The sequence below is a fragment of the Mugil cephalus genome, chromosome 12, assembly GCF_022458985.1.
Source record: "Mugil cephalus isolate CIBA_MC_2020 chromosome 12, CIBA_Mcephalus_1.1, whole genome shotgun sequence".
Taxonomy (NCBI): Eukaryota; Metazoa; Chordata; class Actinopteri; order Mugiliformes; family Mugilidae; genus Mugil; species Mugil cephalus.
In genome coordinates this window covers 21,301,100-21,445,278 of record NC_061781.1, presented here as the reverse complement: position 1 = coordinate 21,445,278, position 144,179 = coordinate 21,301,100, and the positions used below count along the sequence as shown (strand labels likewise).

The following is a 144,179-nucleotide window of genomic DNA, read 5'->3' as shown; positions in this document are numbered from 1 at the left end:
TTGATACTCCAGCTCCAGAGTAATTTTGAGGATTGTTATTGGTACTTCTAAAATTTTAATTTTCCACTGTTTTAATAAGAGTAGTGGACAGAACGCAACATAACAACATTTATTTTTTTATTTACCCTTTATTTAACCAGGAAAAGTCCCATTAAGATTAAAAATCTCTTTTTCAAGAAAGACCTGGCCAAGACAGGCAGCCGTGCATCCAAAACACACAACATAGAAACAACATAAACACGTGCAACAAGAAAACAATTCAAGCCACTTGATGATCATGCTAAAAGGAAAAAAGGCAATAACATTGAAAAAATAAATTCCAGGTTGTACATAAAATGTTTTGTAAAAGGATAGCTCATTAATCGTACGTTCACAATGTTCTTGTGCTTCTTGGCACTAAAATTTATAAGTTATTATGTCATTGGTTCAGCCTGCTTGAGATCAAATTGGGCTGAACTGCAAATGAGTCTGACACCCCTGAGTTAAACCCTCTCCAGATTTAAAGTGGTTCGCTCGAAGTCCGTCTCATTTTAAAGATTTCTCGTGGACGCTCCAGGCTCTGGCTGCCTCTTATGTATATTTCCCACCCCACATGTTTCAAAGTGAAAAACACTGATGTATATTTTTGCTGTGTGTACACTCCATTTCTGCACCCCAGGTTGCAGAAATGTAGATGGTGCCGATGGATGAGGTTGGACTACTGTTTGTAGAACTGTGGACCCAATAAATAAATAGATAAAACTTTTCTTTGTGTTGTTTACCTCCAGACCTGAATGTTCAGATTCATTTTTTAAATAAGCCTCAGTCATTTGCATCTTAGTCCTAATTTACACCAAAGAAAGAAGCACCATTTACACTCTTGCCACAAAATGAGAAAAACTTTTTAGAAAAATAAGCAAATAATAAGCAAATGTTGTTTCTAGCCCCTGGTTTATTAATGTTTCGCTCATTCTTGTTGTTCCCACTGCAACATGAGTCTGCTGTTTCCTTTACGCAGATGTTTCCTCTCTGAAGAGCATTCTTAGCTCCCATTACTGTGGATGAACATGCAGAGAGCAGAAGATGCAATGTCACATTTATTCACATTAGTGTCGACATAGCCTCTGGGACAGAATGACAAGAGGAAGGAATCAGACAGTGAGGTGCTGAAATCTCCCTGGAGACTGATAGAAAGAAATGGAGACAGTTTCTACTCGTTTCTCCCCATCTGACCCTTCCTTCACCCGTCTCCCGTCTCCCTCTTTCTGCTGCGCACAACACACACACACACACACTACGTCCGCACACATCATGGCACGTAGTCGCACATGGCCTGCAGCATGCTGGGTAAATACATGACAAGCACACAATAGAAACAGAGCGTGAGGGCTGCACACATGCCCCCCTCACACGCGGTTTTTGTTAGGAATTGTTTTCTGGGTGTCTGGATGCAGTTGTTGTGTTGCCAGCTGGTTTTGCTGGTTGCCAGGTTCCTGGCAGCTGACTGGCGCTTGTTTACAGCTGCGACCCAGAGCAGTTATTCCTCTGTGCTTGAATCACCACCTCTGCTGGCCTTCACGGAGCTCAATCAGAGAGGGAATCAGAAGTGCACTTGAACGCAGGGGCTTTATCAGAAGGCGCAGTGCTGGACTATACGCCTACTTGGTGCTTACGGCGAGTCACTGTAGTGCGGCGTGTCATCTGCATGTCGACACATGAGGTGCTCAGGTACAGTGTGGGATAGAATAGTGCAGGTCACCTGGAATAAAGAGGCTATGCACGTAAAAATGGAGAGATCTAAAAATAAACCACCAACATGAAAACTTGTAAACTATCAGCCGTCTGTGTAGACAGTTGTTTTGATTAGTGTGTGGCTCTGTTGTGTCACAGCTGTGTTAGATGAATAGCAGTACAGCTTTCTGTGCAGACACTGTGTGAGGTTCAAGTTAGATACCATTGTCCATGATTGTCCAAAATCTTCCTCGTTTTCTCTGTTTCGTTATTTGTCTTCTGATCCAGTTGAGGCTTAAAACTCAAATTACAGCTTCTGGACAGACCTCCCAGTATGAGAAGCACAGGACAAGGATAAAACTCCTTTTAAATAAAAAATGTTTATCACACTGTAATGCAAGTTCTTTCTTGTCTTACACAGCTTGAAAGGTACCAACATGTTTTGTTTATCAAGATTTGTGCATTTCTCAAGGTGTCTTAGTTGTGTTGCCGTGTTGATCGGCAGCCATAAGAACAGACATACATATTTGATGGATTTACTGTATATATATTGACCCACACATAACTGTGTACGCGTCATTGTGTGCACTACTACGGTTTTCAGGTTGCCATGCATTATTTATTTTTATGTATTTGTGGTGCCCTGAGGAGGGTTTTGATGACCTCCTTAAACGTCCACCACCGCTATCAGGCCACAGTTTAACCAAAGGGTTAAATCCTTTTAACCAACCATTTGTTTACCGATACTGTTAGTAAACTGAGATGAAGTCAATTGACACCACCAGTCAGGTGATTAATAGTTCAAATTATGATCTATATTTAAATTATATTTGTTAATTTGAATAACCATAAAAAATATTTTCTACGATACAACTGACCATACAATGTTAAAAAAAAACAAAAAACAAAAAAACACACAATGTTATCTGTTTCCCTGAATGTCATCTTTGCATATATTTATTTAGGATGCTAAACACTATATGAAAGGTATAGTGAACATTAAAGCCTTCACAACGTTAGCTGGAGGTAAAACAGAGGGAACTTGAGGTCAACACCGTCACTGTCAACTGTGAAAATGTCGTCTTGCTGTAGTTTTTTGCAGCCAAAACCGAAAACCCTAACTTGAAGTTTTGTCACATACCAGCCGCTGCCAGTCGCAGACGACTTTGTTTCTTACGTGATTAAAAGAAAGGATTGGAGTGAGACAATCATCAACAACAGTTGTGTTAGCAGCACATACTTCATATCAGTAATGTGTAATGTGTCAGTTTCAGCCTGGATAACGTTACCGGTTAGACTAAATTGTGAGCAAAATTACGTTATGTTGATCATTATTTGGGGGATCCTTGTTACAGGTTAATGCTAATGGATCGGTGGATCGGTGAATGTAGTTCCGTTTTCAAAATAAGAGTCAACTTTTTAAAGTAACACTCATGGTCTCAGAGACTGAGTGTGTTACTATATTCTCTAAAATATGCGTTTTCCTTCTTGCTAAAAAAGGTTCGCAGTCAGTTGAAGTATGCTAGATGCTAGATCTGTGCTAGATGTTTTGCCTCCAGCTAAGCCCCGCCCCTCGATAAACATCACACTGTTGACAAGCTATGAAGGGCTGTGTAAGGAGTTCTTTTTCTTTAATTACTTCTTTTCTTCAGACCTTTCTTTCAGCCTTGACGCCATAGCTTTTTAGTAAATTCACAGCCTTTCACATTTCAACCATTGCTCATCCACACAATTGTAACATGGTCTTTTGCTCAAGCCGACTCCTTCTTTCTACACTTACCTTTTCTCCGATCTTCGGGTTGTTCACACATGAATGGCAACTTGATTTTCTACCCTCTCTCTTTTTATCTCCATCCACCTCCTCCTCCTCCTCCTCCTCCCCTCCACTCTCCTCAGTCTTATAATCAAAAAAAGATGAAGGTGTTGCTCTAATCGACATTGTTGCCAATGAATCATTTAGCAGTGTTAGTCTAACATCCCTGATTCCAGGTCAGTGCGTCTCGCTACACTTCCCGCTGCCAAAGGGATTTAGCCTGGTTCGGCCTGTCTGCTAGTTGGCAACAGAGGCGGCAGAGACGCAGCACTGGCAGTCTGCAGCAAATGCCGAATGCTTCCTTTTAGCCCTGCTGTCCCCTGGGCACTGACCCTTGTGTGCAGGCATTTCCCCGCCGGAGCAGAGAACGCTTTCGGGGGTTGGATGTTTTTGAGGGAAGCGTACATTTACCCCTCAGCTTGGTTTGGGTCAGAAGAATGCTTTTGTGCAAATCTGATCTCCAGTTATTTGCTTTTACCTGCAAGCAAGAATCAGTTGTTGTGATTCCAGTTTTGATTATTTTTTTTTTTGTTGTTGTTGTTATGCTGCAGCACTATTGTGCTCTCTGGTTTTGCACACTGAAAGTTATTTCTCATTTTTTCCGACCGGCATTTATGTTTCAATCTTTTATATGGCTGTTAAAAAGTGACTTACAATGTGTGTTTTGTCAAATTGGCTTGTGTGTTGTACAAAGAGTAGGCGTAATCAACTGTAGCTTCAGCCAACATCTTTTTAGTCTGCGAGAATCTTGGTGTGTTGCATTGTTTCCTGCAGTATTGTTCGGAGCAATTGTCATTTTCTTTGTCTGCTTGTTTTGCAATTTTGTATCATTTATTCGTGTTTTTCTGGAAATATTCAGGGCCTAAAAACGTTTCAGAATTGTTCTTTGGATGAGTGAATTTGTATAAAGTAAAGATGGAGAACTAAATAATGAATGCACAACATGGGGAAACCAGATCATGAAATCATCTCCTTAAAGGACCTCCATCATAGTTATTTTGTGTACTCTGTATGTCGGCGCACATGGTTTGAGTCTCAGTGTGTCCTGAGTGTGATTTTGCAAGTGCGCAGCAGCCAGTAAAAGTAGGTCAGGAGAGAAGGGCTCCCTAGAAGACGACGTGAACTTGTCACCTTGAATTGTGTTAGAGGCTGCTGAGGGAAGAGAGAGGGAGAGACGGATGAGAGGAAGAGGCGGAGGAGGTGAGGTGAGGGGAGGTCTGGAAAGAATGGAAGAAAGAGCTGAGGAGGAGGAGGAGGAGGAGGAGGAGGAGGAGGTAGAAGGGGAGGGGACAAGCAACAAGAAAAAATGAATCATAGGTGAGGAGCAAAAAAAATAAATGTCACATGTGCATGTGTCCTCAATAGTTTCATTTGGTTCGAAGGTTTCATCAAAACTTAAGCCACAGTTTCATTTAAGTGTAGTGTGAGAAACAAAACTGATTTTGACAAGAATTCTCTTGAAAGTGAACAGTTTTCACACGTACACGTTCTTTGGTTAAGTTCACACCTGGCATCAACACGCCTCTCGAGGACAGCAATCAACTAGTTTGAGGACAGCTTTTTATAGGCCCCTTCACCTCTTGTAAACAATGTAATGTTTTTTTTTTTTTGCTTAACTGGAGGCAAAACATCTCTGTAAACGCCGGTTAACTTATTTCAATGGACTGTTTTTGCAAGAATTGACGAGCAAATTACATATTTTATATTAATATACTAATACTCAATTGTCTCTCTCCATTCCTTTCTTTTAATCACCAAAGTTGTCTATGACTGGCAGTGGCTGGTATGTGATAAAAGTTATTGTTTTGGATTTTCACTGTTGATAGTGACAGTGTTCTACCCTCTGTTTTGCCTCTGACGTCACAGTAGTGTAGGCCATGAAGGGGTCTATAGCACAGTATGTTACAGTATGCACATACTTAATAATACATAATAATAATACATAAAAATACTTAATTAAATATAGAGATAAGAACTGCGATCCAATCACAAGTGGTCAGTCTGGACACATTTAGAAACAGATTCTAATGCCAGCTGTGAATGGGCATATGTAAAGTGGTCCACTTGTACTTGAAACATACCCCCTCCATTCAATGTTATGTTCTTGGTGAATACTCATAGAACAATTAGAAATCAGTGAATTAATGTGGCTTGCACTGAAATGCGTTTATAATATTGCACATAGATTGTGTATTAAAAGATCATGTACTATATGTAACACCTTAAACCGGGTCATCACGACAGCACTACACCTCTTTTCACTTACCTCCGAAATGACCTTGGTCAGAGAGTAAACATGCAGCTAATAATAAAAGATGGGGGAAAAATACTAGCATGTGAGATCATGTGTTGTATCCTTTAATGACAAGATTCATGGTGACAGCTCCAAGGAGGGGAGAAAGGGGGGAGACTGAGACGATGAGTGGCAGATGCTCGGCTGGTATCAGCCGTGAACACACTGAGGGATATGGTCAAACTTTTCAGGAAGGAAATGCTCCGTGTTTATAGTATATAACAGGAGTCCCTGTGCATTGCTGAGTTGTTTTTATTTCCCCCATTTTGGCTATGAACATGGTAAATCCATTAACATGAAGGTCACAAGGTAATGGACATGCTATGTACAAGAGAGTTCAAATACTGCAGCTGTTCAGATGCAGGAAAAAAAGCATCCAAACCTTCAAGATCCTGCCACACAGGTACACTGCCCTGCTACATATATAACCCGATCAGGCATAACATTATGACCACCTGACTAATATTGTGCAGGTCTCCCTTGTGCCTCCAAACCTGTTGTGACTCATCAGAGAATGGACACGTGTCTTCTGAGGGTGTCCTGTGGTGTCTGGAGACAGAATGTTATTAGTGGGGGTCTTTAGGTCCTATGGGTGGAGGAGAGGGTCCTCTATAGATCATCCCACAGATACTTGATCAGTTTGGTATGTAGTGAATTTGGAGGCCAGGTCAGCACCTGCTGCTGTTCTTCATTTTTATTCTCTAAGTAACATCCACACAGATGCGTCTCCTGTCAGTGGTCATAATGTTGTGGCTTATTGGGGTATATATCAGCTATGGTTCAGAGCTTAAGAGGTTTCTCCTTGTTATGTTCTGAGACCAAATCAATGAAGAACAGAAAAAAACGACACTTTACCAGCTGAAACACACACACAGTGGTTGACCACATTGTGATTCATGCCACGGCCGGTGAGTACGGTGCATCCTTCCTGAAATAAAAGGAAAAATTCATTTTGAAACGTAGCCAGACAACCAAGTAATAAAGGTGGTGCTATCAGGTTTCACTTTCAGATGTGCTGTGTAATTACTCTATAACGAGAGCTAATGTAAGCTGTGCAAACAAATCCATTTATCTGTGCATGTCAGCATGTTTGTGATTCAAGAACCTTTCCTTCATCTTAAATTTTAGGGTTGAAAATGTTGTCTTCATTGTATTTATTGTTGCTTCACCTCTGACTCCCTGCATACAAATGACCAGATTTCCAATTTGGCATCTATTACAGGCGACAATGGGGGAACCTTATTTGAGCTTTATGAAAATGTTCCCGAAAAAGTCATGTAGGCGAAAGTGGACCACGCCCAGGTGAAATAACAATCAGAAGAAAATCAGAAAATAATTATCCAAACAATTTTCTAAATCTGTGCTCATCTTGTATAGATTTAACTAGGTGTGTTGTTTTTTTTTTTTTTTCACCTAGACGTGGCCGAATGAATTGTGGATGAGGGAAAAAGTTAAAATGATATGTGTTTTAAACAGCATTTAAACTGAATCAGTTGCTTTATTCTTCTGTCTGTCCTAGCTGCATTTTTTTTTTTTTTTAGGGACCAGGCTGATTATATTTGTTGCAGTAATACAATCTTCAAAGTAAAAGGGCATTCAAGAAAGCACTTCATCTGAAGCGAAATCAGTATTCCCCGCACAAGTACAGGCTGAGTCATCAACATTTGCAGTAATTTCCAGGAAATGCCAAACTCTAAAATAACAAGAGTAAGAGTGGCTAGTATCTGACTGGGCTTTTTGTCAAAGCCCGGTCAGATACTGGCATACTGATGATATGTAGCCCGAGATATATCATTTGAAAAATTTTGTTTTGGTTCTGGAAAGGTTTGCTCATTTATCACAGGGTTTAATACCCACTACTTTCTGTTCACATGGTGACGTGTCCTTGGGGAAGCAACGAAAGGCGCAGTTTACTGTTACCATGGTGATCTGTTACATTTAGACTCCGCCGCGCAGAATTCACAAGCCGTCCTAATTGCGAGGACTGGATTAAACTAGTCTGCACAGAGACTGAAGAGGAAGCGTCCTCTTCGGTGGAGGGTTTTTTTGTTTTGTTTTTTTTTAGAAATTTTCAAATTCTTGGTTGAGGCTCCGGACTAAATCCTGGATTAGTGAGGCTAATGAAGACGGAGCCGAACCCATTCAAACCTGCTCGGAAACAACAAAAAAATGATCAAGACAAATTTAACGAAGGATAACGGAGAAAGACACTGGAGAGGAGAGACAGTGAGAGTGGAAGGAAAAGGAATGATGGATAAACAAGCAGTCAAGTCGATGTATTAGGACATAAAACAATAAAAGGTTCGATCCTGACCTGTCAATGAAATATTTGGACCAAGCATGAAGGCAGCAGTTCTGTTCATTTATCTTGTTTGCTTATTCTAGTTTTTATTTTTTAGTTAAATAATGATATCCTAATAAGTTCAAATAAGTAAGTCTTGTATTTGAGCAGTTCAGTCGACATAATAAATCCACTGCCCAGAGATGCAATTCATTTAAGCATAATAGCCCACTCTCATGTCCTGCATTATGACAATAGCTGTATTCCATTCAAACCAAACAGTTTAATATTTACCCCCAATCACAGGTTACATAAAAGTTAATGTCAGTAAGGCCAAACATGTCACCCCTCATTGATCTTTCAGTTCGGAGCCATGATGACATCTTGTAAAAAAAAAAAAAAAGCTGTCTGGTCCTTGTTCCTCCTTCCAGGTTTCGGATTCGCTCCAGTTGTTCCAAAGTGATTTAAAAGGGGACATAGCACGCAATTCTCACATTCGGAGCATTTTCTACATTTATTTTTGTGTGTGGTACATCTGCCAGCTCAGAAAAGCTGATAAAAGTCCATGCAGTCAGTTTGTTATGAGTGGTCTTAGAGTGCAAATGTATCATTCAGCGAGTCTGTTTGATGAATAGGACCCTTCACAGGTTGTAAACAATGTGACGTTTTTTTGAGGGACGGGGCGTAGCCGGAGGCAAAAAGTGTCAAACAGTATAGTCTGTAAATGGCGGTTAACATATTTCAATGGGCAGTTTTGGCAAGAATGGACGAGGAAAACGCATATTTTAGAGAATATACTAATTTTACTCACTCTCCGAGACCAAAAACCTTTTAAAAGGTTGACTGTCTTTAACAAGTGAAGCTTCTCCTTCAAAGATATTACAAAAAGTAAATGGAACCACCGTGGAGGGTAACGTAACTTCAGCTTGGACAACCCTGAAACACACAACTAACGTTGCATTAGCTAGCCTAGCTGTTAGCATTAGCATTAACCTGTAACAAGAATCCCCAAAATAATAATGTAAACTTAATAAAATTTAATGTAATTTCAGTCACAATTTAGTCCAACCCATAATGTTATCCAGGATGAAAATGAGGATGCATTGCACATTGATCTTACCTGATATGAAGTGTGCACTGCAAACATGAACGTTGTTGGTGATTGTCTCCCTCCAATCCTTTCTTTTCGCTTTCAACCTAAGTCGCCTATGCACTTATGCAATAAAACATCAAGTTAGTGTTTTTGCTTTTTCAGTTTTGGCCCCAAAAATACAGCGAGACGACATTTTGATGGTTGATAGTGCCAATTTTTGACTAAAGATTCCCTCTGTTTTGCCTCCAGTTGACGCTGTGATGTCACAGTGACATAGGCCATGACAGGGTCTATTTGTGATGCAGATAATTGTGGCTTTACATGGCTTTAAACCTTCCCTCCTTCCCCTTTTCACAGATTGTGCCTACGTTCACGTTTTCTTCTTATTATTAAGTGTACCACAGACCCGCAGCACATCTTTCAAACTGTACTAAAGTAAACATTCATCCTCGAGCTAGCCGCCGCTAATAACCCATCAGGTAGCAAACAGTGGCTCAAGGTAGCATTAAGTTCAGCAAATATTCAGAAATGTCTTGTTCAAACCTTTATTGACAAAGTCTCCTGTTGTTCTGGGTTCAACTCTGGTAAAAATAGATGGACTGCTGTGGCTTCAGGGCAACGTGTTGCCATACTCTACCAATACGCCGACCGGTTGCCAAGACAACACTACGAGAAGGGATGGGCTCATTCTCAGGCCTGATAATGATTGAGAATGTTTAACCAAATCACATAACAGAGACTCTATCGTGTCCTCAAACAAACATATCAACTTGTGGAAATGCGCATTCAATGTCCCCTTTAAAAATATAAATGAAACACATAATGAGTCAGTGTGTTTACATGATAAAGATAGATAGAAACATATGGTGAACAATCATTTGGCTACTCAATGTAATCCATTAAAGAAGGACACTATAGCGCATAAAAATGTCATATGTCAGGCCCCCAGCTTTTTAGATAGACGCAGCAAACAGAATGAAAACAAAGCAATACATACTTGCATGTGTCCATCAGTGGAACACAGAGATGAGCTCTTCTGCTGCTTTGTCTCTCAGCACTACAGGCAATCACTGTGTTGTGGCAAACAGGAACAGAAAATGACAGTAATTCAGGTAATGAGAGAGAAATGGCAGGATGGGCCAGCAGAGGCTCAGCTGTTCACAAAACCCAGGCCCCGTGAACTTAAAAAATCTAAAACAAAGAATATGTTTTCTGTATCTGTCTGTCAAGATCTGAAAGGGTTTTTGTTTTGCAGACCTGGTTTTTTTTTTTTTCAGGTCTGGACCTTGGTGAGCAAACATGAAAGAAAGTAAAACTGCTGTCTGAATGCTTTTATCAAATCATACAAGAAGGCCCTTTCACTCAAAGACAGGAGATGATGCAGCTGCAGATATGACCAAGCCCAGAGAGGTTTTACGCACGCAAAACAGCATAATCACTATAAATCTAGTCAGCTAATAGACCCCTTCATGGCCTATGTTACTGTGACGTCACAATGTTAACTGGAGGCAAAATAGAGGGAAGCTTGAGGCGAACGCTGTCACTTTCAACCTTGAAAATTATGTCTTGCTGCATTTTTTTGGTGCCAGAACCAAAAAAAAATAAAAAACTTGAAGTTTTATCACATACCAGCCACTGCCAGTCGTAGATTTGGCGTTGGAGGTTAAAAGAAAGGATTGGAGTGAGACAATCGACAACACGCACACTTCATACTAGATAAGATTAATATGTGATGCATCATCAGTTTCAGCCTGGATAATGTTATGGGTTCGACTAAATTCTGATTTAAATTAAGTTAACGCTTACTTGGGGGATTCTAGTTACATGTTAATGTTAATGCTAACTGCTAGCTAACGCAACGTTAACTGTGTGTTTCAATTTTCAAATGAACAGTGGCTACTGAAACGTTTTTTTGACCCAACAATGACCCCAACCACCTCCCTCCATGGGGTTTATTCCTCCATAATAACATCACTTCACTTTGTAAGTAATTGTTATGACAGCAACGGACAATTACTGGACACTTGGTGAAATGACTGAGTCAGTCATCTTTCTTGGGTCAATTTTGGAACTGACCCAAATGTTATTTTCAAATTTGATAGCAGCTGTTCTCTGAGGACTCGCTGGTGACGCACAGCCTGGAAACTCTCCAAATCTGTAATGGGGTTTATGTTTTCATGTCAGTGCAGCTATCCAGGCAACTTATCAATTAATGATACTATAGCTATTGGGCCCCCCGTGGAAACGAACCGAAGAAATAAATGTCCCCACTGTAACACATCAGAAGAATCATGAAGGTTTCATATTTGATCAAATCACAGAATCCGTTTTTCTGCATCATCTCATCATCTTTCAAGTTTCGTTTTTCTCACTCGTTAGCCTTCTTCTGCTTTTATCTCACTCTTTCTTAAACAAGCTGGAAAGTCGGTTTTGTTCAAACATCAATAACATTAAAAGGAATTCCTAATACGGACAATCAGCTTGATCAAAGCCTGAATGAATGCGGTTTGTTGCAGTCTGGATCGGCTGGTGACAGTCAGAGCTGTTTACTCCTTCCAGTGACTTTTTAGCTCGGTGCAGGAGAAAATATATTTTGGGGGATTGCAGGAATGAAAATTAGCGCAGGTGAAACTCCTCCGTGCCCAGAACAGTCGGTTGGAAAAAACTTCCTGCGGTAGGAAAATTATATTGTTCATTAGTCATTTACTTGCAGAAAACATCCACACATCCTGGCCCCATGTGCAGCATTTCCTTGGTGGACACAGTGCAGGCATTCAACGCTAATAGTCCAGGAAGCACTGAGAGTCATCTGAATCAATAGGACAGAACCTGTTACTCCCCATTAGCAATGCTGTGTATGTGTGAGCACTAATTAGCCTCCATTACCTTGGATAAGAGCTGCACAGAGAGGAGAGCATCAAAATTTAATGAGCCTCTTGTAGCCGTACGGAATATTCGCTGTGTTTTTAAGTGCTGCATCTGACTCTCTCTGTGTTTCTCACTCTCACAGCCCTGGTGCATTCAGATAAATAAGCGAGTCAGTCGATGCAAGTGATATTAGTTCAAGGGAAAACATGATGTCCATTTTAGAAAGACTGTTTCTGGCTGTGAGCCACATATAAGATACATTTATATATATATATAAAAACAGAGTTTGGAGACAACAGCACTCTGCTTTGCAAAACATCAATTCTGCTAAATAAGGGACTGGACGGGAGTCAAACTGAAGGAGCAATTGATTTTCTTTGAGCCACACCAAGTGAGTAAAAGTGGCCATTTTTGCAGATTTCTTTTTTGGTCCATTTCGTCTACGCTTTCTTGTCACACTGGGCATCTCACTTAAAGAAAATTGGAAATTTTAGATAAAATTTCTAAAAGACGGCTGTGGTAATGATCATGGATTCAGTAAAACACAATGATCTATTTTGTCTTTTTTCAGGACTGGCCTGATGAACTGGCCGCGCGCTGTTGTTACGCGTCTTGTTACCGAGTGTTCAAGTTCATCGTGCAGTTCTCAGAAGCTCTCGCTCCGTGGTACAAACTGTGCGGAAAGCTTCGTCGTAGCTGTGGCAATCTGTCACCTGTCGTGAAGAAGTCAGAAGAAAATAAATTCGTGTTCCTGTAACTTTAGCTGAGTGTGATGGATTGAAATGGTCTTTTGTTGTCGCGCATGCCTGTTGGGAAATGGATTAAGCATCGGTTCGCATAATTCATTTTCAGCTTATTATTTAAACTGCATGTGCATGCTCTTTAGCGCACTCTGGTTATAAGTATAGATCCCATTAAGATCAGATGCCCTGATAAGACGGTTACTAATTAGGGAAAAGAAATAGCTTGCGATGTGACCCTGCGTGGGGGGAAAAAAAAGAAAAGAAAAGAAAAAAAGGTGATTTGTCATTTTTTACACTTTCTTTATGGATTAAACAAATGAGGTGGAACTTGTAAAATACTGAGCCTTAAAGGTAATTGTAGTCCCCTATAAAATAACAGCAGCCTTTAATGTCTCAGTTAATAATTATGACAGGAGTAAAATGAGAAGACACGGAGCCATAAAGTCAGTGTAGAAATGAGGTTGGGGTGGATGGATGGGCCAAAAGGGGAAAAGGGGGTTTTAACACAAGACACTGCTGTTGATTTCCTTTTTAAAAAGATGCATCGATGTTGCTTGTAACCATGACTGTTTCATAAAACTAACCACATTTTATATCATTGTTACCCTGACAACAAAGCAACAAAGCACTATTTGTTTCTTATTCCAAACCAAAAGTCCTTTTTTTTAACCCAGAATTGAAGTAGTTTATGTACTTAAACATAACCTAAGTGAGACAAATATGTCTACATTGATAAAATGCTCCTATTATGGATTATTTAATATATTTTAACTAAAATTAATATGAAAAATCCTCATGTATCATACAGTCATGTATTACATATGATAGACTATATATCCACCTTATTCCTAGCCCCCATGAGCCCTTTCGTCAATTATGGGCGCGACTTCTGTTATAACATGAGAAAGTGACCAAAGACAACATATATCTGTACCAACACGGCAATAAGGCTGGTGGCGTTTATTATTTAGATTAGGATTAAAACACTGTATTGATGGTGTTTTTTTACCATAAATTTATTAAACCTATTGCCCATTTAACAGAATGTTAAGAAAACACGCTGCATTTTACACATAGAAATTATATTTCACACTGACTCTTTGCCGTCTTATTATTGCAGGCACTGATCGATTGTAAGTATAATTCAAAGTCCTTGTAAAACACTGAAAAATCCTTAAGAAATTAAAAAATACCACAGTTACAGGAAGCAAAACCCACTAGCAACCGATGGTGTCTCACTAGAAGCTGCACCCATAATTCTACATCAGCGCCCCCATAAATAAGGTGGATATTTGGTGAGAATAATTTCGCCTTATACATTTATATTTCAATTCTGTTCCCTTAAATATTTAACTGCGCAGCCTGCGAAAGCCGAGGCTCATTTTCAGTGTCTGACTCATGCATTTTCCAACCCGCTCATGCGTTCTTGGAAAAATCAAACCAGAACTTTGACTAATCTCTCAAAGCGCGTGACTCGTGGCATTTGAGGCCTTTGCTGTGGATATTTCCGCAGTGTTTGATTAGTATCTGATAAACCCTCATACAGAGCCGCACACACTTCAGACAGACAGAGCGTCTGCCTCCTGGGTCACTAATGGACACAGAGAGCAGCAGAGATCGATACATCGAGACACATCGCTGAGAGAGGAAGGGAGAGAGAGGAAGTGGTCTAACTGGAACAGAATAATGAAGCTCGGTAGTGGTTTGTATTGCGAGCTGTGTCCTCCTGTAAAGTGTGTTTGGGCCTGTTTAGGAGACGTTCACTACCACTAAAGATCCCCTACATCTTTACATACATAGATACAAATACATTCTGATATAACAGCCCTTATCTTTATGAAGGTTATGTTATTCAACGTTTGTTTGGAATAACTGAGAGTGCTATTGGATTGTTTTGATTGTACTACTATTGTATTGCATTGTAATGACACGTTTCCCATTTTAGTCAACAGGCTTTATGACAAAAACCCTATGTAACGTTTTTCAGGCCAAGGACCCTCAAACTGATGGAGAGATCATGTAGGGACCCACTACCTACTATATGAGCTCTATATTAAACTCCACCTCATCATCTTGCATTCAATATTAAACTATTAAGCTTATCCCTTTACTAAAATATGTTGGATTCATGTTAATGTGTATTTAAAGAAATTTAAATTTGTGAGGGAAAATTAAAAAGAATATATATTAAAAAAATGTCTAATCAACCAAAGATTTTGCTGCAGGGTTCTTCTTAATCTGAGGAGGAGAGACCAGCATTTTCAAGATGTGTAATATATTGTTTTTATTTGTGACTGAAATCTGTTTGGGGGATTATTTCATGGGGACAAGATCATTTTTATTTTATTTTTTACTTTACTGAAAGGCTTAATTGGTAGCCTATGTTTACTTTATCAAGTGCAAAATATGAACAAAAGTATACACAGCGAATGATACAAATGTTGTATTATTTGACCAATTTATAAGTTTTAATACTTTGGATCAAAGTTATCAAAATATCCAACTGTTCTGAACAACACAAACTGAAGGTTTGGTCCAGATTAAAACTAAACTTAAATTACGTGATCTTATCCGATGTCAGAATCCTTCTTCCCCCTTTGAACGACCCATGTTTTTTTAAAACGTGATCCAATCCGATAACCAACATTCGACCAGATCAGCTTTGAACAAATGGCCCTGTAAGAGTCAAGCTGGAACATTATATGGAAATGCATTCTTTTTCCTACAAGTTAATGTTTGCTGGTGTCATGACGGAAAGAACTGATCAGATTTGAGTAACAATTTGACATGTTTTTTCCATTAAAAATTCAATTACTTGGTTGGAAATTGACCGGCAGTGAAAAAATAATAATAATAAAAAAATATATATATATATTACATTGCTGTTTAACTTTTAGACACCTAAAACTTCTTTTGGACATGTAATCCATCAGTGAAAAAAAAAAAAAAAACGAGAAGTGCCAACATTACCTTTTTAATAGCCTGCTAACTCCCTAATTTAATTTGTTTGGTGAGGAGACAGAAGCCTGTAGGAGGACGGAGGCTTCGAGCAGCAGCGGTGACACATGCAGTTCAGCAGGAGTTTTTGACCACGAAACCATTTTCCGGAGGGGGGGACATTAATTATCTTCGCATGCCCTCCTTGTCTTATCTATTACTATCAGAGAAATGGATGAAAGCCATTACTCTGAATGATGAGTTTGTGTTCGCCTGGTTTACACAGGAGTTCAATTACAGCGCGTAGAGCTACTTTCAGCTAATGTTTTCTGAAGACAAACAAACCTCCGACTTAATGAGCAACTCGCAAGAGCAAATTTGAACTAAATTGAATTAGAGCTTGTGCTGATGCTGCCCAAGCTGAGCGCCGTGGAAACTCGGTCGTCCGTCAGTGCCACAGAAGTGATGACTTTAACGTGACTTAAAAACAAATCTCGCCGTGTAACGAGCTCGGGAGCCGGTTATGAAATGCGCAATGTAATTACGAGTCATTTTAAGTCTCATGGCAATAATTGTTAGCTATTATCGGCCACACAAAGCAGCGGCCACCTCACCGGTGGACTGGAGGCTGCATCCATTTGTCACTGTCACACACACACACACACACACACACACACACAATAATACATACACAGCACTGTATAAACACTGACACACACAGTTGGAAGGCGCAAACACACACAACCTAATTTAGAGGCTTTTATGATGAGGTACTTGCACGACCCACAACTTAACGATCTAGTATTTTAACCACAAAAACATCATGCGAATGGATCAGCAGTTTAGTCTGGTCCATCACCTTGATTAATAGTTTCATCTCCACAGTCACAGCAAAATTTTAATCAATTCTTGACTTGCAGATCCAAGGACAACAAGTTATTAAATTGACCACTTTCACTGGCCACTTTATTAGGTACACCTGTTCAGTTCCTCGTTGACACAAATAGCCAATCAGCCAATGACATGGCTGCAATTCAATGCATTTAGGCATGTAGAGGGGATCAAGACAACTTGCTGAAGTTCAAACCAAGCATCAGAACGGGGAAGAAAGGGGATTTAAGTGACTTTGAACGTGGTGTGGTTGTTGGCGTCAGACGGGCTGGTCTGAGTATTTCAGAAACTGAGACTGTAGCTCAACAAAACTGAACAACGGAAGATTGGAAAAACGTTGCCTGGTCTGACTTGTCTCGATTTCAGCTGCAACATTCAGGTGTCAGGGTCAGAATTTGGTGTAAACAACATGAAAGCATGGATCCATCCTGCCTTGTGTCAACGGTTCAGGCTGGTGGTGGTGTTGTAATGGTGTGGGGGACATTTTCTTGGCACACTTTGGGCTCCTTTGTACAAACTGAGCATGGTTTAAATGCCACAGCCTCCCTGAGTATTGTTGCTGACCATGTCCATCCCTTTATGACCACAGTGGACCATCTTCTGACAGCTACTTCCAGCAGGATAATGCACCGTGTCATAAAGCTCATATCATCTCAAACTGGTTTCTGGAACAATGAGTTCACTGTACTCCAATGGCCTCCACAGTCACCAGATCTCAATCCAATAGAGGAACCTTTGGGATGTGGTGGAACAGGAGATTCTCATCATAGATGTGCAGCCGACAAATCTGCAGCAACTGTGTTTCTATCATGTCAATATGGAGCAAACTCTCTGAGGAATGTTTCCAAAGCCTTGTTGAAAGTATGACACCAAGAATTAAGGCAATTCTGAAGGAGATCCAACCTTTTACTAGCATGGTGTACCTAATAAAGTGGCCGATGAGTGTATAAATGAAATAGATACACTCAAGATTTTTTTTTTTTTAACTCCGTTTCGGAGTGTGTAGCAATTATTGCAGCAAAACTTACTGAAAGTCTTCTAGCTAGCCTTTTAGCCATTTAAATCTTGTTCCTTCTTTCATTATTCTGCATTTTACCAAACCACTACGATTTTATTTATTTTTATTGTGAACATGGGGGACTTAAAAAGGGAATTTTACACTGCAATAAATGGAAACGTGTCCACAGTGATACCTACTTAGTGACCAAGGCAATAAAGGGAAAAAATTAAAGCTGTTATATCATAAAATCGCTTATTATAAGTGTTTTTTCTGTTGTTTTTTTTTTTTTTTTAGATATTCCATTCATTATCTATAACTGCTTCGCCCGCAGAGGGGTTCAACATCAACACGTCTGCAGTCCATCACGAGTTTAACAAGGACACACCTGTGTGCTAAATCCAGTTTAATTAACAGAAGCCTCAAGGAATATTTTATCTTCAACCGGCTAAACATGACCTAATCTGAAAAACCAATTTATTAACAAGTTATTTTTTTTTTCATGGAAACCTTCCCCTCAATTGAAAAATGGGATCAAAAGAAAAAAAAAAAAACAAGCGGCGCACACAGTCATATTCCTCTTTTGATTAACCTCTGTTTGAAGCCTGCTTCTCTCTGTCATTCTGTTTTAAGCAGCCAAGCTCACACTTTATTTTTTTCTTTACATGTTTTTTTTTCTTCTGTTTTTCATCATCAGACAATCAGATGACGAGAAAACTGTGGTTAAACACAGCTCATAAACCGTCTGTTAACCAGTCAGACAGTAACTCCTACTCCGCTCGACTGGTGCATCAATCACATCACTACTTTATGATCCTGAATCATCTCTGTGGAATTTTCTTTTCTTTTTTTTTTTTTTTTTTAAACTCACTCCCCTCACTACAGGAGCATAACACCACACCCCTGTTCTCTGGATGCCTCATCACTTCATCTGCTCTGTGTTCTCTCAATCCAGGGTACAGCGCATTATTTGTTTACTCCGAAGCAGAAAGAAAGCTTCACAAACATTTACACTTCAGCTACGGATGCCGTCGTCTAGGTAACAAAGATCCTCAAACACACTTAAAATAACATCCATCTAAATGTATTTTGGCTTCATCCAAATAGGAAATAAAGCTTACATAACAGTTACATTTAATAAATAAAATAACAACCATGAATAAATTCATTTTGAAAAGTGATCTCCCCATGTCTGTAGCCCTTCTTCACTCTTTCTGTCTCTGTGTGGGTGTTTTATGGGGGGGGGGGGGGGGGGCACACTCACCTTCACCCATTTCCTTGACCCACTTTCAGCGGAGTGTCTCCACTGCACCTTTTGAAAGCTGAAGGAAAAAAGAAATCCCATTTAAATCCCCCCCCTCCCCAACATGTCTGACCTTCTCTGCTGCCCCTTCCCACACACACACACAAACACACACACACAATCACACGCACACACACTCCCATGTTGTCCTCTTTCTGCCTGGCTTCACCACAGATTTTGGGCAGAACACTTGAATTATTGAGCATCACCCCTCCCTCCAAAACACACACACAGTCGCCTAATCTTCAGGTCTTTCTCAGAGGCCAAAGTAGCTTTTACCTTTAATTCTTTCTTTCTTTGACTATGAAAATATGTCAGTTTTTTTGCTGCTGGCGTCTGATCAGGTGACATATCACTTTGTCTGTCTGTCTGTGCAAAAATATGACTCCGACTAATAGCCTCCCACTTCATATTTCACGCCCTGAAGGTTTTAGGTGTCGTGCTTAACACTGTGGACAGACATGACACAGGCTCATTAAATTAAATATATTTTAGAAATGACGAGTAGTGATGTTCGATACCACCGATTTCTTTTCCAATATGCGTAAAATTCAGGCTGATATCGATGATACCGATCCGATAATTTCTGTAAACAGAGCGTAATGTGTTTGGTAAACCTTAAAAAAGTGGTGTATTTCAAACTATAGCTTCATAAAGAATACAGGACATCAGAGTAATTTATTTATTTATTTTAAACTTGGAAGTATATTGAGGTAGCGCCATCATTTACTATACAGCCGAGCCAATACAACAACAGAAAAACCAAACTGAGACACAATCATACAAAATAATGTGAAAATGGTGTTTCAAACTAAAAACGAATAAGTAAAATAATAATGATAATAATAAAATAAATTGTTAAAAAATAAAACTTGGATCTTAATTCTTACCTGTGCTCTCTTCTTCTGTTGACTGCATCATAAATATTCTGCGTTGTGGTTTAACCCGTTTTAGTCGCTTTCCACTGTGTTTTCACATTACCTCCAATGACTGAAGTATCGAAAGTATCAAGATTTTGCTTTGAGAATCAATTTTAGAGCACAAAGACCTGGTATTGGAAGTATCGATATTTCAGTATCGATCTGGGCACCATCCACAACACCTTCGACACTCGTTAGGTTAATTGGTGATTCTAAATTGGCTGTAAGTGTGAGTGTGAATGGTTTTCTGTCTCTCTGTTACCCCTTAGATACGCTAGTTGCCTGTCCAGGGTGTATACTGCCTCTTGACCGATGACAGCTGGGACAGGCTCCCCTGTGACCATCCAGAGGACGAGGTGTTACGGAAAATGAATGAATGAATTTAGTATCTACAACTCCACAACTTATTGTTTTTTAAGTTTTTATCCTGGACTCATTCATTCACTATGTGGGCCAGGTTCAACTCAATATAAAATAATGTAGTTAAAAGATATGAGCTGCACAATTAACAGGTAGTGTTTTATCGGAGTATATTTATTCATTTATGCAAATTTTAAATTGGTCGGTGCTCTCTAATTACGTGATGTGAAGTTACTAATGATCTGTGTGGGCAGTGTGTGTGACTATAGACCTCATATCTGTTTGACGCAGGACAGACCCCCAGTAAAAATCACTCATGCATCTTAAATAATTCATATCATATCAAAATAAAGCTGACATATACACTGAAATAAGTCTATCTAAGAATATATAATCTTAACATAAAGAAGTCTGTGATAATAACAATAAAAAACAAAGTTTGTCTTTAGACATGAATATATTATGTTTTGAATTCATCTACATTTGGTCAAAACACAAGTCTTTTTTTTTCCATTAACAAGCTATATGTAAGTGGCTCAACAAATCTTAAGAAGACCAGCAACAACACACAATTTGTTCCTTAATTTGGTCATTAACTTTGCTCCAACTGAGGCCTGATATAATGAATTCTGGGTAAATCCCACCAACCAACCAGCTCCACAAAAGAAGACATTAAGTGAAAGACCGGACTTTAAGGTAAGAATTAAGTTAATGTTGGTTATATAGTTGGTTAACTACTTACTGCAGTCTTTCAAGTGTTAAATTGTTGTAGGAATGCATAAGTAAAATAACTCGATGTAATTTGGAATTGACAATAACAAGTGGCTTCGAAAGACGTTTTAATGTGAAACTAATGTTAGCAAGTTGGTTTAAAATACTTGATACAAATATAATTTCGAGCTCGCGTTTGCAAATGACTGTTATTTAAAGTAAACATAGATGTGTTTTTCCTCTACGTAACGTTAGCTTACGGAGCTAACACCGGTTAGCCGTTAGCTAACACCGGTTAGCCGTTAGCTAACACCGGTTAGCCGTCAGCTAACACCGGTTAGCGGTTAGCTAACACCTGTTAGCCGTCAGCTAACAGCGGTTAGCCGTTAGCTAATACCTGTTAGCCGTCAGCTAACAGCGGTTAGCCGTTAGCTAACACCGCTAGTAACGGTTAGCAACGGATTTTAGCTGTTAGTCGGCCATGCACTGATAAAAATAAGGTGCTCCATCTACTTGCAAGGCAACTTTTTATACCGTGGTAGATCAAACAAGACTAGTCTTTGTTAATTTACTTTTGCACAACTTACTTTCACAAGATGCCTTTACTCACAAAAGTGAGTTGGAAAAACTGACATCATCTGCGAAAGTAAATTGACTTTACTTTTTAGAATTAATGTTGTACCAACAAAGACTACTCTTGTTTGATGTACTATGGGATAAAATGATGCAAAAATAATGCAATAATGATGCAAATGCTTTCTTTTTAAGTATATGGAGCACCGTATTTTCAGCAGTGTGCAGTCATTTGGCTGTTGAAATCATGAACTTTGCACATTGAGGAGTTTTGCTTCTTGCCCTAAACTGCTCCAAGCAGTTGTATAAAGTTGTGGTTCCATCACAGCTGCCAGAAACAATCCATTTTTACCAGGGTCCTTGTTGCATGTTAGTGGAGCGTCTCTCTCCATGTATTGAATAAAAATGAAAAAAAAATAAATAAAAAAAATAAAAGTTGGCTCACAATCATAACTGAATTGTGTCTCGGGCTTCTTAAAAAAATCCCAGAGCTTCTGAAACGGCAGCGGAGATGTGAAACCTCGTCACAGGGTTACACTGCCTGATTGACTGAGACGTCTGGGCTTCGAGGTTCAAAAAAAGCCAATGTGAAAGCTTAGAAAGGAAATAGCAGAAACCCTCATGTTTTTATTTGCCAGATTTTAATTTCACTTGGCAAAGAACCACAAAAAAACCCCCCCAAAAAACAACCCAAAACAGTCACGTACTTTGTGAACAGGCTGTTGTGGTGTCTTGTCATCTTTGTCCCATGACATCTTTTTTTTTTTTACTCTCTTTCTCTTTCTTTCCCTCTCGCCGGCTTGTTATTTCGGCTCGGTTTCTCCCCGGAGGCCAAGCTTATCAGACAGACCCTGAAGTATTGATGGTAAAATCCCAGTCTAGTTTCTATGCGCTGCTCAGCAGGTGGCTGCACACGCAGACGCACACAGATTACAATGGTAAAGTCCTGAGGGACAACAGCGAGGAAAAATATAAAGAAAAAAAAAACATACCCCTCTTGCCTTTGCTCATATAGAATTAAAGAGCTTTCTGTCTCGGAGTCGTCTTTAACCTCCAGCCATCCTTCCAACGAGACAGATTTTGTAGCCTGTGGTTCATCATAGCAGACACACAAACACACACACCGATGTCCCAGGGATAAATCTTTGGCTACCGAACATCGTCACCCAGGGCTGATGAGGGTTCTGCCAGCTTAAATCCCAAAAGTATTTACATTTATCGCAGACGTGCGCCCAAATACGTTTTTTTTTTTATATTCTCAACACACAACAACTTCAAGCGCAGACGGCAGTAGTTGTGTTGCAGATCAGGTTTTGATACCTTCTAAAAGGTCACGTCTGACAAAAGGGATGAGGGTTTGAAGGACGGAGCTTTCACAATGGGACGGCTGAATGTCAAAAAACACCCAAAGTAACGCCCGAGACCAGAACTGATTAAAGGGGGGCACGATAAGGCTCGTACCTTTTTATGTGATCTTCTGCAATCTGTGAAGAAAATGTTATTGCTTTAGAGAAATGTGCCTTAAAATCAAAGCAGTGAAATTGGGCCAATTAAAATAGACACAAAAAGGAGAAAAGGAGTAAAAAGCTGTAGCAGGTTAATGGTGAGTGTAGTTCAATTTATATCATGGGCATTTAAACCCTGGACTCAAACAGGATCAAACCGTGAATTTTATTTTGACTGCATCCTGCACAACTTTCACATTAGATCAGTCTGAGTCTAATCACCACTTGTGCAAAGGTCTGGTAGAGAAAAGAAAAACTATAGGATGGATGCATTCGAGATTCTTTGTGATGTGACAGACTGTATTATTTTATGTTTATGTTTCTCTGCTTTAAGTAGAGACTCAGCATTGGACTGTAACAACTGTAACCTGTAAACCCTTTGAGATCTTGGTCAAAACAAACTCATCTTTTCTTTGAATTCAGCAGTATATTGGTTCCGAATACCGGTATTTTTTCCAGTTGTGATAATGAATTTTTAATATACCGTCATACCAGTGTATTTGATTACACAGCAATGCTGCGCCACGAGACGCTGTTTCAGACGGGACGATTTTCAGTGTAGCGCTTCTAAACATGCATGGTGCGACTGCGACTAGTCCCCGATTTCGGGGGACAGTCCCCGTTTTGGATGACCTGTCCCCTGGCTATAGCTGTCCCTGAAAGAAAATGTCCCCAATTTTAGCTTTTTATGAATGAGAAAAAAATGTTGCCTGCAGACGGTAGCCGAGCTTATTGTCATTACAGATATAGCAGTTTAAATATGTCCAAATATGAATAAATGTGTCAAAATAAATGAACCATAATTGTCCCTGTTTTGTCAGTTCATCTTGATAACGTTTAATTCTTTTTGTGTTTTCTTTTATCTCTGAACTGTAAATATCCCGTATTTCCAACTACTCCTTGCGTGGGATTAATTTACAGTGTTTACTCATCATCACAGTAAAATACTTCATTCTTAGTCAATCTACCGCATCAATTCCTCTCTCAACCAGTAGAAACTGTTGTGAACACGTGATTATGCAGGAAAAAAAAACATTAGAATTTTTGAAAAATGCCGTAATATACATTTGTGGTCATACCGCCCGGCCCTAGACGCTAGGTTTGTACTTCTGCAATTTGTCTGGATGTGTGAGCAAACCTTAACATGTGTCACTAAAATGGTAGGCAGTTGTGGGCTTTCTGTGTCAAAGTTTTGAGTTTCTCATGAGTGGCTCATTTTGGAGTTGGAAATGTTGGACGGCAAAGAGAAAAGATGTCAGAGTGGATGGTGCGCGACCACTTTTTGTTCTTGCTAAGATAAATTGACCAGTCACAGTAGTTGCTGTCTGCATTACTGCCATGAGCAGTTACATTTCTGGGGCTATGTTTTACCTACGGTGTAGATCTGACAGAGAAGCTTAAATCTCGTTTTAAGCTTGAAGATGCTGCACCGCTCGCTGGTGTAAGTCCAAGTTATTAGTCAGCGTGCAGGAAAATAAACCGACACCGCTACCGCCGTACATGTGGTGGGCTGTGCACTCGCATGCGTTACGAGAAAGAGGAGCAGATGGTGGTTTTATGTCCTGATAGCACCGTCCTCAGAGCGTTCAGACATGAAGACAAAATCCACGAGACCTGTGGCAGATATTCGGGCGGAGATATAAAAAAATACGAGCTAGCTTCCCGTGGCATTTATTCAAATGAACTACAGATGGTTTTCCGAGCAAAGGAGTAGAGGAGCGGCTGAGAGGAGAGATAAGGAAACTCCACGTGGAGTCTATTTGGTGTCGTGATCTGAACATCTCTGTATGTTGGGTGACGGTTCAGAGGATATGAGCTGTTGGCTTCCAGTCCTCCTAGACTGGAGAGGAAACCATGTCTGTTTAAGATAAAGTTCAATAAAGATGTATGTTAAATTCCAGAGATAATTATCAAGCAGATGAATCGTGCATAAACTGAATGGCTCACTATTTTTAAGCACCTTTTACCACCATCCCCACTGCCAACAAAGAAACAACAAAGAAGTTTGTTGCTGCTTTAAGACTCAGTGTTCAGTGATCTGATACAACATGAGGTCATACACAGTAAAAGCTTCATGACCGGTTGTTTTTTTTTAAAGCAGGTACACAGAGATTCCTCTCATGCTCATTATTTTACAGCCACATCTTTCACGCTCCGTCTCTCAAGGGCCCCTTTGATTCGCTCATCCCAGAGGAACGAGCTCGAACATGATTGTCATCTTGAGGGCCAAAAACTACTGATGTGTAATCTCGGTTTGTGCTGGTGCACTCGTCTACGCGCAGCCCGTGGCGAGGCCGGCCGAGCTGTTGTAAGCGGTGTTGTGAGGGTGACCCGACCAGTTATTAGGTTTAGGGGGCAGGCATTTTTTCACATTTTTCCCCTAAATGATAATTTAAAAACTGAATTTTCTTTACTTGTTTTATCTTTGTCTCATTTTTACTTTTTTATACTGTTCCAACTGGTTCAATTCATCAACATCATTAGCCTTCATGCTTATCAGTTCCCTTTATCGATACTTTTCATTGCCCAACGTGCAACTTATGCAGCACCGTAATTTCAAGCAAGGACGGCAACAGCAACTATTGACACATGGCATTAAATACCACGAGCGCCATGTGTTCAGCTATCTCTACATCTCATCTAGTGACCAATTTACTATTTGTTTACTTACACAAGCTCTTATCTCTTGTTTAGGAACTCAATAAAATGTCTTTTGTTTACATTTTCTAAACCAAAAATTCACAGAAGGAGTTGATTGGATTGATAAGCAGAATTAACAATGGCATCGGTAGAAATAAAATCTTCCCATCCCTAGGTCCAACAAACATTCAAAAAAAAAAAAATTAGGAAGGGTTAGATTTAGGGGCCGTACCATGGACTGTATATAAACATTGACAACTCGTCCCCACTTGCATTGACCAAACTGATGCTATTTTCCCGAGGATGCAGGCGCTGCCATCTTCACCTTGTGAGTTTGCAGCCAGAGTCAGTGCGTTACGGTTCAAGAGTGGAACCAAACAGAGCCGTGTTATCGATGACTCACTCATGTTCTCATTTGATTTACTCTAACTTCACCAGTGACAAGTAAATGTTGGATCATACACTGTACTTATTTAGCCATTAGCTTTGTCCTACTTTCACGGTCCTATGAGACAGTGGATGGCATGGAAACTGATAGACGTCATGAGGTCACTTCCTGTTTACTTTACTGTCTTTCACAAGTGACAGAAATTTATCTTTGACAACATTATAAATCGGACAAATAATATAATCAGACTCTTCAACAAAAAGGACGAGGGGCCTGTTAGCAGCAGCAGCATGTGTCCATGTCTGTTTGTTCAGGGTTTGGTTGTTGCAGAGGGATTGAAAGATGTTTTTCCAGGCCAGTGGAACCTTATAATGTTTGCCTGATGGCAGCATCTGAAAGCAGTGGTGGAGGGGGCTGGAGGGGTCTTTTGTGATCAAGATGGCTTTCCTGGTCACAGACCGGCTGTACCGTTCTGAGAGAAGGGGGGTTGTGGCTCTCCAATGGCACCTGAACATACAGCATGAGTATTTAAATTATCTACCTAAAATGATTATGAATGAGACAAAAAATAATATTTGATGTGTTTGACGTTTGGCCCAAGTCACATCCACTAACATGGAGGTTTAGCTTATGACCAATACTGCAGCCAGACACTAGGGGGAGCTCTACTGGCTTTAGCTTCACTTTAGAGGAGCTGCTCCACCTTTCTTCTTTATTTACAGTCTATGTGCTGTACCTACAGCACAGAAATGTTGCATTAGAATAACTCTAGCTTGAGAGTTATGTTGTTCCTACCTGCCCATCCAGATCCAGATGTTTGCTAAATATATAACTGTAAAAAAAATATTTTTTCTTATCTGCCAGTCACATATCCTCCAATAAAGGCTCTTAAAAACACTTAACTGCAGATCATTTTTAAAAGCTCCTGACCTTATTTAAACATAACACTGTTAGCGTAGCTGCAACTGAGCCTTTGATATCCACTTACATAGATAAAAACCCTCATTTGAATCAGTCAATAAAGTCAAGTCAGTTTTATTTATATAGTCCAATATCACAGCTTACAGATCTGCCTCAAGGAGGGTTACAATTATTATAAAACCTTGATGGGAGAGAGAAGAATCCCTGGATGAACAAGAGAGCAGGGATCCTTCTTTCAGGACGAAGAGACATCGTCTTAAAAATATAAACACGGTTCTGCATCTTTGCTTGTTGACTACCTCCCAAACAAACGTTCATCGGGGAATAGTGCGTCGCCACCAACGTGTTTTATGTCGTTCATCTGTGTGGTCTCTTCTCCTCAGCGCCACAACCGACAACAACACACTGTGATTTGTAGCTTTAGCTACAAGTTTGTTTACTCAGTCTCTAGTTCCCATCTGTCACAGTTCGGCTGAATCCTGATTTAGTTTTCCATGTATCACCCGTTGTAACCCACCAGAAATCCTCTTTCATTCTGCACTCAGTCACCTGCCTGCCACGCCCACCCCCCCCACCTGCTCCCGACCTCCCAGTTTGCTCCCCGTTCTCCGCTCTGGGCCAGGTTGTTTAGTGCATTTGTCTTTCTGCCTGTCAAGCTGTTTTAATATATATTTTTTTTGCACCTCATATACCTCCTAAAGTTGCTCTTGTCGACGCAGTTCGTCTGCTTCCCCAGGGCCAACTGTGACACCCAACATCGTATTGTTGGTACTCTAAGACAATATCGGCTGCTGTCAATCAAAATGTGTATTTCCTCATAAAAAAAATCCTTTTTTTTTCTATAAATTACAAAACAAAACACGTATAATATCCTCATGACATGAGGATAATGTTATTTCTGATTCAAATAGTAATTCTTTTATCCCGACTGCAGCTGCTTTAAATGATCGTTCAGGAGGAGTCTAGTTACTAGTTACTTCTCTCTGAATGAATTGTAGTGATGTGGGGATCGATACTGAAATATCAATACTTCCAATACCAGGTCTTTATGCTCTAATACTTCATTATTTCAAGGTAATGTAGTAACACAGAAAGTAACCAAACTACTGAGTTGTGGCAACACAACAAACACCAGTTAAACCACAACACAGAATCAAGGCATTAACGCTGAGGAGGGTTATAATAATTAAATCATAATTAGTTTTACCAGACATTGGAGTGTATTTACACAAAGTATGAATTTTGCTCAGTGTCGGATCAGAAAGGAAATCGCTGGTATCGAACATCACTGATGAACAGACAGAGCTCCTACTGATCAGAACTCTTTTACGCCGTGACCAGATTTAATCTAATTCGTTTGATTGCTGAGGCCGTGGTCCTGTTTCGGTTCTTGCTATATTTATTTATTTATTCATTCTTTTTCTACTTTACGCTTTTTTGGACTAACTAGTCACGCGGGGTCATTTCTAGACCGTCGAGTGACTAATTAAACCGAAATGTATCAGTAGGAACGGGAATAATCTCTCAGCGTTCAGCACTCAAACTGCATTTTCTGCAAGAAATGCACATTTCCAATGCGTACTCATTTCTGTTAGTATCACTAATGCTTTCAGGTTTCCAGATTCTTCTTAATGCCAATGACTTTGAATCAGTATTTTTATTTATTTTTTTTTTTTGTCCATCCTTTGTAGAACTTGATGAATTTCAGTAACATTTAATGATGTGTTGTCACCTCATCGCCGCTAGCTGCACCTTAAAATAGATTTTTCATGGATCTGATTCATCAGATCAAAATAAAATCTAAATGATAACAAAAATATTCTTTTCTGCCCATCTCATCTCCCATCTCTCTGCTTTTCTTTTTAAGGGTGTGTTCTCCTCCATATCCGTCCACATTCACTAAGAGACCACGACAGTGCTTTTCCGCAAGCTTTAATTTCCCAAGACAGATGTCCATGCCAGGACCTCGTGAAAACAGCAGAAGAACTAGCGTGGAGAAAGAGGAGGACAGATGAGGCATGGGTGGACTGAAAGACGGATTGGAAGATGGAAGGAGAGAGGGAGATAGGATGCAGACAGGAGGTGAGGAGGCGGGAGGCAGTTTGGGAGAATCGAGGCTGCACAGAGAAGAGTTTTGGGAGGGGGGGGGTGACGAGGCATGTGTGTTCACGTTGTGTCTATCTATGTGGGAAGCTCATAACTGTTGTCAGTGTGTGTGTGTGTAGGTGTGTGTCTAGAGTGTGTGTGTGTGTGTGGGTGGATACCGTATGTGCGATAAGGCTTCTGGTTCACTGAAGTTAGGAGAAAAATCACCAGAAGCACAAGTTAGAAAACTGTATTTTGGAGAAAGAAAAACGAGTAGTTGTTCTCCGCTTCCACTCGTCTTATTTTACTTAACGTGACCTTCACGGAGGAAGAGGGAAGCAGCGTCTTCCAATAACATGATGTCATCCCTGAATAAAACATGTTGGAGTAGAGCAACGGTCCTCGTGGAGGGATGATCTCATCGTTTTTACAGGAAAAATCTTCTGCTTAGCGCAAAGAGATTTAAGCGCCCGTGTCATCGCGCCATATCACATCAGTTCCTTAAAATATACCCTGACTTCATTTAAATGAATTCAGCTGCACATCGTGCACAACACAGGATGACTCATAGCCCCTCGTCAAATCTTAATGATGCAATGATTGTGTCATGTCGTTTTAAAAGGCTCGTCGGTAGCATCGGGTTTGCCTCTCGCTGGCGAAGTTTAAATCTTATCTTAGTTTAAATCACATCTTTTATGCTAAGCTAACTTCCAGATTCGTATTTAAAAGGCAGCTAAGACACATTTTGGGGTATTACCGATGGCTCTAAAGGTATGAGTTGAACCTTTGTCAGTGCAATTAAACAACTTTCAAAACGCACCTGGAAAGGAGGTGGTTGGGGTAGATGGTGGGCGTACAAAGCAAAACTGTAACACCTGAGTGTAGGGTTTGCATCTAGTCTGTGTTCATGTTTAGCAATTTGGTTACACTTAGAAAAAAATGTCAACATGTAGTTTGATTAAATCTTTTTTTCTGTACTGAACCACATATTTTCCTAATCTTAATTAAAAGGTTTAATCGTGCCGTTTAAAATTGGACAAGCTAAGACTTCATGTTGTCTCTGAACGTATTATAAAGATATGTTGACTTGAAAGTATTTTCAGATAGTTTTTTTTAACAAGATTTCCTTATTGTAGATAGAAAAAGATTTATTTCCTTATTTTCCTTTAAAACTTTACATTTAATATTTGGATTTTGCGATGCACCGTCTCATGTAGCGTGAATGGAAATACAAATGCTTTGCCTGTCGGATCTTCGAATGAAGAAAATGGCAAATTGCTCACCACAAAGCCAGCGCCAAACACAAACACACACACACACACACACATGCTCACAGAAATGCAATAATGGCCACGGAAACATGACGCGCAGCCAGTTCACTCATTCGATTTGGCGCAACAATAGCGTCGTAAAAAATTATCTTTTGAGCGATGTGAAGTCGCACTCAAGGCCGAGCTGTGCAGGTGCAACCGGGGCTGTTTGCACTGCTTCTCCAAAACAAACAAACAAAAAAAAAAAAAGGGTGAAGAAATAAACAAAAAAATAATAGACAAAAAAAAAAAAAAAACCTCCTCGATCACGTTCGCCGCTGATCATTTTAGTCGAGCAATCAAACTAATGAGAGCAAAGATGAGGAATTGAACACGCGGTAATTACAGGAGAACATCACGACCTCCTGCTAACACACCCGGAGCACAGGAAGTGGCACGTGAGAGCAGACAGTGGTTAATTACTATTGGCCCTCCACCGATGTCCCACCGGGCGTCAGCCTCACTCGCTCCCGATGCTAAAATAATTAATGCTGTCGCCGTCATCCCCCGGTCCCTGTAGCCATGGCGATGAGGAGATCTTCCCCCAGGAGCTCCCCCCTTTGGTTGTCAAGCAGCAGTCGGCCAATGAGCAGAGCCAGTGAGTGTGTGTGTGTGTGTGTGTGAATACGCTCCACCAGTGATTGTTGTGAATGATTTAAGGTATGGCTTTAAGCTACAGGTACCAGCTGTCTGCAGTCGGCTTTCAGAAGGTACGTGTCCTGGGATGCAACAAAGAACCGGTCTTATCAAATAAGAAACAACTTAAAGTGAACTGACTCGCCGGCTTTTCAACTTTAGATATTAGTTACTAGATTAAAACTACATTAAAATTACGTTGGTCAGAATTTTACGAGAATTTGCCTGGGGAAAAAAAATGTAAAACACCAGCAAGGCCTGTTTTTCAATCTAACTTTAATTGTGTGGAGTGAAACCGACTTTTTACATTTATTAAAAGTCCGGAAAAGTAATTATTTCATGTTTACAGAGCAAATATTCAAGGCCCCGCACACTTGAAACTTTTAATTAAGTTTGGATGAATTCTGGAAATGTTGTAGGGTTTTTGTTCAACCTCAAAAACAGTCCTTGAATGTTTTTTTTTTATTCTCATTTTTTATTTACTTGTTGGTTTGGTCTCTGAAAAAATGTGTTACTATTCTAAAGTAAATAGTTTTTCCAGTTAGGATTTCAAGGAATCGCTGTTATTGCTTCCATTGTGGTCTCTGACATTGACATTGAAGACCAGGGTTTTCTGTGGTGAAAATGTGTCGAAGCTGCTAAATCACCGAGTGGAAGTTGGGGAAACACTGTCATTTAGTTTTAAATATTGATCAAATAAATCTGTATTAATTCTGACAATATTTAATAGAAGCCAATAACTTTCCTGAACTTTAACTGAGTTGCTTTAGTTTCTAAAAATACTGTAATTTCTGGAATTATCTTATTTAAGGAGGAGTGTGACATCAATCAGGTAGCCAACGCTGATGGAGAAAAATAGTTCCCACTGGAAAAGGTGTATGTGTTTTTAAATCTTTCCAGTTCTTCAGTGAGAATAGTGGCTTCAGATGTTTTTTTTTATTCAATACCCCATGCAGCTTCGCACAACTGGGAGAGAAGCAGCTTTGTGTGAATTTATTTTCTCAGATGTTGCAGTCGCTCTGAAGGTCAGTTATTGTATCACTGTGAGAATCTGCAGAAGAAAACGTTAAGGTGCAGAGATAATGAGCAGAATAGAATCAAATTTAATATACACCAATCAGCCACAACATTAAAACCAACGTTCTGCTAAAAACAGTTTAGGAACAACTGAAAAAACACAAAGAACAGCACAAGGTGTTGACCTGGCCTCTAAATTCACTAGATCCTAAACTGACTGAGTATCTGTGGGATGATCCACTGAGGCCTCAACCCTCAGAAAGTCCATGTCCCTTCCCTGATGAGTCACAACTGGTTTGGAGGCACAAGGGAGACCTACACAATATTAGAAAGTGGTCATAATGATATGCCTGATCAATGTAAGCCTCAGTGGCTGATCAATAATCAGCTTTTTTGCTTTATGCATTAGCAAGAACTTCTGGTCTGTTTCAGAGACACAAAAACCTGCACAAATCTCCACATATTCACCAAAGTTTGTTGCCGCACTTTAAATGTGTTTTAACCGTTCACCAATAATGGAACTTTAAATTTCCCCAGATGACTTGTTCTTCAAAGGCAAACGTTAGCGCCTGCTTTGAAAACGTCACGGCAGCGTTTCCACGAGAGCCTCTTCCCTCTCACGAGCCGCGTTAGCAGCTCGCTCCAGTCACATTGATTTTCCATTTTTGTTCTCCACAGTAATCTCTTTCACTCTCCACACGTTCTGTCGTCCTCGACCTTCTCCGCTTCCACGTCTGTCAACCGCACTCGCCGTTATGGATTGCAATGCGGCGATAATACGTGCAAAAAAAGAACCGGATAAATAAATAAATAAATGAATGCGATGTGATGCACTTGAGAAAAGATTAAGGGACACTTGACATTTACAGGCGTGTGTATGTATGTGCACGTTCCCATGCGGATCAGAAGGTGTCCTGTGGTCCTCTGTTTTCTTTTGGCTCCTCTAATCCTTTTAAATCAGCTTTGTTAATCCCACTTTCTTCTCTCAGCTGCTGCGGCTTCGTGCGGGCACACGCATGCAGGCGTCTCTCTCCGCCGTGAATACGAGACGCGTTTTCTTCCCGCTGAAAAGGAACGTTTTTGCGAAAATAGGGTTTTGTTTGCCGGATTCCAGAAGACAGACAAAAAATTAAAAGATGGATATATACGTTTCTTCTCTGCGCTCTGTGATAAGACGCGGAACTTTTAGATGTTGAGATTCCAATCACAGAATACGAAAAATTAAATACAAGCTGAGCCGGTGTCTCGTTATCCAGAATTAAAGGACACCCTGCAGCCAATCAGAGGCTATAAAAAGATGCCTATCTATAAAAAATCAAGTATAAGACAGAAGAACAAAACAAAAAATAGAACGCATTCGTTTTTTTCTATGTGTGGATTCATTTCAGTTTTAAGTCTGAGACCAGCCACTGTTTTCGGGGACAGACACTTTCTTTACGACGTGTATCATGAAAAGAAAAAACAGCACCACTAATTCTCATATTACACTGTATATCCTTGTGTTTCCCTCCTCTCCCATCCTTTGCCAGAGACTCTATTTTAAACCTATCCATGTTTATTAGCCTGCTTTCTAGACAGAAGCTGTCATGGAGCAGAACATCAAAAAGAAAAGCTCATGATCCCGATCTTCTCGTTTAAATAAATGCTGAAAACGTGTCATTTATTTGTGTTTCCTGATTCAAAATACCAACCTCTTGCTGCTCCATAATTGGGATTTCTTTCTTTCTCTCTCTCTCTCTTTTTTTTTTTGCAAGTTTGCCCCTTTTCACCTTCACCTAATTCCTCTCAAATATTCTCCGCACCTCTCCCACCATCCCTCTTCCCAAAGATGTGTTCGTGGAGGCAGAGTCTTTGAACCCCTGCAGTCTTTATAGTTCAGAAGCTCTGAGGTGGTGGATGATAATGTCAGTGCTAATGATACTTCAGCCTGGTGAACTGAGTCCAAGGTGACAACAGTCTTGAATTCTAAATTTGGAGAAGTTGGGTTTTGGGGGGTGGGCGGCGCGGGTATTTTTATTTATTTATTTATTTATTTATTTATTTTTTGAGTGTGAATGTGTTCAAAGAAAAACAAAGATGAACGAGACAAACACCCGAAAAACTTGCTAAGCTTTGCCGCAGAAGCGACTAGAGAGGGTGCATTCTTCGGAGAGCGTGTCAACAGCGAATTAGCATCGCAGCTGAAAGCCCCAGGGACAGAAAACATTGGGAAGCCCCAATTTTCCCCCGCCAAATGAGGGAGGAAACAAAGCTTGAAGGAGAAAGAGTTTTGTTCTTACGCAGAGCGTGTGCAGCTGTGCTCCTTCGAAAGGATGCAGACTGTACTTACGGGCTGGAGGTCGAGGGGTTTAATCTGCGCCTCCTCCCAAATTTAACAGCCCGAGATTCACTGTTGCTGTCAGTTCATACATTGGTCCCGCTAGACACGGCAGAACAAACAGTGCTCACCACAGGGTGTGTAGAATAGGCTTACAGGCTTCAGGCATGCAGACGCTGAGTTACCGTATAATATTCCTTTAAACATCATAAAACCATTTTCAAGTTTGTGAGGCTGTGGGAACACTGAAACAAACGAAATTATTATTATTATTTTTTTAACACTGGCGTCAATCACTGCTGTGCCTCATTGATTGTGCATTGAAAGGTCACCTTAGGTGCAAGTCAAAAGGTGGAGATGATTAAACTCGGAGAACAGCAGTGAGTTGTTTTTGCAGAGGGGAAAAAAATATGATTTACCACCCGCAGCAATTCTGATCCATAGAGACCTCACTGGGAATAGTGCTATATGATTTAATGTTTACAACAATTATGAAAAAATAAATAAAAAAATCTGACTATTCATCAGCCACTGAGAACAAAGCAAAGGCTCATATTGATCAGGCATATCATTATGACCATGCTAATATTGTGTAGGTCTCCCTTGAGCCTCTAAAACAGTTGTGACTCATCAGAAAATGGACGTTCTGGGGGTGTCCTGTGGTGTCTGGTAACAGGATGTTGTTAATGTGGGGGGGGGGGGCTTTGGGTCCTATGAGTTCATCCTGCTGGTTGCTGAGTGTTATTGTTATGGGGTGGGTGTGCCTGGTCTGGTCTAGGTCGGTGCTAAGTAACATTCACACGAATGAATCCCAGGTCCAAAAGTTTCCCAGCAGAACACTTGAATTGTCACAAGATGTTATTTACTTCCGAGGAATGAAGGTTGTCCTTTATTTTCCATCAGGGTTCAAGAAAATGGTTTCTCAGAATTAGCAGCACTCTCCGTTCCTGTTTCTAACTCTTCTGTCTCTTCTTGTAATCCCTGAGAAACTGCAGGTTTATACTTTGTCGCCTGCAGATCTAACAGGTCACTGTAGCTGCTCCCTCTAGTTCTGTTGCTCCCTGCAATGTTTCAAACCGATCCACTGCCAAAATAAAACATGTCATTTCATTGTATGAAAGTTCTTTTTCCAGTTAAATATTTTTTTATTGTGAAGTGCGGGACAAACCAAGCAAATATGATCCAATTCTGATCTAACCCTGTGGATTCTGTAATTAACTAGTTTAAATATTGCCACCGAAGTGTTTAATGAAGTAGAAAAAATGTGATTTTGAGTACATTAAAAGAGGCAAATTTAAATCTTGTTCTTCTTCGTCTCGTGAACGGATTCACTTTTTTCAGCTGCTTTCTTCGCTCTTCGTCCGCGGAGGCATTCGTCTCCTGTTTGCTGTTATTTCAGGTTTCTTAATTCGATACGTCTTCCCCGTGTGCATTTCTTGACACATATTTATCTTCAGGTAATTTATGCCACGGTTTAACCTAGTTTTCCGTTTCCCATGTTAGCTTTACTGTTCCTCACAATTAGCATCCAACACTAACTGGCTGTTAGTTAGCAATTAGCGTCCTCTCCCGCAGTAAAGCACTTCAGTTATAACTGCCGGTCTCTCCCCTCTCTCCCCACAGAAAAATACTTCAACACATCAAAGCGATTCAATTAGATGCCCACAAAACACAAAACAGAGATTAGAATGTTAAGCAAATGAGGACGCAATAAGCAACTACGTTCATCTCGATCAGATAATTGGATTTATTATGGATTTGAATAAAAATCTACCAGTAGAGGGTGCAGACTACGAAATTTAACCTCCTGAGATGCGAGCATTTGTCTGGAATACATCTTAATTTCTTTAAAATAGGATTAAGATCATTTGGTATTTGGGATTAGTAGTATTTGGGCACTTGTGAATATGATAAATTTGCATGTTATATCAAACTAGAAAAGTTAATAAGCATAAATAAATAAGTGTATTGACCCTTCACTACCAGTACATGGCAGACAAAAGTGTCTCCTTATGAGGACAACAGGTCTAAATGAAGCAGAACCAGCTGCAACAAACCTAAAACCTAATGTCCTCATATGAGGACGCCGGGTCTCAGGAGGTTAAGTATATATATATATATGAGTATTTCAAACACAGTGCACTGCAGAATTATTATATTAAAGCAATGGTATTACAAAGAAATTTGACCAAATTTAAATTTACTTGGATTTGGTCTTTGTTAAATTTCTCAAAGTCAAAAAGACATTAAAATGAAAGTGTCTTAAAAAGTAAGTGACCGTAATTCATACAGTTGTTAAACAAGTTCACATAATGTTGATTAACTAATCAGAGCTAATCAGAGCCAGGTATTTCACCGTTACCAGAATTATAAATCTGCACGTATAGTCACGCTGATGCACCCGCGGTGACGGTTTCTATGTAAACCCAGAATGAGTGTTTGCCAGAGCTGAAGAACTGAAAAGGGAAGAAGCCCCTGGGATATAAGATGGAGAAGGATGCAGCAGCTAGGAGTGTGGAGGAGCCTGTAATGAGAGCTACAAGTGGTGTTTGGGTTCTATGAATATACCATCGCAGTTAGAAAGAATAACAGAGAAGCAGAAGATAGAACCAATGCTCCAGATAAAAAAGGGTTACGGTCTAAAAAAAGACTAAAAGTGACTAATGGTTTAGATAAACAGATTTGTTTGTGTGAAGAGAAGTGAAACTTCTGTAGACTTTAGTTCTAAGTAACAGTCTTATTTTAAAAGACTTCGTTACTCTAAATACCACATGAGTGAGGCCCCTTACAAGGACATAGACTTTAGATGGATTTATTTGTCCTCAAAGGAAATAGTTACAGTCTCAGTTGCACATAAGAAACACTCTTACAATAAAACAATAACAATAAAAGGATATACAGGTAAAAGGAAATATAGGTATAGTAATATAAATATAATTATATATTTATAATACAAATAAAATAGTACAAATATACAAGATTTGTATATGTACAAAGATCCATGGAGTAGCTTTAAGTTTTCAACTTTGAAGTGATTCCTTCTCCGAGAACCCTGGGTTTGCAAGTGCCATTCATGTATCAGCATAGGACAAAAAGACAAAAAGGTCATGTGCTAACAGTCTGCATTTTATGGCCTTATAATCTCAAAGGAGCGGGTTTGAATCCAAATCGGCTGACTGGGGCCTTTCTGTGTGGAGTTTGCATGTTCTCCCTGCGTCTGTGTGGGTTCTCTCCAGGTTTTCTCCAGGTTCTCTCCAGGTTTGTTCCAGCTTCCTCCAAAGACTTGCTCATTAGGTTCATTGGTGATTGTAAATTGGCCGTAGGTGTGAATATGAACGGTTGCCTGTCTCTCTCTGTGTTAACCTTGAGATGAACAGGTTTCACGCTCGTGTTGGCGATACCGATCTGATACCAATACTGTAACTTCACCCTAATATGTCTTGTATGCCTAAAAATGTAGTGTATTTCAAATCATAGCTTCATAAAGCATACGTCAGTAATTTCACAAGGTTTGTTGTGTTGCCACATCTCAATAGTTTAGTTACTTTCCACTGTGACACTACGATGACGATATTTTGATTTGAGAATTGATTTTAGAGCACAAAGACCTGGTATTGGAAGTGTCGATATTTCAGTATCGATCTGCACATCACGACCCCTCACCCAGTGACAGCTGTGATAGGCTCAAGCCTCCTGTGTGCCTCTAGAGGACAAGCGCTTACAGAAAATTAATGAATGAATCTCAAAAGAATTAAAGAAAAGCATTAACACTTTTCCATGACATGCAAAAATGTTCCCGCAGCAGCGTGGAACATTGAAATTGTTTAGTATTCTGCTGAAATTGAAAGGGACTGATTCGTTTTTGCGTAAAAATGGTCCGACTTCAGCAATTTCACACATTTTTTTTCTTCTATTTAGATTTGAAAGAAAGAAAAGACAAAAGCGCATCGACGCAGCTGAAACGAGTCGCCGCCGTTCTCAGACACCACTGCTTTTATGTGCGCTCCACTCATTACCACCAGAACCAATCCAGATCTCCTGAGTGATTTCCGACTCCCGCTTTCAAGGTTCAAATGTTCACTGTGAAGAGAAACGTAGGAGAAGCATAATAAATAATATCAAATAAATAACCTGCCAGAAAACAGGCAAAACTGATAAGAGATGTGGAATTAGTGTGAAAAGTTAAAGTTACGGGTAATAACAATGTTTAAAGACTTCCTGAGAAGAAAATGTCAACAGATTCACAGCCCCGGGCTAGAAACTCCAGATCAAGAGCCAATGTCTTTTTATCTCCTAGCGCAAAACTCACACACCGAAGCCGCAGTTGGCAGTTGTATAGCAATTAGAGCGAGGATAAATCAATACCTCCCGGAATATGACACAGTGAAAAGGTTTCCTTTCACACAAGCCATGAAGTATTAAGGTGGTTCAAAATATATATAGATATAGTAATTGAAGATGGGAAAGAGAGGAAAACTCTGGCTTGATTATTATTCTGTAGCCGCCACAGACCTAGTGATCAGTGTCAGGGACTGTTTACGTAGCGAGATGGGAAATAAAAATGCGTGAATATATCTGATCCGCCAGACTGGGATACTTATCTTGTGTCAAAACACTATGTGCCTTTTAAAAAAGTATTCGATCGTGACGACTGTCGGACTCAGACCCTGGGACTTATCCTTGATTTCACCCCTTGTGACAGTTTAGTCTGGTCCTGCCTTTCGCTCTGTGCTGAGGTTTGGCTCAGATTGTCTGCTGACATGAGGGGGTTTACAGCCCATCTTTTTCATAACAACCAATGGGAGATGTCTCGAAGGACACGGAGCAGCTGATGGTGTTGTCAAACAACGGTAAACATTCTAGCCCCCCAGGCTAACGTTAACCAGCGTGCTACTGTTGACAGATATGAAAACCGACAGTTAAAATCTCACCTCCAGTTGTGACTCAAGAATAGACGCCAAGTATGGACTCGGTCTCCCCAAACCTTTAGACTCCTGCTGTATGTTTTTTTGTCTCACTGCAAAGAATTGCATTTATTTTTATTTTTCTTCCTTCTGTTTAATTGGGAACTTACAACTTGCAGGTGCAAGTCATGTAGTCTGTGTGCAAGTGTTAAATCAAAGAGAAGAACATTTGTGTAGTTTCTCTTAAATATTGGTTTCAAAATTAAAATAGTTTTAGTTTCCTCTCCTTAATAAGACCTTGGATTTATTCATAGTGGCCTGGTGGATTCTGTGGTTAACAACGTTTTAAGTTTATCTGAATAATGACACTAGGTCAGCGCCAGCACCTCCCAACGAGAAGGTGTCGGCTCATCCCTGTGATAGACTGGGAACCAGTCCAGGGTGCATCTCGACCAGTGACAGCTGGAGCAGTGTCCAGCCCTCCCTGGGACCCTCCAGAGGATACGCAGTTACAGATGATGAATGAATGTACACTGACCAAGCATAACATTATGACCTCCTCCTTAATATTGTGTAGGTCTCCCTTGTGCCTCCAGAGCAGTTGTGAGTCATCAGAGAATGGACATGGACCTTCTGAGGGCGTCCTGTGGTGTCTGGTGACAGGAGGTTGTTAGTGGGGGGTCTTTGTGTCCTATGGGTTGAGGGGAGGGGCCTCTATAGTGGATCATCCTACAGATGCTTGATCGGTTTGGGATCTAGTTAATTTGGAGGCCAGGTCAACACCTTGTGCTGTTCTTCATGTTTTTTTGAGTTGTTTCTTAATAGTTTTTGTGTGTGTGCCTGCAGAACATTGGTTTTAATGTTGTGGCTGATCCATGTGTGTTAAATCTGATTCTATTCAACTCATCTCTGCACTGCAACAAAATGTTCTTCTGCAGATTCTCACAGTGATAAAATATCTGAACTTCGGAGTAACTGCAGTATCTGACAAAATAAATTTACACAAAATCCCAATCCCAATTGTGCAAAGTTGCATGAGGTATTGAAGACAAAAAATATTTGAAGCCACTACTCACTGAAAAATTATCCTTCATGTATCCTTCAATTGTCCTTCATGTTTTTCAGTGTTTTTATGTGAGTGTCTGTGTCAGGCTGCTGCCATCGCGGAGTGTCATTGCTATGGGGTGGGGGGGGGGTCCCTGGTCTGGTCTAGGTTGGTGTTAAATGTGTAAGTAACGTCCACATGAATGAATGTCAGGTCCAATAGTTGCTCAGCAAAACACTTCTACTGGTCATAATGTTGTGGCTGATCGGTGTAACAGCAGACTCACATGCCTGGAACAGGAGCAAAACCTGATAATAACTGATTTACATAACCGCAAAGCACAAGTGTTACTAGATGACAAAACATGCAAATTTAAAATGCATTGATTACTCTGAGTAATCAGCAGAAATCTACTTTCATTTACACTTTAAACTATTAAAGCGAGTTCACGAAGGTGTTGGAGTTCTGTTGCCCTTTGTTTAAGTTGGTCGTCCGTCCCAGCAGGTGCCGACTGCTTCAATTAAACCAACACCTGCTGTGATATACTATATGAGCTCCGGGCTCGCTTTTGGCAGCCAAATTGCTTTTTAACTCCTCCCGACAAAAACAAACAGACAGAAACACAGGCATAGCTACAGAATTTGAGAGTAAACAAAGAGCCAGAAATAATTTAAATCGGAGCGTTCGGTGGAGGAGCAGTACTGTCGGAGCCTTCCCACTTTTAAATTAATTAAAATGGGAGAACGTTGTTCATTTGTTGGTCCTCATTTTCATAATATGAACTTCGCTTTAAAACGTGCACAAACACTAATTAACCTTGCACATTTTTTTTTTTGTAATTCTCGTAATTAGTTGGTTTTTGCTCGACTGCACTGATTCGCTCAGTTTAATTAACCGGGTATTAATATGAACAGAGAAGTTTTATTTTAAGGTAAAGAATGTTTTCAGAGGAAAAGGTGAATCTAAACCTACTGCAAGCGCTTGTTTTATTTAATAAAGAAAAATCTAGCCTACTAAAAGTGAAAACTAAACAAATATGTTGAATAATATATAAGAATATGTTCTTACAGAACCAAGTATTTTTATTGTTACTGTCACAGACACACAACAACCTCTTGGCCAAGCAAACTCTAAACCAGCCACTTGACCCAAGCGTAATTTAAAGCATAATTTACAGAACATTAATAAATTCACTATTTCGATAGCACTAAGTTAAATCAGTAACATTAAATTCACACTTTTTTCTTTCCCTATAAGCCGAGCGGGTTTGGTGGGGAGCAAAACAGAAGTAAGCAGAGTAAATTTTGTGCTTAATGTTCATTTATCGAGCTGTAATAATGGTGTTTATTAACATTTTTGTTGGTAACAGCTTGAACTTCTTAACTTTCATTTTGAGTTTATTTTTTTTTTGTACTGTCAGCAAATTCCAAGTGTAGAGACAAACAAACAATGAACTGATCAGACCAACAACAAGTGTGGTTTTTCAAAAGAAATCTCCTTCCTCTTTCATCCGAAAACCATTAAAAACACACTAGAGAGCCACGCTGGTTGATTCATGTGTTCCTCGACTACCCTCACACTAATCTGCTGCCCCTAAAATAGCCCCCAACACTTGCCTGAGTTCCTTCTATTTGAATAATGTTTGATAGAACTACAGCGTCCTGCTGTTGTAGGAAATTACTGAGGCCTTCTCTTAAAAACCAATGAATGAAATGAGAGCAGTGAGTGTGAGTGTCACAGACAGGGCGAGAAAACGCGTGAAACGTGATATGCAGCAGAACCAATCCTCATTTGCAAAACCAATTTACATCCCGGGAACGCATCTGAGCTTTTACAAGTCCGTCTTATTAAAACATGTGAAATAACCCCATTCCGCTGCATCGGGATATCGTCGCCGTGATCAACAACTCGGCCGCAGTTCATTATCTGGACGGAAGCTCGGCGTCGAGGAGACGTCCGCTGAACACGTTCGGGCATGTCGTCCACGTGTCGTCCTCTGTTGACTCGCGTTGTGTGTTTTTAATCATTTTTGACTGTGGCACAACTGGGAATCTGGCTTTACTGAAAACACTTGTTGGACAAAGGGCTTTTTTTTTCTTTTGATTTGTTAGCGATAACGAAGTGTATCCTAAACACGCAGCATTTTTGACAAATTACACGATAAATTTTACAGGTATCTGCTAATATTAAAACCCCTGAATGACATCATTCTATACAATGATGTTTTGAAGCTGATGTTTCTTCTGAGCTGAGTGAAAGATGTGCCTTCAACCTCTGCAAACAGTTTTTATACAGAGGTGAGATGTGCGGCAAAGGTCTGAAAATAATGATCACCCTCTCAATATAGGCCACATTAGCATCACATTAACCTTTGAGAAATGTGTGTGTGTGTGTGTGTGTGTGCGTGACGAGGTTTAGAGGAGAAAAGGGTCAAATTCTCAAATTCCTTTTCTACTCCTTTGTTTATCTCTTTCTCTCCTCCTCTTCTTCCCTCTTATTCCCGTATATCTTTATAATTCATTTATTCATCGTATTCATCTTCTAGTAACACCAAATAAAAGCGGCAGGTGGCTGTTTTTGCAAACCTTTACAACTCCTAATACGCATTTCTTTTTCTCCACACAGTCTGACACATATAATAACTTGAACACATTCTTCTCAATTTATGAATATGCTGCTCAGTTCCTCGAGCTGCTTTCAAGTAATGCTCTCCTCGGCCGGGTACGTCCGAAGAATCAAGAAAACGTTAGAACATTTTATAAAATAAAAGTGTCTTTGGCTGTATTTGTGTTGTTGTTTTGCCACAGTAGTTTAAAACTGATTATTGACCCTAAGCTTAAGTTATAAGTCACATTTTTAAGTTTTCTTTTAAGGCAGCTGTAGAGTAGTGGTTAGAGAAGTAGCTGTGGGGTTCGCCTCCATCTGATCTCTATAACTGAAGTGCTTTTGAGGAAGTACTTATCCCCCAATTTGCTCCTCAGGTGCAGGACATCAATATCCCCATCTGGGATCAATACAGAATAATTTATTATCATCATTATTACTATTATTAGACCATAATTTGTTCTTCTCCTGCATGCTCAGCTGACCTTAGGGGAACTAAACTAGACTAACCTCCTGAGACCCAAGCATTTGTTTGGAATGCATCTTAATTTCTTAAGATAAGATTAGGATCTTTAGGTTTTTAGGATATAAAAGTATAAAAAAAATAAGCATCTTCTTTGAATTGGAAGTAGGGACACAGGGATTATTTCACTGTACATTACAATCTAAGTCACCAGTGTGAACCAAAATATAAAACTTTTCTTTTTAATGCAAAAGCAAAATTGCAAATGATGAAATCCCAACGTCCTCACACGTGTACTTGTGAATTTGTTAAAATTTCATGTCATATCAAACTACAAAAGTTAATAAGCATTTCAACAAGTGTACTGACCCTTCAGTGTCTCCTTATGAGGACAACAGGTCTAAATGAAGCAGAATAAGCTGCAGCAAACCTAAAACATGATGTCCCCACATGAGGACGTCGGGTCTCAGGAGGCTAAAAGGAGAATCACAATTGGACAGTGTGCATGTACTGATTTGATAGGAACACAGCTGCAACAGGGCATTAATGCTACTACATGTTTTTTGGGTATCTAAATTTGATGCTCTACCAAAATGTCTTTAAAAACAAAGTAACACATATTCTGTGGATTACAAAGAAAGTAAGCACCGAAAATAAGGTGCAAAAATTATTTTGTTGCTGCTGCTTCTTCCTTCGTCTCACTTCTCTCCCCTTGAAATGTCCAGAGAGTGATTACAACTCTCCTCTCTCCATCAAACTCAGACTAAAGTCATATTTTCGAGCACACACATGCTCAGAGGGGGATGTCAGTATTTTTCTTGTGGTGCAATGAGCCGTCCTTGTGCGTCTGACTGACAGCTTCCTCACTGTCAGTAGATGTAGGATTTATGCAGCACGGTAGCTGACCAAAGGCACTGCAATGTACCATATACTGTATATTTATGTGTGTTTGCTAGTGTATGTAGCATTTCTCACATCGTGCTTTCATGGGCCACTTTGGGCTGACCTGAATACAACCAGCCATGGAGGCAGAGCCCAGCAGGTGAAGGATTACACAACAATATCACCATGTTTATTTATGCTTTCAGGACAATTTGACTTTCTAGTTTTAGAAATGTAACTTGAATATTTATTGTGTCTACTTTATCTAGTGTGTAGTCTGCATTTTGTTTAACAGGATTTTATGGTTTATGAAAATAGTGGAGATGTATAAAAGGCACCATATACAGTAGATGCAGTCATTCCATATTTTGTGCATACTTAAACATTTTACCATGCTTAACGTTTATTGAGTACATATCCACAAACCCAATAAAACATTACAACTTTTCAGGGCTACTGCCTCTCCTTCATTATTTCTCTTAATTTTATGGCCTAGTTAGTGACACTTGTTGTATGGTGGATAAATCTAAAAAGATGAGGAGCTTCAGTCAAGTTTACCTGGGGCTTGTCTTTCTTATTTATTTATTTTCCAACCTGCAGCTGCAGATTAGAGAGGTTATCTACCTTTATAATATTAGATACACACATTTAACATTTATTATGCCTCTTATCTTTAAAATTTAAACTATGCACTAATGACCTTTTTGCATCTTAAATGCTCAACATATTCTCTTGACTCTGGTGTGGCATGATTAGAGACACCTACCTTATATATCACTGTGTCCAAGGAGACTAAGATATGTAGCTACAACCTATAAAATACCATTAGTGTTGCTTAATATTAGGGTATCTTTTCATAAAATACCTGGTTTCTCACATATTCAAATTTTAAGCTACATTATTTTACCACAATATCCAGAATCAGATGATGAAATCCCATTTCACAAGAAATCTATTGGTCTCTCTCTTATATAAAGTACCATTTTCTCTACTGGATCCTAATTCCTTCTTAAAATTCCATGCACAGCTTGGAATATTCCATGAAATATTCCCCAATACATCAGACTTAATGATGCAGATGTGTGTGGAAAGCTGCTGTTTACAGATCTGGTGAAACTGTGAAGATTTGAATCGGATGATTTATGATGGTGTCCCTCAAAGCTCAATATTAGGCCTCTTTTTAATTAACATACTGTACATATAATTTTCTCCATCTTATCTATAATCAAGGGTTTCTCAAGATCACAGTTGCTTTCAATCACCTGATTTAGTAATTTGCACCGAAAAAGATAAGCATTTTGTAAGAATAAAAAATCCTTGAAGTGAATCTCATCAGAACAAATTAATTGAAAATCTTTAGGTATTTGGATCGAATGCAGACAATCTTACAAAACTCGTATCTAGCTCTGAAAAGTATTTGCCGTGATCCTTAAGGCAAACTTGATTCACCTTCGGAAATCTAAAAAAATAATGTTACATAACCCACTATAGCCTACTGTCTTCATCGGAATACGAAGATATCTTTGATTCTCAAGCTGCTGCTCCCCTCCAAATCCTGCAGAAAGCACTCACCACTGTTCATGTATTCATGTATTCATCTAAGTAGCCGAGCAATTTAACAACCCCAGTTGTAATATCACATGTCACAGAATATGCTGCCTCCTCTCTGACACTTCTACTATAGGACTTTTATCTTTAGTGTGGGAATGTGTGACGGTTGTTTTTAATGTTGTGATCCTGTTCTGTGACATTTGCGCTGACGTCTCTCTCGGAGAGAAGATTCGTTTTCAAGAACACAAACGTATAGAAAAACAGCTCACTGCAGAGCTCAGCTGCAGCGAGGTCCGATCGCTCCAACGCTCGATTCAAGGAGATTTTAAAAAATATGTGCGAGTGTGTGTGTGTATCCATCTTCTCTTCCTTCTCCTCCCTCCCAGTTATAAGCCCAGTGCTGAGCCACTAATGGAGGACAAGCCTGTTAGAGCAACACGCCACGCTATCCCGGCAACACACCAGGGACACATGCGCACGCACACACACACAATTACACACACACACACACTGAAATACTATCTCACACACACTGGAGACAGACTGCACACACATATTCACACAAAAAAAGAAAGATAACACACAGAAATCCACCAAAATACAGAAATAAATACTCAAGCACACAACAAACGCTCACTTCCACAATAGGCAACACACACACACGCTACACGCAACCTCACACACATCCCAGCAGAGTACACCGCCATAGCAACAGCCTCCAAACAGCTAATCTATTCAGTGATGCAGCAACCGTCTCTCAGTGTGAGCGCCGCATCCACAATTGTACCTTCATTTGTTTGTCAGTCGTTTGGAAGTTGACGGGAAAACACAACACGCACAACCCACAGCGGCAGCTCTACGGCGGACCTCAGCACCGCTTCTCAGACGTCACGCAACATAGCTATGTCCTTTGAACAAAATACTCACAGGAAAAGCACTGTTAAGTGCCGCACTAGAGACTCCAACGGCATCCAGGGCCATTTTAGAAGCTGTCAGGATTTGGAAGTTTGTTGGTTTTGGTCACCAAAACTCTTAACTCTACCTTCAGTGGGAGTGCCTCACCGTGAGATCACTACGTCTCATGATTGCCCCAAACTGAAGTGTATAGGGGACAATTTTCTACCCACTGAGACAGTACTCTCTCTAATGGACTCACTGCTGACGGTGTGCGGTGCAGGCGGTTGGGCTTTTCTTTCTCTTTTCAAACTCAGAACACATTATCTCAAAGCTATCCCTCCATACCGAGCAGATGGAACTCAGGTTGCATCAAATATACGGAGGTACTCATGATTTTTGTGCACGATTAAGTTTAATGTGTGAATATCTTATTCTGGTGACCGATGGCTTCCTTTACTGGTTAAAATACACCTATCGGACATTACATTATGACCACCATATTGTGTAGGTCTCCCTTGTGAGTCATCAGAGAATGGACATGGGCCTTCTGATGGTGTCCTGAGGTGTCTGGTAACAGGATGTTGTTAGTGGGGGCCTTTGGGTGCTATGGGTTGAGGGGAGAGGCCTCTGTGGATCATCCCACTGATATTTTGTCCTTCTGGTGTTGGTGAACATCTGATTCATACAAGTCCACTTGCCCTTGTTTTAATTATTTTCATATGCATATTATGATCTAGTATAAACATAGCAACGACGCAGACGACTGCATGGAGCCTTTTCAGAGCCTTGTGCCATAACTGACGTACGCTTCCCCAGAAAAGTAACTATGTACCAATAATTGTTTGTTTTGGATCAAGAAAGGATCAGTGAGGTTTTGAGATACAGACGCTCATACGACTCGTGTTTGTTGAAATTTTGCCGACATTCGCCCGAAATTTTTCAGTTTTAGTTTAAGTCACCACTGTTGACAGGGAAGCAGAAGCAAAAATAAGGGCAAAAAATGGCAAAAAAGACGTTACGGTGGCATTGTTACAGAGCGAACCAGACTGACGAGCGCACAAGTATAAATGGCTCCCACTGGCGTTGGCTAAGGGTCTAGGCTACAGCCTCAAGGTCCTGCACTACGCCGAGACTTAAGACTTAAGGGCTGCACACCAAGCCAACATTAAGAAACTATGTCCTATGAAAGAAGTTGTACTTGATCACATCTCCAAGACTACAGCCAATGCTCTGTACCAGTATGAGAAACTGTGAACTCTGAAAATGTGAATTCAGAGGAGCACTTAGCAGGGAGCATCGATGCCCTGCCATTATCATCTGGTGCCATTAACCAGTTTCCGGCTGTTACAGAAACAAGTCCGGCTGGTTTCTGATTGTTTTCCATCCACAGAGTTTCCTATTTAAACCTCAACTTCCCCAACATAACTTAAGAAGCTATTCAGATGAGCCGCGAAAGATCTCCAAGAAAAAGTCCAGTTGCCTTCTTTAAAAGGCTTTTGGATTCTATAGTTTATTTATGAGCCTTTTCTGGGCCCTTTAGACTTTGTCATTTTCTTAACTATCATCCCTTCTTGTTTGTCTGATTTCTAGTGGTTTACTAAGACAATCAGCCAATCAGAGAGATCACATCGATGCCATCAGCTCAACATCCTGAACCTGCTGGACAGAATACAGACAAAACAATTGCCGTGGACTCAGGGTAGGTCTGAATATCTACTTGGTGTGTCAGGGCTTGTGTAATAAAAAAAAAAAAAGCTGGGAGGAAAATGTAGCCTCTATTGGTGGTTTGAAACAAAAAAGTAGTTCTTTACATTTTTCCTGAAGCTTTACCAGAAATGATTCCTGCCAATAAGACACTTTTCTGGACCTCAGGGATTCGCCATAGTTTTATCACTCGGATGTGGGGAAATGAGATGGTAAAAGCTGGTTGAGACAGAAGAGAGTAGGAAGGAAGAAAAAGAACAGAGGACGGGTAAAATGGAAGGAGGATTTCAGAGACACAGCCATGTGTTAACGGGAGCCAAGCATGGCAAATTGGACTGAATTTTCCGCCTGTGCGATTTCAATACACAAACCCAGGCGTACATAACCATGCTTAATAAGTGCCGGGCTAATGCATTGTATAATCTTCTCTAAATTAATATGTTAGACACAATTGCCTGGTAATTAATTCCTGTCACAGCATATCCAAATGAGAAGGTTTATTCAGATCTGTCAATCATAAACCCTGGAGCCCGAGGCAGATTATTGCTCAGTGTGATGTGGCGTTGTAAGGATGATGATGTGGTTATGTGCGGTGGTATATGTCTGCTATGTATAAACATCCATTACCCGGGCCTTTAAAGACCCCATGAAGAGGGCTGGTCATCAAATGAAGGTCATTGTGATGACGGGACGGGGGGAGAAAGGCAGCAGCCTTTTGTTTTATGGCTTCATAAAGAACATAATGTCTCCACGGGCTCCTCAACCACCCAACATCCACCAACCATTCACTTTCATGGCTTTTCCTTTCCCACAGTTGTCTTTCTCCCTTATTGTTTCCAAAGATTCCCATTAGATGAATCTGTGGCTACAGTCTACACAATGACAAACAATAAGACCCACAAATCTCTTTCTCTTAAACTATTGCGCCCAGAAGCAGCAACTAGTGAATAATAGGTGAGTGAATGCAGGGTACGCATACTATGATGTTTAGGTTTTTAAGATTTTGGGAGATGTCTGAAGCTTGCCAACCCAAATATATATACAAGTTTTGAATATATTCCATGCATATTCCCTTAAAATATTATTATAAATGGACTTTTTAAGGGTTATTAATGCGCCTCATCAACCTGAACGTGATATTAAGGCTAAAACTTTTATGTTAGCTGTAAGCTAGCCAATGCAAACCCATATACACAATGATTTCTGTGTGTGCGTGTGTGTGCGTGTGTGTGTGTGTGTGGATTCTTACCTGTGGATTGGTCTGAGGTTTTAAAACAAAGGACAAATTGATTAGTAAAAAGACTGGAACCACCACAGAAAGCTTTATATATTTAAGCCCTATATATTTATCACAGCGCTCAATTTAACCTTACTTTTAGCTTCCTTATGGCAGTGCTCCGTGTTTACATCACATCCATACATCTTTGATCGATTTCTTTCTTAAACTTTAATTCTTCCTATGAGATGAGAGTTTTCCTTTTTATCAGCACAATCAGAAGCTTTTCTAGGACTTTTTTTTGGATTCATCGCTCCCAACTTCAAGAGAGTTTGAATTCATAGAACCTTGGTTACATCTGTAACTCTTCTTTCTCCACCATGACAGACCTGCAGTGCAGCTTTTAAAGTGCATGACCAGTTTTATAACATAGCAATGTCCATATGTAATTTGGGGTTTTGACTGTTAGATCCAGGACCCAGAAAAAGAGAGAATTATTACAAGGCTGAACAGGATTTGAGTGGATTCATTGACCAACTTCAGAACTGTCTAATTGATTATGAATGTAGTTGTTATTTTTTGTCCCGTTTAACAGTGACTGAACCAAATTTGGGAAACAGACTTCTAGCTCCTCCTGCTGTGCCTGTTTCACAGAAACACACACTATATCACCTCTCAACAGTTTGCACATGCCTGGTGTTGGTTTGAACATCAGCACAGTTACACACACACACACGCACATGTGCACACACACACACACACGTACACACAGGCCTGTAGGCATGTGGTTTTTCTTTATTAAAAACCAGAAAGCGCAATTAGCGGCGGAATATGCTTAACCCTGTATCGCTCCCTCAGCTCGAGGATATATTGCTTCTTCTTCTCCATTATTAAAAATATCGCAGACATAAGAGGAGGAGGAGGAGGAGGAGGAGGAGGAGGAGGAGGAGGAGGAGGGGAGCAGACAGGAAATATCACAGCTACATGTTTAGCAAGTGGAGGCTGGGAAACGTGTTGTATTTAGAGCGTTAAGGCACATGGGCTCTTTGTGTGTGCTTAATTGTGTGAAGTGCAGCGTGTGAGTATCATGCTCTGGATGTCAGCGACATTACATGTGAAATATGACAGTAATGACAGTTATGGCTGGACTGCAGAGGCTGACTGAGCCGTGCCAGCGTCTGCGCCTCATTGACTGGAACTGAAATGTATGTGTGGCAGTTCTCACGGCGGTTTTCCAGCCTAATAGGAGCATCCATACAACTGCTACTATTCACGTATTATATTTATACTTTGACAGAAAGAGCATTAACTTTGACGCCGTGTCGTGCTCCTTGACTTTGCAAAATCCCAGAGAGTTGTGGGGAAAATAGATCTGAAGGTTCATTCACAAATGCAACGCAAAATGACTTATAGTTGGGAGTCAAACATTCATGAAACATACGACTTCAACTGCAGAAATGAAACAAGCATCAGAACTCACAGTGTCACCAGGACCTTGCTCAAATTCATACTTAAAACATACAGATGTGTCCTGTTATCATTCATATCACGGACTCTACTTCTTCTGTCATTAACCTAATGGAAGCTCACTGGAGAATTAGGATCAGTTCACTCTTTCTGCACACAGACAGTAGATGGACACATGGCTCCACTCATACTGCAGCGGCGCTCTTCTTTCTGTCCCTCACATCCAACAGAGAAAACCACACAAGGCTCCTGTGGATGTTTCTGAAAGACTGGCTTTACATTTTTTTTTAGCCTTTTAGCTTTTTAGTGGCTATAGCCAACGTAGACCAGAGGTTGTTGCCTTTCATCGTTGCCTGGTCGATGGAATGATTCATTATAAAGTTACAGATAACGTCACATCTTTTCATAGTCTCTCCTCAAGCGAAATATTTTCATTGCACGTGTGTACTCTCTGAAATATAGCGTTAAAAGCCAACTCTGTCACGGTCTCTTGCAGACTTGGGACCCGACATATATAAAGTACAAGTACTCTGTCAAAAAAGTTACTTGAGTAGAAGTTGAAGTGTTCTTTATGCACCACACTTAAGTAGAAGTACTTGAGAAGTATTTGAGATGTTTTGTACTTTAGTATTGCAGGCAGTTTCATAGTTTTAGCCCATTCTTACCTTGGAGCAGACGTATGTTTGCTTGTTTATTTCCTTGAGATCTAGCTGGAGTGGGACCTTCAACAATGTCTGATTTTTTTTCCTTGCCACCGTCGCCCTCATGCTTGCTCTGGATGTTGCAGGCTGGTTTTTGTGAAGCGTCTTGAGACGATTTGTATTGTTATTGGCGCTATATAAATAAAACTGAATTGAGTTGAATTGATTCAGTCATGTTGTGTTTTCGGCGTCAGGAACAACAACAGTGTTTGTCCGGCGTCCCCCAGACAAACTCTTGGGTTACCTAGAATCCCATCAAATCGCTTCCCTGTAACTCGTTAGAGGTCGGCAGCTTGACGATCTTGTTGACATAGTTACGGTTGCCAGGGTGAATGATTGGACAATGAGCGTTTTGGGGGCGGGGTTCTGCAAAAGGTCAGTTGTAACGAGTAACGATGCAGCACATGTGTCAGAGTAAAAGTATTAAACTCATTGAAAAAATGTAGCAAAGTAAAAGTGGAAGCAGAAGGCAAAAATAATACTCCAGTCGAGTACAAATACAGCATTTTAGTACTGAAGTACAGCAGTGAAGTAGTTCTACTTGTATCTCTGCTTGGGACAGATGAATGTAAATTCTGTCACATGGACGTGGATAGGGATGTAGAATTAAATGGCCTTTACTACCACCGAGACATTGTTTCAATAACTCACAGTAGTGGATGGAAACGTGCATCATTTTGCATTCTCTGTGTCTGATTTACTTGAAAAGTTTGATTTTCAATTGGATGGAAGTTTGACTTGAGAATGATGAAGAGCTAATTCCTACAACATCCAAAAGTAGTGGAAGTTTCAGATCCAACTGACATTTAATTAAAAATAAAATAAAAATCTCCCATGATGATTATTCAAAACAAATTTTACCTTTTGTCATGTGTTTAATGGCCATAACTCAACCAGTCTCTTCTTTATATTAGTGTGTCTGAGTTATTTTGGTCGTGGTTCGCAGCTTGTGGTTCTCTCCAGCAGACGGAAATGTTCTGCTACGTCCTGATGTCCGGTTCAGCGCTGCAGCTGTCCCATCATCTCACAGCGTAACACGGCGTCTGAGCCGCCGCCTTCTGTCCGGGGCCAGACGGGGAAAGAGCTCGTGTGCTGTTTGTAAAGTGTGCGCAGTCCGTTCCGAATTGAGAAGTTTTCTCCGGCAAGACACTCCACTCTGGAGACGGGAGACAGGAGACAGGAGGACTATGTGTTTGTGATGCATTTCCCAGGGGACGGGAGAGAGCTGAGGCCTCAGGCCGGCCCCAAGGTCCAAGCTCTGCTCAGTACCTCCACATTTTATATCTTTTTTTTTTACACTTTTCCTGATTTGAACTGTTCGTTTTTGAAATTATATGAAATCATATATGTTGTCAAGATATTTAATTCATAGTTAGAGTTGGGATTGACAGAGAAAGTGGGTTTTTTAAAGGCCAACCAAACGGTATAACAGGTGAAATACTGTAATGTGACATTTGAACTTTAACATTCTGGCTTTAGTGCAGAGCTATGTATAAAATTCTCTTACATTCAGCTCTTTATCTGCAGACTTCACAGAACACGCTGGCTCAATCTCTCCATCTGTGCATTTTCTATTAGAATTAGTGCTCTAGCCAGATCGCAGAGGTCCCCTGACGACAGGAATCTCATTACACCATTTCCGTAATAAGACATGTTGTTCTTTTATTTTGTATCACTAAAAAAAAACGTGTGCGCTGATTGAAACACGACGAGGTTTAAATAAAGTCGAGGTCTGTTCCTAGACGTAGTTTCCTTTTTAGAAAGGGTTTTCTACTCCACATCTGCACTGGATGCCTCGCGCTGCCTCAGATCTCAGACGCGCCGGGTTTCTCAAGATAGAAACAATTAAAATAGAAGTGTGAGGTTTGTAAATGAAACATTCGCAAAAGCCCGGGGCTCTGCGGCAGCCGGTGGAGGGATGAGTGGTGGACTAGTGGATCCTGCAGCAGGCAGCAGATCAGAAAACCGGGTGAGATGTATACGCGCCACGACGCCATCCGATTGTTTACCGAGTAACCGAACCAGCGCGTTTTCTCAAAAGCTTTTGTCCGCGCGCAACAATGACTGTACAAACTAAAAACCTCCAGAGGGTTCGTGCAGTCGTCTCGAGTTTCTCCTCCACCAATCATCCCCGCTTTATATTTGTGTGTTAGGGTTAGAGTTGACCGTAAACCAGTTTTGTTTCCTGCCTGCGTCTCTTCAAGTGTCCACATTTAAACTGACTCACTGAAATCTCGACTAGCAATGACTAGAAATGCTGTCGTCTTGGCGATTCCGGCCATGATCAGATTATGAAAATGCAGTGATAAAATCCTCTTCCTCCTCCTCCTGCTTCTCTCCTAACAATCCTTCTTTGTACCAACACAATAATGAGATTACAAGTCAGTGATGCAGTGATGCCCAGATTTTAAAAGGTTGTGTGGTAAAGAAAAATGCTGCCCACACACGTACAAAAAAAAACAGAGAGAGAAAGAAAGCTTTTATAGTTTCTCCTTTTATGGTGTTTAGTGGTTTTAGCAGAAAACTGAAAACATTGAATTACACCACAGATTCATGTACCTTGAGATCTTTCTCTTTTCTCCTTATTTGCAAACGTGTAAAAGGCAGGAAAGAAAAAAGAGTTGATGGTGTTAGAGCGTTGATTGGTGGTGGTAATAGTTGTTGTTGAATTCTTTGCATTCTGAGCATTCGCAGCTATTGAAAATGATAAGCTGTGGTAGCAACAGCAGTGAGAGTGAGCTGGATGTTGAGTGGTGGAGAAAAGCAGCTGGCGAACAAGTGACGTCTATTTTAACAGAAGAATTGCGCAGAAAAAGCCAAACAGTAGCAGTGTGTAGTAATGTGTGTATTTGCAACTTTCTTAAATCTGTTGTCTCGATATTATGTGTAAAATTGTCCACTATGTTGATATTTAACTCATTAAAAAAAAAGTTAGTTCATCTCATCAATGAGCCACTTTAGTCCTAATGTGTTTGCAGTACCGTGGTTATAATCCTGTTTCTTCTTGTGTGCTCATATAATCCTGCCCTTTCACTCGTCTGAGCTGTTACCACTTGCGAAGTTTCCTCTTCTGTTTTATCACCTGCTTGTTCAACCCGTTGAAACCTCGTTATAGATTTCTTTAGACGGCGAGATAATTCACGACCAGAAAACTGCTTTTGAGGGGATCCATAACTGAACAATGAGCCAAGACATATCGCAAATAAATCTGAATAACAGTGCCGCAGCAGTTCCATCATTATATTGTTTCACAGCGGCCCAGGAGGAGAGGCCGACCGGTTCTCATCTCTCCGATGGAGTAAAAAAGAGCTAAGCGTTCATGGTGAATAAAGACGGACAAATTGTCCGTCACGTCGCCCGTAAGTATCGTGGCTTTGAGGCTCAGTGAGGTAGCTCCAGCTGTTTCCCTTCTCAACATCACCTGTGTCTAACTAATTCAAAAAGGTGCAAAGAGCTGGAGCTTGAGTGATGACCAGGCAGACAGCTAGCGACCTGTGAGGGCGCCCTCCTCACAACCGAAGCAGCGAGACCATGAATTATGCACGACTTTATATCATTTAAAAATTTATTTATAAAAAAGCATTGAAAAACAACATTGTTCAGTTTGTTTGTTTATGTTTATTTCTGCTGCAAAGGCGGACATTTTCACATTGAGGTCTATGGGGATTGACTCGTTTTTGTAGGCAGCCTCATGTGGCCATTAAAGGAACTGCAGATTTTTGGCATTTGGCTTAATTTTTCATCCCAAGGGAAGGTTAATTTTTGGTTTTGGTTTGGTCTGCGTGTGCATGGCGAACCGCAAGTCTGTTTTTGGTGGTTTTAATTTGTGTTTGGATGTGCAGGTCGTGGTTCAGTCCTGTACCCTCAGGCCCCACCCCCTACCCGAGTCAGGGCCTGTATCCTTAATCCTTATCTCTCCCCTGACCCTCATCACCTACCTGAATCAGGGTCTGTATCCTCCTCCCACCCCTTCTCTTCCCGGGGAAAGGCCGACACAGTTGTGCATTCTGTTGAATAGCAGGAAAAAGGGCTAAGCTAACCTGTCTGTGGTTGAAAGTCACACGGTTGTGTGGTGGTAGCATGGAGGTCGACGCTGGCTGTTAAGCCTTCTTGAGGTGTCGTGGGCCTAACTTAACGAAACAAACTCCAGTGATGTGTTGCACACGGCCTACTGCCATTGGCTAGGCTAATTAGCTGGCGTCTTCTTGTCGGTTGCTAGCTGGTAGCTGACTGCTAGCCTGCTAAACTGGGCTTCTAATTGTGTTTTGCTTGGGATCTTGGCACGAGCGATTTTACCATCTTATCCTGAGTAATAATGGAGGCATGGGAAGGTAGTTGCGAGCATGGCAGTTCTGGTTCAGTTTCTGTAAACGATAGCAGAAGAAGTTTAATCAAATGCAGCAGCTGTCAGTGAAAAGGTACTGTAGCGCTGGTTGCTGTAGACAAAAGAACATAGACGTTAGCAGCAGCGTGAGTGAAGCGTCGGGTGTCAGACTGGAGGCAGATGTGATAGAAGTGGCAGATTATAAAAATAAAACCTGATAATGATTCCTTTGTTCTGTTCTTTAAGTCTCATATTGCATGTAAATCTTCTAAGAGCCTCTTACAGGCCGTCAGTAGCATATTGATCCCTGCTCCCTCCCTCCGTCCTCTCTGACTCCAGCCCCCCCCCCCCCCCCCCCCCCACTCTACCCCTTCTCCTCCTTCCTCTGCTCCTTCAGTGGCAGACTAAAGCTGTGAAAGGAGGGGGGAAAAAAAAAAAAAAATCAATGGGGAAAATGTCCTGAAACAGCCCGATCTAGAAGCCATCTGGCCCCGGTCGTCCTCGGAGAGCAGCAGCAGCAGCAGCAGCAGCAGCAGCAGCATGTCCCCGGAGACGAGACACACGGGGGAGAAGCCGAGAGAGAGAGAGAGAAGAAACACAAGCGCACAGCAACACAAAGCAAGTGTTAACTCAATAACACGCTAATGCTCGGTATGGGCTGCACATCATGTGGCTGTTACATAAGAGAGAGAGGGAGAGAGACAGGTGGACGCTTTTGAAGCTCGTCTCAAGAACGTTTGGTCTGTTTCTGGATTCGGTTCTTACCCCGTAGTCGCTTTTGGTTTGTATTTTGTGCAGCCTCGTTGCCCGAGTATTTAATATAATAATAACTCAGGTTTAAACTATTTAGGTTGATTGTTTACAGCATGTTTTTGGTCACATCCCTCCACAGGTCGGCTCATCTGAATTGGACGCATGTCATTTCTCTGCCTGAAATTAGCTTAAAAACGCTTTTCATTCAGCGCCACTCGTCCAGGTTTTGTCAGAATTAGGCCTCGGTGTCGTCTGGTGGATCACATTAGAGTTTCACGTTTTGACCTTTAATTATTGCACCCTCCTCGCAGCAATTAATGCAATTTGTAAGAGTAGCTAAACGCCGCGGTTTGTGCCAGTCACAGACGCGCGGTGTCAGAAGTGAAGAAATCAGGTGTAATCACCGACAGCAGAAAGTTGCTGATTATTAAATTACGCAACTGGAACCGCGAACTGAGGAACAAACGAGGGGAAATTAATGAAAAGACGTAAAGAGAAAAACAGACGGGAGGGAGGGAAGATGGGAACGGAGAAAGAAATTAGGAGAATGTGAAGTGGGGATGAGTGCAGCCATAGACCCAATCATCTGCTGAGAACTCCCTATCTTAATACATCTCAGGAGCCCATCAAACATTTTGAGAGCTTGGAACTGATCTCTGCCACCTGATCCTTTAAAAGGGTTTTACAGTTCTTGATAGCAAATTAAACAAGAGGGACCACGAACCTGAACCTTGAGAACGGACTCGCGCGCGTGTGTCGGATAGACGGCGGCTGCATGACTTCATGTTTCACCGATCAATAAACGGTTAATGCAGAAACGACGTTTGATCTCTGTTGACGTCTACGTCGAGTCTCGGGAGCCGCGAGAAAAAGTCTCTGAATTCGTGTTTTTTTCGTTACAGAAAACAGACCAGGAGCCGATCAGCCATAACATTATGACCACCGACAGGAGAAGTGAATAACTTTGAGCATCTTGTGACTATTTAACGTTCTGCTGGGAAACTTTTGGATCTGGAATTCATTCGTGCGGATGTTACTTAGACGTGTAGCTTCCACCCAGACCAGACCAGACACCCCCCCCCCCCCACAGCAATGACAGTCCTTGATAGTAGCCATCCCCAGCAGGATGCAGCCTGACACCGACACACAAAAACAGTTTAGAAACAACTAAAAAAAAAACATGGGAAACGTCACAAGGTGTTGACCTGGCCTCCAAATTCACTAGAAAATGATCAAATATCTGTGGTATGATCCACAGAGGACCCAGAGACCCCCCCCCCACCCCCCACTAACAACATCCTGTTTCCACAGAAGGAGGCACAAGGGAGAACTACGCAATTATTAGGAACGCTCCCATAGACAAACGGTGTCAAAGGAAGTTTCCATAAACACCTTCACGACAAGCAGCGGATCACAGCCAAACAAGCGTTAGATCTTTTATGGAGTTCTAAAAACGATAATGTTTCGCATTTAAGATCAACGTAGCCGCAGGTCGCTAGGGTCGCCCCTCAAACCTCCATGTTTGACTGGCTGGTTTGTTCAGGATGCCGCTCTCAAGGCTGCGCTTTCAAGATTCAAAAGAAGATGGAGTTTAGTTTCTACAGCCCAGAAGGGACCAGCATCACAGGGATCCACCCCAGAGCCAGCTAGTCTTGTTTTCCACAGATCCTACAAAGTTCTACAAATCCCAAACCCCCTAACTGGAAAATAATAATATTAAATAAAAAGAAACAGAGTGAGATTATTTCTAAATGTTTCTGACACAAACAATAATATCATTATGTTTCATACTTTTAACTTGCAGTGGTTTACAAGCTAGTAGTGCTTTCTTCTTTTTTTTTTTTAATTAAAAGGGCAAATTAATAGTGATTGAAATCAAGTAGGCCTCTTTAAAACTAGGCTACCTAAGTATTTTTTATTATTTTTTTTAGTTCTGGTGAAGTATTTCTCAGTAGCTCAGCACTTCTTCCACTCCAGCTTCACCGTGCTCTTTCTTTCTTTTCTTTTTTTTAGTCACTTTTGGCAACAGTGGGATTTAAAGTCTGGAGGATAGATATTTATAGTGTGGCAACAGCAACAAGAGGGAAAAAAAAAGTGCTGACGGATGTGGATTTATTTGTACTCTGCAGATTTTTTATTTTTTTTTTAAAGAAAACAACAACAACGAGGATAAACGCTAGTAAACTGAACAGGTGGGCGGATCGAGCTGAGCTCTTCCCTCCACTGCGTCCCTGCTCTCCACGCAGACACCGCCACATGGAAACCACATGGCCGAGCGTCTGTGGGGGGAAAAGGGAAAAAAATAAAATAAAAAAACTTTCGGGGGGAAAAAACACTTCATCTCCACTAGGACTGCTGCTGCTGCTGCTGCTGCTGCTCGCTCTCAGACGCTTACTTTCTCAATTTCATTCTGTTTACGTCTTTTTTAGTCGCTGTTTCCTCTCAGCAGCAACACCGGTGGTTTCTCTCTGCTCGGCGCAGCCTGTAATGACTGAGAGAGGAATGCTGTCGGTTTTATATAGGCCTCTAAAAATAACTCACCCCCCTCACTCCCGCCCCCTGCCGGACCGACAGCCTCCTGCAGCCAATGCCGCCTCTGCGTCCCCGCAAGCCCCGCCCCCTCCCTCTGTCCCAGCGCCTCCTTAATTGGACGCCAGTGACATCATCAACCCTATTTACCTTATTAGGTCACGCATGAAATTGATTGACAGGTGGCTCCGCCCCTCCCCTCCCCTCCCCTCCCCTCGCCTCCCTCCCTCCCCTCTCGCTCCGCTCGCCTGGATTGCAGCGGGGTCCAGTCTCTGCTGCTGCTTGGAGGAGCAAACCTGGCAACCTGGCTACTTGCGCGGAGACCGATCGGGCAATCTGGCAATGCGGAAATAGATCTGGCACCCCGGAGCCGTACCGCGGAGAGAGGCGTGACGGAGCGAGCAGAGAGGAGAGGGGATTTTCACTGACAAAGATAAAATAATCATCACTTTCTTTCCTCTCAGCTTTTTTTTTCTTTTCTTTTTTTAATTAAAGTGCGCTCAGGTGCGCTCGTCTGCACCGGCTGGGGATTATTTTTTTTTTTCCCCCAGCGTTTGTTTCTTTTTAATTTGTCAAGTCAAAGAAGAAGGAAGAAGAAGAAGAAGAAGTGCGTTTTTATCGTTTGGATCCCGGACTTCTTTACTGACTTCTTGTTTTGCATCAAGCATGGATGTGTTGGCGAATTACAGTATTTTCCAGGAACTCCAACTCGTTCATGACACTGGTTATTTCTCCGCGATGCCTTCCCTGGAGGAGAACTGGCAGCAGGTCAGAGATGATGCGTTTTCTATTCTGCTTTTTCTTTTTTATTTAAAAAAAAAAGGGGGGTTATAAACTGGGATGAAATATCCTGCCATGTGCGCGTTGGTGTGTGTTTTTCTTTTATGTGGTTTTTACTGTTTCGCATCAGCGGAGCGCTCCGGAGCGGCAGCGTAGTTGCGTCTTTTTTTTTTTTTTTTCGCTCACATGGAGCACGGCGAGGTCCGCTGACAGGAGAAAACACACGCACACACAGAAGGAGGAGTGGGGTAAGGGAGGGAGGGGGAGGAGAAGGGGGAGGATACAGGCAACGTTACGCACTAATGGCACTAATGGACAAACAGCGTTAAAAAAAAAGAAAGAAATAGTAAAAAAAACGCTCCAACCTTACGTTTACGCGCACGAATGCACCTTACTCCTACTCAAGGTTTATTCAAAACCCCCGTGGTCGTTGATTTAAAAGCGAGAACGTGACGATATTGCGGCGTGGAGCTCCTCATGGTGATGTTCAGATTTTTAACTTGAGCCTCAGAATGATCCACCAGGTTTTTCAGTGCGGCTGGATTCAACTCTGAAACGCTGTTCCTGCTCCTCCAGCCATTTTTAGAGCCTGACGTTTTTGGAGATAGTAGGGTTTCACCTGGCAACATCCAGGGACCGTAAAGTTACTCATATCTTTTATATATATAGATATATTTTATTTTATTTTGCCTTTACGCCAAAATGAAAGAGGTTTGGTTTCCTGTAACTTTCCATTAAGACTTTGGGTGATTCGTCCCGTCGTGGTCCATAAATGTTTCATAAATCTGTCAGTTTGTGTAACTAACACAGCTCAGACCCGTGAGTGAGGGTGAAGGTGAAAGTGAAGCGATCCTCGTGATATTTGAGTATTTTTTTGAATCCTGGAGCGTGATTCTGTTTTTAGTGTGACTGATGTGATCGATACAGCCCCCCCCCCACCCCCCCCTCCCCCCTCTGTCTCTGGTGGCAGACGGACAAACGCCTAATAGCAAGTGACTTCTTCTTAAATAATATATCCACATCTGCCACTGTTTGTTTGCGGATAATCCTGCTGAATAATACATATCGCACAGAACATACAGTAGACGCTGCATGAAATGAAAAACCTTAAAACCTCCACTGTCGCTGAATAAGATATTGTTTCTAAAAAAAAGTGATATTTCTCCACACGATTAGACCACATGTGAGTTTTTTTTATGGTCTGGGTTAAATAGAAGCTGTTAATTAGAGGCCGCCCGAGTTTTATTTGTGTTCGTATTCCATGAACCACAACAACTAAAGTCTCCTTCGTGGCAAAAAGGTTCTACTCAGATGACACAGGGTTTGCTCCATTGTGTGTGTGTTTGTCCTCACACACTGCTGAATGAAGCCCAAACTGCGTTTCTCCTCTCGTGACTGTCTTACTGACACCAATTCACACGGTCTCGTCCTATTTTTAGCGCAAACAGCTCGTCATTTCGTCCCCTGTAACCTATTTCCCCCCCCCTCGTCTTTTATCATATTGTTAATTGATTGAGGGTGTTCAGGAGTGAAACTAATTAGGGTCAGTCGGGTGGTGGTGGTGGTGGTGGTGGTGGTGCAGCAGTTTTCACTCCTCCTGTTTGGTCAGGGCACATTAGCTACTGATTTCCTTGTAAATGTTTACTGATCAATACATGAGGCACAAATTCAGAAAATAAAGTGTAGCTGAACCCACAGTGTCATGCTTAGAAATATGTGTGTGTGTGTAAAGATTTTCCAGTATTATCTTTAATATAAAGACTAGCAGATTACATCATGTATAGTTTTACTCTATAAATCAATAACCCAAACCCTGGTTAATACTTGCATATGTTACAGGAGCAGACCCTCACACTGCCCTCTGGTGGACAGGTTTTAAACTACAGCACACATTTACATACATGCACCTTTAAGATATTCACGCCTGTGTTCTCATATTACATATGGGAAGCTCCTTAAATGAACACGAAGGTTTCTCAAGTTTAAAGAAAACTTGACAATTGCTGCAACAGAAAGGGTTGTTGGCCATGTTTGTCAGGGCTAGTCCACGCGACACCTCCCATAGACGGAGCTCAGCTACCATGAGTCATCTTCTCCTGGTGACCCCTCAGCTGTGATTAGCTGCTTGGCTTTAAGTGACTTATACCCACCTACCAATCAGTGACATGTAGCAATGACACGTTAGAGGCTTGTCATACGGCAACGTTGCAGCTGTTTAGGAGTTGTTACCTTGGATACGCTGGTTAGCTCTCATAGCTCACAGCTCAATAGATGTTTAGCCTGACTTAAAACACACAGTGAATGCAGGGAAAACACTAATCCAGACTGTTGCCGCCTCTGTTTAAATGGTGTTATGTTTTCCATGTTCAAGATAAAAGTCCATGTAGATGAACCATTGTTGTGGTGCTCATAACCTTGTAAGTTGGGATTTATGATTAAGTCTGAGGTCATGAGTTGTGAGTTTTATGGTGTTTTCACAAATGGTGGAGGTAAATGGTCAGTAATGTACTCTAATCTGATCATATAGTGTTTCCTTAAATATTTATATGTGTCAGGAAATGTTCTCATGTCATTATGTCATTACATCTCCTTCATGGTGTTGTTAGCATGCTAAGCCGTTAGCCTCAGTTGCTACTAGATGCCAACTGTGTCCTCAAAGCAACGTTCTCCTGACTTTAGACTGATGTTTGCACTTGGAACCCACTTCCCATGTTATAGCAAGGTTTTATTTGAGTTCAGCATCTGTAACCGCTGCCTTCCACACGCTTTAAAGTTACGTGCATGCACAGTGCACAACAAATCATATGTGATCTCACTGGAGCCCTCAAACAGTAACCCTGCGGATTTTTAAGCTACTTCTTTTTTAGCTTCAAGTTTTGTTTCTCATAAGATAATGTGCTCAGACAAGGGTTGTTCCAGCCGCAGCAGCAAATAAGTTCCAGTAACTCCACAAGACTCCACCTGCACAGCTGAGAGATGAAGCTTGTGAAGAAGTTGGAGAGATGGTCGTGTTTATAAGGAGCCGTTGACTAAAGCATGAAAATTAGAGTATTTAGATTTAATATGCAGGAAGATACGCGTGAATGGCGCTTTAGGGCTGCTTATTGTTTAAGTAGGCTAATTTTTTTTGCTAAAAGCTTCTGTCACCTTGATGTGAAGTTCTTTTTGCGCACTAATAGTCAAGACATAATGCACAGTGTTAATGAGCAATTAACGCCGAATCAGAGTTTCCCTCTGATCTGCATCAGTTGCGTTCACTTAAAGTCTGGATATCCTCGTGGCTGCCTCTCGCTAATTAACCGGACGCAACATTAAAGCCGACGATTCCTTCGGTGCTTCCACTGTTTTTGTGCGAAGCCAGGCTAGGCTAGGCTAGGCTAAGCTAGGCTAGGCTACGCTAAGAGATTTCTTCCTCTGACTCCAGGTCATGACAAAGCACCGATGCAGCATCCAGAAATGTCAGGGTGGGGGCGTCCTGCAAATGTTTTGTGGACGTGGACGGTTTCGGGCACGTGGTTCAGTTTTTACTCGGGACGGAAAATGCTGCGTTATTGTGGACGGAGGGCCAAGAGTGAAAGGAAAAGATGTGTTTTGTCAAATTTATCTGCAGTAGCGGGCGACACAGTCTCAGACAGAGAAAGACACACACACACAGAGAAACCAGGCGCACATGCATTTTTTCCACTCTTGTTCCTTCTGTCTCCCTCTATCCCCTCATTCACTCCATCACACACACACACACACACACACACACACACACACACACACACACACACACACACAGACACACACACGCTTGGCTGGCATGCACTAATGGAAAGCTATGGTCTGGCAGGACTCATCCCGCCACTTTCGACAGTAATTGGCCGTTTGCTGTCAGACGGACAGAACAACACACAGACAAACAACACACACACACACACACACGAGGAACCTGATTTGTGGGTGTCATTTATCTTTTCTGAATGTCCTTGTTCCTGGTCTTTGTTTCCTCCCCCGTACAGGCTTCTTTTATCAGCTGCTTTGCATCATGGCTAAACATGTGGAAAACACACACAAATATGCTCTCCCTCCCTCCCTCCCTCCCTCCCTCCCTCCATCCCTCCCTCCCTCCCTCTCCGGCTCTGGCCTGTCTGTCAGCCTCGTTGCCTCTGACAGTGTGAGCCCGTGCTCTGCGTGTAATTGCCGCATCTTTGCAGGTTCGGGATGATGTGATGGGCTTTAGGGATTTATGTGTGTGTGTGTGTGTGTGTGTGTGTGTGTGTGTGCGCAGAGCGGAGAAGGATCAAATGGCGAAGCCAGACTTCCCAATTAGATGTAATCCATTTATTTCAAAGCAGCGCTACGCCGACGTCTGATGAATGGGAGGGGGGAGAGCAGAGAACAGAGGGATGATAAAGGTGAAGCGGAGGCAGAGGTTTCGGTTTCGCGTCGCCGATCGGGGCCGATGCTCCGCGTCCAGGTCTCCGGCCTTTTATAAAGCGTCCGACTCTCACGGCCTCTTTCTCATCTCGTCCGCTCGTTTACATGCTCGGCGTGTCTGTGCTTCTTTTCAGGGCTGATTGATTTATTTGCCGGGGCGTCGTTAAAGCAGCCGCGCCAGACCGGCCAGCTCTCTGCGTTACTGAGATACAGTGTCTCCATTAGGCACCGGGCAAGCCCCACCGCCCTGCATCTTTTTTTAAAGAGCGCGATCGATCAGGAGGTTACCTGTGATCGCAGTAATTCGTGCAGGTGGAACCGTCGCATGTCGTCCCGTTTAAACCCCCCCGCGTCTCCTCTAAACAAACGCTCACAGCTTTACCCGCCGCTGTGCTTCACGATAAATCAAACCGTTCAGATGCAGTGACAAGAAGTGGAGACTGGAATATTCCTTTAATTTGTCTTGTCGGGTAGAATGTGTTCTGCAGTTACGCAACATCCCATTATCAAGCTCCATCGTTTCCAATCTTTGTTGACTGTTTTAATATGTCCAAATTCAACTGTAAATCATTAAATAACGTAAACACGTGTGCTTATTGGATGTCCAATAAAGGGTTGAAATAATGATGAAAAATGACAGATTTAATTCTTTTCATGCTCTTTGGCGCCACCTGTGGCAAGAAGTGGTAACTGCAAGTATATGTTTGAAACTTCACTTCCTAAATATCCAGACAGTGTCATTTAAAGCAGGAGTCTTCAACGTTTTTCAGGCCATGGACCCTCAAACTGATGGAGAGATTAAATAGGGACCCCCCCCTACCTACTATATGTGTTCTATATTAAACTCAGCCTGGGCTATTTATAAATATAAATTATTATTATGTATTTGCATTCAATATAAAGCTTTATGTGTGCAACAGTAAAAGACAGATAAAGAAAATAATGGACAGATTCAAGTTTTATCTTCACCTGAGGATTGAATAGGCTCTTGGTCAGAATCTTGATTGGCTCAGCAGCGATAGGGGGCGGGGCCTAGTGTCTACAGGAGACTTAGATTGACAGGTCTAGTGTGGTGCTATATATATATATATAAATCAACCAAAAGCTTTGCGACGCCCCCTGCAGTACCTTCGCAGACCCCCTGTTGAAGACCTGTGATCTAAAGAATATCGTGACCAGATAAACACTATCTTTGCCTTTTATCTCTCTCATAAAGACGGTTGATGGATGCACCATTATCTTACTTTTTATTCCGTACGACTTCACAGGCGCCCGGTTCCCGAACACTGTCATTAAAAGCCCTTTGATTTAATTTAATCCGTGGGCCACAGGTTCACCTCCGACTTTGCCGCCTCATTTGGTGACAGCAAATGTATTTAAATTTAAATCTAACCGTATTTGTATGTATTCAGTATATATACAGCAGTAGCGCATCCGTAAGGATTCTTCTTTTGCAATGAGGTGGTGACAGAAGCATCAGTTTGGGTTCAGCGCTCAGTGTCGTCTACACATTAAACACCTCGACCTGTTCTAACAAGCTGCAGCTGTGCAGTTTCTGTTACTCCCCCCTCTGCTTCTCATCTTTTTACTAACCTGTTAACCTGCTGCATGGGCGGTTGCATGAACTGAGTTTTTCTTTTTCTCACTCTCTATGTTTCCCCCCCTCCTTCCTATCTCTCTCTCTGTCTGGCTTGAGGCAGGCCCAGGGAAGTTTGACAAGATAATGAATTGCCATGCATGCTGCAGTTTTTCACATTTTACAGCCCAGTAACTCTCTGTATGTGGGGATGGAGGGAGGGGATGGAGGGAGGAGGGGTGGAGGGAGGGATGAGACAGAAAGAAAACACCGGTAGACACAATCGATGGGGAGGGGGGGGGGGGGGGGCAGGGGGGAGTGTTGACCATAGATGGTTGACCATCTATTTTAACTGCATCTTCCCTTTGTCTCTCTCGCCATACATCCTGTATGACCACGGACGCACACACACACTCTGAGTTATGTAATTGTCTGCGGAGCACAGCTGCTTCCTCATAGTCACATCAGACACACACACACACACACAAAAAAAAGAAAAGATGAGGGAGAAAAACTAAGACCGGACAGACAAAGATTAAAGACGCTACTGAGAAATGAGACAAAGAAAGACGGAGGGAGAGGAAGAGATGAGCGGGAGGAGGCGTGTGTCGGCTGCTTATGTAATAACTGTTACGAATGTCAGGATGTGTATGTTTAAAAAGTGACTTGGAAGCATCGGCTGGAAGTTTGAGTTGTGTTACTTCCTTGTTGTGCGCCAGAATTAACATAAACCAACAGACAAGAGAAGAAAAAAAAGACGTTGGTTCCAGTTTTTTAATTACTTCATTTACAGCTGCACTGTCATTGATGACGTTCATTACATCCGTAGCCACTGATCCTTCGCGGTATGTTAAAAGTAAAAGTCAGTCTTTAGATTTAGAGCAGAGAATGGAAGCATTCGGACATCGTTTGAGTTTTGTCTCATTGCTGATTGGTGCTCAGGTCTCACTGCTGATCATGAGCACGACAGCAGTGGTGCTTTCCAGTTCATTTCACTGTCTTTGCTAATCGCTGCAAGAATACTTTCAGAAAATAATGGGGTAAAACTTTTAAATGGTTCATCACTGATATATATATATATCAGAAAGTTTAATTCACATTTTACTGCCTTTGAATTGTAAAGCATTACATTACTTTAATGTGGATTTTGCCTCCTCAACAGATCTTCTTCTACATCCAGTAGAAGCTGATGTGAAATAGTAAAATGACTCAGCTCAATGCTAACAACAGTACAATGTAATGGAGCAGCTGTGGCTCATGGTTCAATACATATTGTGATAGAGATACTGTAGTTGTGTTCATACTGGAATCAATACAGCTAGAAGCTACTACTTTATATTGTAACCGAACACTTAAAGAAAGCTGCACCACGTTAGATGTTTCTTTAAATTACTTGTGCTATTTCACGAGGTACAAAGATCTTTTGGTTTTGGCACAGAAAGTGAACTTAACTATGATGTTCTTCGTGTCCTTTTCGCTGACAAACTGAAAATAATGAGCATACGTCCGTCTGGTGAATGAAGAGTCTGACTCTGCTGCTGCTGCTGCTGTCGTCTTCTCCCCAATCAGCTGTTCTCTAGCTCTAACAGGAAGTTAACATTTTCTCCTCTGCTGACCTTCAAATTGTACCTTCCATTACTGCGTTACAGCAAAAAATAATGCATTACAGTAATTGCATTACTTTTGTGATGCGTTACTTCCAACACCAACACTCCTAATGACTTTGGGCATCTTGTATTTTATGCAGTGTCACCAGTAGATGAAAATGAACCTCTAGCTGCGTCGTCTTCAGAGATACTTCACTCTGAGCGAAGAGTTCATTGATTAATCTAAGATACACACTCTCATTTAAACCTTAGATGCACCATATTACTGGGAAATAAACCTACATCAGAGATTTGTTCACATGTGGAGCTGGATAAAAGTGGTAAACTTGTATTGTTCCTTAGCTTAATCAAAAGTGCTGCAAGGAATTTGCATCATTTATTCAGATGTTGTGGCTGTAAAAAATTACAAAAAAGAAAAAGAAAATACAGCACTGATGCATGTTTTCTTCTTCTTTTTTTTTATGGTGCAGGTTCTCGTCATTTTATTCTGCTCAGATTGAACTCTGGTCTGTCTGTGTGTGTCAGCCCTGTGATTAAGTGGTGACCGGATCAAGACGATCCACCTCTTGCCTCCTGCGTGCTGACTAAGTCCACTACCCACTGTGACCGAGCGCGGTTAGCTTTACAGAAGCTTCCTAAGCGGATAATTGCAAAGCACACACCCTCATTAGTGCCGTCGATTGGCTGCTCGTTACCGTACGCAGACATTAGAATTCAGCGACGGTCACGAGTCAGAGGCTCAGAACGTCTGGAGCTGTAAAACGAATACAGATCTGTAAAAAAAACGACGCCTTCAGGCACAAACACAGCTCTTCACTTCTTACAGCGTGGAAGCCGGCGCCAATATTCCCCCTCAATATGAGACGCTCTAATCACTGCACTCATTCATTTTCTTTTTCTTTTTTTTATCTTGTCCCCAAACACACACGGTTATTGTCTTTTGCTCATAATTTGAAATCACTGGAGTCAAACGTATACACACACACACACACACACACACACACACACACACGCTTGCCTGGGAAGCCATAATTCAGTAAGTGAATAAGGCATTCAGTGTACGGTGGCAGAGATTAGATAAGAAAGTGAGCAGTCAGACTGCCGCGGCAGGAAAGCAGAACAAATGAACTGCACTCGTGATGGAGAGAGCTTATACTGTGAAAGCCATAGCCCTGATCTTTCAAGATGAGTGGTTTTCTATGGAGGGCGACTCTCCAGCACTATTCACCGCGGAGCCCGATTACTACAGTTTACAAGGAGATTTACCCATTCATCTCTTCATGCTGCAAGCACACGCTGGATGTCTGCCGTTGTGAAGTGAATCATCTTGTTATATGACTTGTTGTTGCATATATATTGATTTTCATCCCTGTTTATGAGAGGAAGAGTCTGGCGGGTTTGGGAAATGGACGTGATGCACCACCTGCTGTCGCATGTGTTCTCAGATTCTTCTCTGGATTTCAGGAGGGCGTTTAGCGTAGCTTAGCACAAAGACTGGAAACGAGGGGAAACTGCTAGCTTAGCTCAATCTAAAGCTCAAAAACACTGCAAAGCTGCTTCATTTGGACTTTATTGACCTACAGGGGGAATTGCTTAAGACATAAATGAGTGGTTAATTGTATTAGTGTGTTAGTAAGTAAGATGCTAATGTTTCCCAACAAGATAATAACATATTTTTGTGGCCAATAAAGCAGCGTTTAGTCTGCTACTACAATCAGTGCACTCGCTCGCACCAAATGAATCTATAGTACGTTTCATATAGCGTGAGCTTTGATTAACGTTTCAGCGACTGGTTGATTACTGATTAGTCAAGTGGCAAACAATCAATTTTACAATCTGCTATTATTTTAATTTTTGCTTACAGTGACTTGCAGCCCGAGAATTAACCGTTCCGCAAAACAGCCTGCGACACGGTTTGCAGGTCTGACGGGTTAAATAAAGTCTCACGTAATGACAGTTGTGCCGTTCAGTCTGGTTGGTGACTAAGTAAAGTCACCAAGTAAACACGGCTCCATGATTTCACAGCCATCAATTATATGTTGGATGTCATCTTTTCAGCGGCTGTACATTAAAGTAGGCTACTCAAACACATCGTCTGTGTTGGAAACGTTGCGCTAATTGAATGATTAGATAACAGAAAGTAATTAATAATAAGCTGTTTGACGACGCTGGATTGTTTCGTTGTATTTTGAAATTATTTCAGAGCCGAACTAGAGCGACTGATTTGATTCTTTTTTTAACCTGAGAGGAATCCTCCTGATGATCACAGGCTGAACTGTGCGGACACACACACAGACAGGTGTGTTGTGTTGTGTTGTGTTGTGTGTGTTTGTGTCTCCACATCCTGCTGAGCCAGTGTTTGCAGACCAGTTGGCTCAGGGATGAAGCCTCGTGACCTGGCTCCCTTCCATCCTTCTTATTCTCTCCTCGCCCAGCTCTCTCATTCTCTCTTTCTTTTATTCTCTCTAACGCCATCCCATTATCTCCGCAGCGTTCTTTTGTTTTTGCACATTTTAAATTTTGCACAGTCAGAAAACGCGAGTTCCTTTTTTTTTACAAGGAATCTGAAAAGTCCAAACAGCCCAAAGAGTTTTTTCCTCTGGATTGATGTGGAAAAGTTGATGTGTCACACAAACGCTGATGGAAATTCGTTTTGTAAATGAACAGTGACAGTGTAGGACCTCCTGCTTACTCAGTTTTCTTCTTCTTCTTTCATTCCTGCAAGATTAGAACAGAAATCCCCAGAAATGGCACCTGGTGTTGGACCAGATGAGACTGAATGTCGTTCGTTAGAGCAGCATCTGCAGCTCTTTTTTATGATGCCGTTTGGTATTTTCTGAAAGTTTTCCAACACATCTAGTTAATTAAAAGCACACGGTTTTAAGATTTTATGTTTTACGCCGTTTGCCACATCTGGCCGGAAACGCACCCTCTTCCCCCTTTCGTCCAGTCCACTGTGCTGAACCAACAGGCACCGGGACACTACGCTGCACTCGTGTTGTGTGTTTGGGCAATGACATCATTCATGGTGAGCAGAGGATGTTGACAGTGACACAGGAAATGAGTGCCTGTGTGTGTGTGTGTGTGTGTGTGTGTGTGTGTGTGTGTGTGTGTGTGTGTGTGTGTGTGTGTGTGTGTGTGTGTGTGTGTGCGCGCGCTGCCAAGGCCGAGCGCTGGCAGGACACCATCCAGGATACACTCAGACATACCACTGCTTTCACAAAGGTTTTCTGGAATAATGTGAAAAAGTTTAAATAGTTTTCATAACATGCAACTTGTCGCTAAATCACGAGTCATTAGCTGCAAGGTTTCGAAGTTTTGCATATTTAGGAAACAATAAAGTCAATGATCTGCAGTACCTCCGCAGGTTACAAGGATTATACACTGCACTTATTTTAAACATTAGTTTTTACAACTCTCACGCTCCTACGGGACCACTTTATGGTTGGCATGGCAACTGGTGGTTGCCATTATGTCACATCCTGTTTCTACAGCGTCCAATAACTAAAACTTGTCCAAACTGACTCTTGAGCGTGCATTAACATTATGTTAACTACCTAAAATGACGTCCTTGTTTTAGATCCAAGTCCCACCCACTACCATGGAGGGGGTGGAGCTTATGGCCTATACTGCTGCCAGTCACCAGGGGGAGCTCTACTCGCTTTGGCTCCACTTTTGAGGAGCAGTTCCGCCATCCATCTTTAAATAATTGTAAATCTCTATGGTCTAAAAGTCAAAAACGCAAACATCAGGTTTTGAAAAGGTGGCGGTGACGTACATTTTTATCAGACAACTGAAATTACGCAAATACCTTTTCATTTTTCCTGCTAGGTGAGTTGTCCGTGTCGTTTTCTCCGTCAGGTTAAATTCAGCACAGATCAGGTGAGAGATGATTTCAGGAGCAATATTTAAAACACTACCAGTCAAAAGTGTGTCATTGAATGTATGGAAGCCCCAAGAGGCCATACATTCATACATATTATCTCCTCCGTTTGCCTGCGATAACGAGTTCCTCCATTTTTTCAAGACCTCGAGTTATTTATGTCGTTATTTCAGGAAAGCAAAGCTTTGTTTTCTCAAAACAAACGTCTCACCTTACAGTAGACCAGTTATATTAGGCTATTATTTTGCTACGTTATAGTTTTAAGGCCATAAATCAGTCAGCGTGATGGAACTCTCTCGAACTGAACATACTGAGATCTCGAGAAAGCGAGATAACGAGATAAATAATAGAAAACAGAGGGCATTAATGAAAAATAAATATGTGAGCGCGTGGCCACTTGGGTCGTCCATAGAACTGAATGAGAAGGTGTCTCCAAACTTTTGACTTGTAGTGTATTTCTGATTATGAGACCATGGGGGAGTAAATTATAGCCTGGCAGGCCGCCATAGTATTAACATCATACAGGAAACTGACACCTTTAATATCTTAATACTCATTTAAAAGGACTTGTCAACACAGCGGCCATGTTTTACATCAGGAAAAAGTTAGTGTACAAGAAAAAACAAGAAGATTTTACAAACCATGAAATGATTTAATTTTAGTTTACGATGTTCAAATGTCACCAAACCGCACTCAAAGTCAAAGTTGTGTTTTGGACGCAGGGACATAACACAGTGACGCTCTGTGAGGTCTGAGCTGAGGCAGGATAACAGGCAGCGGTTGCAGTGCAGTGAGTGCGTGCCAGTGTTTCACTGTGCCTTTGTGCACGCATGATCGGATACGAGTGTGTGTTTGCGTGTGCGCAGAGTGTGAAAGTAAATGGGTCAGATGCAGCGGAGGAGGAGGAGGTGGATGACCTTGGGAATTTGTCCTGTTTTTCTCCGCGACTGTGCCGACGCGTCTCTTTGTCTCGGGTCGGGGAGGGAGGAGCGCGACAACTCGGAAACAACCGATCGTGCACAAAGCTCGGGTTTGTTGACGGAAAATGAGTCTCCTTAAAACTGTTCGTCTAATTACCAATTACACTGAAGCGTGACGGTGTTTTCTGTAATTGGAACTAAAAAAAAGAAATAACTGTGAAAAAGAAACAGCGGCTGTCTTGGGTGTAATAATATCAAACACGAATTCGTTCTCACTTCACTGGTCTTTCCTTCAAATTACAGAACCGCTCGTACTTGGTTAAAACTTAAAACTGGATCATATGATAGTTGGCTTCATCTGGTGTCTCATCTCCGATTCCTCCTCTTCCCATTGATCCTGGATTATCGAAGTAAAACGTAATTGATTGGAACATGCATTTAAGCATCATATACTTACACCCACCAATCAGCCACAACATTAAAACCACTGTCAGGAGAAGTAAATAACATTAACCACCTTGTGACAATCCAGTGTTCTGCTGGCATTCATTCATATGGATGTTACTTAGAGATGTACCACCCACCTAGACCAGACCAGACACCCCCTCCTCATAGCAATGACACAACAGGATGCACACAAAATCCTTAGCTTAGCAACAACTCAAGAAAACCTGAAGAACTTGACAAGGTGTTGACCTGGCCTCCAAATTCACTAGATCCCAAACTGATCAAGTGTCTGTGTGATGATCCTCAACCTGTAGGACCCAAAGCCCCCCAGCAACAACATTCTGTTACCGGACACCCACAGGTATCCATTCTCTGATGACCTACACAATATTAGGCGGGTGGTCATTTATTCTACCTACCTATTTGAAAAGAAAATACCATCAGTGAACCCACGATTCCACCTGACGCTCTGATCTGTCTGTCATCATCTATCATGGTAAATAAGTTGGAGGAACCAGTGCAGACGATGGCGTTTCCTTGTCGTAAACATTTTGGGCACTGACATACGTCAAGCAACTCTATCAGTTGCTCCCATTGGTTGTTGCATCAATGACGTTGCCTCAAAGTTGCGAGTAGTTCAACTTGTTACCCATCCAGGCTTTTTCTTTAACGTCTTCAACGTACCATCCTTAACTGAGACTCATTTTTTTTATTATTATTCCTTCAGTATTTATTCAGCTAACAACGAGAGTTAACTCCTCATCAGGACTGGAAGTCCTAAATCAGGCCAGCTGTGCCGCTGTTAGTGGACAAATGTTTTATCTTGTCCGGCCCAACGGTGCCGTGATTGCTATGCTGGGATATGTGGGTCGGCAGCTATTTTAATCCACAGTGTTGCCAGGAATACCTCAGGGAATAGACAAGTGCTGCAGTGTGTGTTTGTGTGTGTGTGTGTTTGTGTGTGTTATTAAATGCATTCCCGTGTCTATGGACGGGAGGGGGGGGGGAGCACGGGGCAGAAAGACAGCAACTACGTAAGAAGAATGTAAGGATGGGAGAAAGTGTGTTAATTTATTAATTTGAGCTGTTGTACACTTGTCAAACAGACTTCTGTTGTTTCGTGAACGCACTCACCAAACCCAGCGATGCCTCTTCCCTCCATTTTCAGTCTGCGCACTGTTTTCCCCCCGCGCATCACGGCTCTCATCTCTTCATAAATGGATAAAGTGTTTCAGACAGGCTGAAGCTCTGCTCGCAGCTTAAAGCTCCATCGTGGATCGGATCAAACAGCGCAGGTGTTGTTATCAACATAGCGTGTCTGTCTGTTGTATTTATGGCGCGGTGACAGCGCAAAGGGAAAAAAAAAAAAAAAAAAAAAGCAGTGATTAAAAATAAATTTGATATCTTCTCACCAGATCCCTGGGCTCCTGCACCGAGACGCCGGAGCATCTCACTGGTTTATGTGCTGAGCGCGTGAAAATAGAAATGACTTCAACGATCACATGTCAAAGACAGGATCAGTCTCTGTCACCACATATATTGACAGAATAGTTAAACTAGTGCTATTTATAAAAATATATATTTTATTATCATTTTGCATTCAATATTAAGCTATTCCTTATCCGTTTAATATAATATGTTGGATGCATGTTAATGTGTGTTTAAAGACATTTTAATTTCTGGGGGAAAATTAAAAAAAATACATAAAAAATATCTAATCAACCAAAGATTTTGCGATCATGGCTGTTTATCTTCCTTTATATGTGATTTCAAAGATACAACGCACTTTAATTCATACTAATTCAGATGGTAAACTTAAATAACTAAAGTTATTATTATTATTCTTATCGTAATATACGTTTGAGAGCTTGAGTGAGAGTTTTAGTGCTTCTTGTTAGACCTTCAAAAAAATCCATATAGCACCTTCACAATGATCTGCTGATAATCTTCACATTCTTTTCACTTTCCCGTGTTTTCCATTTTAATTTCTCCGCTGTTGTTTGGATGAATGTGAGTGTCAGACCTCCGCCATGTGACGGGTGCGTCGCCTGTAGACACTGTATAGACACGACTGGAGAAGGTGTCTGGCAGCACAAAGACGTGTTTATTCACAGCAGCGTGGACCTGACCTCAGCTTCCAGTCGGTCGAAAAAAAGCAAACTTCCCTTCGATGCCGGTTGTAGACACGAGTCGGGGAGCGTCAGGGAGAGAGGGGACATCTGAATTATTTAAGGATGAACTGCAGGACACGGAAAAGCGGAGTGTTTTCTCTTCTACCCCCGAAGACTTCCGAACGCGGGGGAGATTTCATCGGCCTCGTCTGGCGACGCACAAGCGCTCGCGCTCACAAAGGCACGATTTGTATGAGTCATGTGTCCAGACGCTTTGCTCTGCAGCAAGGCCAATGAGATCAGTGACTTCCTCAAAACACAAAAAAAAACCTCTGGTGGTAAAAGAGACAGAGAGAGACCCCGGATGAACTCTCCAGTGAACAGAGTAAACACTTAAATGCCTCAAGCTCTCGTCTGAACTTCAACCCACAGTAACACTTTTACTGAAAGCAGATAAAATATCACATGCTTTTTGATTCTAATATCTTATCATTAGGATGATAAAGGTATGCACTGATAGGGCTGGGTTGTATACCGGTATTTTTTTCCGTTATGATATGAATTTTTAATATACAGATGTATTTGATTGTACCAAACACACATGGTGCGACTGTGTCACTGTGACGTGTGGTGAAGAAGGAAAGGTCTAAAAAATGAAGCGGCAGAACGAGAAAAAAAATGGTGTTATGTTGGTTGATTGTCTTTTTGTTTTAGGGTGACGAGACGTCCCCGATGTCTGGGGACAGTCCTCATTTTGGATGACCTGTCCCCCGGCTAAAGCTGTCCCCAATTTCAGCTTTCTATGAATGAGAAAAAAAATGTTGCGCGCAGACTACAGTTATTACGGTAGCCAGTCGCTCTGCTACTGAGACATAACAGTTTAAATATGTTTAGATGTGAATAAATATATCAAGATAAATGAAACTGGGATTGTCCCTGTTTCTTCATTTCATCTTGATATTTATTATTATTTTGTATTTTTTATCTCTGAGCTGTAAATGTTCCCAGATTTGCTAATACAGGTCCATGCAAACCAGTTTTACTACTAGTGTGGGATTATTCATCATCACAGTGAAATTGTCCATCCTTAGTCAATCTACTGCAATTAATTAATTAATTAATTCTTTAATTCCTCTCACAACCAATGGAAAATGTTGTGAACACGTGATTATGCATGAAAAAAAAAATTACCGTAATAGAATTTTTAAAAATATCATGATACATTTTTGTTCATACCGCCCGGCCCTATGTACTACTATGTTCTACTCAGAAACTAATGAATATCCGCAGCAGAGATGTAGATATTAGCAGCACTAGGATGAGTGTCCCTGTGCCGAGGACGTCGTCCAACGCGTTATCGATCCAGTCTTTGCTTTATCGATCCCCACGGATGCTAGTATCGGTGCTACGGCTAAGAACAAGCCCTCATATCTGTAGTATTGATTCTTCCGGGATACATTTGTCCTCCCATAATACAGAGGGGCAACAAATTAAAGGAGTGGCGTTGAATAGACCAGCGGAGACACCTTCGCCTCTGTGCGAGGCGCGAGGGTCAATGCTTCGCTGTCGCTTAAAATGATGCGTCTCAGGTGGCAGAATCCGCTAATTGCAGGGTTGCATTCCCCAACCCTCCCCTCCTCTTCCTCCTCCTCCTCTTCCCCTCCTCCTCCTCCTCCTCCTCTATGCTGGAGTGTCCTTGGGCAAGACAACCCAAACCCGAAGTGGTGCTCGATGGCGGGTGACCTTGCGCGGCAGCTCGTGTATGAGTATTGAGTGAATGAGTAGCAGTAAGGTGCAAAAATTGGTACGTAAGTGCAAAGCGTTTATGTCAGAGTGGATGAACACCTGTGCTCTTCACTACACTCATCACAACATCAATTAAGAGTCATTGTCATTTGCGTTCTGTATGTTGGAATAAGTGAATAACGTGTCCTCCTATAAAACATCTGGCTGTGTCTCTTGGTGATTAAGGTCAGTACGGGCCAGTGTATGTTTTGGTCATTGGATTTTCCGTTCAGAAAAGGATATTAAAAAGCAGAGCGGTTATTTGACTTTGATTTTGAAATTTAAAAAATAAAATTCAAGGCATTTTTCTTTAACACAGACGAGAATGGACAAAACATGTTCATTTTCTGTTTCTAAAAACAACTAATAAAATCGTTAGAAGACTGAAACAAAGGGAAGTTGCCGTTTTTCAAAGTAAAAGCACTTATGAGGACGGTACTGTGTTTCTGGCCAAATATATATCTTCTATGTGTGGTTTCTGTGGCCGAAACTAAAATGTCTCTGACTCTGATGTTATTTTTGACGTGGCAAAACAAATTCTTGTCATCTGCAGAAATCTCTGCACACATATAGTAGCTAGTAGCTAGTAGCTAACTATTCCTGGTTATATGTAGTCACACAGCGCTGTCCTCATACGTGCTCTTACTTTGAAAACGACAACTTCCGACCGCACAATATGGAAAAACAACAGGAGCTTTTTTTGTTTCTGTCCTTTAAAGATTTTCTTTTTTCTTTTTATAAACTTGTTTTGTTTATTCATTCTCAACCTCGATAAAGAAAAATGCCTTGAATTTCAATTTAAATTTTTCAATTATAAAATGAAAATCAAAAAAATTCAATGACCAGAACACACACGGATCCATACGTTGTTCCACGTCATGTTTTGCAAATGTGAAACTCTGCTTGAATTTACAAGTGTATTTGGGTTTTTTATGAGATCTTGACATATTGACAGCCGCTAAGTGCGCTAGCTAATCCATTCAGCTGTGCAGATGCCCCTTAGTTGTTCATTGACAGATGGGTTGAAAATAAATGCGCGTAGTTGGGGCATTGTGTTTCACAGACAATCTGGCATATTTAACTTATCGATCAGTGTGTGACGATAGGTAGGATGAAAGTAAAAAGTAAAGGGCCACATTTCCTGTCAGGAACATTATAATGAGGAGACGTTTTGAGACGACAGGTGAAACCAGAAGTGTTAGATTAGGCAAAGACTCTACCTTTCAATTTGGGTTCAGTCTCTTTCTTCTTTCTGAACCTTATTCCAAGTGCCCTGCACAGAAAGATTTCTCCCCGTCTGTCAGTACATTAGGGAGAAAAAAGGAAATATATGCCTCGGCCTGATGGGTAGTGTTTTCTCTGGCGTTGTGGCGCGCTTCATCTGAATTTAATTTGCGTGTGCCGGGGACGAGACGAGAAAAATTCAAGACGTCTGAGTTCCTTGACGTCATAACAGCTGACATAAATTATTCAGAATCTGTTGTTCCTGAAGCTTGTGCCGCGTTCAAGTCGCCGAATTTTTCCAACTTGTGACATTTTCAGAGCAGTTTCTGCTCCGATAGCGCTCATCCTGACAGGAAAAAAAAAAAAAAAAACACACGCTCAATTTTTTAAAATGACTTGACATCACATTAATGAACGCAGGCTATGATTTAGAACATGACAGCTCAATTACTAATCCTGATAATCTAATGGCTGCCTTTGATATATTTATATTAGACGGATGGAGACAATGAAGTGAAACAAGCCGAGCATAAAGGAAGGGATCAGCTGCTGTTGCTTCTTAATGGATTGACCCTTTCTGTGTGTGTGGGGGGGGGGGTGTTTGATGGGGTGGGGGATGAAGTCATTGCGTAGTGTGAGCATGCGTGCCCTTCTTTGTGTGTGTGAAATAAAGGCTGCTGGGATTGAGAGTGTGTATGTGTGTGTGTGTCTATAAGTGATGACTTCATTCGTTATGCATTTATTTATGATCATTGTTCCACCTCCAGCAGTGTGTGTGGGCTCAAGGTCTTAAAGAGAAGAGACTGGAGAGAGAATTTCACTTCCTAGTTCTACTGCAGCGGCTTTTTAGACGTGAAGTCAACACATGGAAAGGCATAAAACTGTGTCCACCGTTGCACTTGGCACTTTATTACGTACACCTGTTCAATTTCTTGTTAACACAAATAGCTGCAGTTCGATGCATTTCTGCATGTAGAGGTGATCAAGTTCAAACCGAGCATCAGAACGGGGAAGAACTTGAACGTGGTCTGGTTGTTGGTCTGAGTATTTCAGAAACTGCTGATCTACTGGGATTGTCACACACAACCATCTTTAGGGTTTACAAAGGATGGTCCGAAAAAGAGAAAATATCCAGTGAGCAGCAGTTGTGTGGATGAAAATATCTTGTTGATGTGAGAGGTCAGAGGAGAATGGACAGACTGGTTGGAGATGATAGAAAGGCAACAGTCACTCAAATAACCACTGGTTCCAACCAAGGAATGCAGAATACCATCTCTGAACGCACAACACGTCCAACCTTGAAGAAGATGGGCTACAGCAGCAGAAGACCACACCGGGGGCCACTCCTGTCAGATAAGAACAGGAAACTGAGACTACAGTTCACACAGGCAACACTGGACAATAGAAGATTGGAAAAACATTGCCTGGTCTGACTTGTCTTGATTTCAGCTGCAACATTCAGATGTCAGGGTCAGAATTTGGCATAAACAACATGAAAGCATGGATCCATCCTGCCTTGTATCAATGGTTCAGGCTGGTGGTGGTGTTGTAATGGTGTGGGGGATATTTTATTGGCACACTTTGGGCTCCTTAGTACAAACTGAGCATGGTTTAAATGCCACAGTCTACCTGAGTATTGTTGCTGACCATGTCCATCCCTTTATGACCACAGTGGACCATCTTCTGACGGCTACTTCCAGCAGGATAATGCACCATGTCACAAAGCTCATACCATCTCAAACTGGTTTCTGGAACATGAAAATGAGTTCACTGTGCTCCAATGGCCTCCACAGTCACTAGATCTCAATCCAATAGAGGAACCTTTGGGATGTGGTGGAACGGGAGATTCTCATCATAGATGTGCAGCCGATAAACCTGCAGCAACTGTGTGATGCTGTCATGTAATTATGGACCAAACTCTCTGAGGAATCTTTCCAACACCTTGTTAAAAGTATGACAAGAAAAATTAAGGCAGCAAAAATGCTTTAACCCTCAATGAAACACTTGGAAATTTACAACCGTAGAGTAGCTACCATTGCAGGGCATAATTTCTCATTTTCATGCAGAAAATAAAAGTCAATTAAATCACCAAATATAGTTCCTCAGCCAGTAAAGGTTTAAGGCTGAACTGTTTTTGAAAAGAAGCCTGTTCTGACTCATTCCCTGTAGTGAAAGCTGTTTGTGTGACCCCGGTGCAACCTCACTATTGGCAAGAGAAAAGAACAACACAAAGGACTGATGATGATGATGATGATGATGTCTGTTTATGTGCATTGTGCTTCATTTTTAAATATACTATCATGTGGAAACTAAGAGGAAAGTGTTTTTTCTCCGGCAACAAGCAGAAACATGTGTCTGCCAGGTGATGTGGTGTGAATGAAGCCCTGGTCTGAGTCAGGACCCTTTGTTGTGTTTAAATGACAGAATGACAGCGTGCACTTTGTAGACCCAACACAATCTAATACACGCAAAAGAAAGCGGGTATTTCTTTCCCTCGAAAGTCATCTCAGCAAAGCTGCGCTCACTTCAGGTAATTTGTTTATTATAATCCCCGGCTGACGCCAGTGGACGTTCCAGGCTCCGGTTGCCTAGGTTACCCTCTTCCACGTAAACATTTCTGGGAATTGTGTGTTTGTGAGTTGTCGGCAAACCGTACCCGACGCTCTTCACCGTGCCGTCGCCTCAAAGCCGAGATTGATCTAACGCGGTGCCCGACCACTTCTTCATCACCATCATCCGCGAGAAACCCCTTCACCGAATTTCATTTCGAGGCGCGGCGTGCGACATTGTTCCCGTTTCCCTTTTAAGCCGCGCTGAAATCAGCAGCCTTGTTTAAGCGGAGATAAACTACAGCTCGGCGCCGAGGATTAATTCACTCGGATGCGCGGCTCGGCAGTAACCCGAGACTTTTCCACTCGGATCGAGTGTTGATTTAAAGCGTCTCTCTCTGCTCCTCTGCGATCTGTAAACAGTTTCACCAAACAGCATCATCAGGCGGGTCAACAGCGTTGTTGACTCTCTGCCTCTGATGCACATCAGACGAGCCTCTGCACACTACCACTGCTGGAGAAGTGCAGGAAAAAGCTGCAGCAAGCAATCACGGGAAGAAATAAGTTCTGGGATCCTCTGGGGGCGACGCTGATAAGAGATTTTGGGGTTGGTTGTGTAGCTGACAAAGATCTACTGTTCAGAATGACACAAAGGACGTTTCACACCCTCTCAAATAAAAAGAACAGTAAAGACCAAACTTATTTTTTGTGTCATGGTGAGCAGAGGTGTCTTATTTACTGAATACATGCATATGTCTTAAGATATTCTTCGATAGATGAATTTATATTGTGTTTCTTTTGCATTTGTTCCTAATGCAAAGTATGTGGAGTTCAGAGAGACAAGATGACCGGACTGTGAGGAAATCAGTGGTTTAATATCACGCAAAAAAATATATGTTTTAAATGGTTGAATGTATGTTATTATCATTTCATGACTTGAAAGCTCAAACTAAGTCAAAAACGTACAGGTCTTCAGGCAAAGTTTCTTAATACAGTTTCTCTTTTTCAAGAAGTCAGGCTTCAAGTTTGCAGAACTTAAATGTGCATCAGTTTTCAGACCTCAGGTTTCAGACCTAGGAAACTACTGATACATACAGAGAACAGTGACAAATACAAAAAAAAATAAAAAAAATCATTTTAAATCATGTCACAATCTTAATCCCATATATGTACAGATTAACCTGCAACAGACATGTTTGATACTATATGATAATACAGGACAGTGGTGAGACCAGAGATGTTGTGCGGTTTACAGACGGCGGCTCTTGGAGGAAACGACAGGAGGAAGTTTAAACCATTTTAAACTGAGAGGTTTAAATTTTAGAGTACGTTGTAATTACGTTAGGAGATCAGAGTACGTCAGCGCACAAAGTGTCAAAGAGGATCTCAAAAGTACATCAGAGAAACATTCGTCTCTTATAGTGTCTCTTATAGTATAGTGGCTTCCTCAAGTTAAAAATACACATGACCACTAAGTATGAGCGTTCATGAAGACGACCATAACTGTACATCTCTAACTAAACCACATCCCTGTTACGTGTCACACGCAAATCAGAAAAGACCTAGACAGTCTTCTCCTCTTACATCACTCCAAGGTGCTCACGTCCGGTAAATCACCAGAAGGGTGTAGTAAGTACCTCAACAGAAACACTGTCTTTAGAAATAACACAGTGAGAAGGACGAACAGCAAAACATTCTGAATTAATGACCAACTAGTAAGTGTTCACTTCCACGGCTGAAGATGTTGAGGTTTTGTTCTGGACGTGACCAGGATCAGGAACCAGCACATAAGAGATGTTCAGAGGAGGGATAGTGATATATACCGGTGGAAGGATGCTGAGGTCTAGAGCGTAGGTCTCCAACGTATCGGGGGAAGGAAACCAGTAGTCTGTGGAGGTTCTCAGTCATCCAGGTCATGGATGACTGAGAATTAGCTTCTTCAGTTCAGGTGGGAAGTTGAGGTTTAAACAGGAACATCCCATCAGAAAAATCCTTTGATTTGTTTCCGCAAACGTCCAGAAACGACGATTACCTGTCGTCCGATTGGGGCTACTGTTTATCCCAGTCCTCCTTCTCTATGAACAGTGCTTCAAATATAAAATAAGAGCAGCTCTACCTTGACCGAAAGCCTCTATGTGTAGGGTGACGATACTTCAGCGAGGTTACGGGCTGTGGAGAGTATCATCTTATATGTTCTGGTACAAACAGTCCAGATAACACTCGTAACAGAGTCGCTGACCTCACGTAGGAGAAAGGTGACGATCCTCTGCTTCTGCACGGTTATTACAGGCCGAGTGCATCCAGCTCTATCATTCTGTGTGTGTGTGTTTGTGTGTGTTTTCTTTTGTTCTGCACTCCTTCCCTCTCCCCCCCCACATCTCTCGTCACGCCTTTGTCTCGTCGTTACTCGCCGTGTCGGCCGCTATTCTTCGGGCCTCTCATCGCTCTGAGCAATGAAGATTAGCTCGACACGTGGGACGCGCGCACACAAACGCACACACACACACACACGCGCACGCACAAACAATACAGGGTCTTATTACAAGCTGTTAACCCCCGTTTAAAAGTGCGGCCTGTAAATCAGCTCAATGAAAGGGAGTGTAATCCCTGCCGGACGATTTAATGGTAATCTCCATATCCTGAATAGATTAGACACACACACACACACGCGCACACACACAGACACACACATGTCGTCTGCAGCACTCGAAGTGAAACCTAAATAAAAAAGGAAATATCTTCTTTTTCTTTTCCAAACTTCTAAGCTTTATTTATGTCACCCTCTGTCTGGGTTATTCTTGGCTCTGGATGCGTCTTTATTCTTCGTGCGGTCGTGATGATTTTCAAAGATCAATAGTGATGATGTCTTTTTATAGCGCAGTCGCCTTTTACCTTGTTGTGGCGACTGACAGTAGGCGTGACAGTCATGTGGAGGGCATGGATGACTTTATATTTTTGATTAATTGTGCTTTATTTTTGGAAGTTTTAAGCTGTCACACAGTCTCTAAACTTAGAACGAAGCCCAGATTATAAATTCCACGTTTACGTGGGATATGAGGGTCGGCAGCAAAGATCTGAAGTGTGTGGAAAAACATCAGACTTTAGAGTTAAAATCAGTTCATGCAAACTCATCTGGGCCCGTTTTTGAATTATGTCCATCGGCAAAGTAAAAACATAGGAAAACTGCAGGTTTTTACTATCGAGGCGGCAACACACAGCTTTGATCAGTTAAATATACACAAGATATTAGATTCCTCTGTTATATCGATCTTTGTCTGTTTGAGGTTCTTCTGTGCCTCTAATAAGTGGATATATTAGCTGTAGACTTCTGCAACAGCACACCAGGTTGATTTGTATGCAGTATGTTTATTTAAATGTGTGGCCCGTGCACATGTTTGAACAAGGTTTTGTTAGTGAAGCTAGATAAAAAAAAACCATTTAAATGACTAACCCTATGCACGCTATGCACTAACTGTAACACTACGCAAAGTACACTTATAATAGGTAACACAAGTGACGCCTTGAGTTCACTTCTGCATCAGTGCTGCAGGTTCAGAAATGAGTCACTGTGTAAAACAGGAAGTCCTCCCTCGACAAAATGTCTTTTGTCTTCAGGAGCCAGAATTTTATTTGATCTGGTTGTTTTTTTATTTTCGTTCGTGCGCGACGCTGCCAGATACGGTATCGACTCAGGTCTCAGTCAGAAAAACAAAATTCTTCAAATCGTCCCGTGCCAAATGTTAATTCTGAGATATTTTAAATTGCTGCTTTTTTTTTTTTTTTCCATTACTGCTGTTGGACACAATATTAGAACAAAAAATGCCTCATGTAACTAGACTCTAACGGATTAAAGATGGTGGCGCGAACTTTTTATAATCCATGCGGTCAGAAAATATTCACCATCACCCGTCAATCACGTAAACGCTCGATCCGGTTATTTCTCTCTGGCTGGAATAAATCCATTCTTTCTGCACGCATGCATCACAGATCAGACGAGTTTTCCCGAAACACGGAGGTAGTGGAAAATATGAATGAGTGTGGGCAGTGCTGTGGGAAAACCTGGGTCCGTATTGGTCATCTTCTATATCTCCTATTAGATTTGATTTGATGCTCCACTGCAGACAGAACTGCTTTGCATGCGATAACAAAAAGTTAAGATTCTGTTTAGCTTCCAAGTGAACAATTTAGATAGAGTCTGCATTTGCACTAAAGATATATTGTGCATGTAAACTCATTCGGTGTAATTATTTCTATGTCCTATAATAAAATCAGGCTCCCCCAATCCAGAAGTCAGAAATCTGCAACATCTTGACCTCCACACATAGAGCCACACACACACACTCATATACTGTATCCACCCAGCAGTCATTAAGTGAATGTATTCCTCAGACTGCAGCCTGTCAGCAGTACACCGAGAATGCACCAGGGGTAAGAGTCAGCATGTGTGCTGTAGTTTGCAGCGTATCCTCACGCGCACACACACACTCGCACACGCACGCACACACAAACAAATAAAACACAGTGAGCACAATGATACTGACATCATATATAAACACCGTCATCGTGTACGACGTTATTTAACAGCTTGCGGTCTGCGCGAACGATGCGTCGGTGATAAAAAATCAGGCTCGTTGTTTTGGGAGCGGCAGCTATTTAAACTCAATGAGCGTCACCGACAATAACCCTCGTTTAACTAAGTGACGAATGGGCGATGAGCGACAGTTCACCAAATAACTGCCGGGTGAGCTAATGAGCTCTGTCAGTGTTTAAAAAACAAATAAATAAATAAAAGAAAGAGAGAAAGAAAGAGAGAAAGCTGGAGCAGCAGCTGGATAAGAATGGATTAATAACAACTCCGGGTTTTATTTATGCATCGGTTTATAGCTCACTTACTCCTGGCTGGGACACAGTTAGGAACGTAACCGTATGTCATGGTTTATGTGCTAATAGGCGCTTAAGTTTATTCAGACAATAACACTCTGTGAGGAAGTTGTGTTTGTGCGAACGCCGAAGACGGACTTTAAGGTTTTGTTGTCACATTTTAACGTGCGGGGATTTACTCACTTTTGGAGGCCGCCTCTAGTGGCCATTTGAGGAACTGCAGCTGGATTTCTCCTGAGCTAAAACCATTACATAGACTATTTATTTAACAATGGAATGACATGAAATCATACTTGGGGTTTCCTTACTGTGACTCAGTCAAGGTTAAGCTCTTTATAAACTCATCCATGGAATAATGTGTAAAACTATCATGCATTTACAAATTAGTAAATTAATCCATTTAAGTCAAGTCTGAACTTTTGTCTGAGCTGGAAAAGTTGTTCATTTCTAATTGAGCCTCTGCCGTTAGCATGTTTGTCCCCATGCTTTAATCAGAGGCCTTTTAATGATTAGTCCAAATGATTCCACCTCTAGAGTTTAATTATCCACCGTTCTTTATTTGTTTGAGCTCTTTATCCCTTCTCTGCTGAGCACCTTTCATTTATTTAAGCCTTGATGGCTTTCGTGATGACTTAGACGGGACTTTTAATTTATTTCCCATTTAACCTGACCCATATCACCATCACATCAGATTGGAGGCATCGTACACCTGCTGTTTTTTTTTTTTTTTTGCATTGGACCAATTCCAAAGCACCAGCTTCTTACTTTTTTAAATCAATCCTCGTTGCTCGATGCTGGATGTAACAGCGCGGCTCTAATGAGCCTCCGTAACCTACATGCTCTTGTTCTTCCAATCCGGATGAAGGGTACCAATCCGGTGGGTATCCGAGGCAGAAATAGCTTTTGTACCTGAGCCCGGCATCCACAAAGTCAGCAACTCTGAGAGTAGCGGGGTGGCGCGATCAAAGAATTAAGCCTACCGTGTAAGGTTTGGTTATATATATATATATATATATATAACACTGGCCCCTGCACCCTGACGGCGTCGGCAGGACTCGGGCGCCGCCGCCTGATGCTTTGACTCGGTTTCTGTGACACCGACATGGCATAAAAAATGTCCGTGAACTCGGTCACGCAATGCAGACCGCCCTCCAGGACCCGGCACAGTGGGGCGGGAAGGTAAAGGCCACGCTCAACACAGCTTGACTGACCTTAAGCAGGCGTGCGCTCTGCACACACGCGCACACACACACACGCACACACACGGTTATAGATGGGTTGTCAAATTGTCCCACGCTGTAGAAAATGCAGCAGTAATATCAGCATTTTCCGAAGCGGGTTTCAAAGCAGTGCTGCCTGCTGACAGCGGCTGATACTGAAGTAAAAACTCACCTCACTCCACAAAGCACATGTATAAAAGTAATCAAATGTAAATTTGCATACTTATCGCGATCGGGCCAGCTGCCGTGCACACACTGTGGTATGCCTTTCATGCGCCTAAATAAAGGCGGGAGCCCTCCGTGGATTTGGATGGGAGATATAATGTGGGCTTCATTGTGCGCGTAGATTCACACGCGCGCTGCCTTATCTGCGTTTGCTTGGCAGGGGAGCGGGTTCATATCTCAGCGTTACCGTAATGTTCTACTTCGGTGGGTTCACCGGGTTCAGTGCGGCGTCGCTCGCCGAGGCCGGCGGAGGCGCACGCACACGATCAGACGCCGGCCGCGCTCGTTTTAATCAGCGGTCGTGTTTTTAAATGTGCTCGTCTCACTGCGCGATATGTACGTCGTGCAATATTGATCATTTCCCCTCGATAGTGTCATTACCATATATACACAGTCTGCGCATGCATTAAAGAAGAGACGTCGGCTCGATTCTCCGAGCTTTTATTTTTTAAAGAGCTTCCACATTTGTCAGATGATGCAACTTTCATGGGGTTCTTTTCAAATGCTGGATTTCAGGTTGCGAGGGACATATAACGACGGTGGTTTATATGTAGCTGTGAATTTATTCAGTAGCATCTGCTTAATCAACACTACACTGACAGGATATCACAAGTAAAAATTCACGTTTCCTGTTTGCAGGATCACAAATAAACTTTAGTTCAGATTTGTACTCGTTGTTGATCGAACCCCCAGAATTCAGTCAGGCATTCTTGACATGTTTGGAAGATTAAAACGTATTCTTGTAGGATACAGAGTTTTGGTTTATTGTTACAAATATTTCAGTTACAACTGCAGGTCACTTAAATTTTAGGCCACAATAATAGTGGTTTGGAGGGGGGGGACTATTTCCTGTACCAAGGACAGTGGTTGTATGTATAATTTGTTTGACATTTGGTATTTGAAATTGGTTTTTTGATTGGCAATGAAAAAGGAAAAATGCCACGTTTCATTTAAAAAGAAGTTTTTTCTTAGAGTTTCTTAGAGGGTGACTTCTATCTATCTATCCGTCTATTTTTTCTTCTTTCCGTCTGATGATTTCTGTGACATTTCACTCGCTATTTAAAACCTGATGATCTGTGAGTGATGCAATTATTGTCTTAATTTCCCTTAGCTTTAGAGGGGAGGCTGCATCAAGTAGAAAAAAAAGAAAAAAAAAAAAGCGTTGCCTCGCTAATACTCATCTTAAAGTCATTTCCCAGAGCGATAATGTCAAAGTTGTCAGCAAACGGTGGCGCGGCACTAACTGATCTGGACCAAAGTGGAGCCAGAGGGCAGATTTCAAACCCGGTCCCAGAGAGTCTCGGGCCCTGACAGACAGGGGGCGGGGTGGGTGGGGAGGTGGTGGTGGTGGTGGTGGTGGAGGGGGGGGACAAATGAGACCGTGTCAATATTGAAACAGGCTAATGGGCTAATGAATGTGGAGAGTTCTGCCTAATGTTCCCAACAGAGCTCCTAGCAAAACCATTAAAGCACTTTTATATGACGAGACAGGCACAATGCAGTAACTCGATTTATGGGGTACTTTCATGGTCAATTAGGAAGGGAGAGGGAGGGGAGAGGCCTGATGGAGGCATGGACGCTGGTGTATGTTGGCGTGTGCGTGCGCGTGTGCGTGATATGAGCTTGTTAGCTTTTTTTGTCAATACTTGTCCTGAGCTGTATTGCTTGTGATTGCGTCAATGCGATTCATCGCGGTCTGAACACTTGCGCAATAACTGCGCTGTCAATCAAACATCGTACATCGCTGATGTCGCAGCCAGTGGGTTGGACACGTGACCGTGTGACCGGGCGGGCGGTCGGAGTCGGAGACTAACGTCAGTTCAAACGGTCACCTGGGATTCCTCCGAAAGCTCAGTGTGTCAGGCTGAATAATAAAGTTTGACATTATTTTTATGAAAACCCGAGCTCCCCGCGGAACCGTCTCATCGGCCGCTTTATTACGTTTTTACACAGCTGACTGCAGGTGTGACCGAACGTCCTTTCATCTCTGGAAATTTCCAGATGACACTGCCCTCGGGGGTCTTATATCAAATGGCAAAGATCAGACCTGCAGAGATGAGTCTGACACTTAAATCTCAACACACATTTAAAAAAAAAAAAGCTAAAAAAAAAAAGGCTTAATTATTGATCTGAAAGAAAAATGTCTGTGACTTTGATGACTTTGTTTGAAAAGTCTCCAGACGGACAGAAGGTTCCTGTTAATTCTTAGTTTTTTTTGTTCCTCCAGTTGAATCTGATTCTGATTTGTAGTTGTTTTTGAGGATTTGAACGCCGCGCCCATGTTTGGATGCAAACTAAAAACCCCTCGGAGGAAGTAGTCTGGAACATTTTATTTGTTGTGGAAACAATATCCAACCTCAGTGTGACCCAACCGTAACGCTAACAGCTAAACAGCTTCTACACTCAGTTGTATGCAGAGATGGAGCATGAACCATGAATTGGGTTCTGTCCTAAACCAGTTTAAAATGCTCCTGCATTTTCACCCCTGACCCAGACACCGCTAACCGAAGAGTAAACATTCTCAAGTGGTGAAAAGAAGGGATGGGAAAGGGATTTTGAGCGTGGCGGCATAACGCCCCGAGAAGATTAGAAATGCTTTGAAATCTGTGTGGAGAGTTACAAGAGATGGCGGCAGAAACTTGGTGACACACAGTGCGTTTACATGCACAGCTTAATGGAGCTAAGCTCAGAATGTGAGTTTCTGAATGTGATTCTTGTCCCAGTTTACACGAAATGAAGAAAATCGAATAACAGACGTGAACATGTCCTCCTCCTCCTGGACACTAGGTGGCGATATGTGTCGAGGACGAGTTAATACAGCCCCCTTTCTGTTTGACCTATTAAATCATATAATAAACGAGAGTCGTTCATGCGGCAGACCAACATTTCAAACAACCAGGTGGATAATAGTTCAGCTTTTTAATTTCGTACATAATGTGTGCGCTACTTATGATGCAGGTGGTTCTTCTACCGGCTCTGTTTACCTTCTTCTTCTTCTTCTTCTTCTTCTTCTTCTTCTTCTTCTTCTTCTTCTGCGACCAGCTTTCTTGGATGTTTTTTTTTTCTGAGGTCATACACCAACGCAGCGTTTGTGGAGCATGTGCACACATGCGTTGTCCAGTTAAAGTCAGTTTAAGTGCCGGAGAAAATCGATTTCGCACTATCTGGGTGTTTCCATGCGCTTAAATTGTCCAGTTAAAGTCGAATTAAGGCAATAATTAGTTTTTTTTTTTCATGTGCATGTAAATGACTGTTTATGCCCTTAGTTAACGCATCAAATTCAGTCTTTTATGTCGAGCAGCACGAGCTCACAGTCTGCATCGAAGCCAGTCTGGCCTGTGATGAGCGACGTCACCAGTATCCACAGATTCTCGAGGAGAGGTTTTGTAATCTCAGTTTAGTAGTCTCTTCCTGTTGCCATGTGGGCAGCTAATTCACAGCTAGCGACCTGAGACGGCTCATACCTATCACTCAGAGCAGCTCTAAATTATGCACAGCTTTAAGCCTTGATATGATTCACCCAGCAGTACAGCTGTCATGAATCTTAAAAGTGCTCGTACGGGCTGTGAACGTGCTTATTTATTCTGTGAAGTTTTGGAGACAGCCCCAAGTGGCCATTTGGAGAACTGCAGTTTTTACGGCACGTACACGTTGGCTTCGTTTGTATGCTGTAGGTTGCATCTTGGTGAATTTTGTAGTTGTTTTGTAGCTCTGTTGAGCTAACAGATGCCAGGTCTTTAATATTTTAGATTTATACTTTAGTATTTAGAGCATTTGCTCGGGTGAACTCAGGTTAGATAGTCTATCTAGCTCTAAACTCTCTGAACCCTCTGTTTCTATTTAATTCATTACATGTGTAGTGTTGGCTGAGGATATCTGGATCTGAAGTATTTGTTGAGAAAAGGAAATTAGATTTATTAAATATTTACGGGCTTTACGGACTTCTCTCTCCACATCATCCGGCTACGTGAACAGAACCTCACTGCAGACAGGTTCAGCTTCTGAAAGGCCGACATCATCGTCAATTTGTTAAAAGTAAACAGAAAAGGAAAAGTTTCACTTTTGTTTTTTTTTTTGTTTTTTTTGCTCCAAGCCTCCTCCGCTGACAGCTTCAGTCCAAAAAATACTCGACCCTGACAAATGATCGCGTTGAAATTCACTCGAGCCGTGTTTCGAAATAGAGCACAACAGCCGGGCATACGCTGCTCCCTGTTTCACACACAGAGAAACACTCATCCTCTGCACCGTCTCCGCTCCGTTACTGCAGCTTCCCTCGAGAGTTGTTGCGGCAGGCGAAGTCAGTGGAGGATATTTTTAGTGTGCAAAGAAGAAGAAGAAGAGAAAGAAAAAAAAAAACTCAAATCAGGTTGTACAGTTTCTCCCTTCTACTGCTCACAATACATTCAGAGACAAAAAAAAAAAAAAAGTTTGAATGGAAATGGTTCAGCGGTTTTAGCAGCAGCTGAATGTGTAACCCTAATGACTCGGTGAACCCTGCGGGGCGGTGCGGTGCGGGGGGGGGGCCTAACAGAGAACCCAGTGTGGGGTTATGCAGTAGTTGCCGGGTCGAGAGCATTTCAGTTTTAAAGTTTCTAAAAGTGGCATCGCACACATGTGACTGTACCACACAACAAACCGCTCTGGAGTCACGTTTATAAGTGGAAGCAGGACTCGCTGTCCACATGATTCTTTTTGTGGTGTGACTGATCATCATAGAACTTAACCAGGTAAGGTCAGTGACATGAAAGCAGTTTCTTAAAGCTACAGTGAAGTCCCTTAAACATGCACAGATCAGCCACAACATTATGACCACCTGCAGGAGAAGTGAATAACATTTAAACCATCTTGTGACAATGCAACGATCTGCTGGGAAACTTTTAGACTTGGTATTCATTCATGTCGATGTTCCTTAGACGTGTAGCACCCACCTAGACCAGAGCTGGATACCTGAGCAGGGTATAGATTAGGACTTAACTGAGACGTATCTGTGTGCACTCCTCACCAACACCTGCATTTGACTGTTGTAACTACCATATTTCCTCTAATAGTGGCCAGAATACCCGGCCATTATGGGAGGAAGGCTTTTATTAGAGGGAGGCCTTTATTTCTAAATTCTCTTTGTTTCATACCAGTATGTACCAGTATATTTGCTTAAGGTTTTTCTACCATTTACTCTGCTATATTTTCATTTATTTATTTTTCACTTTAGGAAAAAACAGCAGCCAGGATTAATAAACACACGGGTCGAGTAAATCCATGACACCACTGTATCAGTTTTTTGAAGGGTCCATTGATTTGGCAATTTCACAAGGTTTTAAAATGGTACCGTTTCCGTGTGAAAAAATTTGCTTATTCTTTTCACGGGTCGATATTAAAACATTTTGCAGCTTCCGCTTCTGTATTTTGCTCTGAATGTTTCAAAGCCTTCTTCATGAAGTTCATGTTGCTAAAGCTCTCGTTTTTTTGACAGTTTTTCGTTGAAAATCTGCGATCATGTTGGACTTCAAATGTAGCTACTGCCACCTGTGGCACCTGTGTGTTACTACATCTAGAATTGGCTGCCTAGCACCCCCGGCCTGTATTTGAGGTGGGCCTCCATTTGTTTGGGGAGAACACGCCCCCTGGTCATCATAAGAGACCCGGCTACTAACTGAATACTGCCACTATTGGAGGAAATACAGTTTTCATAATATGATATTTTGGTTGAAACAGGTGTTGTGAAGAAAACATTCTGTATCCGGTTTGTCTTTACAAAACTCTACTTCTTGGCTTCAGAAACTAACAATCATAGCGACGATGGGAGAAAAAAAAACTGTAGCAGGTACCAAGTTGACCTAATCTCAACTTTGTGGCAACGCAGTCGAGCTGGTGACAAACCGAACCGTCTGATATGATCGACTGATGTATGACACAAACACACAGAGCTCCCTAAAAGATTAAAGCGATGGAACAACTTTGGTTCCCATCAACAACTTTCACCAGGATGATCATTAAGTTAAATCTTAAACAGCAGTAGTGTTGATGCTGTTTTCTTTTCACTTTGTTTCACTTGGAAACATTTAGGGTTACCAAGGTAACCAGAGCCTTGAACGCCCACTGGCGACCAGCTGTTAGCAACAAAGCTATGGGAAACAAGCAAATCACTTCAGGCCTTGTATTTGTTTTCATTCAGATTTGTGGTTTGGACTAGAAAGTGTCAAACTTGTGCAGAATCTGCAGCCTTGTGAATGTGAAGGAGTTAGTTTGTGAATTAGCCAGTTCCACACAGTGTCCTATCTAACGCCAACATAATCGCGCCGGTTGTATTTATGTCCTTCTTTGGGGAAACTGCATGAAGCTTTCATCACACCACTTGCCAGAAGAGCCTCTTTACCACTCACATTTACTCTCATTTAAGTTTTGGGGTCAATGACTTTCCTAGAGTCAAGTGTTTAACGCGCACTCTTCGTCTGTGCCTCTCAAACTGTGGTGTTAATGGAAGCGAACACAAGCACTTAGAGACAAAAACCCCCTCTGCGCTCGGAGTGTGACAGATACGGCTGATAAAAACTGGATTTACATGAGAAAAACACGGGTAAGATTTATTCAGTGCCTCTTTTTTTTTTTTTTTTTTTTTTAATTCTCAAATTAAGTGTGAGCAGGCTTTAATGATCCCGGTGGGAGAGCGGAGTCGCTGCAGCAGAATATTGAAATGAGATGCAGCAAAGACAACAGAGTATAAATAAGAATGTAGTTAATGGGGGATTTAATTGTATCGCATAAAAAAATCTCAACACAACGTGAGGACAGAGGCCTGATTTAGCAGGAAACACTTAAAGCCTTTGCACTTTACAAAGGCTGTAATGTTGGATTTCATACATTGTTGTCTTTAATACACAACAGAAGGAAACGACAGGGACATTAATGCATTGTAACAATCGCACATTTTTCTGTTTAAAATTCACAGTAAATGCTAAAAAACAAAAAGAAAAATCAAGGAACAAGTGGCGCTACACCTGTTTTTAGACACACTCAAGTATGTGTTATCCGGCTCAAAGGTTAGACTGTTGCCTTAGCGCGTTTGTGTGTGTGTGTGTGTGTGTAATGTGCGGACAGCGAGCCCATCATTTCTCCGGCTTGGACAAATGCCTCATGGTGGAGGACGGGCTGTCCGACATGAGTAATGACCTGCAGACGCAGAGAGAGTGACTTCATTAACAGAAAGCACAACAGACAGACGAACAGATGATTCTGCCACAGATTTCCATCCCTCCATCTCCAGCCAATTAATGAAATAGCATGGACGCACGCACGCACACACACACACACACACACACACAGACCGAGGGAGACAAAGGCAGAGAAAGGCCATAAGCCTGGTTAAGCAGTATTAAATTATTCTTCAAATTAAAAGGCTGTACCTGCCTTGTCCTTTTAGTGCTCTCTCTATGTGTGTGTATGTGTGTGATTAAGCTGTTAATTAATTTTATGTCTTTGTATTTAATTACCACGGACAGTGAAAAGGGGTTTGTGTGTGTGTGTGTGTGTTTGAGAGAGAGGTTGTTCTGTTGCGGCTGGGCGGTAAAACCGGTTCATACCGAATACCAGTATTTTTTTTTTCCCGTTATGATATGATATGAATTTTACCAGCATACCGGTGTATTTGATTAATGTTGCACCGCGAGACGCTGTTTCAGACCGGACCATTTTCAACGTAGCGCTTCTAAACGCACATGGTGCGACTGTGTCTCTGTGAAACGTGGTGAAGATGGAAAAGTCCGAAAAAAATGACCTGTCCTCCGGCTAAACCTGTGTCCCTACTTTTAGCTTCTTGAATGAGTAAAAAAAGGTTGCGCGCATACTACAGTTATTACGGTAAGCGGACATAGCAGCTTAAATATAGCAAATGTTGTAATTATGCATGGAAACAAATACCGTAATACACCGTGATACCATCAGTAAAATACTGTGATATACACATGGTTCTGGAAACAATTTTTGGTTAAAATCACCAAGACTGTATATATATATTTATATATGTACAGTTTGTGGGTTTTGTTCAACTCAAAAAATTTTGGTCTATCCATTTTTCTTTCTATTTTATTGAATTTGATGGTTATTAGTCACTCACCGTGCAGCCTGTGAGCATGTAAGACTGAAACGATCACTGCGCTGCAAGTTCAATCGAAGAACCATCCGCTAAACTTTGACTTTAAATAAAACATCTTCTGTAGCTTCTATGCTAAAATCGCGCCTGAGGTGTGTTTCTGAGTATCTGTAGAGTAGAGGTGATGAGAAGATTAAAAATGAAGAGGAGGAGAGGACGAGACAGACGAAGAGGGAGAGGTGGAAGACGATGAGGTGGGGGGGGGGAGAAAAAAAGAGAGGAGTGGATGACCTTTGCTTTGTGAATGGAGAAGGAAGAAGTAAAATGAAGAGGGAAGAGAGTGGGCTGTAGAGGAGGAGGAGGAGGAGGAGGAGGAGGAGGAGGAGGGTTGGCTGCTCAAAGGCATGAAAAGATGGAGAGAATAGAGAGAAGATGGAAGGAGAGGGAGAGACAGAGCAGTTACACAGCAGGAGAGTCTGAGTGCTCTCCTCCATCAGAGACTGTTGATTAAAATTTCATTGGCTGAGGCTGGAGGTCGGAGGTGACGCTCTGTGTGTGTGTGTGTGTGTGTGTGTGTGTGTGTGTGTGTGTGTGTGAGCAATAAAAGCTCCTGTCTTCATGCACTCGCTCCCTCCTGTACCCTCGCTCTCATTGGCTGATTATCGCTCTTTGTCTCTTTCCAGCTCTCGCCACGTTTCTAATTGACTCTCAGCTGTTGAGCCGGTCTCTTTCTCGCCGGCCGTCTTGTTTCTGAGATGAAAAGCCGCTCATTTACTCGCTTTTAAGTGCAACTCACCGGGCCGCTGGTTTAGATTGCGCACACACACACACACAACCACACAACCACCCACCTTTTTTTGCTTCTTGCACATCGACTGAGTGGAAATTAACACTTCAGGATGCAGCCGAGCACACGGAGAGTAGTCGAGTGAGCCTCGGGTTCAGTCAGAGCTGTTGGTCTGTTGTAGGACGATGACATCAAACATTTAGTTTCCTCTGTGTTTGACTCTTCGTCGGCTCTCTGATTGGTCTGCTGCCAACCAACCGGAGGGCTCCTGCCTCACTTTGTATGTTACTGTTGCTAGGATAAGACACATTAGCCATGCTGGGGTCCAGTCCGAAAGAGTTAAACGTCAACGTTAACGGCTAACGTTAGCAAATGTAACTAGCTTTGGTAGACACTCGACAAAATTACTGCTATTTTCAGCATTTTTTTTTAAATATAATTTTTAAATTTCCACGAAAGAAAAAGAAAAATACAGCAACAACAACAGAAAGTGCCGTCATGCCGCTCAAGCTTCGTCACACTCGGAAAGTCCTTCAATATTTTCTCTTAAACAGTCCAGGTCCAACTCATTCAACACTTATTGAAATCAGGTTATTATTCAAGTGCTCTCCACATCCAGAGGGCTCCTACCCCACTTTGTATGTTGCTGTTGCTAGGATAAGACGCATTAGCATTAGCCACAATGGTCCAGCCCAAAAGAATGAACGTTGAGTCTAGGAAATGTGCTAGCTTTGGTAGAAAATGGAAAATTTCTGGTATTTTTCACCAATTTATATGTTAAAAAAATCTTGTTAACTCTGGATTACAATGATTTGAAATGCTAGTATTTGTCTAACCTAGCAACAGTAACAAAGGAAGTCGAGTGAAGATTGACCAATCAGACGGCTCAATCCATTTAGAAGACTAGAAATATATTATTATTATATCTATATATTTATTTTAGATCTTTGTTGGGTACAGATTTGGAAAAAATAATAAGGATTTTACTGAAATCACTAATTAATCAATTTGGTTTCTTTGTAACGAGAACCATTTTTTTTTCTTTAACATCACCCAACGAGGCCTTTCTTCATTTCAAGTTCTCAAATGTTAAATGATACAAGCTGTCAAATCCAGACCAGTGTGTGAATGAACCAGGTTTGTCTGTATTTAAACCATTTGAAGCAGGAAAAAATACATGTAAAGAATAAATCACCAAGATTACACGTCTGACATTTAATTTCATCATTGTTAACAACCGAAGCTTCAGTTCACCGCTGCTCAAAAGCCGTCTGCAAAATATTTATTTTTGACATTTCACATACCAAACAATGAATCAGTCCATCAGAAAGGCAATATACATAAAGACAATATGGATTGGCCGCGGCCCCGGGCTCAGACGCGTTCACTTTGTCCAGATTATCCTCTCAGATCAAAGTGTGAGTGATTCCAGTGATGTCGCCTCGCTCCTCCATCAGGTCTCGTCTCCATTAACCTCTTTTATTGAAGCCTCCTCCTGCTTTTCAAATCAGACCCCACAGGACTCTCTGTTTGTCCTGCTGCTTTTTCAATCAAGGCAGAGTGAGAGGATAGCTGCACACACTGGATGGACACACACGCATGGAGATGTTCGCACAAACACACTGTCAGCTCTGTCACTGTCGTGTTATTGTGTCTTTTTTCTTTGGCAGTTTCATGCAAAACTTGTCATTTTTGCCTGCTGGTGTGTTCAAGAAGACAATCCTGAACCACGCTTTTTTCTGAGCTGTAGTGTGTGTGTGTGTGTGTGTGTGTGTGTGTGTGTGTGTGTGTGTGTGTGTGTGTGTGTGTGTGTGTGTGTAGCAGATCCGTGTGGGTGTTTGACTTGAGTGTGCGTGAGGAGCCAAAAGCGTCTCTTAGATTCTTAGAAAGTTTGTAGGCAGCTGTTCCGTGTTGGACATTTTTAGATAGAATATTTCATAGATTTCTGTATTAATACCACACACGACAGGTAATGTGCACCGATCAGCCACAACATTAAAACCACCAACAGGAGACGTGAATAACATCGACCGTCTCGTGACAATTCTGCTTGGAAACTTTTGGACCTGGCATTCATGTAGCACCCTCCCCTAAAGCCATAGGACCCCTACACACACAGGAGACCTACACAGTATTAGCAATGTTGGTAATAATGTTACGCTCGATCTGTGCATTTGCTGAGTTCAGTTTAAAGTTAGCTTAAATTGTTCATGGGCTTTTTCCAGCTTTTTTCCATTCATCATCACGCTCTTCTCCAGAGTACTGCAACTGCACGTGAACAGTCAGAATCAGTTAAAGATAAAACACAGCTCCATAAAAGCTGAAAAGTTAAGAGGGCTGCACTGTTTGCAGTTTGGTTTTGACAAGCTCAGAGTTCTTGCAACTCCTGGTTTTTCCCAATTCACACACCTTCAAACCAGAGACTTTGGCGGGTTGGGGAGGGCGTTGATGAATTCAGATGAGCTGCGACAAGTTGGTCCCTGTAACTCTGCCACTAAATATTAAGACGTAAAGAAAAGCAGAAGGAAATCACCCTGTCTGTCTTTAAAATAGAGAAGAGAGAGGGGAGGAAGAAAAAAAAAGAAAAACCTGTTAGGGTCTCACTGTAGTGTTGGATATGAAACGTCTGAAGACAGTGAAATATGTCAGAGCGCTGCAGAGTTAAGAGAGTTTCTGCTGCTATTGGAAGCAGCAGCAGCAGTAATATAATTGGAAGCGCAGGCAGACAGGTGGAGGTGGGCGCCATCCAGCAGGATGATTTGGGCTCATTACTGCACCTGGCTCTGGTACCTGGTGGAAACCGATGTCCCCAAAATGGCAGCTGACCACAAGCGCGCCGAGGTTAAGGCTGCATTATTTATACAGCTGTTTCAGCCGGCTGTTTTTGGTCAGGAAACAATCATAAAGCGCTATCCCACAAAAGCGGATGTTGCGGGAAGCGGGTTGCGCTTCTATGACCTCAATGCAATTCAGCACCTGCGAGATTAACTGTAACTACTGACTGGGAGCCAGGCCTTATCTCCACAACATCCGTGCTGGACCGCGCTAATGCGCTTCGCTGTGGCGTCCGTTCAGAGATCTCGCGGCGAGATTGGACCCAGAAAGAGGGGAGGCTGTTCGAGAAGCTTGTGAATGTCCATGGATTTAAAGCGACATGTTCAGACATCACTTAGAACCAGATGTTCAGGTGTCCCGAGTGCTTTCGGACCACGCGGGCTCTGATCTGCCGGGGCTTATCGTTACGGTGTTTGTCTGGAAAGCTGCGGAACAAACTGCACTCAAACGAAAAATGAACGCACACAGATGTTTTAGTATTTAATGAAAACCTGTAGCGGGGTAGTAATTCTCTTGGTTTTATCAACCACATGTTTTTAAGCACTCGTAAAATTGGACAGTTTAAAACATGGCTTTGGCCTTTAAAGGGGAAATGAAGCACTGCGTCAGTACTTGATAGATGGGCTTCCACTCTTATCAAAAATATACTGTATAACACTCAGGACAAATGTCAGCATATAAGGAGAAACTACTGCAGATATTATAGATGTTATACTCAATTCTGTAATCTTGCGCAAGTCATCTTGTTTATTCTTGTTTGAGGAGACTATCGCAGAGCGCAGTCCGTCCATTCAGGAAATCCTGTCATTCAGCCCAGAGCTGAATGGGGATCAGATCAGAGTAAACATTTGGACATTTGGATATAAACTACACCAGTTCACTGGATTCATTCACGAACAATACGTCTATAACAACAGCAAACCGAAATTCTAAATCAGCTGAAGGATCCAGCCAACCCCATGACGCGTTCAATGACATCATGTCAAAATGGCGACGTCCTAGCAGGCAAGCCTTCTTGCTTTTCTTCTCAACTTTTTCATATTTGTCTTTAGCTTCAAGGACCAACACATGTACGTTTCAATCCCCCTTTCAAATGTGATCTTAAATAAAAGCAACAGAAACATTTATTTGAGTAACTTGGGTGTTAATGCATCTGGCTTTCAGCTGTTATGATCACATCACAGTACGGGCGGTTGTAAATCAGTGTGGGTCCGTGCACGCTGCAGCTCCAGCAGCTTCACACAAACCGCAGTTGAGTCTCTTAACACAGTCTGCAGCACTGAGTCGTGCTCAGACGGAGAGAGGCTGCAGCTTCGCTGCCAATGGCACCCGTTTGATAATGTACACACTCCGGAGCGCGAGGCATCTCATATTCACACACATCAGTTAGAAGTCATTATGCTCTTCTCACTCTTACAAACACGCACGTCCTCTGTGTACACAGCCACATCAGCGAATTAAACTGAATAAAGAGCCTCTTTTTTGCCTTCCCTTTTGAGTGGCTAATTAGCCATCAGAGCCCGCTGTGTGGAGAGAGCGAGATCCATCAAGAGGTAGAGCTTCAAAGAGCAGTTTATGGAAGCCAAGGCGCTTTAATTAGGACCTATTTGTATGAGAAAGCAAAGAGAGAAACATAATTTGAAGCCAAAAGCCGCATAGAGTGGCGGAGAAAATAAACACGTTCTAATGCGGACGTGGATAAAGAGAGACAGGAGCAAAGTAGAAGGATTAAGACCTGGAGGGGATGAGATCGTCTTCCTGCAGGAGAGGGATTCAAACATGAGTGGCAGCAGGTACACAATCTGTGTTCATTATTTTCTGTGATTTAATTGCAGTCACATTCAGGGAAAAGAAAGTCATTACGAGACCCTGCGTCCTCATATGGGGACGTTGAGTTTGAGGTTTGTGGCAGATTATTCTGCAACTAGACAGTAGCAAACCAAGTAACAAAAGTGGACACGGTTTAAAACCTCGTCAAATTTTACAGTTTAAACTTAAATCTATGTGTATTAACTTTTCTAGTTTAATATGAGACGCAAATTCTATCAACTGTAACAAGCTATAACTTCGCTAATTAGCAAGTAATCGATTGAGGACGTTGGGATTACATTATTTCCAATTCTGTCTTTGCACAGCCATGTTCAGAGATGAAAATTAACATATTTTGTTACATATTGGTTTGACTTTATTATAATATTGAGTGAAATAATCCCTGTGTCCACACATGAGGACACAATTTCTACCGAAAACCTGAACTTCCTGTTCAGAGATGATGCTTACATTTTATAGTTCTTAGTTCCTACTAATTCCAAATAGACTGTGCAGAAATGGAAATTTAAATCATCTCAAATATGAGCCAGCAGATTGTTCTATGAGCTGAGTCACAAACAGAAGACTCAGTTAAAACGTGAGCAGTAAAATCATCAAGTCATCGGCCGAACCATAGCCTTGTGTTTTGTAATGTACCTTTAGTGAGTAATATCTGTGCCCACCGCAGGCTGAGTTGGGAATAATCGGCCTCAGGCTCGGTGCAGCAGCTCAAGTATAGATCAGTTCGCAGTTACAGGTGCAAAAAAACAAAAACAACAACAAAAAAAAGCCTTTGACAGTTTTCTTTCTGTTACTGTGCACCTGGCCTCCTCGTTTCAATCAAAAGATTCCCACCATGTTTATCCCCCACCGGCCGAGCTGCTGCTGCTACATCTGTCTGCCTTGATCACGTCGTTACAGAGATGTCTTTATTTTCAGAGTGGCGCGAGGAGCTCATTATATGGGGCACTCGTGGATGAGCCTTAAGAGTCTTAAAATCTACGCGTTTAAGTGTTAAATGTATGTTATGAGTCACTTTTAGCAGAGCGTCCTCTAAAAATATTCTCTTCTTCCACATTTGTTCACCTTCATTTGACCTAAACATTCAAACACACAAACGTTCTCACAATGACGAGGTCTGTTAAAGTCTTAGATTAGGGAGATGTTACATCAATTCAGATTTTTAAATAATAACATGAGGAGAAACATTCAGAAAATAGTGAATTTTCATTTGTAAAAGGAAGCTTTACATTACTAAATATACTTTAGTTTAATTGAGGTTGTAAGCAAGTGTCTAATAGGTTACAACATATGAATCTAAAACCTTGTAGCTGAAAAGCTGCTCTGTAATTTGTGTGGCAATAACCACACATGAGGCAGACCCTTATGGGAAGTGTCACTTCTCAGAATCACGTAAATGGTTTAATTCCACCTTTGTCCTAATGGAAATGTTGGTAATAGTCACATTACTGCGCGCATGTAAACACAGACACCGCCGAATCCACTTCAGTCTGTTTGCTGAGCTCCGTCCTCCATGATCCTTTGTCTGTCAAAAGCTCTTAGCGCTTCCATCCAGAGCCCTCTGCTCTCTGCATTCATTATTAATGGACCCCAGCAGGCCGAGAACACACACACACACACACAAACACACACACACACACACTCGAACACACTCAAACACACACGTGCAGACGTAGGACTTGCACGTCACTGGTAGCTATTTTAGATAAGATATTAAATCAAACACTCACACGGAGAGAGAAAGCAGAGGGAGGTGAGGAGATGGATTTTTTTTTTTTCTACCCATTGTTTTTATCTTGTGCTCTGTCACAGCTGGTCACGTGAAATGTATCTGTAGCCGATTCACATGAAAAAGGGGATATTTTTTTTTTACAAGTAAATAAGTGGCAGAATCTAAACAGAGACGTTCACGGCTTGAAGCTCACTTCCACTTCTTCAATGACGTTAACCTCAGCTGACCTTGATGCTTTAACACGATCAAACCAAACTGCTTTGAAAACCATTAAATGGACGTGTATGAAATCTGTAAATCTGAGCTAAATTATGTGCAGTTGCAGTTGTACTGTGTTATAGTCTGTCGATGATTTAACTCTTACTCGGATTAAAACATATGAACTATATGGTGCAGCTTGAACTTCACAACATCACAGCGTGGTTACACAGCTGAGCAGTTGAACACGGAGATTAGCAGCATTAGTTTGAATCATGGACTTTAATAGAGTCTAAATTGTAAATTTAATTTAAAAAAAGGTGAAGAGCTGTTGCATGATTGACTGATTTGAAAAGAGAAGTAAATGGATCACTGCATGAGAAGAAACAACTGGAATCCAGACACAGAAACCTGGTGTTGTGGTTCACATTTAGTGTCAGATAATATTAATTCATGCTGTATTTTTTGATGAAGTCAAACCTTAAATTACGTTAAGTTCTGGAGGGCTGTCAGATAAGTTTGTGGATGTTTTGGCGTAGTTACAGCCGACAGTATCTATTTCAGTTCCAACAAACAACAATAAAACAATAAAAGAATATTTGTGATCACTCCTTGTCATCCTTTTAAAGTGGCTACAGTATTATATGGCTAACGTTACTTCCCAGTAAAGCTCTTAGCATTAGCATCTTTTATTTAGCTACATTTATTATAACTGAAATGACCTAAAACTAACTGAGACTGAGGCTAATCCACTTTTCCAAATAAGAGATCCTCTAGTACAGAGTCGTTGGAGCTGTGTTGTATAAAGAACAACAAAGACATGTTGTGTAAGTGTAGTATGTTTTCGGTTGTTGAAATCAGGTCCATGTATATATCAGGAGAACTGATTTCTGACCACATTTCAATATTTGTGGACCGTTTGTTATTTGGATCATTGGATCATTGTCGAGTCCACTTATCATTAATTAGATTTTTCCCGGTTTCACTGCATTTACTGATACATTTCACCATGTTTTTGCCATGTTTTTGTAACATGTACTGCAAAGGGATATGCAACATGTAAACCAACTAGAGGTAAAATATTGTAGGAATATGATAAATCTCTGATCTGTTCAGAAGATCTGCGGCGATCGCTGTGTCCAAGTTTTTAACTGGACAAATGTGGAGAAAGTCCTTAAGAGGTTTTTGAGAAATTGCCTTCATGAGACTAGAACGTACTTATGGATGTGTGAGCAGACGGCCTGAAAACATAATTCCCCTCGGCCAGGCCAGCGCTGCTGTTGAAGCCGAAAGAAAGTAGAAGATCTGGGACACATTCCCATTTGCTTAGAATTAATAGGTATAATAAACAGGCTCTCTCATTTCAGAACAACACGTTTTCTTGGTCTTACCACACACTAAAAGAATGTGAATGCAGTATTGAGTTATTGATTTGATCCACAATCTCAACCGTATGTTGTTTTTTTTTTGTTTTGTTTTGTTTTATTTTTTTGTCCCTGCAGCAGTTTGTTGGATTCTGTCCTAAAACAGTTTTTCTCCGTCTTTAACTTTCAGTCGGTGGAGTAGATTTTCTCCAGTTCGGTGTCATTGTTCGTACTGATGATTCAACAAGGAGAGTTTCATGTCCGTTCCAGTGTGTGTGTGTGCGTGTGTGTGTTATTCGATGTGACCTTTCCCCATATGGTGTGGGACTGAGCAGGGGAACAGGAGGTGAGCCCTGCACATGCTATCAGTCTGAGCTGTTAGCCAGCAGCCGCTCGCACGCCGCAGTAACACACACGAAAAAAAAAAAGAAAAAAACACACACACCAACTAGCTGCAGGCCCCACATGTCATTGTTACCTGATATTTATGGTGTGTAGGAGAAACAGACGAAGAAGAAGAAGAAGAAGAAGAAGGTCATACGTGTGATGTCAGAGACGGTGCGTTCACTGCCGGCCGTGGGTTCGACTGCCTCCTCTCGCGCAGCCTCGGGCTCCCTCTACCCTCCACCCACCTCCCGTAGACACACACACACCTTTCTATTTTGGATTTCTAGTCCAAGTTAAAACAATGGTGCAGCGTCGTGCTCCCATACAGGGACTGTACTTACTGTATGAAAGAGGACTAATATTCATCGTGCTGCGGTTGTGTCTGAGGATGATAAATAATGTATGTATCGCGTACGGCGCTGCAGCCAAATGTGATTCTGCTGAGGCCTGGAGAGGATCAGGAGCACAATGTATTGGGTAGAAATGTTCTTGCAAAACTTTTCGTGTATGTCTTGAAATGTTCTGCTTGTCTCCTTTATGCAGCTCAAATCCTTCAGGGTGGAACCACCATCCCCAATAACATAAACAAGCAAAGAAGAAAAAAAAGCCCTTAAATTCAGGGAAAGGTGCATAAAAACTCATCAAAGTACTCATCTTGAAGAAATTTTCTTAAATCTGTAACAGTATGAAGTCAAACTACTTACTAAAACTTTGCAAGAAAAAGTTCTGTAAAACCAACTAATTTCTTAAATGAAATCAAAAGTAAGTCTTGCATGAAACTGAGCACTGTGCACTGGACATGTAAGGCAAAGATTGGCTCTTTTAATGTATGTGCCGTCAAATTATGTCATTTGTTATCAACAACAGGACAAAAAGGGGTACTGCCAGTCGATGTGGCATCAACTCTGTAGCCACGTCTGTTAGAAAATACTCTAAACTCAAGGTTATCTCACTGTTGAGCTGCATAAAACAACTGTCTTTCATCAGCTTTAGTGACATGGTAACAGGTGTTTGTAAATTGGATCCATAACAGCGTAAAAGAACAAGCTACATAATTAACTTTTTAAATATTTTTTATCACAAATTCCCATCTACAGTTTCATCCTGAAACACCTCCTAAGATTCAAGGTTCAATATATTTGTTGTCATTTGCAAAGTAGTTTCAATCAAGTTCTTACTTTGCAAGTCTCCTTTGCTTAAATAAATAAATGAAAAAGGACAAATCAGCTGAGTTGCACGACCATGAAAAAGTATCTGGTAAATCGTTATCCAGGCATCTGTTAGCTTTCATTGTCTCCATGTTAGAAGTTTTATTTGCATTAAACCGGTTTGATTGGTTGAGTTTCCGGAACTGAACCAAGAAGTCAAATGTTATTCTAATCGAAGAATTTGACCTGTTGACCTTTAGATGGTTTTATTGTTTTGGTTTATATCTCTTACCAATGATCTGGATTGGAGTCGAAAAGATTTGTGTAACTGCTGTTGTTCTTTGCAGATCATTCAGTGCGTACAGCTGCTTATTGCTTTTTGATATGGTCAGTGAATGGTAATTACTGTTCTATTTTCCAGCCATGCTGTATTTTTTTTTTTTTTTCTTGCAGTAAAACACTTTTCTGCTCACCTTTCACTCCGGATACTCTGATAGCTATTTGGCATCCATTAGCTGTGTCTAATCCAATTCTATAGTGGTCTAGTATATATATATCTCGCCCTTTTGCATGCGTGGCTAGGTATTGTATTACATGCATTAACTAATAATAGGAACACAAATACTAACAAAACAAAGCAAGTGTGTGGACAAAAGACTGGCCAGAAGGTTTTCCTCGCAGCGCTAGTATCAGCTTTACAAAAGACGTTGTTACTGTGTCTGTACATACATGCTTATCATCTTCAAGTTTCCTTGCGACGCAGCGTAACGCTCCCGAGGAAACATCTTTGATTTGCATTCATATGCAAATGCACATCCTTGGGAAAAAAAAAAAAAAAAAGACATTCTTTTAAAAGGGAAGAAGAAAGGGAGAAAGAAGAGGGAGAGGGAAGTTCAGCTTATCACCGCTCAACAGATGTTCAGGCTAAATGTGTTGGTTTGTCTCGTCGCTGAGGCTGAGCGGAGTAAAGCTCCAGAGCTGGCCTGTCTGAATGGACGGAGTCAACCAGCTGCAGCTAAAAGAAAGAAGAAACGCGTTTGTATACTGGATGTAATTTGCTCCGATGACAGAGGTGGAAGGAGCCAAAGGATCAGGGTGAGAGCCTTCAGCTGCCAGAGGCCTCTGGCCAAAGGCAGGGAAATTAATTTTCCCAGAGGATGCGGTACTAAGCTGCGGGATGGCGTCAGAGCCAGGTAGCTTTAGGGAAGTGTTGAGCTGGGGACCGACCTGTGGCCTTCTGACAAAAACACAGACAGACAAATGAAGATCGAACAATGATGACAGAAAACACTGTTTACTCCACTACTTACGGTAATTTAAGTCAGGGGTCAGCAGCCTTGTTCCTGATAACTCTGAACATTTTCTCTCTGCAATATCACACTTAGCATAACTTAAAAAGCCCATCAACTCTTTTAGTCCCGTGTCTGGCAACAGGATGTTGTTAGTGGTGGACATTGGGTGCTATGTGTTGGTCTCTGTGGATCGGGTTAGGGGTTAGATAGGGTTAGATGATCAGTTTGTGATTTGGTGAATTTGGAGGCCAGGTCAACACCTTGTGCTTGTGTCTTTTGAGTTGTTGCTAAACGTTTTTGTGTGTGTCTGTATCAGGCTGCATCCTGTTGGGGATTGCCGCTATGGGGCGGGGGGGCCTGGTCTGGTCTATGTGGGTGGTACATGTTTAACTAACACCCACGTGAATGAATGCCAGATGCAAAAAGTTTCCCCAGCACCCAAGAATTGTGTTGATGTTATCTACTTCTCCTGTCAGTGGTCATAATGTTACGCCTTATCAGTACTATGGCTTCCTCCTTTGAATTAATTTCACGTAAATGTCGTCCACGTCAAGTTCTTGTCCACGTCACACCTCGTGTTCTTTCGTGCGCTACAAAACCCTTCCCTGGTAATCTACTGCAGACACATCCAGACACTGAGCATTCATTACGTCTTAGATGATCCTCTCCTCGTGTGGATGGTGAACCTTAATGGAAAAGTCTTGGGATGGGTTGTAAACCAATCTGGGAAAGAGAAGTGAAAACCACAAATCAGCCCATAAAATGTAAAACATTTACCTCACCAGCTCAAACCTATAAAAGGTAACACCGCTGCCTTGGAATGTGATAATCTTTTATCCTCCTCTTACTTTTTTAATAAAGGTTTGCTTTTACTTTAAATCTACATGAAACAGGTGTGAAAGCTTTACTTTTACCTCCTCGGATTGTGACCTTCTCTGGCTCAGACGTTATTTTTCATGCCTGATGGAGCAGATAGAATTTCGATAACAACCAGTGTTGCAGAAAGAAGAGATCAAAGAAAGAACAACATGGAGCAAACACTTCCACGCAGACCTCAAAAGCGTACCTGAGAGGAAGAAGGAATTAGAAGGAAAAAAAAAGGTTTAGAGATGAGAAGCGGTGAGGTTATAAAAGCAGGTTAGCGTTTGGAGGCTTTTTTGGCTCGGGTCCATTGAGGTGATACGACAGGCGCTTTTGACCAAACGCACCAACAGAAGGCCATCGCTAAAGCTGTTAAAAAGCCATTTCAGAAACATCATTTGTCCTCGTTTCTTTCCCCTTTATCTCCTTTCTCGCATTTGTTTGATTTTCCCTCTGTCATCTCACCTTCCTGCCTTCTTCTACCTCGTGATATGAACTTCCACGGCTGGTTGATTTGGTTGTGCACGGGGAAACAGGCGAGGTTGCCACAGTTCAGGGCTCCGGAGAGCGCGGCCAGGCAGTAGCAATCAATCACAGACTAAATCCTTCCTCTCTCAGGATTGCCGCGTGCCAGGTGACATGGTCAACAGCTGCAGAGAAATAAGCCTGCAGCGGGTATCAGAATTTAAATGGACCAGTAAACTTTCTCATTTGAAAGTGTGAGAAGAAAATGAATGGAGATGTGCAATGGAACTGTATTAGGAAAGACTCACATAGTTGCATTAGTTACACTTTCTTCAGTGCCAAAGGCAAAAAGAGGAGGACGCTAGTATCCTTTTACAAAAACTCTCAGGGTGACTTTGAGAGAAACATGTTAGGGTTAGGGTTAGCGTTTTCCTGACAGTTACCACAATAATTAGTTCTTTTTCAGCTACGACCGTGGTCTCCCTCTATCCTTAAGAGAATTTAGTTTCCTACACTTAATCAGACCTTTACCATGAAGAGAATGTCCATTTGCACCATGTTTGGAGTTATCTTATGGTCTGCATCTAAAGGGAAGTTGATTGGGAAACCAGTTTTAGGAAGTTCTTGACGACAACCTTTCTGAATGCATTAAGACCGAGCCAGTCTACTGACACACGTCGTGCATTGACGCAACTTTTGACTCTCGGTTTGTCATGTTTTTTTTTGTCTTGCAGACATGTCTAGAGTTGGAGCGCTACCTACAGACGGAACCCAAACGACTCTCGGAGCTCTTCGACGAGGAGCTGGACTGTCTCCTAACGCCAGCCTTCATGCAGGGCGGGGACAGCGACGAGGACCTGATGGACCCCCTCCTCCCCAGCCTCCCGGATCAGCCGAGCCCGCCCCCTCTACTGGTAACCCTCCCGAAGGTCCAGGCCAAAATCCTCCAGGTCCCCAACCCCAACAAGAGCCAAGCGGTAGCTGGGACCGAAACCCTCACAGCCAAGGACCAAGTCCTCGGAGGAGTCAGCGCGGCGCAGCTCAGCGCCGCCGTCACGTCCCTAACGCCGCCTTCGTCACCGGAGCTCGGCCGGCACCTTATCAAACCCACACAAACACTCACTGCGACGGCGGACGGCACGTTAACGCTCAAGCTGGTGGCGAAGAAGGTGGGATTAGGGGCGGCGAAGCTGGTGGCGGCGCGAGCGTTACCGTCCCCCCCGAGCCGAGGGGGAGCCCTCAGCGACAGCGAGCAGGGCGGCGGAGGGAGCGTGGGAGGAGACGTACCGGAGAACAAGAAGAGAGTCCATCGGTGCCAGTTTAATGGCTGCAGGAAGGTTTACACCAAGAGTTCCCATCTGAAGGCACATCAGAGGACCCACACAGGTAAAACGCAACAGGCTATGAAATTACGTTCGTCTGGACAAGTGTGTTAAGAGGCTTTAAGTTTGAAATGGCGCAGTGATAGTGGGATTACAGCGCTCATGCAATTACTTATCTCGCTAGACTCCATTGTAAACCTGAGGCTATTTTGACCAATTTTATTTTTTAATTACGAAGCTGCTTGCTTCTCGTACATGAACATTGGACAATTGGACATTGACGTTGGGCAACTGGAAATGAGCAACAATTTGATACATGACATTGGAGATATGGTTTAGGGCAAATGCAGCAGGGAAAACTCTTCCACACACACAATGACACAAGGATTTTTCGTTGATGTTTTTCTGGCCAAACAAAATAATGTAGAGTTATGACCTCAATCTAACTGATTATGCGTTTCATGCTGAAGGCTAAAGTCCTTGAAGCAAGAAGCGTTAGTCGAGGCCTGACAGAGCATCTGCGGGGTAACGAGCGTCTGGTGATGTCAGAAACTTTAGATTTGTTTGTTTAACTTCCCGTTGCTTCCAGTTATTTCTCCCAAAATCGATAATATGCTCAAGCTCGGAGCTCCGATAAAGGCTTCGCACAAAAAAAAACGCGTTATTACATCAAGAAAAGATGCTTCGTTTTGTTGTTTAATTACCGGAGAAATGGTCAAAAGAAACTTCTGACGTTTGAGTTTTTAGAGGAGATTAGAATTTCTTTTTTTTTTTTTTTTCCTCTTCTTCTGCTTGCTCCAGAGTTACTCATTTGAGTGTTGATATCAGCTCGGTGCTGAAAGACCCTGCCTCGGTAATTGCCTGATGATTGATAGACCGGTAGTAAATGACTCTGCGAATTCAGCCGTGTCCAACTGGGTCTGACGTGCAGCTTTAGCTGCTTACTACAGCTGCCCTCCCAGTGACCCTCAGACGGAGCACGCAGCAGGCTAATGTATCCAGGGGCAGGAAGCCGGGAGCTTTCTGTGGAGCCGGATGTGGAGACAGGGACACATGAGCGAAAAAAAAAAAAGAAAGGATTTGACTAATGCCGACTTCAATGACTGAAAGTTTACATTAGTGATAGCAGGAATTTTGGTAAGAATTAGTTTGTCACGCTGAGAACCGGATCTGAGTTTGTGGGATCTAAGACACTGTGTAGGTTTTTTAAAATTCAACAAAGACACTTTATCATTATTCACATCACGCCGCTCATTACTGGCGCTGATTGAGAGACAGCCGTATCGGCGCCCCCCCGCTGCGCCAGTACAGTTTGTCTGATTAAAATTAATGGTGGCGGCTTTGTTATTCAGTTTGTGCTTCTGCGTGATAACTGAATAACCGCATTCTCTCGTATGCAATGCTGAAAAAATAATACCATAGACTTAAAACCTTCATGAGGTCTTTGTCTAAAAAATGGATTTAGTCAGTTATTCACACTGGCGTTATTTTTGATTTACAGTTGCCACCTAGAGCGACGCCGCCGCCTTTTAAAAAGCGACAGGTACCACCGCACCGTTTGATTTGTACGTTCCCAGAAATCCATTAATCGGTTTTGGAGTCAGCAACTCAAAGCTGAATCCATCACTTATCTGCAGTTTGAGGCCCCCGTGCAGACGGGTGCCACCTGAAGGTAGCATTATTCAGGTTTAGCTTTAACCGCGCCGTCGTTCACTGTATCTGCGGATGGCCTCTAGTTGTCATCGCCCGGTTTCGCCCAGGATCGCGCCACGTAGCCTGCAGACCGCCGCCAACATTAATACCGGCAACGCCGGCGTCATTAATCCAGCGTGTTACAGGCTTATATGATCCCAGCAAACATCGCATGGCTTCAAGTGCAGCATTACGTTCCAGGGGCAGCACCTGGGGGAGCCGGGGGAAGCCGCCGCTGTAGCTTTATTATAGCTAATCCAGAATGTAGCAGCTAGTTTTCTGGTACCGTGACCGCCAGCCGCAGTATCTTTAATCTTCTGATGAGTCGACAGTCGAGTCATGCCAACCGACGAGGAGCTTTTTAAAGGCAGAATTATTCACCGAGGAAAAAAAAGAAGATACCCCGAAGACACTGCAGCTTTTTCACTCTTTGTGTGTGTGTGTATGTGTGTGTGGTATAAATGTGGGGGTGGTGTATTCCCTCCCGATGTGTTCATTACAAGCGCAGCGCTGCGGTTTAATTAGCTTAATCCTCTTTTTGGGTTATTATGACCATAAATCATTGAACATACATGTAGGGAGGGATTAACGTTGCAGAGACTTCAGGGAGGAGGAGCAGCGGCGGAAAGCCTGCGCAGTGTCAATACACTTACTGTCACATAGTGCACACCAGAGGCCATTAGAAACATCATTATGTCGAGGTCTGTCTGGGGCCTGTACTGTACATGTGCTGCGATCCCACATTATGCTGGTAATCATATTCTAAAGCAGTTTCCCTGGGCTGCAGCTGTGGCGTGAAGTCAGGTTCATTTTCTTATGTCTGAAAATGCTCAATTAGGGATGAGTTGCAACATTAATAGATGCACAAATTAATTCAGTAAATCTCCTAAGTACCCAGTCAGAGCTGTTCTGAGTCAGAGCCAGGCTTTTTTTTTTTTGGTTTTCCATCACACCGTTGGATCCTTAAAAGCAGAAGAAAGCTGGTAATCGTATCCTCCTTGTTATTCAAGCCCGAGTCCAAAATGATGTACTTTGCTACATATACTTGGCACCCAAGGTAGCAGAGCGAAATAGATGAGCTGTTTTGGAAGAAGTGCTTGTCTTTCTAAAGTCTCATACCAACACATTCAGGGAGGTGCTCCGTGTGCTCCTGCACAATTACAAGACGACAAAATACACACAGGTGCACACTTTGTGCATTCAATATTAAGCTTTTTAAATAATGCACTGCTTCAGATATTCCTTTTTTTTTCATTATTTCAAACATGTGCAACAGTAAAGTGGCTGTGCAACTGCTGAACACATAAACATACCTGACATAATATAATATAAATGTCTAATCAACCAAAGACTTTTTTGTGACCCGCCTGCAGTACCTCCACAGACCCCTAGGGCTCCCGGACCCACTGTTGAAGACCCATGCTTTAGATTAAGCCGTCTAAATGACCACAAAGCAACAATCGAACAGGAGTTAAGGAACAATCACAAGAACAAAATAGACATTCACCAAGTGTCTAACACAGCATCGGTTTAACGATTCTGAACAATTACAATATTTCCGCTCTAACAGAGTCATTATTGAGTGTAAACACGGGGAAAAAAGGAAGCCATTTTTCTAATAATAATCTCACAGAACGACAAATTATCTTAAATCAATACTGCTGCTTTGCTAAAACTTAATTTACATAAACCTACGCAGGAGGCAAATCAAGTGTGGAGGAAGCAGTGTCCTTGTAGGCGATAAAGGTCACATTCGTGTGAATGTCTGAGCCACATCCGCACAAAACGAAGGTGCGTCTTCCTCGCGCGACATTTTAAAGACCATAAGCTCATCGAGCCTCTCAACCTTTCCAAGCAGAGGGTGACGGTCCACTGTGTTAATGGTTGACATTATAATGTGTCCTCAGTCGTTAAGTGTTTGCAAGAAGAAATGTGTAACTTGCTGTTGAAGTCCTTGCTGATTATTACAAAAGGCACTAATCTAATTACATTACTACAGTCTAGAGATCGACCGATATGGATTTTTTAGGGTCGATACCAATGCCGATTTTTTTTTACATTAACAATGGCCGATTGCCAGTAAAGGCTGCCGGTTTTTCTGAGCCGATATTTGGAGTCCATGCTGCTTTTTCTCCCTCCATTAACATGATAAAAATGACACAATGGTAACAAATGTTACAAGTCTCAATTTAGTGGTTGATTGACAACCTGCACTATTAGTTTGACAGAGAAAGAGAAAAAACATCAGCTAGCAAACACTCCTACTTAACAACAGTAAAAGTTTTTTGTTTTTAAAAAAAACATAAAAATAACCAGAAGAAAAACATCTTTTCAACTTTTAATTTTAGTAGCACTGGACGCTAATATGGGTTCGAGCATTTTCCAGCTTTCAGCTGCACACACTCTGTTAATGGAGGAGGGGCAATGTATGGGCTGCACAGTCCGCAGCTTCTCCAGCAACACAGAGCTGCCTGTGGATGTGCCTGTCTGTAAATCTTATCGGTCAAAACAAAAAAATATATATGTATATGTATCGGCGAACACGCCTGCATATTGGCTGATACCGATACTGGTAAAAAAAAAAAAAACACAGATATCAGCCTCATGTATCGGTCAATCTCTACTACAATCCTTTTTTTTCTGTTAGTTAGCCGTTAATTCACTACAAATTTTTATGCATTTATGAAATAATTTAGCACAGTGCTGTAATTTCTCACAGTGCTTCATTTCATTTATTAGCTTTCGCTAAGGCCATCGCTCGTCTTCCTTTTAGTCCACCCCACAACTCAATTATCTTTATACTGCAGTGCTCAATTACTCAAAACAACACGTTCAACAACTAAAAAATGCTTCACAACAATCTACAAAGCAAAACAAAACGAAAAGGAGAAATCTTAAATATAGAACAGGACCTAGTTCCATGTAGCAGTAACACCAGAATGTAATTCTTAGCATAATTCATAAATAGTCACATGGTCACTATCTACTTACATTAGAGGTGATTCCAGTCCATTAAATTTATAGTTTGGATCTTATAAAACCATTTAGACTTACATTACAGACGTTTGTATAATACCATTGGCAAAACAAGTAATGAGGAAATAAATCTGTTTTTAACCTTCAACCAAGCAAGACAGTTATGCATCGTATTGACATTTGTTCGATATGGACAACGAACTGGAAATCGTGCTACTTTATTCTGAGCAATTTGCAGTTTATTTATATATGATGTGGCAGCGCTGGATCAAAGATCTGAGAAATAGTCTAAGTGTGATAAAACACACACAAAAACTTCTCCTTCTTGGAAATAAAATATATTTTTTTAAAAAACGTTAATGCACATAACTGAAGGAAGCTTTAAGAAGCATAAAAATCCCAAAAGATCTTGTGAAGCATGTAGTCGTGAAGCAAAGTCTAATTCTGTGTTATGCAGCCCACAGATTGAAACGCTGATCACTCCAGCTTGCAGCCTGACTTTCCAAGACCTCGACCGTTTCCTCTGCAGACTCCACAACCTCATGTGGATTCAGAGGGGGGGGAAAAAAAAACGGTCTAACCCTTCGACCTCCCCCCAGACCTGCACCTCTACCCTCCTCCTCTACACCCACCGAATCCCACCTCCAACCTGCACTCTCTCTTTCCTTTTCTCACTCTCTCCTCCATTTGCTCATCCAGTTTGGGTTGCCAAGCAACTGCATCACACTCTTCCATAATTGGTTGGTGGCTGGTGGATTGTCCATGCCTGTTAATCTTTCTCTCCCTCTCTCTCTCTCCCTCTCTCTCAGCCCCCCCGCACCCCCCCACTCACCCCCTCTCTTCTCTCTTTCTTTCAGTTGCTAGGTGACTTTATCATGCATCCTTGCCTTGCCGTGCTATAATTGGCTGGCGTCATGGTTGCCGTGGCGTCAGGCCCGAGCTGCTGGCCTTGCTTCATTCCTCCAACAGTGTGTGTGCATGTCTAATGCCTCATGCATGCGTGTGTGTGTGTGTCTGTGTGTCTTTGAGGGGGGTCCTATTGAAGGAAGATGGGGTGCTCTGGCCAATTACAGAAGACGGGTGTGAAACGGCCGCCTGTCTGGCACCTGAGGCCCCCACTCTCACCCCATATCACACACACACACACACACACACAGACACACACAAAACACATTCACACACGCGCAGGTTGAGAATGTAGCTTTTCTCCAACAAGCCGCCAAGTGGTTTTTCTATTGTATGTTGCAAATATTGGTCCCATTTTCAGTCCTGGGTGAGGAGGAGGACTCTGCGGAGTGAGTGGGAGGATTCACACGTGCAGAGGCTCCGTCGAAACACGGACGGTTGCTCTGGTTCTTCACAGAGCTTGAAGTAATCTGCAGTAGAATCACTTGTGCCTGGATATTTTTTATTTTTTTTTAAAGCCCCAAATATATTCTTGCTGTTGCATGAGAGTACTAACATGCATCCGCCTGTGTCTTCTTGACCAAAATAAGCTGGAAAAAGTCTCAGCCTGACTGGTTTCTTCCAGCGCTGTTAACCTATTTTGAACACCACAGCTAAATTGGAAGAGAATACCAAGACATATAGTGTGTGCCGCTCGCTCTGCTTGTTGACAGGCTTGTGGTTGTTGTTGTTGCAGAGTTTCAAATCGGGGGCACCACTGCCAAAAAAAAACAACAAAAAAAACGCCCTTCTCAAAAAGCCTGCATCTGTCTGGTCAAATCTCTTAAAAGTAGGTGGTGTAAAGTCAGCCCTGAAGGAATAGTGGAGTGCAGGTGCACAAAATTCACATCTGCCACGGTTTCAAAATGAAGATTCGCCTGCTCCGAACTTAAGTTTCAAGGTTTCAGAATGTTCTTTGCAAACATATGCACAGATGGAAGAGTAGGAATTGGACTCAGCAGACTTGGATAATGTTATGCCCACCACATGGGGAGTGTTCCTCACTTGGATTTTTGGTTTGTTTACCATAGAAAGGATCCTGAGAACATTCACCACTGCTTTCTTCCATGGAGGGGTCACCAGTGACTTGAGTTTTAATTCACACACATGGTGAAGAAATACGTTGTCATTTATTGTCAAGCAAGCTTTGACGACGATGAAACACCACACGACGAGCCACGGTGAAATATAGGTGACGCTGTAAGAGAAGCTGCACTCAACTGGAATGACCGTGCCCACAGAAACCTCACAAGAGCGAGACAGAAACCAAACCCGGATCCCTGTCTCGCTCTCGACCGCCTCAGATTTGACTAGAGAATTTGAATATGCAAATCCTGGAGGGCACGGGCTCGTGATCTGGAATTCATCGAGTCTGAGAGCGCCGCGGTCGTGTTGTGTCTGCGGATGGAAGACGGCTCCGATCAAAGAGACACCCGAACTGCGCGGAAATAAAAAAAAAAAGGGGAGGGGGGGGGGGGGAGAGGGCAGCATTCAGTGTTGGATCGTCGTCTTTTGCTTGTCGTTGCATCACCTCGCTGTCGGGGCCGCTCTGCACCTCAGACGCTAGGGCACGTGAAGGTGCGCTTTCTTCTGGTTGGATTGCTCCGGCGCGATCATTCAAGGTGATGAATTGAGACATTTGTGAAAGCGGGCTCACATTTCACACTCCTGTTGCCGTATGATGGCAGCACGGGGGACAGGAGGACATCGGGAAGATGCTGCTGTCAATATGTCATGCGTGCAATTTTGGGCATTTTTCTTTTTTTTTTAGCTTGATTTGCAGCTGAAAGGACACTTTCATAGTTGTAAAACAACTATTCACACATCAGAAACAAGAGACACAATCATCCCACCAACAAAATTTCCATCGACACGGAAGCTGAGGTGGTGCAGGAGAGTAGGATAATGATGACTGAATTGATAATCCTGCCAACAAACTTCCGCCGGGTTGATTATTTTTAGCTTTTTAGAGGCCGCACCATCGAGCACGACACCAGGTTGTGTTCGCTGATGCAGCGCGTGTTGGTCTGGAACCAGCTCGTGAATAAAACCATTTCTCTCTGTTTACTGGCTGTTTATTATGTCTCCGTTCTGTTGAGTCAGTGTGAAAAATGCCGCAAACAACTGGCACACGCGCGTGAGGATATCCTTTTTCTATTGCCACTGCTTTGCAATGATTCCACATTACGTCCACTTAGCTCTGAATTGGTGCGTGTTTGTGTTTGTCTCCTTAAGAAGATTGGTGTGTGCTGTGATGGGAGTGGAGGGGCTGCCGGGACATCTGGCTAACTGACTGTAAGCTGCTGTATTACTCCCCATTAAGAGTCATTAAGACCCCAATTATAGTTACCACCCCCCAGTTCACACGCACACTCAGTCGGGGTTCTGCAATTAGGTCGGGACAGTTTTTTTTTTGTTTCGTTTTTTTTTTTTCTTCAGCGCAGTACGTGCAGTAGAGAAAGGTCTGCGCATTAGCGTATTTCACCTCCATCAATATTTGAGATTTCTGGAATTAAATTGATTTAAATAATGAATCGGTCGGTGTTTGAGCCGTGTCCTCGTTCTTTTAAATGAGGCAGAGGGCTCTGAAGCAAAACTTAAAAAAATACTGAACCCAGCTGAGCTTTTGCCATTTTGCCATTTTGCCATTAACCATAAAAACAAAACAAACAAAAAAAATGTGCTTTGCAATCAGTCAATTACGTGTTCGTTTCTGGTTGAGGCCGTTGTACGCTTGTTTTCCTGGACCATCTTCATATCACTGATACCTGTAGCAACCAAGCAGCAACTTCCAGGTCTGAGCGATGAAGCAGATGCTCAAGTGCGAAAAACTGCAATTCATCATGTGGCCACTTGAGGCTCCAAAAGGGAGGAAATCCCCATAGACCCCCCCATGTTAAAAAGCCCAACGTTAACCATGTTTACAGCTCATCCAACATGTTGACCATGGCTCCGCCCAATTCTGGCTTCATTTCCAAGGTTCAGAATCCAATGGGTTTGTCCATTGCATATACAGTCAATGGTAGCAACACGCCCCCCCTTTTTCGAATCAGTGGTAGCCTTCAGGATTTGAAGCGAAATGAACAAAATAAAAGGAAACATCACAACAACATGCACAGTTAGACATGTCAGAGGAGAAACATTTGAAAGGTTTCGTTTGGAAAAACTCGGAGCAGCAGCAGAGTGAATTCAGCAAAACAGGGAAAGACTTTTTCTGTGCACGAAAAACAAAATTAGCTGTGGAGTGACATAATCCACAAGGCATTGTTAGCATTAGCATCCACGCTATAGCACAATAAATATCTTATTAGCATTTGAACTTTATATTTGAAACTCAGTTTTAACGTAGCTAAAAAAAAAATGAGAATTTTACTCTTTGTGATGGTTTCTGGTAAACGTGGTGCCTGGTGCTGATGGAAGGTCAGATTTTCTGCTTTATCTCCTGACCCAACACACACACACACACAGAGCACAGAGCACAGAGAAAGAAACACTCTCTCATACAAGCATTTACACAGTGAGACATCATCAGGTCCCATCTGAAGACAGTCTGCTCCTACACACTACACACTGCGCACACACACACACAGCTGGAAGGCTTTCTATCATGGAGAGATAACTACAGGCTGAGAACAATAGACCATCTCTTCTCCCATCTGGTGAACCGGGGGACGAAACTTCATTTACATTTCAGATCCCCCCACCTCGGGGTGTGTATGTGTGTGCATGTGGGCCTTGAAGTGGGGGGGTGGTGGTGGGTGGGGGCGTGGGGTGGAGGGTTGGTAATAGAGGGAACAAAACGAGATTCATTTCAGGGTGAATTTGGGATTATGAATTAACACACCGCATCGCTGAAAGACTTCATTTACAGCTAATTGAGTGTGTTGGCTCATTGAAATGGCTGTTGTGTTAAAACTGGCCTGTCTGGCCAGCCCCTGGGCTCTGTGTGTGTGTGTGTGTGTGTGTGTGTGTGTGTGTGTGTGCTTGTGTGTGCTTGTGTGTGCTTGTGTGTGCTTGTGTGTGTCCGTGTGTGTCCGTGCGTGCATTTGGGGAAAGCCACGGGTGGTAACCTGTTCATTAGTGAACAGCTGTAGTTTAGACGTGTGAAATTAGATGTAGAAATTATAATAAAATGTGACACCTTCTCCCTTTTTCTTCCTCTCTTTGCCCTCTCTTCCTCTCTCAGGTGAGAAGCCCTATAAGTGTTCATGGGAGGGCTGCGAGTGGCGTTTTGCCCGCAGCGACGAGTTGACACGACACTACCGCAAACACACCGGAGCGAAGCCATTCAAGTGCAACCACTGCGACAGGTAAACACGCAGGCTTCCTCATGTACAACAAAATACACAGCGCGGTTTATGTTGGAAGGACATTCCTTCCCCTTTTCATGGCATGGACCTACAATCCAGGCAAAAATAAAAATAGCTTCATGTAAATATACACAGTCACGTGCAAAGCATAACTATTATTCAGTGATTCTTGGATTTAACAGAGCTATAGCTATAGCTGCCTTCACAGTTTGTAAACAATGTGATGTATTTTGGGGCCGGGGCTTAGCTGGAGGCAAAACATCTCAAACACTGTAGCTTGTAGACGCTGGTTAGCATATCTCAATGGACAATTTTGGCAAGAATGGATGAGGAACATGCACATTTTAGAGAATATACTAATACACTATTTTAAAAAGTTGACTCTGACTAATGGGACTATATTTAGCGACATTCTCACTCACTGGATGGAGGATCTGACCATGTGAGGACACAGAGGAGACGAAGTCTGGACTTATCAAGTGAAGTGATCACTGTGGAGGGTAACATAGCAAATGCTTGTCACTGGGTGGCTAGCAGTTAACATTAGCATTAACCTGTAACAAGAATCCCCCAAATAATGATTAACTTAATGTCATTTCAGTCACAATTTAGTCCAACCCATAACGTTAAGGCTGAAACTGACGATGTATTATATATTAAACTTACCTGATATAAAATGTGTGCTGCAAACACGAGTGTAATTGTTGATTGTCTCACTCCAATCTTTTCTTTTAATTGCAACCAAAGTTGTCTACGACTGGCAGTGACTGGTATGTGATAACACTTCAAGGTAGTGTTTTTGCTTTTTCGCTTGTGTTCCCCAAAATACAGCAAGATGACATTTTCCCAGTTAACAGTGACAGTGTTTGTCTCAAGCTTCCCTCTGTTTTGCCTCCAGCTAACATCGTAACATCACAGTGACGTAGGCCATGAAGGGGTCTATATTTACGGATATAAGTAACACATCGTTAGCCTAATAGTCATATTTGAGCATTTTCAGAAAACAAGAAAAAACACATTTCTTTTTAGCAAGTACATTGGTATTTTTTGTTGATATTGTAACGTTAAGTTGGGCAATTATGCTATTACACTAACGGCAAGAAAAAATAGTGACATACAGCAAGAGTCTTGTATTGTCCAACTAGAAGTCCAAAAGATAGAGATGGATTAATTAATGTCGTAATCAATGTTGTTGAGTACATATGTACTTACTGTTGTTTTCAATATTGGAAATTTGGAACAGGTAATGCTACATCACACAAAAGTTAAGTTATACATGTGTGCACAAAGAGTTTATTTTTCAGTGTGAAACCCCAAACTAGTATCGTTGTGGTACCACAACGCGCTGCAGCTAGCAAGCTCATTTGTGTGCACAACTTCCTGTATTTGATTTGAAGAGAGATTTCTAAAAGACTTTTCAGTCTGATGCTGCCCTCAAATGCACAAAACGCTTGGCTATTCAGGTGGTTACATTGGCCGTAAGAATATCACGAGGATGATGTTTTTAGAAGCCACCAAGGTTTAGCAAAGCAACGATCAGGTACAAAATGACGAAAGGTCTTAGCCGTTGATGAACATTTGTCATTTCTGAAAACGCCAGTAAGCACAACACAACTCGAGAAGAACTTTCAGGACACTACCTTCATTTTTCACTTGAGGGTGTTGATAAAACAAAGGAGGTCATTCATACAGACTTTTCTTCACGCACGTAAACATAATGTCACACTGTGAACCAAGGAGGTAGGTCGCTAGTACAAGACACACAGTCCCGAGAAACAGAATGAGCAGCTGAAAGGAAATTTAATGATGACTTATGATAAAAATATGGGTGGGGGGGGAGTGCTGCTGAGGTAACCAGGTTAAACCCAAAAGCACAAGTCCAACAAAAGGCAAGATTCAATCAAAAGCGAAACAGGGTATTCCAAAGCAAAAGCAATTTACACAGCCTGGGGAAACAGCTTGGAACAACTGAGAAATAAGCAGGTTAGTCAACAGACAGAGACTATAAACCATAGACTATAGAGGACTATATGTACACTGAGCCTAATGAGGTCATAGTTTGCTTAAAACATTCTCACAGTAGGAAGATGTGAAGTTGGATAGTAGTTTTAGAAATGTAGAAATCTTGGTAAAACAAAATAGAAGCTATAGAAAACTACTTGCCTTTTGTCACATGCAAATATATTCCCCAATAGCTGCCTTATCTGGAAAACTAGTCCTTGTCATGACTAGCTTCAGTGTTGGCTTGTTGAGGTTTTATTACATGCAGTATATCTGTTGCTAGCTACTAAATCACCTGGGTTTCTTCCAGTTATTGAAGTATTTCAAGGCTTTGTGCACGGTTCAGAACTTTCTGAGGGTGACTGTTACTCAAATGGCTCCAAAAATAAGGCTGCGTAGGAAGGCGTCTTTGAAAGTCTAGACTAGCTTCTTCCTTCTGCCACAGACTATGTGCTAGGCTAAGTACATCAGAGATTTACCTCACTGAACGCTCAGAAGATCTAACAGAAAATGGTCAAAATGACATCTGGTAAAACGACAAATAATCTTTTAAAATGCTTTGGCCACAACATCACAGCGTAGCAGTGATGTTGTTGTGCAGCAACCAAAAATTATCTCTGAACATTGCTTAGTAATGTACCCAGAGCAGCAGGGAGCCAGTCACTGTGTCTGACAAATGATAAATAAAACAGCACTTTGGTTTTCATCCTGCCTTGTTCTACATGAATCTCGTGTGGCTTCCAGACTGTGTAATAATCTGCAGCAAATTTCATTCTTTCTCTTGTTATGTATAAAGAAAATCTCTAACAAAAACAATTTTAAAGAGACGAAATACATCAGTGTTAGCATTTTATAATTTATTTATTTAAGAAAAGCAGCTGTGTGCAGGAAGAGCTCAGGTGAGGTCTTATCTGGTGGGATGATAAAGATTCAAGGCTGCAGCTCATGTTTTAGTCAATTTAATGATGAGAGATATTCTAATCTTAAATTTAGATTGTTCCTAATGGACTCACCACATGGGACAACCAGACTAATCCGTGTAAGGAAAATGTTTCCATAATTATTGACCTTCAATTTATGCATTCTGGTTGGTGGTGAGAGATTATGCATCAACACATCATGCATCATGGTGTCTATTTCTTTTCCAACCAAGGACAAGCAGATGAGGACGTGTGTCTGTCTTAAGGTTAGCAGTGATTTGGCAACAAGAGGCCATGTAATGTTAAGGAAATTCAGAAAGTTGTTGCAAGAAAAGTCTTCGGTGACCTACATTTTGCAGGTGCGTACTTTGTGCACTTTGGTTCCTGCCACCAGATTCACCGTGGTGATAGTTGGCTTGAACCAAGACTGAGTGGTGGCGTTGTTATTTCCTTTTGCAAACACAGAAGAGTGACCACAAGAGGGGATTACTAGGTCCACACATGAGCTGGGGCCTATTTCAGAAAGTCAGAGTCTAACCCTGAACTCTGATTTTTCATTTTGGTGATTGCTATTGAGTCAATCAAATTAGACCATCTTCACTCAGAGTCCCGTACTAACACCACGACTATAAAAAAAATGCAGCCCCAATCTGAGGAATCACCATGGCAACGATGGATAGAAAGCTGTCACTATATATATATATATGTATATATTTATTTTTTTGTATAAATGAATTGACGAACTCAAACTCTGTCAGAGGGTGGAGCCAGGAATAGATTCAAGGTTCACCACCGACCAGGTTAGGCTCACAGACTCAGTTACCATGGTAACCAACTCCAAGTTTAAATTAGCTCTCTTTCTGAAACAGGCAGGAGTTAGCCTGCTCTCTCTTGGTTGACTAACATCCCTTTCTATAACAGAAAAACCCAGAGTTCTCCTCATTTCAGGGTTAACAGAATTTTCAACAAAACCTGCTTTCTAAAAACGGACTCCAGACCTTAAGGTTCTGCTTTGCTGTTGGGACATATACAAGAGGGCAACCTAAGAACGTCCATTAACGACTAACCGTCAGCTCCAAAGCGACAAAGAAATTTCCTTATCGTGCGGATGTGGCTTTAAACTAAAGTCAAAACTAAATCTTCTGGTAGACGAAAGCCAGGGATGTGTTTGTGAGTCTGTTGAGAGGTTTGGTGTTTGGTCCTTGAAGGTAGGTAGGTAGGCAGAGAGTTGTTGTTTTATATGTGTGTGTGTGCTTACTCATGCTCCTGTGCTGGCAGTTAAATGGATTCTGGCTATTGGCAAGCAGGTCGCAGCTAATTGAGTGGCACCAGATGCCAGCTCCACATACGCTCTCCCTGTATATGTGTGTCTGTGTCTGCACTACCTTTCAGAAGAACACCACACACACACACACACACACACAAAAAAAAAACTTTTGCCCCAGAGACAGTGTAATTGGCTGTTGGTGGTTCCCTCTAGTTAGGGTTTTAGAAATAAACCCCCATCAGAAACCTGCTGGAAGCTTCTAATCCAGACTAAGAGCTGGGACGGCATTAGCTCCTTTTTGGCAGACGCACAAACGCGCAAACATCACATGCGGAGACACAACACAGACATGCACGGCGAGCGCGGTGACGTTAAAATGCAAAGTCACATTGACTCACATGAAGATTCAAATTTCCAGACGTAACAAGCACATTTGGATACACAGCAGCAGCCGAGAGCCATAAGCTGATTCAACTGTAAACACGCCTGCCTACCTCAGACCGGATCCACGGCTTCTTCAAACGTCTCAGGCGCAGCACTGGCAGTGACATTTGATGAGACTCTTCCATACAGCAGAGCATGAATATTGGTGTCAGAAAATAAAGACGAGTAGAGACAAGTGAACTACAACTGTCAGACGCAACTCGCTAAACCAGCTCTGACGGTTCATTTCGTGGACACCGTCAGACCTCTGAAGGTGACCCGTGGAATCAGGGATGGTAGACGCTATTAGTCAGAAAACAAGGTCTGCATGGAGCTGAGGTAGCTGGGACGTACTCTAAACCTCATTACTGTATTCAAGATAAGCAGTTATACATGATGGATCTCTCAGATGCTTGATCAAATTGAAACCATGCAGGGAACTTGGAGACCTGGTTGGTTCCCAGTTTCATCTAAAAAGCATTCTCATTTTATTACAGCCTCCATTTGACCCGTGTCTATCATCTTCAATATACCATGTAGCCATAATGATAGTGTATGGTACATCGCATTAAAAGAAGCATTTAGTTTCAGTTCAGCTCAGTATTTCAAAGTTTATTTAGTTTTATGGCGTTGGTCGATCACTTGAAGACGAAAATGTTCCATTTGTTTTAATTAACGGTCCTCAGAAGATGAATCCCTAAAGACATTCGAGGTCTCCCGACCTTTCCTCTTGATCCCAGTGCTTGTTGACATTTATGACTAGAAAAGAAGTGTCTCGAGGACTCTTTAATGGATTGAACTCATTAACACTGCTGCAGACATTCATAGTTTCATTGTTGAGTGAGATCTCTTTAATTGATTAAAGCTTAAAATATTGTTACGACCCTTTGCGCCTCCTCCACTGGCTTTGCAGCGGCAGTTGTTGCATGAGTGTATATAGTAGATATATATGTTTACTGAATTATTTATTAGATGTTTTTATTAGACTAGCCATGTGCTAATAAAGGCCTTTTTATTGTCACTCTCTCCAGTGCCTCAGATCTCTCCCTATAAGTTGGACCTTTATCTGTTACTGGTTTAACCTCCAGGAATTCCAGCGTTGTTCGACCCGAAATGTCTCAGCATTCACGGTCCTCATGGTGCGTCTTATTGACCTCGGAGAGTGGAAGTTGCACTTGAGTTATCTGTGTTCCAGTTACAGAAGTCAGAAAACTAGATGGACGTGTCCATGAAAGCTCTCGCCAAGTTCAAATATAACTTGGTACATTTAATAATTACATTATTTGAGTGAAATTAAAGTTAAACAGTTCTTGATATTAACTGATATTATTACTATAATGTTAAACTAAATTTAGGCTAGTAAGTTAGTTGGTTAGTTAGTTAAGTTCATTTCAAACATCTAAAAAAAAACATACAGTTACACAAATTGTAAACTGAGCAAATAACTTGAACCAACTCATGAGTTTTTTACTAGAATTATTTACAGTGATGAAAGACCACATGATGCAAGATTTATAAAAAAAATGAAAAATTCAAAAGTTTTAGTTGTTTCATTTAATTGCAGAAAAAAATGCAAAAAATTAATCACAGTTTGGCACGATGGTGTTTTGTTCTGTTTTGGTTTTACCGGGCTGTTGTTTTTAGCTATTGTTAGCGCTGTTAGGCTTGTAGTTCACTTAAATTACACTATAACAGCATTTCAGCATATGTATGTGGAAAAATACTGTCTGTACGACCGATTTAATGCAACAAAAACTAATCAGAAGTGAAAATAAACAGAACATTACAGGAGCTTCTAATTTCTGTTTACACACGGCGGCGGCCATCTTGGTAATTCATCTCGGGGGTGGTGAGGATTCTATGAACTTCTGAGGAGAAAATCCGACTTCAGATGAATTCCAAACTTGGATCTTGGAAATTCAGACTTCTGAGTATAAAAGGGCCGCATCATTTGTAGATGGTCCCCTCAAGACTTTAGAGATGTCTCCTGACATCACTTGTTGACATTTATCTCGCAAAGTGAAGTGTCTCAAGAACACTTAGACGCAGTCTCATTAAATTTGCTGCACACATTCAGGGTATTCAGATCAAAGCTTCAGTTTGGTTTATTTCCTTTTTAGGTTATTGGTGCTCAAACCAAGATGGCCTGGGTGTGTCCCGGGTCCGTACAGTAGTGGACAAACTCACACAGATTAACACAAACAAACACATGCTCACATCTGTGGTAGGTGGAGCCAATTATTACCATTAGAATGGCCAAAAAGTGGCAGCCATGGAGAGGTTAGCATTAGCTGGACTGTCCAATGTGACACAATTTCTCCTGGGGAAACACACACACACACACACAGTCTGTTATTAATCCTGCCTAATCAAGCGGGGACCCCCTGACGTTTCCATGGAGCTGGAAGGAGGAGGACGAGGACAATAAAAGAAGTGAGGAGGAGGAAGAGGAGAAGGAGAAGGGAGAGTTTAGAGGAGGAGAAGAGGAGGATAAGAAGGAGGTGTGTGTACTGGGGAGGAGGGACTTACCAGCTGGTTTGACTGCTCCCCCCAAACCCCCTCGTCCTCCTCCTCCTCCCCAATGGTGACACAGTAACTGGTTAGGCCATCTGTCCAGCTACACACACACACACACACACACACACACACACAGACACACACACTCACAGGTGTGTGTATAGAGTGGGTGCAGAGGGGAAACACCAGACTACAGGAAACACAGGGTGAAGTGAAGTGTGCGCTTACACCGCGCACACAGCAGCAGAAAGCACAGTTAGATTTTTAGTTGTGTTTATTCGTCTGTCTTCGTTCCATTAACTCTTTGTGCTTTGGGAACATCTCTTTACCGAACAGATAGCAAATAAAACTAATCCTCTACACGGCCTACGAGGCCACAGCAAACATTTACTGATTTCAGATTTATTTATTTATTTTTAGTCTTTCAAATGTGATTGAGAAGTATCAGCTGTATCTGTTAGCCAGGGCTAATTATCGCGCAGTGTTTTAACAAGATTTGTAGATGTAGAATTAAATCTCTCTTAAACATTATGCTATTGTAATTTAGACTTAGACTGTAATGATCCACGAGGGGAATTAGTTGGTCACAGTAGTTTAGTGGCACATAAAATAAACACTCTTAAAAAACACGAGTAAAAAGAAAGATAACATAAATTATATGTATAATCTAGTAAAATAATAAAAAAAAATATGTACAGAATGAGCATTCTGAGCAAATTTACAAAAGTCGTTTCAAGTGATCAGTAAAGGTTGTATTCAATGGCATGGCCACTCAGAGAAAAGTAAGACGAGTTTAATAGTAGTTATATTTTAAGGAGAAAACCAGAGATGCTACAAATATTTTTCAATGGAAAATAAACACTGCAAATAGAAGGTGGGGTTTTTTTTTTCTCATTGCTCCAGCGACAAGTTGAAGGTAAACATGTGACATCACAGCTAGTGGAGGTTAGCGTTAGAGATTAGCAGCGTTAGTTTGAATCACAGGCTTTAATAGCATCTTAACTGTAAAATTTATTTTAAAAAAAGGCAAAGAGCAGATATCTACCAAATAAAAGAGAAGTAAATGGATCGCTGCATTAGAGGAAACAACTGGAATCCAGACACAGAAACCTGGTGTTGTTCACATTTAGTGTCAGATAATATTAATTCATGCTGTATTTTTTGATGAAGTCAAACCTTAAGTTACTTCTTAAGTTACGTTCTGGTTTGTGGATGTTGTTGTTTTGTGACGTTGTTACGACCGACAGTAACTATTTCTGTTCCAACTATAAATAAAATAAATGGAATATTTGTGATCACTCCTCCTCATCCTTTTAACGCTACAGTATTGTGTGACTAATGCTACTTCTCAGTAAAGCTCTTAGTTTTAGCATCTTTTATTTAGCTACATTTATCTGAACTGAAATGAACTAAAACTTAAACTATCTGAAACTGAGGATAATCCACTTTTCCAAATCCATACTAGTTTGTATGGATCATTGCCGAGTCCAGTTGTCCTTAATTTGACCTGATAATCCACATTTTTCTCTGGTCTCTCTGTATTTACTGATACATTTCACTGTGTTTTTGTGACATCAATGCACACAACGTCTGTTCGTTTTACCAGTTCATTTTTGACGTCTAACAAGTCAACGATCCCTCGAGCAAAACTTCCAACTCGCCAACAGTTTAGCCGGCCATGTTTTTGTTACTTGTGGCCTGAACGTGGCTCCGTGCTTCGTGCTCAGCGTAGGATCTGAATGTATGAGCTGTGAGTTCTTATGTTCCGTTGAAAAGAGTTGTGAATGAGTGAGGATAAAGATCTGGATAAAGATGAAAGAGTCGTCTTGATTGAACTTCGTTTCTTTACCATCAAACCCTGCAAGCGGCACAGGCAGCCTATTTTTTTTTTTTTTTAAAAAGTGTGATGTACTCAAGAGGAAGATTTGCTGTTTCAAGTTTTTGGTTTAAGCGTTAATATATGTTCACACATGCAAATCTCGCAGCTTTATGAAAGGACTTAAGTTTCACAAGTTATAAATATGCATTTATCTGGTCAGGGTTGTGCTTTAAGCTCATCGGCTTTCATTTGAATGTGCGAGACTAGATTCTTTTAAAATTTTCAGCTGGCTTCTCTTTTCAATTTACTGCACTTTCCATTAGTGATTTTTCCTGCAGACTCCGTAGAGAATGAATCACGGTGGAAACAAAAGCCTCTGCTGCAGAATGACAAACTATTGAGTCTCCGGCTCTTTGGCGTCTGCTTGTATCTGGATTGAACAACAGCCTGCCTAAACACACACACACACACACACACACACACACACACACACACACACAACGAATAGGCCTGACTAATTAATAATGAATAAAGCCTCTGGCAAATTGAATTTTTAATTTCTCATTTTCATCTCGCTCACATTTTGTTTTGCCTCTCCTTCAGTCGTATCATTTTGTGATTCGTTTCATTGTGGATCTTCAGCTTTAATGTCCCCACGATTAATAAAGTGATAAAATGAAAACGCTTGTGACGTACTAGGAGTCTTATATCATATATCACAAATCGTCGCCGGCACCTGGTTTTTATGTCTCTCTCACATCAGGTGCGGTAGGTCCTGGAGTTAAATGGCCCGGCATTAGAAAGCACTGGCAGCCTGTCTGCATTAGTGTCCGTGCTCACGATGCATATCTAATTAGCTTCTACAGTAGTATTTTACTCTGAGCTGGAGGACTGACTGCACAGCCGCGGAGGTCTGGCTGTGATTTATGGCACCGTTTGGGTCGTATTTAGGAAATCACTGAGGCCGAGTTGGCCTGTATTCGTCTTTATATCTCGGTTTCTCTGGTGTGACGTAATGAAGCAAGACGGCTTAAAGTCAGTGTAGTTTTCAGATGAAATGGTTTGAACTCATGACTGTAAATGTTCCAGTCCTTTGCACATTATCAATCCCGTTCCACTGCTCTTCATTCTGGAGCGGTTTCACCTATGAGATGAACTGAATCGGAGGACTTTACGGAGTCAATTTATTTTTCATTAATACTAAAGATGTAGCTTTTACATCCAAAGGTTCTGAATCATAGGCTGTACATATATGTGGACAGTGCAAGGACCATTTCCTTGCATTGGTCAAATTGATCATCTTTTTCGGTGGCAACGTCTTGAGACATTGGAGCCAGTACGGTCCAAGAGTGGAGGCGTAATTATTTACATAATTACTGTTTTTTCAACGCTCACGGTCCAACAAGGCTGCTTCATGGAGCGGTTGGCACGGTAACTTGTAGTGATCATGATGTCATGTCCTGTTTCTATAGCGACAAACAACAAACTGAAACGAAAGTTAGCAGAAAAATGTTAACTACCTATAATGGCAGAAACTATCCTTAATAAAACTAATCCTTAATTTGACGTTTACTTTTGTGTTTTAATCCTCTGGAGTCCATTAATTGGTCATTTGTGGTTTTATCTTAATATTTCATCTTTAAAGTGGTTTACATTGTTGCCTTGTTTGATGTCATTCTTTTCAGCACAACCTCACCTGTGTCATTTCACAATTATTTTTTAATTCTGACAAACTGTACTAACACACTCCACCTAAAAACATCAAATCCAAGTAGGAAAAAGTTAGATTTTTCTAACAAACCATTTTTATAACTTGAAATCAGAAACATAATTTCCTGATTGGTTGATGCAGTTTTCTACCAATCAATTGGAAGATGGCTAGCAATCTCCGCTTGCCAGTGTTTTGCTTTCCACCATTTCTCCCGTTCACAAAACGTGCACCAACATGACGGCAATACTCAGGAAAAAGTGTAACATAAATTATTTCTAGTAAGTCTAGTTTTATTTGGCCTATCAACACAATTTAAAAACTGGTCTATAGTTTGAAGTTAATGAAGGTTCAGTGAGGAGGCATCTTGCTGCTACGTAGTCATAAACTGGTCATGTAATTTGGACGCACCAGCGTCAACTCCAGAGGGTTAATTAATGGAGGAGGTGGAGCTTGTGAACTGTACTGCAGCCAGACACCAGGGGGAGCTCTACTTGCTTTGGCTTCACTTTTCAGGAGTTGTTCTGTCGTTCATCTTTATACAGTCTCTGAACTGACTGAACTGGCAAACAACCAGTGGCTACAGGTGGTACTGCTGCCTGTATATAACAGTGGAAAACAGTTCAGTTCACTGTGTCCATGCCTAGTTCATCCATTGAACATATGACACTGCAACAACTGCCCTCCCTGAGAGATCAGGTGAGAACGGATGTTGCTATGAGCACACATTTGGTGTTTTTGGCACGAAATACTTAAAATGAGGGGCCATGACATGTTCTGTGTCTATAATAGCATTCTAATTCTATGCAATCACGTAGCACAGTTACAGAACCCAAAGTTACACCACCACAATGCTTTCTTTGCTCAAGGTCCAAATATCGTAACATTAATGACAGTTCAAAAGTAATAATGCATTCATTTAAGCAACTATTGAAAAAACATCACTTCCTTCTGACATGAAGAAGTTACAGGAAAATAACTGAATTAGCTGAACTGCACAACTTGAGTAATGTATGGTTTATATTCTTTGACAATTTGACGCAGACACCAAGAGCTGTGATTGGTCCTCTTGGTAGTGACATGTTGCCACTTTAGTATTTCTGGCTGTTTCGCCGTCTCCACAATTTTTAAATGGATTGTTTTGGATCAATAAAGATGGAACACGCGAAGGAATAGATAACTGGGAACGTTTCAGTCGCCATTGTTGAATGTGATGCAGGAAATAGAAACAGAAGTCAACCCGACCGGCAAAATAGACACATTGCTGACTAACGTTTGGGAGGTGTTTTTACAGAGCGAGCCAGACTGATGAGTGCACAAGTAGTTTACGGCGCCTATGTCCTGCAGTACTATAAATGAGCCTTAAATGCACTCACTTTCCTCCGCTGCTTTTATGGCTGTATAGACTAAGAGGGCTGCAGAATGTGCTGCGTTCAGATATTGTGAGACGCTCTTCGATAACCATTAGCTAGTTTGTGGTAAACTTTAGCTCAAATAGTCCAACAAACAAAATGCCAACTCCGCTTCTGTGGAGCACTGAACAACTCTTCAAACACTGCACCAATTTTCAGTTATGTTTCAATTAAAAAAATACACCTCGGTGCACGATAGACGATTCATCCGTCTGCCAAAGACGGACGAGTACACAGAGCCCGTGGATACTTCAGTTGGCCTCGCGGTGTGGAGCATCCTCAGCAAACACACGCGGAGACAATGTTTAGTCTGGAAGTGTGGAGCCTTTCCAGCAAATACACATTGCCGGTGGGGAGTTCAAGGAGCCTGGGATTATGGAGATTTCCCATAAATTACACAGAGCCAGTGGGTATTTCAGGGGGCTGAGACTGTGTCACATTCCCGGCTAATACACAGACGCCGGCAGCATCCAGAGGCGACACTTGCCAGCCTCGTAATATTATGGTTATTTTGTGCAAATCTCCTATGAAATAGGACTAATTGCCCCCGTGTACGTCTTTACATTTGTTATTTATGCAAATTTTTTGCCTCTTTTATTCTTCAGACAAGAGCTTACATAAATTTACATGCATTCTTTAAATCCTCTTTAAATTCCGCATATTCCGCGGCGGTGATGTGATTGTCATATATTTATTTTTGCTTGTTTATTGAGTGCGGTTATTGAATATTTCTGACACGGTTTCTCCGTTTGTTTTCTCTGCAGGTGTTTCTCTCGGTCGGACCACCTGGCCCTGCACATGAAGAGGCACATCTGAGGGAGACGGGGAGGAGTGGGAGAGGAGGAGCAAGAAGAGGAGTAGTAGTAGTAGGAGGAGGAGGAGGAGGAGGAGGATGAAGAGGAGGAGGAGGAGGAGAGACAGGAGGAGAGAGGGGTGGGCAGTGAAGCTACCACCGGCCCGCCCGGCCCGCCCGCCTCGTGTTCACCCCGTCTGAAAACCATTCGGCTCGTCATCGGCCGTCGGGGACGGGGACCTGGAGGAGCACGAGGAGTAGCTAGATTGTTGTTTTTCTTTAAACTTACACGCTCACACTTGCAATAGAGAACACTTCACACACAGACACACACACACGTTTTTTGGATGCATCATCCCGGTGAACCCCGGCCGCTCTCCCATGCAGCTCCGGGGGCTCGGACACTGCCAACTTTTACTCAACTCGCTTGATGAGACATTACGCCGCCTTTCTTTATTTCTTCCTTTCTTTCTTTCTCTGTACTCAGTGTGTTTAAAAACTATCGGGACATTTTCCAATGAGGTAAACTTTAAATATCCATATAGTCAGCTGTTAGCGCTTTACCGGCTTTTGAAAATCACAATACTCGGCTTCTTTCTTTTGCTGTTGGTGTTTCTCATACACACGGATCATTAACGAAACCATCACCTGCCGCAGTCAGCTCCAGTAATCTAAACGTGAAGAAAACAACAACAATGCCAAATCTGCAGGAGAGAGACTGTACGGAAGGACTCCTAGCATGGCTGACAATCGAACCCAGGGCTCGGACACTGGGCGCACCCACGGGGCTTTTGGTCAGCGGGTGCCGCCGCTGCAGCTCTCAGGCTCTCCTCCAGTCGGTGTTTTGCATCTCTCACCTTCACTGAGACGCCTGCCGCCTCCGCGGGCCACCTGACAGAAATGCGCAGCGACACTTTCTTCCCTTTTTTTCTACTTAGAGGAATTCTTCTTATTGTTGTTATTAAGAAAAAAAAAAAAAAGGAATGACACTTTGTTCTTTTCTCTCTTGGAGAAAACGTCTTTGGACTCACTGAAATGTGTTCGAGAGAGAGAGAGAGAGAAAAAAAAAAACTTAAAAATCTAAGATGACTTCAACAGAATGTGTGGGATGGGAAGGAGAGCGTCGTCGGTCTTTTAATCCCCATGTGCGCCGACTCTGCATCTGCAGTCTGCAAGCAACCAGCGGATGAACAAAAAAAAAGAGCAGAATCAACTCGCTACTTCTTTTTTTTTTTTTTTTTGGACTAAAATAAAAGCAGAAAGCAGAGAGGTCTTTGTCTTTTGTGCAGCTCTTTCTGCCCTGCGACTCACTGCAGCTGAAAAACAGAAAAACTCTGGTAAGACCTCACGCGGTCCAGTCAAGCAGAGGACTCGCTAAAATCTGGAGTTCTGCTATCTGGTTTGAGTTATTTTGTTTGTTTTTTTTTTGTTTTTTTTTTGTGTGTGTGCGTTTTTTGATTCTGAAAATCATCCCGAGCGCTTTCACGGCCTCTCTGAGATCTCCCTGGCAGCACTGCAGGGCAGGAACAAAACAGCCGAACAGCAGCTTTTTCGGTTCCTCACGTGGGACTGAAAACGCCGACCGACCGACCGACCTTCGCGCGGTGACCACGAACAGACGCGGTCACGTCGACCCCATCGAATTTGCCTGTTTTCGTATCCATTGACTGCACTGACTTTTTTTCAATGTTATCTGTGCTTTCTTTTTTTACAGCGGAAAAAAAAAATTTAAAAAAAATACGGAAAAAAAAAACGAGGAACACGAAGAAAAAAAAAATCATAAAAGACTTGGAAAAAATACAACACAAAAAACAATTCTGTCTCACTCTATACATTGCATACAGAACGAGCACGCGCTCGCCGTTTAACACACACACACACAAACGCACACTTACACTTCAGTTCCTTTGCTCCCGGCTCCTCTCGAGATAAGACTAATAAGATTTAGGAAAATAATTATAAAACTAATGAACAGAGTTGGAAAACAAAACACTGCATGGCAGGTTTTATTGCACACACGCGCACACAGAACAGCTCATGAACACACACACACGCGCACACACTTCCTGGAATTATATGTTCTGCTCCCAAATCTTTTTTCACAGTAGGAATTTAGCAACTGTTGTTTAGTAGAAGAGTATCTTAGCTCTCGGCTGGAGGTAACAAACGACTCCAAATCCTTTTCGAAGTGAGAAATCAGCTTGTTCTCAGTTCCAGCATCACCCACATATCCCTCGCTACAGTTTGAGCCTCTCATTTAATCAGCATTTTTTATTATTTATTTATTTTTTTTTTATTTCAGAGACTCCGGTTGCGTTGTTGGTTACAGTTGAGTCTATTAACCATTGTTTTCATCCGAAACAAAGAGCGACGCAGTTGGTCCCTTTAAGCATTTGCAGCCAGAGGCGTTATCACAGCTGGTAAATCTGCTTTCCTGAAAATGTAAATCAAGGTCTCAGGCAGGCGGTTATTGGGATCAGACGCTCTAATTATTTCGTTCTAATATGTAGCGCAACAAACCGATTTCCAAACTAAAAGTTGCCCTGTTAAAGAAAATTGCTCGTAGCGTTTGTCTGCTAAGCAGCATTTTTACGCTTGAGCTGCTACTTTGCTAATTAATGTCTTGATCGTGCACAAAGCTACGTACTGCATGTGCAGATGTGCGTACTTGCATTCTGCTGATCGGTGTTTGACAGCGGCAGTGCTAGCAGTGTAGCATTGCACCAACAAAGCTAACGGAGAAGACTGCAGGATAGCAAAATGTGCTAACCTGCAGAAAACTTCAGTTTTTACGAGGACAGCGATTAAAGATGCACATTTAATTTCAGTGAAAAGCAAGAAAATCTGAGAAATCGAGAAATCTGAACCGCATATTTTAGTACGTTAAGAATATCTCTGAGTCCCAAAATATTTGCAGATGTTCCTCGGCAGACCAGTGCGGGGGTGGTGTCTTACGCAGCGTTTAGCTAATTTGAGCAGTAGAGAAGGTTCTCTCATTGCAGCAAAATTAAATGCCTGCAGGATGATTTGCGAAAAAGTAATTTGTAAGCTCCCTTCCTAGAGTTTTATGGGCATGCAACGCTCGTTAAATCAATGCTGGATCAAGGCCGCTCTGCTTGATGTTTGATGAAAACAGTGACTTTATCTGTAACCTGAATGTAACCGATACCACTCCGATCTCCAAAGTAAAAATGACAGATGAGGGGAAAAAAAAAAAAAAAAAAAACTGTGGCAAACACATATCCATAACGCCTGCTTCCTTTGCTCAATAGTTGCAGAAAAAAAAAAAATCAACTCGCCTTGCAATCAGGGCATTCAGCGCCGACATTGACACTGCTGCTCCGTCCGCCCACCACCACCTATTTGCCCCGTAGCGCAAGCAAACAGTCGGATGCTCGCTGCTGCTGACTGGTGCAGTCGGGTGAGGGCGCAGGTTCCTGACGCTGGCGGGGGGATTTCACATCTCAGCGTGCCCAGTCATCGTGCCAGTTGGCCTTGCCAGCCTTCATTAGGTGAAAACAGTGAAAACATTCCCCTCCTGGGGGGGGTTTATGGTGCAGCTTCGAACAATCGATACCAAAAACCTCCAGCATGGAACTGCCCTTCAGCCACGGGCAGAATCTCCCCGGTCAGGAGAGACGGCCTCCACATGAGTCCTGTGTATCTAGCGGCAGCTTTCTCTACTAACTCTTATCTTTCTGCTAAATATGACAAAGCAACTCGTGTTTCAGATGAATCCAGTGTTTCACTTTTTTTTTTTTATTTTATTTTATTTCACTGTTCCTGTTACAAAAGCTGTGTTGATGGTTGTTTTTCTTCAGCTTGGATGATGCAAAGACACGCCAAAATGTTGAGGCACGCAACGGGACGTAGAAGGAGCCCTCCTACACAGGACGTACAATCAAAGAGGGATGGGGAACGTAGCACTTTTGTGAGGCTTTTGATGGCATGAATGTGTAAATGTATGTGTGTGTGCGTGTGTGTGCGTGTGCGTGTGTGTCCGTTGGGCAAACTGTGAGGGAAGCAGTTGTTCAGCAAAGAGGTGCATAAAGAATGCGACCGTGTTGGGGAGGAAAAGGTCGACTGAACAGTGGCTGTTTTTTTTTTAGGTCTTAGTTTTGACCCTTCATTCATTCATACATTCAACACACGCCTTGCACTTCAGAGACTCCAGCTTAATGCGTATTGAACTTAGATCAAATCAGACCGTCTGCAGGATTAGTTCACACGTTTTGGCTAATTATTCGTGTTGATTGACTGAAAAGAAAGTGAATTTATTAGTTCTTATGGGGAAAAAGGTGGAGGAGAATCGATGCCTTGTTGCAACAGAATGCAGACGCTTGCGTCCGACTCAAGATTGGAAAATTGGTTAAATTGTTCAGCCAATGAGGAAACTGCTGTAAAAACACGTCTGTTAGGTTCTCTCCGAAAAGGATGCACTTTGAGCACATATTTGTGTTTTTTTTTGTTTTGTTTTTTGGATTTACGACTCATGTGAAGCAAATTACCCCATTACTGTAATTATAATACCGGCCAACATGAGACACGTAATTTATATGTTCTCTCCTCTCAGATTAAAATCTCTCCTGACACCTGACAGCTCTCCAAGTCACTTCAGAGCAAGATTGGCGTTTTGTTCCCTTCGTGTCTCTCGGCCTGTCAGAGCAGGTTTTTATTTTTTGTCGCAGCGCCACAGTGGGCCACAGTGGGTCTCCCGTCGTCTCCCAGGCTCCTCCAGGCCCGGCTAGCTGCCGTCCCACAGCTCTGATTAGCATTAGCACTCCCGGGTCCTCTACTCCATTTTGCCGTTCAGCTAATGAGGTAGCTCTGGGTCGCAGGGAAACCGAGAGGTCTGGAGAAAAAAAATAAAATAAAATAACAGGCATCTTGCGCCGGAGTGTTTCCACCAAAAGAAAAACCCTGTTAGAAATGAGAATTTCCTGCAGACTTTGAGATATTTGTCCAAACTTTGACGAAAAAGGGATTAAAAAAAATAATAATTTCCCCAAATGAATATCGAAATCATTAAATCAGCCATTGCATTTTATCTCATGGATTACTGATAAAATGAATTACCATTTATCTGCCAAGTCCCGGCGGATATTTAATCCACTCTGCGTCTCCCGGCCCTCCCTCTCTCTTCCTTCACAGTTAAAGTGCCATTCTGCTTTTCCCTCCATCCTCACCCCATCTCTTCCTTTCTGTCCACAGCAGTTGTCCATGCACTATCAGCTGCAGGAATGCTGAATGCACACTTTACACGTTTTTGCCCAAAGATTTGCATATTTGCAAGTTAACTGCTGTGAATGTAGTAGACGTAGTGGAAAAGAGCCGAGAGTCAGAGATGCAGAAAAGGAGTGAAGGATGGAGGATGGAGGGAGGGGGGTTGTTATCGTTTTTTTTTTTCTTTTACCTAACCGTCCATTAACTCTTAATTACCGATATGCTCCAACTCTTCATGCTGCATAACATTCTCAGTCTCTCGTCTGCTGTCAGCTGGAGCCGAACACATTGTTCACAAATGTAAAATAATGTTCTCATGGTCTTATAGCGTGTCCAGTATAGTGGCGCTAGCAGCTTAAGCAGGAGTGAAGTAGCTTTAGTTTAAGTTAGCTTCTTAGCACACTGCAGATAGCACCGTCAAGTCTCATTTCAAACACGAGGGTTGGCTCGAGTCTTCGGAAACTGTCACGGAATCCGACGTTAGATCATTACCATTGGGAATAACTTCACTTCACACGAAATGGGAAGAGTCCAGAGGAAATCCTGAGGATTTACTGGAGGTGTTTTCACACTGAAGGTCTAAAAAAAACAACGTGGTGATATGAGTAAATTTTACGCCTTGGGTGCAGAAAAACACCTGGATTTGGTGTTCTATGATCAACAGCAGATGTTCTCTGGTTGGTTTCTTGGGTCTTTAGGTCTGATGTAAAGAAGTTAAAAAGTGCTCCATGTATGGTTCTGTTTTTTGTGTGAATGTCAGAATGAGCACAGACATAATTTTCTGGCAGAAACGGATTCATTTTGGTGTGGAGTTACGGGGGCCCATTTAACCGAGCTGTGTTTCACTTAACAAACCAAACGACACGCTCGAGACCCATTAGTTGCAAAAGTTGCATCTTAATCTGCAGTTTTGTGACCATCCTATGAGAAATGGAACACCAAAAAGTAAAAGACTAAAATCAGTGTGAAAGCAGCCTTTAGACATCATCTGTGACCACTGCTCACTGTTTAGACATTCTCCTCAGAGGAACCAGGCTTCAGTTTCCAGAGTTTTCCACCATATCATCCTAAAGAAGGATTGTCTCTTCTGGCAGCTTTTGTAAATAGCGTGAGATCTCAAACACAGAGCGCTCTGTGTGGAATTAACCGTAACGTGGCAACAGCACCGTCTCAGACATTTCTATAGATCTGCTTTAGTTCTTGCAAACATTGCACTACATGATCATACTTAGCTATTGCACTCTTCATGTGCGCGCACTGCTAGCATAGTCTGTTGGAGCACTCTGTCAAATATCCACTTAACATATTTTTTGAAACGCAGCCGGGATGCACTTTGCCGCCAAGAACGTTTTTTCTGGTCAGTCGGACGGACACATCCGCTTAAACCCTCCAGTCTTCATCACCCCTGCAGCAGTATGTTGTCGTCTGCAAACACTCGAACAAACTTTCTTGGTATCAGCGGCATCCCGGTGTGACTCTTGTCTGTACCTACTGTGTTTGTCCATGCTTGATGTGTCAGTATATAAGAGATTCACAGATCTTTACTCCTCTCCTTTGTGTCTGTACGTTTCACCTCCCCCAACCCACAACAAACCCTCTTCGCCAAAAAACAAAAAAAAACAACAAAAAAAAACAAAACTCAACAATCAGAGCCCCCCGGGGCCCGACATGCTCAGATATCCAGCTGTTCTGAGGAGTATTCTCATGAGCTATGCAGCTTGGGAGCTCCAAGCAGTTCTTTGGTGAGACTGCAATAACTTTTCCACCTTGCCAGCTAAATGTCCGTTTGGTCGGAGCAGATTGTTTGACTTCAGCCGATCCATCCTTGTAGGTGTTTTTTTTTTTTTTTCTGTCTCAGTTTGCCCATCCCCTGGCGCTTTCTTCTAATGTTCTTTTAGTTCTGGCCTGTTCTATCTCTCAGTACATGAAAAGAGGATTGGTACCAAAAAGATTCAGTTTGTCTGTGAAACATTACAGTGTAATTTTCGTAGAGGTTTTGCTAATTAGCAAGTTCAGCTAATTAGCAAAACCAATTTCTAAAATCCATTTCACTGTTGTTTTCGTTGGTCGAAAAATTACCAATTACAAAAAAAGTTTATCTCTTATTGACCATAGAAACCAAAGAATCCCCTGACAACAATTAAGCCCATGACCTTCGTAAAAAAAAAACTTTGTGAATGTGATTCTTTGGTTTCTTCATTAACTGTTACTTGAAATTTAAATTGCTTTTCAGTGTATCTTACTTTCATGCTTTCGTTCAATTTTACTGACGAACCTCGTCTCTTAAAAGTTTCATCTCAGCAGGGTAAAGTAAATAAGATTCAGAGAGGCGGGGTTGTCCTTCTAGATTATTTCCACATTAAACGTTTCCTGTTATTGTGCCATGGCTAAGATATCAAAAAATGTGGTTATAATGGAAGTCAATGGGACATATTTGTCCGCTGAGTAAATTTTAAATCTGATGCTACACAAAAACTAACAATGCAATCAAGTTTATGAAGTTAATATTTTTGAAAACTGATATGAAAAAAATGCCCCAGCCACCCAACATTAGTTTTATGAAAAAAAGCAATTTTTTGATGTTTTGTTTTTTTTGTAAAAACAAGTGACTTCAGGTAATTAAAGTGACATTTAAAGGGTTAAAATTCCTCAAAATTATTGACTTTTTGGTAGTTTTGTAAAGCGCGGAAGTGGTTTAAGAGATTTTTGCAGACAAAATCCTGTATTTCACCCATTTCAAAATCTGGTGCAGTGGATTTGGTGATAATGAGATTGAAGTGGTGAAGAAAACTGAAATAAACTTGGTGCCAATCCTCTTGCGACATATTGAGTCGTCAAACCACTATTGTCAACCGGAAGAGGTATTTTTAGCACCTTTGTATGATCCTGTGTGTGTAAACGGATCACGGCTATATGTTTCCTGGGATGAATGGAGTTGTATAAAAGTGAAAAAAAGACAAGAAGATGTGTTTTCACCATCATAACATTCCTCTCACCGGTCCCACAGGGCCTCTGTATCTCCATTCACATCAACCTTGGATCCATGAACCATCACCTACACCCCCCACCGCCTTCTTCTCTTCTGTCACTGTCACCTCCGTTGACTTTATGTTCAGTTCTTTTGTTTTACAATTTTTTGCTGTACAAAGTGTTTAAAATATTATTTGTATTATATGATGTTAGTATGGTAATGTTCTTTATTAAGGAAGAAGAAAATTTATTTTTGTTACTGGTCTGTTTCATAATTCTTTTCTAAATTGGTATTGTAAGATATCTATGCAAGAACTGTTAAGTGGAGCATTTTTATTTAAGAATGTAATATGTGTAATAAATGGTAGAATCTGATCAAGGCTCGGTTTAATTTGTTCCATCGAAGTTAAAAGCTTCACAGGCTGCAAAACTCCAAACTAGGTCCCTGAAATTTGTCAAGCTGTCTGTATGAGCTTACCTGGATATTGTTATACCCATCTGCACACGGATCATCTATGAAACTCTACTTGTGTTATCTCCCTGCACACTCACACCCAGGCAAATAACAGATCCACCTGTATTTGATACAGGGTGATGCTAGAAAACAATAGGTTGCTACACTCCCATTTGCTTTTATGCAAATATGCTTTCTGGTTCACTTCATGCTTACATATTGGCATGGTTTAGGAAGCTGTGTGCACACAATTGTTTCTTTTCTAGGTATAAATTATGAGTTGTGAGACTAATGCTGCTTAGCAACTGTTGACATATTGAAGTCAGTTAGGGTTAAGGTTTAGCAAACTACTGGGGCGACTAAGTAGCATAATGCTAACATAACATACAAGTGAATTACAATATATCAACTTACCATCCACCTTGGCAATCTCTGAAATCACCTGCAAACACAAATTGTGAACTCTGACCCTACTCATTAGCTGCGGGCAAAATAAAAATGATAATTCTGAAATTTCTATATAGTTCACTTGCTCTTTGTACGTGTTTCCATTGAAAGATGTTTTGTGAATGAGCTGCGACTCTCGTCTCACGATATCCCATAATTCTCAATAATCAATACTTCTGAAACACAACCATCTCACAAGAGCGTGAAGATGTTTTAGCGATACTTTAGAGGTTTTTCTAAATGTGGGCGTTTCCATTACCAGTTTTCTAATGGGATATTTACGTTTTTATTTCTAGGGGTAATGGAGCCAAAGGCCACTGGCGCCTTTGAATGGAACTTGTCAGCTCACGGCAGCAGCACTGGACGTTGTGTACACAAATTTGTTGGTGTTTGAGGTGGTATCATTTGCAAGTTGTGAGAACACTGTTGCTAGGCAACCGATGACATGTGCAGTACAAGCCAGCACGGCTAACAGTTTAGCTAACAGCCAGGCCACTTAATGCAGGAGATCCAAGGCCATAATGAAAAGATGAGAAACATTTTTTTTGTAGACATTTTAAAAAACGATGAAGAAATTATGACTATTGGAAGAAATGAGATAGAATTTTCTTGTGAAGGTAGTAAACACAACACCAAATTCATGGCTTACACTTTATGGGGCTTTAATATTTTCATGGATAAAATCGAGATTAATGAATTTAACATATATGGTTCATTGCCCTTAAGTGGTAAACAAATGTAAACATGTATTTAGAGCATTAGAACATAAGAGCTTGTCAACATCATCACATTAGGTCACTTCTTCTCCATGGTACCTAATAAATCAGTGTTCATGCAGAGGTGGACCTTGTAGACCACATTAGACCGGAGAATGTTCCCTTGATCTTCTCTCGTAGACCGAATGAAAACCACATGCTTCTAAACCTCACTGAGAAACACAGGGACACAATTTAAAATGTGTTCCAGAGAATCAATATATGGCGTCATTCTGTATCTTTTAACACGTTTGGAGGAACAGGTTCAGTCTGACACATTTGTAGCTGAGAGGAAACGCCATCAATTAACCTGCCAGCACTGTACCGACAGATATTTCATTTGTCAAACGCAAACTGGTGTTCTGCTGAACTTTGCAATGTTTTTTATTTATTTATTTATTTTTTTGGACAGAAGGGCTCTGACACATGGCTGCAAAGGTTGATACTTCTGTCCCAGCTGTCTGGAAAAACAGACTTTTTTGTCACGTTTGTTCCCTGACCTGACACAGCCAGCATACCCTGACGGTTTCTTCTCTCTGTACGGCACGTCTAGTGTGTGCTACAGGTGTCAGACATCTCCAGTGTGCAGTCATTTTTTCATGTGAAGCGAAACAAAAAAAAAAAAGAAAAAAGATACGCGTCAGCCGTTTCTACACTGCATCGGGAAAGAAAAGAGGTGGAGGAGAAACAAGCACTTGAAATCCTTAATAGGCCAGAAGACAAATTAGATGATAAGGGATGCCACTGATGATTATTTACATTAATCTAAAAAAGAAAAGAAAAGAAAAAGAATTTAATTATTTGGTACATAAAATATGAGACGATATCACAAGTGAAGAAAATAAGCAAGGAAACACAACAAGGAAATGTTTACTTCTTGAAAATGAGTTATTGAATAATTCTCTGCCCTTGACTTATCACACTTAGCAAATCTGTATTTGTGTATGAAATACTTTATTATTATAATTATTAACTTGCCTGTTACCTTCAAATTTACAAACACTTTTTATACTTGGGGCCAATCAGATCCCAGCAAATTAAACCTCCAAAAAATGATCACAATTACAAGAAAGTCCCAAGTTTACTTACTTAACTTAAATAAAACTACCCTACATCTTTTACACTACTATGGAGAAATACGCAGATCTCCATAAATTCTCACTGACCGACCTTAAATTGGAAAGAGATATGTTTAAGTGGCTTTATATAATTTCTAAGTACTTGTTATCTACAACATCTGGTATGAAAAACTATTATCACAACTATTATCAAGAATAATAACATACTGTATATTATGTTTGGGCCAGTGTTTGTGTCAGCGTTTCCATTAAATTAAATTAGGAAAAGTAATTAAATATGAGGCAAAAACAAAAAAAAAAAGTTGATAATTAGATGTGGTATCGGCAACTTCACGATACGTATCACGATACTTGAGTCACGATACGATACATGATATTGCAATATTCTACACAGTTCACTGAGAAATATTAAATGCAGCTTAAAATACACGTTGCATACATGTACATCAGAAGACAGTGATAATTCATTAGACAAATTGAGTCAGAAAGCAATATTAATCCAAATGATCCGTTTCCAATTTATTGCACTTGGACAGAAAAAGTGGTGGTGGACGTGCGGAAGCTGTTCACGATCGACGCAAAACATGATTCATCATGACATTCAAAATCAATATTGCATCATAAGAAGAAAAATCACAACATATTGCCATATTGACTGAGACATTAAACATTGAATGAGGTGAGGGGCGGTGGAGTTACAGGAGCTCATTCTCAGGTAACTCACTTTGTAAAGGGTTGTTTTTGACCTGGTGAATAGGGGCCTGTTTAACACACAGAGAAATTACTTTTATCCAAAGCATGTAGGCTGACAGAGGTTCTATCAAGTCATGAATCAGCTTGTGGAAATAGGGCACAATATAAGCATTAAAGGTGACAACAGATGCCTATGTGAACGCCAGCCAATGTCCAGAAAGTAACAACTTGTAAAACATCTCTAGGGAGCACTCCAGACATTTGATTTTATTACCTTCTTTTTTCCAGAAATCACATTTGATATATTCTAGAAAAGAATTCTCGTTATTCTGCATATTATGTTCGTACGTATGAGGACTTTCTAGTGGTGGCCGCTACAGTGCAGATGAAAAATCAAACAATACAAAAAAAAAGATTTTTCCTCTCATGTGCACAAAATCGTCAAACTCGTCTTCTGATGCAGGGCCTAGCTTCAGACCTTCCTCA

General features: G+C 41.7%; 1 protein-coding gene and 1 long non-coding RNA gene across 3 annotated transcripts; both read left to right on the top strand.

Moving 5' to 3' along the window:
* Window positions 1–20,768: 20,768 nt before the first annotated feature.
* Window positions 20,769–48,353, top strand: LOC125017938. 2 transcript variants are annotated; one of them, XR_007113900.1, is made up of 4 exons: window positions 20,769–20,905; window positions 28,815–29,029; window positions 30,755–30,756; window positions 48,249–48,353. It is a non-coding gene; the product is annotated as an uncharacterized LOC125017938 (long non-coding RNA). The 2 variants fall into 2 exon arrangements; XR_007113899.1 differs by lacking the exon at window positions 30,755–30,756.
* Window positions 48,354–59,628: 11,275 nt separating this feature from the next.
* Window positions 59,629–140,640, top strand: klf7b (Kruppel-like factor 7b). The gene is made up of 4 exons (XM_047600772.1): window positions 59,629–60,120; window positions 108,702–109,353; window positions 119,089–119,212; window positions 132,044–140,640. Exons 1-4 carry the CDS (start codon window positions 60,019–60,021, stop codon window positions 132,093–132,095), a joined length of 930 nt encoding a protein of 309 aa, XP_047456728.1. The 5' UTR covers window positions 59,629–60,018; the 3' UTR covers window positions 132,096–140,640.
* Window positions 140,641–144,179: the final 3,539 nt, after the last annotated feature.

Excerpts from the sequence above, each read along its gene's own strand:
- klf7b (XM_047600772.1), top strand. The coding sequence starts at position 60,019 with ATGGATGTGTTGGCGAATTACAGTATTTTCCAGGAACTCCAACTCGTT. Across the intron at positions 60,121-108,701 it reads TGGAGGAGAACTGGCAGCAG|ACATGTCTAGAGTTGGAGCG; the intron begins GTCAGAGATGAT and ends TTTGTCTTGCAG. Across the intron at positions 119,213-132,043 it reads AAGTGCAACCACTGCGACAG|GTGTTTCTCTCGGTCGGACC; the intron begins GTAAACACGCAG and ends TTTTCTCTGCAG.